This window comes from Portunus trituberculatus, chromosome 18 (assembly GCF_017591435.1).
Source record: "Portunus trituberculatus isolate SZX2019 chromosome 18, ASM1759143v1, whole genome shotgun sequence".
Classification (NCBI taxonomy): domain Eukaryota; kingdom Metazoa; phylum Arthropoda; class Malacostraca; order Decapoda; family Portunidae; genus Portunus; species Portunus trituberculatus.
In genome coordinates, this window is record NC_059272.1 from 4253047 (window position 1) to 4397225 (window position 144179).

The window sequence follows — 144179 nt, forward strand, 5'->3', positions numbered from 1 at the left end:
TTTCTTCTTCCATTTTGAATAATTCATTTGCTTGTTCTCTTTAAGGACTGGCACCTCAGTGGGCCTTTTTCTTTCTTTTTTTATTGCATTACACCACACCCCCTCTTAACCCATAAACTGCACAATAGGTCATGCCCATAATGCACAACTATCAGCAAAAAAAAAAAAAAAAAAAAAAAAAATCCCAAAAATAATTTATACCATTACAAGATGAAAGACTGCATGGAAAAATACAGGAAAACTACACATTATGTAGTTCATCATAAACACCAGTTCAGGCATAGTGGTGTAGTAAAGTGCAGTGTTCCATCTCACTGGTAGATAGTTGTTGTGGTGGTGAGTGAGCTGATGGACAGATGGTTGTTGTGGTGAGGAGGAGGATGTTTAAACTATCTTTTGTTACAAAGAAACTATCTTTTGTTACAAAGAGCAGGTAAATATGGGTGGTATAGTGTTTTATGTTTTGTTTAGGGAGTGGTACTATGAACTTAAGATACCCTGAAGCTCTGCCAATAATCACTTAAGCGAATCAGAGACTGTCATCTCACATCACATCACGTCACAGCATCTCAAGGCTGGCTGGCAAAGTGGCGGCTGCAGTCAGTCAGTAAATCAGTAATGGTATAATGCTCTTTACCATGAAGCCAGGCAGGCACGGACTCAATACCAAGTTTAAAAATTGCTTTTACATCATATAATGTATATCACAGTTTACAGGTAAAGTGATACCTGCTAGGCAAAAATTAGCATCCCAGTACACATCATTGACACATATTTGTTGATACAAGTGTGGAAAGTTTTAAGAGAAATCATGGAAGTTCCTACAGCCTGAGCTATGGTTCACACCTACACACCCCCAGGCTGAGCTGTGACTTATATATAATTTACGGTTAAAATAAAAATAATAATAATAATAATAATAATAATAATAATAATAATAATAATAACAATAACAATAATAACAATAACAATAATAATAATAATAATAATAATAGTAATACTTCAATTAGTAACACTTCCAGTGTGTTAACTGCATAGTATAAAACAATGTTGTATCAATCCAGGCTTTTTAACACTCTTGCTTGAAACAAAGCTGAAATAAAGCCTTACTCTTTATAGACAATGGACTCATCAGGTTCTTGCATGTGTCATGAAATAAGATACTCAGTGATCAGGTTCTTGCAAGTAAGTGACAGGAAATCAGATACTAAAAGAACAATTACAGCTCACTCATCAGGGAAAAAAAAAAAGTGAGCACAAGCCTATGTCCCTCTTACTTGAAAAATATAAATAAATTAATAAAATAAATAAATAAATAAATGATAAATAAATAAATAAATTGCAGATTTCAGGACAGCGCAAGTAGTGACAGGCAGGAATTATGTGAGTGAACCATGCAATGAAATGTTCAAGGACAAATACAGCTTACTTCCAAGTTAAAACTCCTGATAGCCTCATAAGAAATTGTCCCTGTTATGCAATGTTCAACTCAGGCTAGCAAGTGACCAGCAGGAAGGTATCACTACATTAGTCAGCTGTAGTGTTGAGTGTGCATATACCAGGACATTACCAGGAGGTCAGCATGTGATGGGTGACCTCCAACGATGAGACCTGGAGTGGTGTTTGTTCTTGCTCTCTAACGACCGACAGGTGCATGGGGCCTCCTGCCGGAGATACCTGGAGCGTATGTGTGCATGTGTATTTACAAGTTCTATATAACAGGGTTCGAGCGGTGTGTGTGTGTGTGTGTGTGTGTGTGTGTGTGTGTGTGTGTGTGTGTGTGTGTGTGTGTGTGTGTGTGTGTGTGTGTGTGTGTGTGTGTGTGTGTGGGTGGGTGGGTGGGTGTGTGTGTGTGTGTGTGTTTTTACCTAGTTGTAGTTTTGCATGGCCAAGGCATTATGCTCATGTGGCCCTGTCTCCATTAACTTTTCTTTAAAACTATGCACACTCCTTGCTGACACTACATCTTCCATGCCATTATGCTTCTTTGTGGAAAGCTGAATTTTTTCCCGTACACACTTGAAGCATCTTCCCATCCTCAACTTTTTACTATGACATCTTATGCATCTACTGGTGACTTCATCTGTGTGTGAGTGTGTATTTACCTAGTTGTAGTTTTACAGGGCCTGGGCTTTATGCTCGTGTGGCCCCGTCTCCATATCTACACTTATCCAATTTCTCTTTAAAATATGCACACTCGTTGCTGACACAACTTCCTCACTCAAACTGTTCCAAGTCTCAACACATCTTTGCGGGAAACTATATTTTTTAACATCTCTCAGACATTTTCCCTTCCTCAGTTTCTTACTATGCGATCTTGTGCTTCGAATGCCATACTCTTCTCTCAAGATTAGTTTCTCATTAATCAATTTATAAACTTGTATCAGATCCCCTCTCTCTCTTTTCTGTTCCAGGATTGGTAGATCCATAGCTTTTAGTCTCTCCTCATATGTCATCCCTTTAAATTCTGGAACCATTCTTGTAGCCATTTTTTAGTCTCTCCAATTTCCTTATGTTTCTTTTTATGTGGGGTCCACACAACTCCTGCATATTCCAATCTAGGTCTTATTTTAGTAATTATCAATTTCTTCATCATTTCTTTGTCCATGTAGTGAAATGCTAATCCAATATTCCTTAGCAAATCATATGTCTCTGAAAATTCTATCAATATGGCTTACCAGTTGATTGTTTTCATCCATTGTCACTCCCAAGTCCTTTTCCTATTTTACTTTTTCTAGTTCTACTCCATCTCCCATCTTATAAATTCCCACTGGTTGTCTTTCACTCTTTCCCATTTCCATGACATGACTTTTGTCCACATTGAATTCCATCTCCTATTTTTTACTCCATTTCCAGATCTTGTATAAGTCTTCCAGCAGTATTTCACAATACTCTTTTTGTTTTATGACTCTGCACAGTTTTGCATCGTATCGTCTGCAAACAGATTTATGTAGCTGTTCACTCCCTCTGGCATGTCATTCATATATATATATACGAGAAAAAGTATTGGCGCCAATACTGACCCCTGTGGCACTCCGTTGTCTACTGCTCTCCACTTGGACTTCCTATCTTTAACTACCGTCCTTATTTCTCTCCCTCTCAAGTAATTTTCCATCCATCTCAGTGTGTGTGTGTGTGTGTGTGTGTGTGTGTGTGTGTGTGTGTGTGTGTGTGTGTGTGTGTGTGCATCGTATCGTCTGCAAACAGATTTAAGTAGCTGTTCACTCCCTCTGGCATGTCGTTCATATATATATATATATATATACACACGAGAAAAAGTATTGGCGCCAATACTGACCCCTGTGGCACTCCGTTGTCTACTGCTCTCCACTTGGACTTCATATCTTTAACTACCGTCCTTATTTCTCTCCCTCTCAAGTCATTTTCCATCCATCTCAGAGTGTGTGTGTGTGTGTGTGTGTGTGTGTGTGTGTGTGTGTGTGTGTGTGTGTGTGTGTGTGTGTGTGTGTGTGTGTGTGTGTGTGTGTGTGTGTGTGTGTGTGTGTGTGTGTGTGTGTGTGTGTGTGTGTGTGTGTGTGTGTGTGTGTGTGTGTCATGAGAGAAGTAAAGGAAAATAAGGAGTGACTATGAAATAAATAAATAACATTTAAAGAATGGAAAATATATAAGATCAGGAGAGCGAGAGAGAGAGAACCAGACCAAAACAAACTATATAGGAATACATAAACCAAATTTCTACCACCATCACCAACCTCACCTGCAATGTCCACCCTTATGTTTTTGTCAATGAACAGTGCCCCATCAAAGCTTAGCGCATCTTCCAGACTCTGCACATCTTCAAACTCCACATAGCAGAACCCCTTGAATTTGCCACTCTCGTTGTCATGGACCAGTCTGACTGAGCGTACCTGTGGGGGAGGAGGGAGAGAAATCATTAGACGAAAGTAAGGCAAGACATAAGTAGCTGGTATATGGAAATAGAAGGAAGTAGGAAAAAGAAAAGAGTAAAGGTTTGAGAGGGTAAGGGCTGAAGTATGAGGTATTGTGGAAAGGAAGATGGATAAGGAATGTGTTAAGAGATTCAGGATGAGGAAGGAAAGGAATGAATGGGTGATACAGTAAATAAGGACTAATGGGCAATATGAAAGAGAAGAGAGACAGAGGTAAGGCAAATTTAAGGAAAGAGAAGGGTGAAAGGACACTGGGATAAGGAGGAGGAAAATAGGTGATATGGAGACAAGAGGACAGGAGGAAGTCAAGTGAGACATTAAAAAAAGAGAAGGGGAAGGAAAGGATAAAAAATACAGGAGAGAATGAATGTGTGTAGGGATGAAGAGGGAGAAAGAGCAAGTGAGATGACAGGAAGACAGGAGTTAAGCAGATGGTATTGAAAGTAAGTGATTGAAGCAAATGCAAGGAAGGAAGAAGGGAGGGAAGGATGAAATTAAGAGGATAAAATCTAGTCAAAACCAAGAAGGCCAAAGCAAAGCATTAAGAGGGAGGAGATGGAGAGAGTAAAGGTAAAAGTTAGAGGGGAAAAAAAGAAAAGAAAAAATGAGAAGGCAGAAACAGAGGATGGTGGAGAAAGATGGGCAGGAATAAGAAATAGGAAGCAGGCCCAGAGTGAGGAAGGAATGGATGGACAGGAAGAGAGTTTGAGGGAATAAGAACTAATAAAATAGGAAGGTAGGATCAAATAGTGATAAAAGTGGAAAGACAGGAACAGGAAAGAAATATGTGAGGTATGTAGGTTCAAGGAAAGGCAGGACAGGAGGAAAAGGGAAAGATAAATAGGAATAAGAACAAGAAAGACTGGAATGGAAAGTGGAGAGGAATATAATCATGAAGGAAAAGCAAGTGAGAGCAAAGGAAGTGGAGTGGAAAGTATAAGAAAATTTGCTTGGAGTTGAAAGCATAAAGGAAGGATAATAATATGAGAGAGAGAGAGAGAGAGAGAGAGAGAGAGAGAGAGAGAGAGAGAGAGAGAGAGAGAGAGAGAGAGAGAGAGAGAGAGAGAGAGAGAGAACCTGTTGTGATTGAGAAATAGTGAAGGAAAAATGATATCTGGTACATGAGAACCAGCCTTGGAAAGAAAAAGGTTTTTATGATGGGAGATTTGCAAGGATAAGAGAAAAGGGAAGAAAGGATAAGGAGAGAAAGGGAGAGTGAAGAGGGACCTGAAATGGATGTGTGTACAAATAATGGGTATGATGACCAAAAACTGATGAAATGGATATTAGAAAGGAAAATAAAAATAAAAACTAAGATAAGGAAAAACAAATGAAATAACCTGACAGGAGTGAATGTAAAAGCAAAATGTGTAAAAAGTAGTGTTCAAGATATTCTAGTATTGTGAAATACCAGAATAAGAAATAATATAAAGGAGAAATGAGAGGAGGATACAGCAGGAGTAGCAGTAGACAGTAAACATCTACACCTTTTCTCTATATATATTAAAACCTACAGACAGCTAATGCCACCTGGTTCTCTATTTTCAGATATCCTAAGAAATGATGCTCATCAAATATTAACTTCTAAGTACTAAAAATCTTTGCTAGATATTCAATACTTTTTGTTCCAGATGTCCAATACCAAATAACAATAATAGGCTGTTTTTTTTATTTTCTATTTTTTTATGCAAGACGGGAGACGGACCAAGAGCAACAAAAACTGGAAAAAAAGGCTCACTGGATTGCCAGTTCCCTTAAAGTTATTAAAAGTTTGCTAGAAGTGTGGGACAAATGTCTTGAAAGTGGAGCTGTAGTAGTCAAAGGTTAAAACTAATCAGACCAACCCCACAACTCCTTAGCTGCTATGATCATCTTTCCTTATCCTTCCTAGCACTATAAAAATTGTTTGCATTGAGATGCAAAAGAGAAATATTGGAAAGATAGTTAATTTTGTCTTCTTGACACAGCAGAAATATTTACAAGAAACTATCACAAAAATAGCATCTCAAAAGTTTAACATTATTAAATGAGAAAATATCTAGCAATGAAAGGGTTAACATCAACATCAGTATAATAATCTCTTCTCTATATATTACTACCATCACCACCCCACACAAACACCAGTCCTCACCCTCTCTTCCTTGAAGATCTGGTCAATGTCGCCCTGCACCACGCCCTGTGGCAGGTTACCCACGTAGGCGGTGTAAGGCGGCTCTGTGGGTAGCGGCTTGCGAGGACGTTGACCCCCATACCGACCTCCCTCATTGTACCGTCCTCCTCCACCTCCTCCTCCTCCTGCTCCTCCTCTATAGCTATTCCTGGGGAGGAAGACAATGAGAAGGTGAAAACAATGTCATGGAGCATTACGGTGTGTGTGTGTGTGTATTTACCTAGTTGTAGTTTTACAGGGCCTGGGCTTTATGCTCGTGTGGCCCCATCTCTTTACCTACACTTATCCAATTTTTCTTTAAAACTATGCACACTCGTTGCTGACGCCACTTCCTCACTCAAACGGTGTGTGTGTGTGATTGTGTGTGTGTGTGTGTGTGCGCACGTGCGTGTGTGTGTGTTTACCTAATTGTATTGTACAGGATTTGAGCGGAGCTCATAGTCTCCTGTCTCCATATCCCCATTTATCTAATTTTTCTTTAAAGTTATGCACATTATGTGGTGCAACAACTTCATCAAAGCATTTCACTTTTCCAGTTATATGTGGAAAACTGTATTTTCCAATATTCTTCACACACTGCCTCTTCCTGATCTTCTTTACATGTCCTCTTGTCGTTCCAGCTGCTTTCACCAGCACCAGGTCTTCCTGGTCTATCTTTTCAATGCCATTAAATATTTTATACATTTTTATTAGGTACCCTTTTCCTCTTCTATCTTGTAAGGTAGACAGTACCATTTCCTTCAGCCTTTCTTCATATGTTAGGTCCTTTAGTTCCAGCACCATCCTTGTAGCTATCCTCTGGATCTGTTCTAATGTATGTGTGTGTGTGTGTGTGGGTGTGTGTGTGTAATTCACTGTTTGATCTGCTGCAGTCTCTGACGAGACAGCCAGACATTACCCTACGGAACGAGCTCTGAGCTCATTGTTTCCGATCTTCGGATAGGCCTGAGACCAGGGACACACCACATCCCGGGACAACAAGGACAACTCCTCGATTTACATCCCGTACCTACTCACTGCTAGGTGAACAGGGGCTGCACGTGAAAGGAGACACACCCAAATATCTCCACCCGGCCGGGGAATCGAACCCCGGTCATCTGGCTTGTGAAGCCAGCGCTCTAACCACTGAGCTACCGGGCCGTGTGTGTGTGTGTGTGTGTGTGTGTGTGTGTGTGTGTGTGTGTGTGTGTGTGTGTGTTACCTAGTTGTAGTTTTACAGGACCTGGGCTTTATGTGTGTGTGTGTGCTAAATCATAACAATGAAAATGTTCAGTTATACATAAGATTTCAGGAATTATGGAAATATGTTAGCCTATTCATTCCAAGACATTACCTACCATAATTACTCATGGGTAATTTTTTTTCTTCAAAATTGACATCTACAGTACACAATAATCATCTGTAAAATTAATAAACTACAATAATCTAAACCTATCTTAATCTAAATAACTTTAACCTTTGATGAAAATGTTTATTACTTCCATATCACCAATGTGGAATTAGTATTCCATATCAACAAGTTACATTTCATGTTTAAGTAGTGAGACATTTGAAAAAATCTTTTAACAATCTGGAGCTAAATATGTGGAAACCATTAAAAGCTCAATTGAAATATGTACTTTCTATACTTAACAACATGATGTTCCTCTTTCATTAACACTAAGAGCAAAAATAGTTGGAACTGCTTTTGTGAGTAAGTATATCACTAAAAACTGTCATAATTGCTTACTGAAGATACTGAAGCCAACTTATGAAAACCTAACTAACTGACCAAAACCATGTCCTCTAAGATTTACTGGGCACATTGATTGGATAATTGCAGCGTCTGTCACATTGCACAGCTGTGCTAATAATATTAGAAAACAGGAAAACTACTGAAGCATGTGAACTGGATATTACACAAGTAACACTGGTTGTCTGGTATGTTCAGTGGAGGAAGTAAGTTTTGTTTGGTCATGTTGGGAATGGTTAGGCAAGTCCCGTGTTTACTTGGACAAATCATGGATACAGTGACCATCATGCATAATGAATCAGTCCTTGCGCCATCAGTAACCAACGCGGAAATGATGGTAGTGGGGCACAGAGCATATTTTGGCATGAAGGGACAATCTGGACCCAAAACAAACCTGCTCCTGGCCCCGCTGGTGCCCACCTGGCCCTAGTCCCCGCCAGGCACCACCTTCACACGTCCACACCCGTCAGGGAGGGATGGCGTGGGGGCGGAGCGGCCTGGCAGGGGGTTCAGCAGGCAGGCACGGGAGAGTGTACCATTAAAATAACAGCAGGAAACACTTCGCACCGCCAACAGTTTCACCGCAATATTCCATTTTCAAGAATGAAACGTTATTTAGGCGCGAGCAGACTGCTTCCTTCAGTGTCTCAGGTCACCATGCGTCAACCCTCACTGTGAATAAGGTGCCGAAGAGCGCGTGGTGGTCAAATTTGTTCAAGCTTACCGGGAAAACTGATCATCGTAGAACCCTGCCATGTTGTCTGTGGCCCGGCGAGAGTGGCCGAGCCTCGCGCCGCCCCTCGCGCCCTCGCTCCCTTTATACGACCCCGCCGCGCTCCCTCTGTGGCTCTCCGTACCCACCCATTTACCCCTTCATAATGCCCATACATTTACCCCATATATCATTAAGGGTAAGGAGAAGCACCAGATGCACACAAAAGCCTTGCTTGCTGCGGACATGATCTGGCATGGTAGTGGTGGTTTATATATGAAATCTCTCGCAAAACAGATGCTTTTGATCCACGCTGATACAACCATTGCTCCTGACCGTTTATGAAGTATTTGTTGGAATCATCTGTCGTCATATTCATTAAAATTCCCCTATTTGCTGTTCTATTATCAAAAGATACCTTGCTGAAGCCTTCTGGAAGTGTGTGGCCAGTTATGGTTTCCTTCACAAGCACTGCGTATTTAGGCGCGTTCACACGTGACAATATTCGACTGAAATTGCACGTCGCTAGAAGTACCGAAACACGTTTACACATAACGACTGGGAAGTATCGGCTAGTTGGCGGGAGGAGAATGTAAACAAACTGCTACTCAACAAGATGTCTTCCTCTGGTGACGATGATGATTGCGATCTAATTAAATCATAACAAGTATTCAATCCTCACCTCCAACAACACCCTGTGTAGAGTGATACAGTCATCGGAGAATGGAAGCTATGTCATCGAACGTCGATTTGCGTAAACTTTTTTGGCTGTACTATTAAATTTTAAGGTCCCAGATGTACTCTTTTTCCCTCACCATCTTCAAAACCTTCTTCTCTAGTTAAATCTTTATATCAACACCACGTTTTCAGACCTTTCTCCGTGATGTCACAACGTAAACAAATTCACAGATTGACTAAACAAGACTAACATGTTGGTTTTGCTTTGCAACTGTTTTTTCCAGTCGCTAGGCATATTCAGTCGGAAATTTCAGTCACAAATTGGCACTTGTGAACGCGGCAACGCGCCTTTACAAGCTGCTAGCGCCGCTACTCGATGCAAGCATGTCAACTTGTCAAGTGATGAACCATTTGTCTTGTCACAAGAAAGGCAGCTTTTTTGCTCATGTCTGCAAAATACTCACAGGCTAGTGCGCGCTGCTTTTCTACTTAAGTTTTTTTTTTTTTTCATTACTAAAAATTGGCAATTTGCTAATGACAATTAGGTTCATCGAGTAGAGGCTCGTCATTTGGCATTTGACTCGCATTTTTTCATGGAGATCAATAAATTTGGTGGTGAATTTAATTGTCTTTAATTTTTTACGCTGTGTTGCGTACCGACACACACACCAGCAAAGAGCCCAAGACTCGTATAATACCGGTAGCAGCGTTGCAATTCCGTAGATGTGATCCCCGGAACATGTGAGAGAGAAAGAGAGAGTGAGAGAGGCCGGGAGTATTACGTACTCAATGGAGAGGCTATTTTTAAATGTTGCCACAGAAAGTAAAGTGCTATGCAGACTCACAGACTCAAAGACTGTTTAAGGACACACCATGTCCACTAGAGCTGAAACTGAGGTGGGATGCAGCTTGAGTGATTGAGATTTGCCCATGACTGTCTGACAAATTGACAATACTGCCCATCTCTTGTAAACGAAAGACTTAGCGAAAGAAAATAATGTGTATATTGTATTTGGGACGGGAGGAATTACAGACTATAATCTAGGCTTCCTTGGTTGATTTCCGGCCATTTGGCGACCTCTCGACAGTCATACTGCGTATTGAAAGGAAAAACGTAATTGTGATTAACACTCCGCATGTACTTAATAGAGAAGATACATACAGAACCTAGTCGGGAAGCAGAGATAGCCGGAGGGACCTTTATATTAGGACAGCGCCATTATCACTACCACTATCAGCATCAGTAGTATTCTCATAAGCATCATATCTACAGTAGCAGCTACAATCAGTTTCCCCTTTATTACTACTACTCTTTCTTCATTTTCATTATAACAGTAGAGACCTAAAGATTGCTTTGTTAGCCCTTGCTGACAGGCGTTTCATTCTACCAGCTCCTCTATACCCTTGCTTGCCCTATTGTTCTCTCTGTCATGCTGTATGAAAGACATCAGTTAATGTGAATATCAATAACGAGATTTAAAGGGCCTACCAAGAGTGTATGATTTCACTGCACTAGTGGATGCAAAGTTATTTTCCCTATTTATGCATTGTTAAGTGTAATATCTGGCTAAGGTGATATGAAGAGTATTATAATAGTGAGGTAAGTGTGCAGGACCTCGCAAGCAAGTGTAATCTATCGCACATGTCACAACTAGATGAACATACATATATACACACACACACACACACACACACACACACACACACACCACTAAGAGCACACAGTAAGAAATTATAATAATAAACAATAAATAAATAAATACAAAAATCAAATAAATAGGAAAAACAATAATAATAATTAAAACAAAAAAAATCTAGTAAATTGTAAAAAAATGCATACAAAGTAAAAATAAATAAATAACAATAATAAAAATAAAGTGAGCAATTCTTTTTTATTCTAGTTTTTCTGCCAGTGCATCAGCCAGAGGAATGCATTGATAGACAAAGTTATCTGTGCAAGAATTCACTGACTTAAAAATCAATACAACAAATTAAAACAAAGCACATTTTAAGTCTGAATCAATCCTAAAAAAAATAAAAGTAGGTAACACACACACACACACCTGCAACAGGGACATAAAGAAGTTAAGTTTTCCTCATAGAAGCACCAAGGTATGGAATAGACTGGAGGGATAGGTGGTGTGTGCAAGAAATATTCACGAGTTTTAGGAAAATTTGGATAAAACAGTTATGGAGACATAACATTGTAAGCTTAGCTCCTCTCCTATATGTTATAACTAGATAAAAACAACTAAGTGAACACACACACACCACTTTCAGTTTACTTACTGTATTTCAATACAGAACCATTAACAACTTAACATAACCCCACAATGAAGGACATAAAAATGGAGTGATAACATTTTTTTTTTTCTATTAATTTGTTACAGCAGTGTAGGAAGACATGAACATGAGTTCACATGATGGAAATATATGTAGTTGCCTCTTATTGACATTTAGCTAATATCCAGCTAGGCAATTTTTCTCTTTTTTGGGGTTGGTTTAGGAGTAACTGGGGAAGTCAAGGTGGAGGAAGTGATCTGTTGTGCCTTTATTCCTACAGTAGCTGTCTCCTTCTCTATCTTTTCCTGTTTTCTCTTTGCAATCTTGTTAATTTTCTTTTTTCCTTTTTTAACCCCAGCATTATTGCCAACAATTGAGATTTTACTAGCATTCTTAATAATGGTTGGTGTGCCTGTGAGTTTGCTATTTGATTTCTTTTTCCTATTTTTTCCCACTTGTTTCATGTTTATTACACCTTTGTTATCCTTAATGCTGGTTAATGTGATCTTTTTTACATTCTCCTGTCCCTGGTCAAGTGTGTTACTGTCATCTCCATTGACAATTACCTTTTGGGGAGAACTACTTTCATTGTTTCCTTCCTCTACCTTGTTTGTGTCATGCTGAACTGGAGTACCTTCATTGTCTTTAACTATAGTGCTATCTTCTGAGAGTTTTTTTGTATTTTCATTTTTCTTAGCTTTTTCTTCTGCAGAAAGAGGACTAGAGTTGTTGATGTTTTCATTCTCCTCTTTCTTTTTCTTCATCTGATTTCCCTGTTGCTTGCCACCTTCATTTCCGACTCCTGCTACTCTCTTCACTCCCTTCTTTTTCTTTTTCAATACCTTCTTTTTTATATTCCCCTGTCCCTGGTCAAGTGTGTTACTGTCATCTCCATTGACAATTACCTTTTGGGGAGAACTACTTTCATTGTCTCCTTCCTCTACCTTGTTTGTGTCATGCTGAACTAGAGTACCTTCATTTTCATTTTCCTTAGCTTTTTCTGCAGAAAGAGGACTAGAGTTGTTGTTGATGTTTTCATCTTTCTTTTTCCTCATCTGATTTTGCTGTTGCTTGCCACCTTCATTTCCGACTCCTGCTACTCTCTTCACTCCCTTCTTTTTCTTTTTTAATACCTTCTTTTTTATATTCCCCTGTCCCTGGTCAAGTGTGTTACTGTCATCTCCATTGACAATTACCTTTTGGGGAGAATTACTTTCATTGTTTCCTTCCTCTACCTTGGTTGTGTCATGCTGAACAAGAATACCTTCATTGTCTTTAACTATAGTGCTATCTTCTGAGGGTTTCTTTTCATTTTCATTTTTCTTTTTCTTCATCTGATTTTCCTGCTGCTTGCCACCTTCATTTCCGACTCCTCCTCTGTTCACTCCCTTCTTTCCGGCTTTCTTGGGATTACTTTCATTGTTTCCTTCCTTTACCTTGCTTGTGTCATGTTGAATTGGAGTATTTTCCTTGTCTTTAACTACAGCTATATCTTCAGAGAGTTTCTTTTCATTTTCCTTAGATTTTCCTCCAGCAGAAAAAGGACAGAATTTGTTGATGTTGTTTTCATTCTCCACCTTCCTTTTCTTCCTCTGATTTCTCTGCTGCTTGCCACCTTCATTTCCAACTCCTGCTCCTCTCTTCACTCCCTTCTTCTTTCCATCTTTCTTGGAACTGCTGTAAGAAAGAAATTTTTATGTAGTACTTTCTATAAGGCAAAAACCTGGCCTGTGCCCAGATGGGTACTTTTGCTATAAAACTAACATGCTATTAATCTATCTATATCTGTACAACAGGCCAGCAATCACACAGGATGGCCCAGACAAAACACAACACACTCATACATGTGATTTCTATATTGATAAAGAGAAAAGTTTATCAGCACATTCTACCACTTCTAAAAAAAAAGGGCTTACAAATGCCTTGCAATGAACATTTCAGTGCCCAAGGGATGAGAATGAAGTCTGACATAACATGGAAAGATAAGAAGAGAGTAAGACTTATAAATAAAGGAGAAAAATACAGAAGAGTTCTTGACTGTAAATAAAAAGTGGACATGAGCAGAACATATCAAGTGCATGGTCAATGAGAATGAAAAAGAGATAATCTAGGCATGATAAAGAATGTAGATAACTTGACAAGATAACTCGATAAGAGAGAGAATTTGCCAAGGTGGATGAAAATGAAGTGGCATTCATACATATAAATAGAAGACAATAGAGTCATGATGATAGGGAAGCAGAGTATATTGATAGTGACAATCACGAATAGATATTGAAATCAGATTACAATATATGTAAAATGAGTGATAACAATAATAGTAAGAGTCAATGATGAAAATCTTCACCACCACCACCACCACCACCACCACCACCAAAAGAAAAGCCACAATAAAAAGTAATAGGTAATATCAACACCACATTTTGAAGAGGCAGGAAAAAAGTTTATGCTGTTGTCTTGCTGTGGAAGTTTGAGGCCAGTTATGCTATGTCTAAGTGTCATGGGCCAAAAAGTATGTAAAAAAAAACAAAATTAAATAAAAACATGGAACACTACCATTCTGTAGTGATCAGAGAGAGAGAGAGAGAGAGAGAGAGAGAGAGAGAGAGAGAGAGAGAGAGAGAGAGAGAGAGAGAGAGAGAGAGAGAGAGAGAGAGAGAGAGAGAGAGAGAGAGAGAGAGAGAGAGAGAGAGAGAGAGAGAGAGAGAGAGAGAGAGAGAGAGAGAGAGAGAGAGAGAGAGAGAGAGAGAGAGAGAGAGAGAGAGAGAGAGAGAGAGAGAGAGAGAGAGAGAGAGAGAGAGAGAGAGAGAGAGAGAGAGAGAGAGAGAGAGAGGGGGGGGGGAGGGCTCACTTAGCTGCCAGCTCCCTTGCAAGTATGAAAGAGTTAGCCAAAAGATGGCGATAAATCTCTTGATACCTCCCTCTTAAAAGATGTCAAGTCATAAGATGGAAATACAGAAGCAGGCAGGGAGTTCCAGAGTTTACCAAAGAAAGGTATGAATGATTGAGAGTAATGGTTAACTCTTGCATTAGAGTTGGACAAAACAGGGTTAGAGGAAGAAGAAAGCCTTGATCAGCGAGGCTGCCAGAGGAGAAAGGCATGCAGTTAGCAAGATCAGAAAAGCAGTTAGCATTATGGTATGTATATATATATATATATATATATATATATATATATATATATATATATATATATATATATATATATATATATATATATATATATACACACACACACACACACACACACACATTGTGTAAGGGGCAACCAAAATTGTTCTATAGATTCATAAATGGAAAAATTAGACAGAGAAACAATAGAAAGGTTAAAAGGAGAGAACGGGATGGTGGAAGACCCAAAAACTATGGCAGAACTATTAAATAATAAATTCCAGGAGGTCTTTACTAAGGAATCTAAATTTGAAAGGCCACAGTAATAGAGAGACAGTCTATATGAAAGAGATTAAAGTAACCAAGCTTGAAATAAAAGAATTAATGAAGGAACTGGATGAAGACAAGGCAATGGGACCAGATGAAGTCTCAGGCAGAATACTGAAAGAATGTAGGGAAGAACTAGCAAGTCCTATATACAACATCATAAAATGCTCAATAGAAAATGGAACAGTACCAGTAGAATGGAAAAGAGCTGAGGTGGTTCCCATATATAAGAGTGGAAGGAAGGAAGAACCTTTAAATTACAGACCGGTATCACTAACTAGTGTAATATGCAAGATGTGTGAAAGAATAATAAAGAAACAATGGATCAAGTTCCTTGAAGACAACAAATTAATATCAAATAGCCAATTTGGTTTTAGGAAAAGACGGTCTTGTGTAACTAATTTATTGAGTTTCTATTCTAGAATAGTTGATAGAGTACAAGAGAGAGAGGGATGGGTTGACTGTATTTATTTGGATTTAAAAAAGGCGTTTGACAAAGTGCCACATGCAAGATTACTATGGAAGTTAGAGGAGAAGGGTGGCTTGAAAAGAAGCACATTGAGATGGATAGAAAATTATTTGAGGGGGTAGTTAAAGATATGAAGTCCAAGTGGAGAGCAGTAGAAAGTGAAGTGCCACAGGGGTCAGTATTGGCACCAATACTTTTCCTCATTTATATTAACGACATACCAGAAGGAGTGAACAGCTACATAAATCTGTTTGCAGATGATACGAAACTGTGCTGAGTTATAAAGCAAAAAGAGGATTGTGAAATACTGCAAGAAGACCTAAATAAGATCTGAGAATGGAGTAAAAGTGGGAAATGGAATTCAATGTGAACAAAAGCCATGTCATGGAAATGGGAAAGAGTGAAAGACGACCTGTGGGAATCTATAAGATGGGAGATGGAGTAGAACTGGAGAAAGTAAAAAGGAAAAGGACTTAGGAGTGACGATGGAAGAAAACAATCAACCAGTAAGCCATATTGATAGAATTTTTAGAGAAACATATAATTTGCTAAGGAATATTGGAGTAGCATTTCACCACATGGACAAAGAAATGATGAAGAAATTGATAAGTACTATAATAAGACCCAGATTGGAATATGCAGGAGTAGTGTGGACCCCTCAAAAAAGAAACACATAAGGAAATTGGAGAGACTACAAAAAATGGCTACAAGAATGGTTCCAGAATTTGAAGGGATGACATATGAGGAGAGACTAAAGGCTATGGATCTACCAACCCTGGAACAAAGATGGGAGAGAGGAGACCTGATACAAGTTTATAAATTGATCAACGGAATGGACCAAGTGGATAATGAGAAACTGATCCTGAGAGAAGAATATGACATTCGAAGCACAAGATCGCATAGTAAAAAGCTGAGAAAAGGAAGATGTCTGAGAGATGTTAAAAAATATAGTTTCCCGCAAAGATGTACTGAGACTTGGAACAACTTAAATGAAGAAGTAGTGTCTACAACGAGTGTGCATACTTTTAAAGTAAGATTGGATAACTGTAGATATGGAGACGGGGCCACATGAGCATAAAGCCCAGGCCTTGTAAAACTACAACTAGGTAAATACAACTAGGTAAATACACATACACAGTAAACCTCACTATATCGGATCATTTGGGGGGAACCCCTTTTCAAAATATCCAAAAATCCAAAAAATCTGATGTCCAGCTGCCCGCCTCGAAAAATGCTAAGTGTCTCATATATATAAAGAAATTGGTTGCTATACGGAGCCTTTTATACACACATATGTATGTACTATGCATCACAAGGCACAAATCACAAATAAGGCAAATGTTCGTAGTTGTGATCGGTAAGGCAATACAATGCAGATTGAGTCACCCCCACGCCAGGGGATGCTTGGCACCAGCCAAAGTAACAGATATCCAACTTACCCATGTCCAATATATATATATATATATATATATATATATATATATATATATATATATATATATATATATATATATATATATATATATATGGATAGTCAACTCTCAATTAATGTGAGGGTTACATTCCTGGAGACGTCACGTTATTCAAAATCACATTATTCAAACATAATTTTTTCCTTAGAAATCAATGGTAATGGGGGGGTTAGGTTCCTGGCCACTGGGAAAGTCTATCTATATTGGGGATTTTGTTACTGAAACTTTGAAAAAAAAAAATTAATACATCACTAGGTCACGGAAACAATAAAAACACACACACACTTGCACATCTTTCTTGTCCGGGTAATTAGAAAATTATTACTCAACGTGATTTGTTGTATGATTTTATATGCTAGGAACATCATCCCATATTCATACATCTATTATTAGTGCATTAAACAAAATAAACCATGAGTATAATTTGGTGGTAGTTGGTAGGAGTGTCTATTTACCATCAACTCAGCTGACTGAGCCATGCAGTCCAGACCACACTGCCTCACCATTCCACCACAGGCAACATAGAAAATTTTACAAAGAGAACCAGCCCTATTACTGCTTGGAGCGTAATTTATAGACTTTTTGAGCCAGGAAAAGTGCCTCTAAATAAAAGCACTGATGGCCGTATAGTGGCCTTAACAGAGGAGAGAATTGCCACCTCCTTCAACTGTAGAATCTGAAGAAAATTTGGGAGATGGAAAAGCAGTGATTAAAGCTGGCAGTGGCAATGTTGTTCTTGTTGTTCCTCAGCCCTGTTCATTCATTAAGGCTTTGTTATCACCAACAAGCTACCGACAAGTTTCATGTGTTCCACCCCTGGGTTTGGTTCAAATCCTAATTTTTTGTAAAGTAGGCCATCTGAACAATAACCTATATATTTTTATGTTTCTAAAGTCAATTTATTAGTTAAAAAAATAATAATAAATAAATAAATTTTAAAATAGGTAATAATAATAGGTATTTAGTTAAAATTTATGCAAAGGTAATTATAAAGATATGGGTCTTGGTTCACCTTTGCAGCGAAGGTAAATCCTACCTAATCGTTGCTCTCTCAAGCTGTGGGAAGGCAGCATTCGCTCTTAAGGAAACCAAATTCTACCGGTCAGTAGCTTTCAACTGATGAAGGTGGACAGTATTGTTTAAGAATCTGGCTGAGAACATCTCGGTGCGGTTTGCGCCAGAAGCAGTGTGGGTGTGCATGATGTCATTGAGTTGCATTTATCCACGTTAAATTGAATAAATTTGGTTAATCAAAAACTGACTGTACATATATCAACCCTCTCACACACAGGATTCATGTCAAAATGTTTTCATGTGAAACTGTAATGATGCATATGTACATTTTCAGGTGTAAATACATAAATTTTTTGTAAGTAAAAAATGAGCATGTTTCACAAAAGTAATGACGCTTTTCAATGTAGGCAGCCAGTTAAATCATTTGCCAGTTTCAGCCTGTGTCTGCATCTAATCCAAGATGAATGCTGACTTAATTTTTCTTTACTTTCTTGAGATCTGATTGACGTCACAACGACGATAGTATCAATGAAAACATCATAAAAAGACAAGTCTAAATAACTAAGTAATGAACAAAAAGCTCACTGAAGTCATTAATTTTTTTTAGTTTTGTATATTTTTGAGGGGAAAACATGAAATTACTTTTTTGGTGTGATTCACCTCGGTTGCCTCCTGGTCACCCAGCCAGTCTTCCCCATTATGGAGCAAGCTCAGAGCTCATAGACCGATCTTCGGGTAGGACTGAGACTCCACACACCGGGAAAGTGAAGCCACAACCCCTCGAGTTACATCCCGTACCTATTTACTGCTAGGTGAACAGGGACCACACATTAAGAGACTTACCATCTGCCTTGCCGCTTATTGGGATTCAAACCCGGCCCTCTCGATTGTGAGTCAAGCGTGCCCACCACTACACTACGCAGGGTGTGTGTGTGTGTGTGTGTGTGTGTGTGTGTGTGTGTGTGTGTGTGTGTGTGTGTGTGTGTGTGTGTGTGTGTGTGTGTGTGTGTGTATTTACCTAGTTGTAGTTTTACAGGGCCTGGGCTTTATGCTCGTGTGGCCCCGTCTCCATATATACACTTATCCAATCTTACTTTAAAAGTATGCACACTCTTTGCAGACACTACTTCTTCATCTAAACTGTTCCACGTCTCAATACATCTTTGTGTGTGTATTTTACCTATTTACCTAGTTGTAGTGTGTGTGTGTGTGTGTGTGTGTATTCACCTAGTTCACCTAGTTGTAATTTTACAGGGCCTGGGTATCATACTCGTGTGGCCCCGTCTCCATATCTACACACATCTAACTTTCCTTTAAAACTATGCACTCTCGCTGACACCACCTCCTCACTCACCTATTCACACCTCCACACATCTCTGTGGAAACTATATTTCTTCATCCTTCAAGCATATTCCTTGGCTATCTTTTACTATGTGATCTCGTAGTTCGATTTAAATTTTCTTCTCTCAACATCATTTGCTCATTATCCACTTCATCAAAACCGTTCAACAGTTTATAAACCTGTAAAATCCTCTTTCTCTTCTTTGTTCCAAGGTAAGCAAATTAATTTCTTTTAATCTCTCGTCATAGGTCATTTCTGCCAGTTCCAGAACCATTTTTGTTGCCATTCTCTGCAATCTCTCCAACTTTATATGTTTTATAATTAAACCACGCATATTCCAATTTTGGTATAATTACCGAAGAAATTAATTAGTACGGTAATTAGAACAAGATTGGAATATGCCGGGGTGGTTTGGTCCCCTTATAAAAAGAAGCATATAAGGAAGTTGGAGAGATTGCAGAGAATGGCAACAAAAATGGTTCTGGAACTGGCAGAAATTACCTATGAGGAGAGATTAAAAGAAATCAATTTGCTTACCTTGGAACAAAAAAGAGAAAGAGGGGATTCAATACAGGTTTATAAACTGTTGAATGGTTTAGATGAAGTGGATAATGAGCAAATGATGTTGAGAGAAGAAAATTTAAATCGAACTACAAGATCGCATAGTAAAAAGATAGCCAAGGGAATATGCTTGAAGGATGTGAAGAAATATAGTTTTCCACAGAGATGTGTGGAGGTGTGGAGTAGTTTGAGTGAGGAGGTGGTGTCAGTGAGGTGTGTGTGTGTGTGTGTGTGTGTGTGTGTGTGTGTGTGTGTGTGTGTGTGTGTGTGTGTGTGTGTGTGTGTGTGTGTGTGTGTCCATCAGGGCAGTGTCTACTAGTGTCAGGAAAGTCTGGCAAGTGGAGGTGATAGAATACAAGCATGTGGAAGTGCCGCATGTGTGGTACAGTCTCCCCTCCCTCCTTTTGTCCAATGTGACATCCCTGACAAACAAAATGGATGAGTTGATTGTGTCAATGAGATCAACCTGCGTGGACATAGTTGTGATCACTGAGATGTGGAGAATAGTGCCTGAAGTGTACAAAATGCAAGACTTCCAGCTCTACCACCACCTCATGACTGGGCACAGAGCAGGTGGTGTAGTGGTGTCTATAAACCACTTTGCTAGTGTGCTATTCTTAAGCCTCCTCCCATCTCCCTCATGTATATTTTCAGTATGTATATGTTGCAATTCCAATAAACTGTATATCATTATTATTATTTTTATTCATTAAATACAGGCAACCCCCGTTTAACGAAGGTTCACACAACGATATTTCACAACGAAGGTTTCGTTTCACTACCATCTGCTCGTTTAACGAACACCAAACTCGCTTTAACAAAGTTTTATCCAGGTAATTTTTTCCAAATTTGAAAGCCCCACCGTATCATGCAAGCTGACAGGCTTTTGAATACACCAGGAGCTGCTGGTACTAAGGCCTGCCTCAGGAGAAATCCTGGGACACCTGTAGAATAAAGATCAAGATCACGCCTCTCGTGGACAACACAGGCGCTGCCGATACAAAGGCCTGACTCAGAAGAAATTCTGTCACCTGTAGCATCAAGATCAAGATCAAGATCACGCACCACTCACTCCCCAGTCAAAACATAACAGCGTCACCAGCAGCTCATCTTCCCTAGTTCAACTTACCACCAAAACGCCTGCAATGTGGCCTAACGTTCCTAAGAAGTCCAGGATGTGTCTTACTCTCGAAGTGAAGCTGGGTATTATTCACAGACAAGAGAGAGGCCAGAAAACTAATAACATTGCTTGCCACCATCTTGACTCCATCTACTGTCTACTATTTTCAAGTCAGCAGACTCTATTAAGAAGGCTGGTGAGACCGCATCTTCCTTGAAAGCTAAAAGAACCACCTGAACTCGTGACTTTACAATGGATAAAATGGAAAGCCTTATGGAAATGTGGTACATAGTTTTGTATGCAGTACAATGATGCGCACTTTGTTTACATTCCACAGGTTGCCGGTTAGTGTATTTCCCGTTTCACTCTCCCTCCCTTCATAAAGTTAAGATCATCAACATTATAAAGTTACGTACATACATACATTAGTGTACATTATGATGACTTAAATTAAACTACCTAAATGTTTAACTTCATAATTTTTACTTTCATTAAACCTTTTACTGTACTATGATGCACTCACTTTGTTTACTCAATGGAAGTTCAAATCAGGGGTTAAACTTGTTATAATCGGTTTGCTTAAAGTTTCGCTTAACGAAGTGTTTTTTGGGAACGTAACCCCTTCGTTAAGCGGGGGTTGCCTGTACTCTGAAGGTGGTCTGACCCATCAAATAACTCCCAGTAGCCCTGTATCTTTTCCACCTGCATTGTGTTTGTCATGTTAGGGTGAGTTCAACTCCTGAGCAGACTCATATTAAATTCATTGTAAATGCTCTTCTTCAAAATCTTTCATATTAGGGAGGCAGTGGCGTAGAGGATAAGGTGGTGAGTGTGGGATCAGGCAGACGTCCACACGTAGGTTCGAATCCCACCACATACCGCTTTGAAGCTATGTCATTTGTCAAGTGATTTAAAGTTACCTACATGTCATCATGATACCCAGGTTCAAGGTGCTTACACTAAAGATGCACTTAGGTGGTGATATGGGCCCTCATATCGTACCACTATAAATAAAATTGCCTGTGCCACTAATGTGCAGAAGCTTAACAGCGCAATAGGCCATAATATAAAAAACACTAATTCATAGTGTTGCATTTTTTCTGGAATGTGTTTCACAGTTCCAGAAGTGAAAGGCAATACCCCCAAATAATCAATGCATAGGGACATTATTAGTATTTATTTTATTAATTGATTGTTCTTTACTTTGTTTTTTTATATACTGTATGTTCAAAATCAATTTTGTCACAGAAATCCCAGTTTATAATTAGACCAAAGCTAATTAAGAAATATGATATCTAAAAAACAAGAAGTAAAACTACATTAGGCCTAACCCTTATGGCTGGTAGTAGCTACTGTAACAGCAACAAGATCTTGGCCAAAAAATAAACAAAATAAAAAAGAAACACTTATGGCTTACACAAAAAGTTAAGAAGTAAATAAATGTTCTAATCTCTCCCATGACACAAACTTCTGAGGTGTAGCAAGATGGTCCATAAGATGATCCCTTTCTATCAGGGATCAACAGGGATAAGTGTGTGAATGATGTGTGTAGAAGTGTGTGGTGCTTTGTGTGTACCAATCCATTGCAGCCTGGTAAAGTGGATAAAAACAGACACCTCCACATGCCATACACTCACAGGAATCTCCGCAGTGCTTCATTTAACACGTTGTACTCCTTGCGGAAAAACTTGAGTTTGCTCTTGGAGATGCACTTCCTGAAGGCCTCCAAATTCTCATGCAGCTCTTCCCACGCCAAGCTGGACTGAGGCTCCATCCGTCCGTCCGTCTGTACCACAAGGCCATTGCTACTTACTACATGTATTTCTTATATAATTGGTCATTCCTCCAACATGTGGTGGAGAGAGAGAGAGAGAGAGAGAGAGAGAGAGAGAGAGAGAGAGAGAGAGAGAGAGAGAGAGAGAGAGAGAGAGAGAGAGAGAGAGAGAGAGAGAGAGAGAGAGAGAGAGAGATATTCAGTATGAAACAAATTCAATGTTGCAATTAAAAGAATGAACTGAAATATCCAAAAGTCTTGCATGTTTTCTACATTGTCTACAATAATTCATATTCTTATAACTTATTTTGTTTCCACATCCTACATTTTGTAGTGCTCTTTCTACTTTTGATATATCTTTTTGTCATATACACACACCACTAATAATTTTTCTGCCTACCTCTATCCCCAATGCAAACGCTGTACAAGTATGGAGTAAGTTTCACAAGCACGGAGAGTATTCCGATCATACTGCCCTTATAGACATGGTGGGATCAAAAGTTTTGTGTTTTATCAACTCTCTTTCAACAGTCAGTCTTCAGCTTCTCTTTCATTGCCACAATGTTGCATATCTTGTTACCTTCTACCATTGTCTTCATGCTACCTGCTCTTCTGATCTTATCCACTGCATGGCTCCCCTCCTCCCATGGCTTCATTGCACAAGACTTTCTTCTTTCTGTTACCCCTATTCTGTCTACTTCTTGTATGTATTCTCAACCATTCATCCCTTTCTCTGGTAAACACTGAAACTCCCTGCCTATTTTTCTATTTTCTACTTCCTGTGACTTGCATTCTTTCAAGGAGATTTCAAGACATCCTTGAATTGTTTATGACCATCTTTGACTCTGTTTTGGGACAAGCACCTTAGCTGACTTTTTTTTTCCCCCCTTATATTTGTTGCCACTAGCCAATGCCCCTCCTACATAAATAAAAAAAAGTTGATTCACAGGTGTGACATATGTGTTTTTGGGACAGACAACTGTCAGAGTGCATACCTGGAGTACAGTGTGCAGGAGCTTGAAGATGGCAGACACCAACATACCACTGACCTTCTCAGAACCCAGAGCCTGAAACCCAGAAAGTATCTGTCATTATTTGTATATTAAAAATTACCCATCTAGCTTCACTGCATATCTGGAAAGAAAAAATCATGTGGTCTGGCAGTATCAATCTATGATTTACTAACCAACAACTTTATTGAGGAATGACAATTTAGTAGGAAAAGTTAAAATGGTAGTTCAGTAAACACACATGCCAGGTGAATACTGTGGTAGGAAAAGTAAACCACAACCAACATCCACCTACTCCTTCATGATTACCTGTGGTCTGAGAGACAATAAGTGGTGTAGACAGAGTATCTTGTTAGGGGCCAATACCAAATCACTCCTCATTGGTACATTTTGATATTTTCATGAGGGTTTCAAGACATGAAACATTGCATTTACAACTCAACTATTTGTAAGCCCAACAAGGAGCCTTGAACCTTAGCCTCCAAATTCATCTTTCCTACTTGCAGCAAGTAACTAAACCATACTAACTAAAACATACTAAGTCCTACATCATAATAAATTACATGCTCTCCCTGATATAAAACTGGGTTATGCTCCTGAAAATGCAATCATACAGCAAACTTACTGAATGGGAAAAATAGCATAAGAACTTAACATGTGTGCCCCCTAAAACCAATAAAAACCATGAAATATTGCATGAAAATACAGTAATTGCGCAAAACAGTGGTTCTTAAAGTGGTTGATGTCGACCCCCCAGGGATCACTGGTACCATCCAAGGGGTTACTGAATATCTAGCAGATCGAAAGAGGGTCAACAAATATCCAGGGCATCAAAAGGGGAGCAATGAATTACCGAGGAGGAGAGAAGGATGGTGAATATTGCTGCTGATTTGAAGGATCACTGAAGCTTCAATCTGAAATTTCTATAATCTTAATTACAATTTGTAAAAATTTTGAGGAAAATCAGGTACCATTACATAAAAAAAAAAATAAATAAATAAATAAACGTTCCAACAACTTGGCATCTTTCAAGAGAAGTACACATCAAGAAACCTTTCTACTAAAGTGGCCATTGTTTCGGATACGCCATGTTCTTTTTCTATTCCGAGAGAGAAATAGCAGTTTTTATTTTGTAAGTTGTCATACAGCAATGATTCATCTCTCAAACATGTGTTTCTTTATCAGCCTGTCCTGCATTTTAAGAACCAAGATATTCATAAAATAAAACACACATTTGATAAATTTGAAATATGCCATAATTTGTGAAGTTTTGAAAAATCCAACAAGTGGTCAATAGTCTTCATGGGATTGTTATACCCAAAATTAGGTCAACAGAGGTTCTCTATATTGATATATTACTATACTACAAAAACATGTTACAGAAAAATTGATGTGGTTCTTTAGGGGGGATGGAACAACAGTGTGGTTCTGCTTCTTTCTTTGAAGAAGGTGTGCCTCCTGTGGCCCATCAGAGACAAGTAAAAATATAGGGTGCTTAGACTGGCTACTGGTTAGGGTCTAATCTATTATGTGCCACATACTAATATGTCTGGGATTTTTTCTAAATCCATACCATAGTTTAGCTTGTATCTTATCAAACACCCAATTTTTTCAATAAAATGGGATTTCCTGCAGTGCAAAAATAGTTAGGTTCCAGTAAAAAAAAATTGTGTAAAAGTGAAACAGTAATAACTGAATCATGAAAACAAAATGCTCTCTGTGGTACTGAGTGGAACAAATGAGTGTGCACTTGGGATATTGTATTAATGAAGTGTGACTGATTGTGATTGAGCAGCGCAAGCAAGAGGTAGTAAAGACGAAATAACTGTGAAAAGCAAATTATCGTATAATGCTGAATGGGATGGCAGGGAGGGTCTATAACAATAGTAGTATGCAAAGTCAATATAGAGTATATAGGTTGCAATATCCTTTTTATGCCACCATATCTTAAAATTCAATGAATCATGCACAATTAATACCACTACCACCAACATCACCTCCACCAGTGCAACTGCTACAGCATCTCAGGATTATCTATGCTCCTCCACTCTTTACCATCACCACAACCAACCTCAAGTGCTTTGCTGTACAAGTCCTGCTCTACTGCTGCTGCCTCTGGTTTTTTCCGCTCCTCAATCAGCATCTTGTTGTGGTACAGTTGCTCCAGCATCTTCAGTCCTCTGGCCTGCTTGTGCACCTTCATCTCAGGATCAAATGCAAAGCGCACCAAGGTTGCCACTACCCGCCACAGTCCGCCCATGTTGTAGGTGCATGGTTCACTAAATGGCATCCTCTTAGGGAAATGATGGCTGTGGTGGCGAGAGGACAGATCAGATGCTTTATTGGTGATCAAAAGTTGAAATTAAGGAATAGGAATCAGAGGATAAGGTACTAAAGGTTTATGCTTCGCTCAAATATCATACAATGAGAATTGGTAATGGAAAAAGACACAAGTTAGCTGCAGTTTCACTGATATATGTCACTTATTTCCTCAGCCTTCGCAATTTCACAATTATTCTCATACATAGCTCAGGATTGTTAAGAAAAATTGATGAAATGAAATGAGATTCAGAGACATGAAGATTAATATCCACTTAATGATATATGTCCAACCAAACACTAAACAACAAATCCTTAATGCAATCCCCAGTTAACCACAGCGACAAGAAAAAGTAGCCAAGCCAAGACAAAGATGCCAGTGGACTCACGTCTTGGTGAATAAAGTTTCCAGATGGGTCACATATGTGGTAGTGAGGAAGTTGTCTGGCTGTTTTACTGCCTCTTCATCCATCCCCAGCAGCAGGCGTCCACAGTGCATCAGCTGGGCATAACACGATTGAATCACGAACAGGAACCTCTTAGGTACTGCAGAAAAGGAGATAAGATAAAGGAGAAAAGGAGATAAATTATAGTGAAATATTAATCTGCAAGTGTAAAATCTGCATTCATAAATCAATGCAGAGAGCAAACTAATTAATTCAAGACTGAAAAGACATACATTAAATTTTTTGTAGATGAATTGCCTATTAAACAAAATCATATTATGTTTACCACAAACTAATATAATAGGTATTTGTATGCTATTTTATCATATTTTTTTGTCTATTTAATTGAGTAAAGTAAGCTCCCACACTTGGCAAATCTCAGCTTGGTGAAATTCACTTTTGGCAATAGGGTGGCCACGGACCACCGAGTGCGATTTTAATTCAAACTTGGTGGCCACATGGCGAACCACACGGCTCCCCGGTGACGTCAGACCTCTCTCTAAACCTATCAGAAAGTAGTGTGAGTCCCCTTCAGACATTTTGTTTGTGCTACCCTCTGTTCTGTTAGCGTGGGAACGAATTCTGGCAATTTACCGCCAACATGGCCTCTACCAGCACAACAGGTGTTACCAGTGAGGGCGTCAAGGACGAAAGTGGGGCGAGGGAAACAGGTGGAAAAACGGGAGTAGACGAGAAAAGCATCACAAATCATCCGGTGTGAGTGAAAAGGAGAAAATTATCAAGATGATAGACGAAGGAAGCAGAAACTGTGACATAGAGCATTAAATGTACCAGAGTCAACAGTGAGGCAATTACGAAAGGCCTTTATATCATGTCTTATTAGCTTTATTTATTGTTTACTGGTCTGTTTTGCACATAGTGTTCTAATATGTAAAGGCAAAAGATTTTATTTCAGCTCAAAAGATGGTATTTCAGGGGTCAAAAGAGGGACTTTGGCAATGACCAAAGACTGATTGAGGCATTTTTTAGGCAATTTATATGGTATAAAGAACTCTTGTTTGGCGAAATTTGCACTTGGCGGTAGTTTTGCAAGACTAATTAGTCCACCAAGTGTTGGGGCTTACTGTACTAATTATAAGTAGACTGAGGCCATGCAAGGCTTCACTGGAATGCAATCTTCACACATGATAACTAATGGGTGTCCAGCAAGATGTACTCACTCTGAAAGGCGAAGGAGAAGAATTCATTCATGGTCTCCTTCCAGGCGTCCACGCTGATCTCACCGAAAGTGTTGAATTTCCTCTTCTTTCCCATGGTAATGGTGACAGTTCTGTGGGTGATGTTGGTGTGCTGGGATTACTTCCCTTTGCCATACCAATGCTTCTTAATGAATTTGTACATCAGGCAGCATCTTTCTCTTATGACTGAAACTTCATCTGCTGTCTGTTTCTCTTCACTGCTCACTCACTCACTAATTTTTTGTCAATAACTTCTTGACACTTCTTACTTTTCTCAATTTTGTTGTTTACTGTCCACACCTCATTTAAATTGTTTCTATTGTTTTTATTGCAATATTCTTCCATTTCTATCCAATATTTCATCTCCATCAAGTAGCTACACAATCCAACAGACCAAGCAGGGATGCCAAAAAATGCCTGACTTCTGATCTCTCTAAGATTTCTGATTGGGGCAGAAAAAAACTTAGTGGTGCTCAATGCCTTAAAAACTCAATTCCTCCTTCTATCAATTTGACAACTATCCTTCCAGACAACTATCCCTCTTCTTCAATGATAGTCAACTATCCTTCTCTTCTACATTAAATATCCTCAGTCTGTCCTTTACTCATAATCTTAACTGGAAACTTCACATCTCATCTCTTGCTGAAATAGCTTCTATGAAGACAGGTGTTTTGAGGCGTCCTGCCAGTTTTTCTTGCCCCTCCAACTGCTAACTCTGTTCAAGGACCCTATCCTTCCTTGAATGGAATACTCTTTGTACTCTGCATGTTTTAAGGGAAGGGGATGGAATCCACTCACAAAGCTTTATTATTATATGAGATAGCTTTTTGTCTCATCAATTCTCCCTCCTCTGACTGACTGTCTTCAGCCTCTTTCTCACTGCTGTAATGTTGCATTTAATGCTATCTTCAACTGCTATATTCATGCTAACTGCTCTTCTGATCTTGCTAACTGCATACCTCCACTCCTCCAGCATTTTCAGTCTTTCATACCTTTCTCTTGTAAACTCTGGAACTCCTTGCCTGCTTCTACATTTTCAACTTCCTATGACTTGGCTTCATTTAAGACAAAGGTTTCAAAACATTTTTCTGTCTTTTGGCTAAGTCTATCAGAACTGCAAGGAAGTTGGCAACCAAGTGGACCCCCCTCCCTGGCCTGGCTTTCCCATCTTATATAAAATAAAATCTCTGTAATCTCTCACTCACTCATTCAATTATTTCATCCACTTCTCTTACTCCTGCTCCAATTCATCCACTCATTCCACATGCTCAAACTAATTTCTTCACAAAGTTATCCTAGTAATGCTAATCACAACACCTACATTTATTTATAGTTTCAGCCACTCTTTTTCACCTAAATTTTTCTGCAAGTTCACAGTGCTAATCATCATATTAGTTTTATTGCTGCTAACCATCTATTTTTCTATTAATAATTTACTCAAGGAACAATTCCCATAGTGCTAATTTTTACAGGGATTTCTCGTTTTATGCAAGGGATACGTTCCTGAAGGGATCATGTAATGTGAAAATGGCACAAAGTGAACATGATTACCAAACTAAATTGTACACTGTTAGAGGTTCCAATATATATATATATATATATATATATATATATATATATATATATATATATATATATATATATATATATATACACACAAACACACACTATACAGTCAAGACTCAATATTTGAATGCCTTAAAAGTCAAACTTTTCAATACTTGAAGACAAAAGGTTGACCTGGTAATCAAACGGTCACAAATGTGGTTGTCCCATTCTGATACCAGTAATACCAGTAATACCGAAGTTAAAATACTGGTACAGTGGTATGTCGACACATGAATTTAATTTGTTCCGTGACAATTGTTATATATAAAAAAAAATCGTATATCAAATCAATTTTTCCCATAAAAATTAATGGAAATAGAATTAATTTGTTCTTGTGATACAAATTTATACCGCACCCACAAAAAAAATTAACATGCTTTAACCCGTTAAGTGTTACATTACTTTACATATAGGGTACCCCCCGAGGTTACAAAAAAAAAAAAAAAAAAAAAAAAAAAAAAAAAAAAAAAAAAAAATCTTAGCCCAAACAACCCAAAATCAACCAAGGAACACAATGAAAACCTTTAAATGGATCAGCGCGCCATTTTTAAATCCCCGCACTAGGCTGCCAGACCGGGACTTCCCCACCCACGCTGTTGCCACATCTGCTCCTTTCACTTCTAATGCGCTTCATCCGCTGTCGATCAGCATACTTTACATACAACCATTAGTTTATTTCGTAAAACTATATACATAAACTGAATAAACTCATTTTCAAAACAAAATCATCCATAAAACATAAATACACCCTTTGGTAATCTCTTGAACCGCGCAGTGAAAATGCTTGCACTTGGTTACATTATTGATACACTAGTTTTTTTTTCCTTGCACTATTTCTATTTACTTATTTCTAGTTGGTTGTTAGAACCGTAGCAGCGTGTGGTACTCTTCAAAACAGGGCTCCAAGCAGAGAGCAATGTCACATTCTCTGCAGTGGTAGCGGGTGTCTCGCCGCTGTTGCTGCTACCGTGTTGTGTGTTTGCACACATAGCAAGCACATGCCAGACACTTCCAGCAAACTAATTACTGCCCATACGAGGGAAAATATTGGCGCAAAAACCGTACATTCATAAAATGTAAATTTACGTGAGAAACCTCTGGGCGTACCCAACGCAGGCACGTAAATTTACGTGAGAAACACCTAGCGGGTTAAATACCAACCAAACACAGTAAGGTCTCGGTTTATGTCAGAGTTACGTTCCTGAAACATTACTTAAGTTGATTTTGTACGTAACTCGAGTTTCCATACATTTCAAAGCATATTATCGAGTTTTCAACCAATCATTGTTTATGGTCATTCAGGTAAGTAAAAGGTTATATTGTTATATTGTTATATTATTTACAACTATGTAGGAATATGAAACACAAGCTTGTTTTTGTTGTTGATTAGGGCCGTGAACGTGAAGGACTGCAGGTTGCCGAGAGGGGTGGACGCCTGAGGCCGCCAGGAGGGTGGGCAGGTCGAATGTTGTGATGCCCAGGGTGGACAGCTGGGAGCGTAGCCCAGTGCGGTGGGAGTAGAAGCGTGGGCAGCAGAGCAGGAAATGCAATAGGAAAGGGCAATAGGGATCAGCAGACAGGCGCAGACGGTGCAAGTGAGCTGCAAGTGTTGTGTGGCCCAGGTGAAGGCTCCGGAGTTGTTATTGTTGTGATGGTGGGTGCGCGAGCCCTCAAGGTCGTCAACCTCCCCGTTGTCATGGTAACGGGCTTCCCATTTTCTTTCTCCCTCCCTCACACACAGCTGCTGCCTCCCTTCTCATGTCTTTTAATTATGTCCACTTTTTCTTGTAGCGTAATGGTTTTCCTTTTCTTAGCATCACTGCTGTCACTAAGGAGTTTTCTCTTTGGTGCCATTGAGCAAGATACTAAGAACTTGAGTCAGTAAACAGAGAAGTAGGATAACACTCTTGCCAGGGGCGACGGTGTGGTGGAACTGAGGCAGGGTGTTATTGTATTCAAGCGTGAGGCGGGCGGTGTGGCGGGTAACCACTAGTGACACCTGGCGGCCAACAATAACAATAAATCCCGCGCTTTACGATTTATAAATTTTCAATTTTCTTTAATCTTAAATTGCCTTATAGTGGACTGACGTAACTACGAGTTTGACGTAACTCGAGACCGACGTAACCCGGGACCTTACTGTATAGATTTAATATAAGATAAATACAATGTTTATTGTATGCATGATATAAATGCACTATATTGCCCAAAATAACAACCTAATCCACAACACTCAGAACACATCGATAGATGTTCATCACGCAAGACTAGGGGCATGTCAATAGAGGTTTCGGCTTTTTACGGCTATATTTTGGCTATTCTCTTTCCATTTTATTTGCTTAAGAGCTGGAAACATTCATCAGGAGTAAACATATGCTCTACGTCACTGTGTCACCAACAACGGATGGTGGGAGCGAAACTGATTTCATGGTGTCTGATTCCGCCACCTCTCTTGCGCGCCTCACTTCTATACCTTGGGTTTTATGTTGCGGGGGAGACAACTTTTGAATGAGATTGGTATCAGAACAGGGGAGAGAGAGAGAGAGAGAGAGAGAGAGAGAGAGAGAGAGAGAGAGAGAGAGAGAGAGAGAGAGAGAGAGAGAGAGAGAGAGAGAGAGAGAGAGAGAGAAAAAAGGATACAAGGGGCCTGTTTTCTATCACTCTCGCCAAGGCCGTTGAACCCGATAGGACACAAGGCCACGGACACCGATGATACCCCCCCTCATTCAACCTGTGATATTTTGGTACTCATGACATCTAGAGACTTCTGTTTTTTTGCACTGCAAAGAGGAAGAGTTGCTAGTGGGCAGAACATCATTTGTACTCACTCATTTATTGAATTTCTAAGTGTAATCAGTAGTATGTGAATACAGGCTATTTTGTGTGTTTCTCGCCAAACTTTTACATTTGGGACCAATGATCTTGAGTTCACAAAATTTAAGAAAAAATATACACTGCTGAGGAGCGCACACACATACATACACAAAGCATGAACAACAATACACAACGCGGGCTGAATGTTCAGGGTGGACCTGGGTAGCCGAGCAATTGCTGCGCCACCTATCGATGGCTATTCGTATCTTAAAAATATCTTCGTATTTCAAGACGTAAATTATATGAAATTTTTAGTTGTACACACTCGATCCTCGAAACAACAGACCTCCTATCAACGGATTTCGGAAACTACGGACAAATTCTGGAGTCCGATTTAATCTAAGGACTAATATTAAAATGCGCGCGATTGTCCATTGCCGGCAAAGAATTGTCCGGTAGGTGGCGGGTCAGTAGTGTCATCAGCTGTTGGCCGCCATGTTTTATCTTCAGTCCGTGCGTTTTCAACCAACAGCGAACATTGTCCATTCTCATGTCATCTATTTCAGGTTATTTGTTGTACTTAATGCTTTGTAATACTGCTTGAATGATTTCTTAATGATTACACAGTATTTTACGTACATTTTATACAGTTTTTTTAACGTACTTTTGCAAAGAACAGACTTCTGCAATCTACGGACAGGGTCGTGCACGCATTTCTCCGTTGTTTCGAGGGTTGAGTGTACAAAAAAAATTGTATGTTGGGGCATTCATATCTCAAAGTATTACTGTATTCCAGTATACTGCCAGTGCACATCCTAGTCTTGCTGCAGTCATAATAACAATAACTTCCTTCTGCATTCTGTCTGTAGTTTTCATTTAAAAATTTACTATGGCACCAAAGAGGCTTATTAAAGGTGAAAATAAGGAATCTATTGAGAATGCCAGTGCTAGTGAGCCACAGCCCTTCACTAATGGGTTCACAGAAATCATACCAGAAGACAAGTTACTAGACGTTTTCATAGATGGTGACTCGTCCACCAATGAAAAAAAAAACTCCCTCCTCCTTCCCTCATCTTCAATGTCATCCACCACCAGCCTTCACTTACGGTAAGTACAAATCAAAATTTTAAAAATTTGCATTGAATTTTTTGTAAACTTAAGGTTTTGCTAAGGTTAGAACAAATTACCTGATTTATTGGTATTAGCCACTCTAAATACTCAAACTTTTCAATACTAGAATACAAAAGTTTGATTTAATACTCAAAAAATACTTCATAGTCCACACATGTGGTTGTAAACAAAGGCTCCCTGGCATTCCCCTTCCCCCTCCGCCAGTTGTGACTTGAGCTGCCGCGGTCATCAGAATAACATTCTCCTGCATTCTATCTGTAGTTTTTCATTTATAAACTTACATTAACACCAAAGGCTTATTAGTGGTGAAAATGTCTGGTAATCAAACAGCCGCACATTTGGTCGTATACAAAGCTCTGTCATCTCCCTTCTCGCAGCCGCCACTGTACCGTTCTGATACCGTATTACCAGTAATACCCGCAATACCGGTATTACCATAACACCAGTATACTGGAGGCCGATGCGTATCTCTAGTCCTGCCACTGTCTTGAGAAAACAATATTCTTCTGCGTTAAGTCGGTACTTTTCATTTAGAAACTAATAATGGCACCAAAGAGGCTTATTAGTGATAAAAATAAGGAATTTAGTAAGAGTGCAAGTGTTACTGAGCCACAGCACTCCACTAATGGATTCACAAGAATCACACCAGGAGAAAAGTTACAAAGATGTTTTCATGGATGCTGACTCATCCTCCGGCGACCTCCCTGGTCCCCACCCTTTTTCCCTCCTCTTCTAAGTTATCCATCACCAGCCTTCACTTATGATATGTACAAATCAAAATAAAATAGAAAAATAAATAATAATAAAATAAAAAAATACACTGAAATTTTTACAAACGTAAGATTTTGCTAAGATTAGGACAAATTATCTGATTTATAGGTATCAATAGTCAAACTTTTTAATACTCGAACAGCCATTTGGAACTAATTAAGTTTGAATATTGAGTCTCCACTGTAGCTGTATTAATCATTCACTTTTCCTTAGTTCAGCATGTGCGAATCATTCACTCCTTAGTTCCACCAGAGTTAAGAATTAATACAACAATAGTTTAGTTTCTAACGTTATTTATCATTTACTTCCAAACTCCACCAATGCTAAATATGCATTCCATCTTAGCTCAGCCAGTGCCATGAATTTTCTCCCATAATAGTTCTTTCTAATGATCATTATTTACTCCTAAGTTTCACTATTGCTATACATCCTTAGTTTCTGCAGTACTCATCAAGCATTCCTTCTTAGTTCCATAGCACCAATAAACTCATCCTACAACAGTTTCCTCTACAGTTTATCATCACTCCCAAGTTCCACCACTACTAGTCATCTAAGACTAAACCATCCACATTGTGCAACTGATCCTCATGTGAGGCTAAGAGTTCTTTCTTTTCTCCATTGGCACCAAAGGGCTACGAGAGTGAGGTGAATGTAAAAGTTGCATGGCATGTCTTGGCTACCAACCCTTTTAGGAAGAGACAACTTTCATATATGTATAAATGTATGTATATATATATATATATATATATATATATATATATATATATATATATATATATATATATATATATATATATATATATATATATATACTAGTCAAGCATTCCCTCCACACTCACATCAGCTTGTTCTGCAGGTCCTTCTGTCTGCTATCAAGGTCTGCTGTGCTCAGTGCCTTGAAGATAGGATTCACCAGCCCCAAATACAGGGCCATGTTGGAGCCAGCCTTGATGTACACAATAAGCATGTCACATACCCTGGGGAGTGAAGGAAGGTGAGATGCTGGGGCAGGGCACAGGTGGAGAGGTATGTGGCTTAGTTACATGGAGAGGAGGAGGTTATATTGAGGACTGTGGCCATGTAGTAATGTGCAAATTTAGTCAAATTTTAGTCAAGTTTATACACCGTCTCTGTTATTCATTAAAACATATCTTGTTCTTAAAATCAATGAATAGGAGAGGTATGTACCAGAAGAAGGACAGAGATGATAATTGATGGGAATAAAGTGTTATGTTAAAAAAACATAAAGCATAATTTCCTTTGTTTAAATTTTTCCACGACATTTCACCAACAAAATCCTCCACATAAAAGCTACATTTTTGACAGAGAAATCTTTGAGGTTGTAGTTCATAAATTAATGAGTGAGTCTACAAATAAATAAACTTTATCAATACATTAGAGGAGTGCTGTCAGCAGGAATATGAAAGAGTAAGTTTTATCATCACTTTACAGAAGGAATGACACGTTAGGATGAGGTATTGTGCTGTGAGCGAGTCTGAATGAGTAAGTTTTTATCAACACACTTAGGAAGTGACAGGTTAGGATGAAGTACTGTGCTGTGAGTGAGGCTATGAAAAAGTAAGTTTCACTACCATATCAACATAGAAATGATATGTTAGGACAAGGTGTTGTGCTGTGACTGGGTGAAAAGCTAAAGGTGAAGACTTGAGTTGCAAGTGACCAAGTATACATATAAAAAAACCTACACAGACAAAGCAAATGTCTAACCTGTCTTACCTGGTCTGGAAATGCATGAGGCTCTGTTCCTCCGCCGACAGCTGTGGGCCGTCACTGCCACCACCACCCTTCTTCCTGTTCTTCTTCCTGATGGGGTGCTTCCCTCGATACTCTGACAGTAGGGCACCCAGACGGTCATCCAGGCGGTCCAGCTCCTCCTGAGGTACTGAGTCCATGTCCACATCCACCTGAAGGAAGGGAGAAAAGTGTTGTGGTGGTGGTGGTGGTGGTGGTGGTGATAGCATTAATAATTCAACTATTTTACAAAGTTACTCTTAGTCTTTCTGCAAAAAGACTGGCAACTAAGTTTTTTTTTTTCCTTTGGCCTTCTTTCCCCTCTTACATAAAGATAAAAAGAAAAAAAAAGTCCTGTTCCTATAATTTATTTATAGTTTATGCTCATCTTTCCTTGCCAAGCATGTTCAAATAGAGTGACAAAAGAAGAAAAAAAGCAACAAGAGCATATTTCTTTTTCATCAATCAATCAATCAATCATGGAAGGGCACACGCCAGGGGGCGTGTCACGCCACCTACCCTATGGTGCCACTCCAGGTGGTCACGCCTCGCAAGTCTCCACGCAGCCTCCCTCCCCGTGCCAAGTAACTCCCAGCAAGAGGCATCAACTTGCCACAGCCATGAGTTCTGTGGACGTCCCCTTGGCCTCCTCCATGCTGGGTTATCGCTTTCAGAGACAACCCGATATGCAGGATCGGCTTCCAGGTAGAGTGCCACATGCCCATATAGTCACAGTTGGCATTGACGGACTATGCTGATGATCAGCCTCAAATCAATCTCACAGAGCAATCACTGATCTGACACAAAGTTATACCAGCGGAACCCCATGATCCTTAGAAGGCACCTAGTACCAAAGACATCAATTCACCTCTTCAGATTGGTGTTCAGTGTCCCTGTCTCACAACCATAGAGTAAGACAGGGATCATCAGCGACTTGAAGATCTAAATCTTCATTCGTCTGCACAGGTGCTGACAACGTCAAATACAGGCAACCCCCGCTTAACGAAGGGGTTATGTTCCAAAAAAAAAACTTCGTTAAGTGAATTTTCATTAAGCGAACCAATTATAACAAGTTTAACCCCTGACTTGAGATTCCACTGAGAGTAAACTAACTGAGAGTGCATCATAGTACAGTAAAAGGTTTAATGAAAGTAAAAATTATGAAGTTAAACTTTTAAGCTATTTAATTTAAGACTAAGTCATTAATTATAATGTACACTAATGTATGTAAGTAACTTTATAATGTTGATGATCTTAAATTTATGAAGGGAGGGAGAGTGGAGCAGGAAATACGCTAGCTGGCAACCTGTGGAATGTAAACAAAGGGCGCATCATTGTACCGCATACAAAGCTTATGTACCACATTTCCACAAGGCTTTCCATTTCATCCATTGCAGAGTCACAAGTTCAGGTGGTTCTTTTAGCTTGCAAGGAAGATATGATCTCGCCAGCCTTCTTAATACAGTCTGCTGACTTGAAAATGGTAGACATTAGATGGAGTCAAGCCATGGTGGGAAGCAATGCTATTAGTTTTCTCGCCTCTCTCATGTCTGTGAATAATATCCAGCTTCACTTTGAGAGTAAGAGACTTCCTGGTCTTCTTAGAAACATTAGGCGACATTACAGGGCGTTTTGGTGGCATGTAAAGCGAGGGAAGACAAGCTGCTGCTGACCCTGTTATTGTTTTGAACTAAGGGAGTGAGTGGTGCATGTTTTGTCCACGAGAGGCGCTGGTGTATTCAAAAGCCTGTCGGCTTGCATGATACAGCGGGGCTTTCAAACTTTGAGAAAATTACCTGGGATAAAATTTTGTTAAAGCGAGTTTGGTGTTCATTAAACGAGCAGATGGTAGTAAAAGGAAACCTTCGTTGTATCAAAATTTCGTTGTGTGAACCTTTGTTAAGCGGGGGTTGCCTGTACTCATGTTGAGCGACTCCATAAAGCCATGGGCCAGACCAATCCATCGTACAATTTCCTGGCTCGACCCACCCTTGTTACGCAATACACTACCAAGGTATGTGAAGTTTTCAAAGATCTCAATGTCCTCGCCATATGCATGGACAGACTATACTGTTTCATCCAGTAAGCCTCCAAACATCTGAATCTTGGTGTTCGGCCAGGAAACCAGGAGTCCCAGGGGCTTTGCCTCCTCGTGCAGTGCCTTTAGAGCCATTACCAGAACCTCCAGTGACTCAGCAAAGATTACTGCATCATTAGCAAAAACAAGATCTGTAATCTCAGTACTGCCAACAGATGCTCCACAATGACTTTGGTCTACAACTCTGCCTAGTGCCCAGTCCACGCAAGTGTTGAAAAGTGATGGAGCAAGCATGCATCCCTGCCTCACTCCCGTATTCACAGGGAAGAAGCTGGACATGCCCCCTCCACACTTCAAAAAACTCACAGTCCCAGAGTAGAGGCCAGTTAATAGACCAATAATCCTTGCAGGAATTCCACGGATATGCATATGATCCCAGAGTGCCTCTTGATGCACTGAATCAAATGCCTTCTTGAGATCAACACAGGCTGCAAGCATCACTTGTCGAAACTCACGTCATCGCTCTACCAGTATGCGAAGCACTAGGATCCAGTCAGTTGTTGGCTTACTGGGTGTGTGAACCCAGACTGTTCAGGGCTCTGGTGTTTCAGCAGTTGACTGTGGATATGTATCAACAGGAGGAGGTAGTAGACACCTACCGAAACAATAACTTACTCCCAGTGAGATCTAATAGCACTAGTTCAGGAGGTGCTGTGAACATTCCATTAAAGCTAGTTGTGATCTCGTTGAACGTTTCCCTTTGTGTCTCACAACTCAAGGGGGTAGTCACAGCCTACCCTCTAAAGACAGCTCTCCTTCTTAACACAAAACTACATGCACTTACCACACATACATCCTTCACTCCAAATCAAAATTTAAAAAAAAAATGGAACCCCAAATAAACAATGCCTCGGAGTCCCCCTCTGGGGAGGGGACCAAAAATGTCCCCAGGTCGGACACCTCTCCTGTTGAAGACCACAAATGCCTTGACACCTCCCTCAACTTTTTCTACATTAACTTCTGCAACATTTGCGGTCTTAGGTCTAATTTTCAATCTGTGGAACACCACCTCTCCTCTACTAAACCTCATCTTCTTTTCCTCACCGAAACACAGCTATCTGAGGCAACTGACAGTAGCCCCTTCTCTGTTCCCTCCTACTTTCTCTATTCTCATTTTCATTCCAAAGCTGGATGTTGCGTCTATGTACGCAACGACTTAACTTGCTCTTGTGCCCACGCTCTTGAGTCTTCCAAATTTTCCACCATCTGGCTACGACTTAACAGTCACTCTCAAACTAAATTCATCTGTGCTGTTTATTTCTCCCCTAACTCTTCTGACTATAGTAATTTCTTCGACTACTTAACTTCTAAAGTGGAGCACATTCTGTCCCTCTACCCTTTCGCTGAGATTTCCATTCTTGGAGATTTCAATGTTCACCACCAGCTTTGGCTTTCCTCTCCCTTCACTGACCACCCTGGTGAACTAGCCTTATACTTTGCTATCCTCCATGACCTAGAGCAACTGGTGCAACACCCTACTCGTATTCCTGACCGTCTTGGAGACACGCCCAACATTCTTGATCTCTTCCTCACCTCTAACCCTTCTGCTTATGCTGTCACCCTTTAATCTCCGTTGGGCTTCTTTGATCACAATCTCATTTCTGTATCTTGTCCTATTTTTCCAATCCCTCCGCAGGACCCCCCAAAGCGAAGGTGCCTCTGGCATTTTGCCTCTGCCAGTTGGGGGGACCTGAGGAGGTATTATACTGATTTTCCCTGGAATGATTATTGCTTCCGTGCCAGAGACCCATCTCTTTGTGCTGAACGCATAACAGAGGTGTTAGTATCTGGCATGGAGGCGTACATTCCTCATTCTTTTTCTCAACCTAAACCTTCTAAACCTTGGTTTAACTCAGCCTGTTCTCATGCTATACATGATAGAGAGGTTGCCCACAAAAGGTACTTGAGCCTTCCATCTCCTGAATCTCATGCACTTTATATCTCTGCCGGAATCATGCCAAGTCTGTTCTTCAACTTGCCAAACACTCTTTCATAAATAGGAAATGTCAAAATCTTTCAAACTCAAACTCTCCTCGTGACTTCTGGCATCTAGCCAAAACATCTCAAATAACTTCACTTCATCTTTCCTCCTTTATTTCATCCTGATGGCACCACTGCCATCTCTTCTGTCTCTAAAGCTGAACTCTTTTCTCAAACCTTTGCTCACAACTCCACCTTGGACGATTCTGGGCTTGTCCCTCCCTCTCCTCCTCCCTCTGACTATTTCATGTCTACCATCAAAATTCTTCGTAATGATGTTTTCCATGCCCTTGCTGGCCTAAACCCTCGGAAGGCTTATGGACCTGATGGGGTCCCTCCTATTGTTCTCAAAAACTGTGCTTCTGTGCTTGCACCTTGCCTGGCCAAACTCTTCCAACTTTGTCTATCGACTTCTACCTTTCCTTCCTGCTGGAAGTTCGCCTACATTCAGCCTGTTCCTAAAAAGGGTGACCATTCTAACCCCTCAAACTACCGTCCTATAGCTTTAATCTCTTGCTTGTCTAAAGTTTTTGAATCTATCCTGAATAGGAAGATTCTCAAACATCTGTCACTTCACAATCTTCTGTCTGATCGCCAGTATGGCTTCCGTCAAGGTCGCTCTAATGGTGATCTTCTGGCTTTCCTTACTGAGTCTTGGTCATCCTCTTTTAGAGATTTCGGTGAAACTTTTGCTGTTGCGTTAGACATATCAAAAGCTTTTGATAGAGTCTGGCATAAAGCTTTGATTTCAAAACTGCCCTCTTACGGCTTCTATCCTTCTCTCTGCAACTTTTGCTGTTGCGTTAGACATATCAAAAGCTTTTGATAGAGTCTGGCATAAAGCTTTGATTTCAAAACTGCCCTCTTACGGCTTCTATCCTTCTCTCTGCAACTTTATCTCATGTTTCCTTTCCGATCGCTCTATTGCTGCTGTGGTAGACGGCTACTGTTCTTCTCCTAAACCTATTAATAGTGGTGTTCCTCAGGGTTCTGTCCTGTCACCCACTCTCTTTCTATTATTCATTAATGACCTTCTTAACCAAACTTCTTGCCCTATCCACTCCTACGCTGATGATACCACCCTACATCTTTCCACGTTCTTTCAGAGACGTCCAACCCTTCAGGAAATTAACAGATCACGCGGGACGCCACGGAACGCCTGACTTCCGATCTTTCTAAAATTTACGATTGGGGCAGAGAAAATCTAGTAGTTTTCAATGCCTCAAAAACTCAATTCCTCCATCTATCAACTCAACACAACCTTCCAGACAACTATCCCCTCTTCTTCAATGACACTCAACTGTCTCCCTATTCCACAATGAATATCCTCGGTCTGTCCTTTGCTCATAATCTTAACTGGAAACTTCACATCTCATCTCTTGCTAAAACAGCTTCTATGAAATTATGTGTTCTGAGGCGTCTCTGCCAGTTTTTCTCACCCCTCCAACTGCTTACTCTGTATAAGGGCCTTATCCGTCCCTGTATGGAGTACTCTTCGCATGTTTGGGGGGGTTCCAGTCACACAGCTTTGCTTGATAGGGTGGAATCGAAAGCTCTTCGTCTCATCAACTCCCCCCTCTGACTAACTGTCTTCAGTCTCTTTCTCACCGAAATGTTGCATCCCTTTCTATATTTTATCGCTATTTTCATGGTAACTGTTCTACTGATCTTGCTAACTGCATGCCTCCCCTCCTCTTGCGGCCACGCTGCACAAGGCTTTCTTCTTCCTCTCATCCCTATTCTGTCCAACTGTCTAATGCAAGAGTTAACCAGTATGCTCAATCATTCATCCCTTTCACTGGTAAACTCTGGAACTCCCTCCCTGCATCTGTATTTCCGAATTCCTTCAACTTGTCTTCTTTTAAGGAGGTATCGAGGCATTTGCTCCCCTAATTCTGGCTGACGGTTTTGACACTTTTTGTACTCTTTGGAGAGCCAGTGCTCAAGTGGGCTTTTTTCTAACTTTATTTTTTTTGCCCTTGGCTGGCCCTCTTCCCTACGTAAAAAAAAAAAAAAAAAAAAGGGCAAGAACCTTGCCTGGTACGCTTAGCAGTGTTATACAGCAGTAGTTGTTGCAGTGCTGACAGTCCCTTTTCCCCTTCAGATAGGGATGACCAATCCCTTTTTCTAGTCAGGGAAATGGTACCTGAATGCTATACAGCAGTCAAGACAGCATGCAACCCACAGATCATGGCCTCACTCCCCACTTTGAGCAGCTCCTCACTGATGTTACAGATACCAGCTGCCTTTTCACCCCTCAACTTTGCCACAGCCTCTTTCAAATCATCAATGGAGGGGGCAGTTTTGTCAATGGATGAATCAGCATCCAGCATCTGTATCCCTGCAGTTTGGAGCCGTCTGTTTGGAGGATCCACCATGAACATGTAAAAGGGAAAGACTGGCCAAAGGTAAAGAAGAAAAAAAAAAATAAATAAATAAATAAATAAAAAATAAATAAAATACATAAATAAATAAATAAATAAACAAAATAAAATAAATAAATAAATAAATAAAATAAACAAAATAAATAAATAAATAAATAAAATAAAAAAAAAAACTTGGTCACAAGTCCTCCTACAGTGCCAAAAGAATTAACCAAAAAGACAGGGATAAATGCCTTGAAACCTCCCTCTTAAGTGAAGTCAAGTCATAGGAAATTGGAAATACACACACAGGAAGGGAGTTCCTGAGTTTACCACCGCCATGGTACAGTGGAACCATGCGTGCTTTGGGATCCGAGGGGTCTCTAAGCGCATGGGTTCGAATCCTGTCCACGGTTCCTCACTTGGGGCAACAGTTTCCTAGCGGGTGGGCTTTGAGATAGGAGGTACCACAAAAAGTATCCCCTTTAGCCCATAAATTCCCGTGAAAAGTCCACATGGTATAAATAAAAAGAGAAAAAAAAAAAATTATGAATGATTGAGAGTAATGGTTTACTCTTGCATTAGAAAGTTGAGACAATAGGAGTGAGAGGAAGAAGAAAGAGCTGTGCAGTGGAGCCACAAATGAAGGGTAGGCATGCAGTCAGCAAGGTCAGAAGAGTAGTTAGCATAAAAAGTGGTAGAAGATAGCAAGAGATTCAACATTTTGGCGGTGAAAAAAAGGCTAAAGACAGGAGAAGTTGATAAGACGAAAAGCTTTTGATTCCACCCCCATCTAATAAAACTGTGAGAGTGGAACTGCCCCACACATGTTAAGAGTACTCCATATATGGGCAGATGAGACCCTTGTACAGTTAGCAGCTGGGAGGGTGAAGAAAAACTGGTGGAGATGCCTTAGAACGTCTAACTTCATAGAGCTGTTTTAGCAAGAGATGAGTTGTAAAGTTTACAATTTAGATCATGAGTAAAGGACAGGCTGGGAATATTCAGTGAAGAGAGGGACAGTTGCATGTCAATGAAAAGGGTATAGTTGTCTTGAAAGTTGTGTCGAGTTGATAGATGGAGGAATTGAGTTTTTGAGGCATTGAACACTACTACGTTTTCTCTACCGCAATCAGAAATCATAAAAAGATCTGAAGTTAGGTATTCTATGGTGTCCCTGTGTGATCTGATGACTTCCTGAAGGATTGGTAATTTTTTAAAGATGTGGAAAGGGTGGTATCATCAGCATAAGCATGGATAAGGCAAGAAGTTTGGTCAAGTCCATTAATGAATAATAGGAAGAGAGTGGGTGATAGGACAGAACCCTGAGTAACACCACTGTTAATAGATTTAGGAGAAGAACAGTGGCCATCTATTACAGCAGAAATAGAACGGTCAGAGAGGAAAACTGATATAAAGTTGCAGAGAGAAAGATAGAAGCTGTAGGAGGACAGTTTTGAGATCAAAGCTTTGTGCCAGACTCTATCAAAAGCTTTTGATAGATTAACGTAACAGCAACATTTTCATTGAAATCTCTAAAAGAGGATGACCAAGACTCAGTAAGGAAAGCCAGAAGATCACCAGTAGAGAGGTCCTGATGGAAGGCATACTGGCAATCAGATAGGAGATTGTGAAGTGACAGATGTTGAAGAATCTTCCTATTGAGGATAAATTTAAAAACTTTAGACATGTAAGAGATTAAAGCAATAGCCCAGCAGTTTGATGAATTAGAATGGTCACCTTTTTTTAGGAACAGGTTGAAAGTAGCAAACTTCCAGCAAGAAGGAAAGGTAAAAGTTGATAGACAGAGTTGGAAGTTTAAGCCAGGCAAAGTGCAATCATGGAAGCACAGTTTTTGAGAATGATAGAAGGAACCCCATCAGGCTATTAAGCCTCCTGAGAGTTTAGGCCAGTGAGGGCATGGAAAACATCATTACGAAGAATTTTCATTGATGACACGAAATAGAGGGAGGAGAGGGAGGTACAAGCCACGAATCATCCAAGGTAAAGTTATTAGCGTAGGTTTGAGAGAAGACTTCAGCTTTAGAAACAAATGTGATGGCAGTGGTGCCATCAGGATGAAATAAAGGCAGGAAAGATGAAGAAGTAAAGTTATTGGAGATGTTTTTGGCTAGATGCCAGAAGTCTCGAGGGGAGCTTGGGTTTGAAAGATTTTGACATTTTCTATTGATGAAGGAGTGTTTGGCAAGTTGAAGAACAGACTTGGCATGATTCCAGGCAGAAATATAAAGTGCATGATATTCAAGAGATGGAAGGCTCCAGTACCTTTTGTGGGCAACCTCTCTATCATGTATAGCATGAAAACAGACTGTGTTTAACCAAGGTTTAGAAGGTTAAGGTTGAGAAAAAAGCGAGGAAGGTGTATCTCCATGCCAGACACTATCACCTCTTATGCGTTCAGCACGGACGGGTCTCCGACATGGAAACAGTAACCATTTCAGAGAAAATCACCATAATATCTCCTCGGATCCCCTAACTGGCAGAGGCAAAACGCCAGAGGCACCTCTGCTTTAGGGAATCCTGAAGAGGGATTGGAGAAATAGGACAAAATATGAGATTGTGATTGGAGGAGCCAAACAGAGAAAATTGGGTAACAGCATAAGCAGAAGGATTAGAGGTAAGGAAAAGATCTAGAATGTTGGGCATATCTCTAAGACAGTCAGGAATGCAACTAGGCTGTTACACCAGTTGCTCTAGGTCATGGAGGATAGCAAAGTTGAAGGTTAGTTCACCAGGATGGTCAATGAAGGAAGAGGAAAGCTATAGCTGGTGGTGAACAGTGAAATCTCTAAGGATAGAGAGGTCAGCAAAAGTATGGAGAGACAGAATATGCTCCTCTTTAGAAATTAAATAATCAAAGTTCTAGTCAGAGGAGTTTGGGGAAAGATAGACAGCATGGACAAATTTAGTTAGAGAGTGACTTTTCAGTCAAAGCCAGATGGAGGAAAGCTCAAAAGATTCAAGAACATGGACATGAGAACAAGTCAAGTCGCTGCACTAATAGACGCAATATCCAGCTTTGGAACTAAAATGAGGATAGGTACAGTAGGAGGGAACAGAACAGGGACTACTATCAGTTGCCTCAGACACCTGTGTTACAGTGAGGAAAAGAAGATGAGGTCTAATAGTACAGATAGTGGTGATACTAATAGTTACATAGATAATGCAGGTGATAGTTGTGCCAATGACAATGAAAGTAAAATTAATCTTTCTACCAGCAAATTTAATAAAGTGAGATGTAGCTATAACTAAAATTGGAGAAAAACACATAAAAAGGAGGCACAGTAGGAAGCAGAATATTAATAATGCAGGAAAAAGATAAACAAAAGAAATGGAAAATGTGTATGTGTATGTGTCACTTCTATAAGCGGTCTTTTCAATTTCATGCCGTGTCCTTTTGTATCTCTTCAGTCCCACATCAATAAGTCTTTTTGTCAACCTGGTTTATCCCCTTCCATGCACTGTATAAAACAATTAGGTCTTCTCTTTTTCTCCTCTGTTGCAATATTGGAAGTTTTAATCTCTTAAATTTGTCCTCATATGCCAAGTCTCTCAAACTTGGAAATAATTTGGTTGCAGTTCTTTGAATATTTTCTATCTTCCTTATATCTTTTTATTATGTGGTGACCAAATAAGTGCAGTATATTCTAGTTTAGATAAGATCATGTATTACTATTAATTTTTTCATCATCTCTTCATCTATGTTGGTAAATGCCCATTTAATTTTTCTTGATAATTCATCATGTTTCCTCAACTATATTGTTTAAATGTTTTTTCTGGTGATAAATTACCTGTTATTGTAATACCCAAGTCTTTTTCTTTGATATCCTGAATTTCTACTCTTCACATAGTGTAAGATCTTCTCTGTCTTTTATTACTTTTCCCTAGTTCCACCACTTTGCACCCTTCTATACCAAATTCCATTTCTAATTCTTACTGAACTCATATAACCTATTCAACTCTTTCTGCAACAACTCACAATCCATGTCATTTTCCACTCGTTTCAACAACTTTGCATCATGTGCAAATAAACTTAAGTAGCTGTGAACCTCATTTACCATGTCATGAATATACACAATGAACATTCCAGGGTTAGAACTCTTCACTGTGTGTGTGTGTGTGTGTGTGTGTGTGTGTGTGTGTGTGTGTGTGTGTGTGTGTGTGTGTGTGTGTGTGTTTCACTGTTTGAACTGCTGTAGTCTCTGACGAGACAGCCAGACATTACCCTACGGAATGAGCTCAGAGCTCATTATTTCCGATCTTTGGATAAGCCTGAGACCAGGCACACACCACACATCAGGACAACAAGGTCACAACTCCTCGATTTACATCCTATACCTACTCACTGCTAGAAGAACAGGGGCTACACGTTAAAGGAGACACACCCAAATATCTCCACCCGGCAGGAGAATCGAACCCCGGTCCTCTGGCTTGTGAAGCCAGCGCTCTAACCACTGAGCTACCATGTGTGTGTGTGTGTGTGTGTGTGTGTGTGTGTGTGTGTGTGTGTGTGTGTGTGTGTGTGTGTTTACCTATTTGTGATTACAGGGCCCGAGCCGTAGCTCTCTATGTCTTGTCTCTTTGTCCACACTTGTCCAATTTTTCCTTCATTTGACTGACACTCGCCGCACACACCACATCCACGCTCAGTTTGTTCCATGCATCAATGCTCCGATACGGGAAGCTATACTTCTTGATGTCGCTCATGCAGGAGTCCTTCAGTATTTTCTTTGGGTGTCCTCTTAGGTAACTACTGGATGCCATCGTGATCAGGTTCTCCTATCCAATATGTCCACTCCATGTACTATTTTGAACATTGTTATCATATCCCCTCTGACTTTTCTTTCTTCCAACATGCTTAATTCCAGCCTATTTAACCTCTCCTCATACGCCTTAAAGCCTGGTATCATTCTTGTTGCTAACCTCTGCACTCTTTTCCAGTTCCTTGACATGTTTCTTCATGTATGGTGACCAAATTACTGATGCATATTCCAACTGTGGCCTAATCAGGGTGGTCAATATTTTCTTTATCATGTTCCCGTCCAGGTAATTAAATGTCCATCCTATACTTTGGAGCATGCTGTACGTTTTTCCAAATATTCTATTAATGTGCTTTTCTGGAGAAAGATTACTCTGTACAGTCACTCCCAAGTCTTTTTCTTCACTGACTTCAATTACAGTCTTCTCCCCCAGTTGGTAGTCTTTATATGGTCTATATTTACTTCTACCCATTCTCATTACACAGCTTTTGTTGATATTGAATTCCATTTGCCATGTCCTGCTCCATCCATATATTTTGTCCAAGTCCTTCTGCAGTATATTACAGTCATGCATATTCCTCACTCTCCTCATAATCTTTGCATCATCTGCAAACATATTCATATAACTTCTTACTCCCTCTGGCATGTCATTTATATAGATCAGGAACATGATGGGACCAAGCACCGAACCTTGGGGAACTCCACTGGTTACCTTCCTCCACTCTGACTTCACTCCCCTCACTACCGTCCTCATTTCTCTACCTGTCAAATAATTTCTCATCCACTCCGTCAGATTTTCCCTTATTCCTCCGATACTACTTACTTTCACATCAATCTGTTATGTGGTACTTAATCAAATGTTTTTTTTAAGTCTAGGTGTACACAATCAACCCATCCATCCCTCTCTTGTAAAATATCGACCACTCTTGAGTAGAAACATAGCAAATTTGATACACACTATTTCCCTTTTCTAAAGCCAAACTGTTTCTCACTTAGTATTTCTTTGTTTTCCAGGAACTCACACCACTTGCTTTTGATCACTTCTTCACATATCTTACACATAATGCTGGTCAGAGAAACAGGTCTATAATTCAATGGTTCCATGCGACATCCACTTTTGTAAATTGGTACTACATTTGCCCTTTTCCATTCTACTGGCACCTGTCCCATGTTGATAGATGTTCTTGTTAAATCTAAAATTGGATCTAGCAACTGCTTTTGACACTTTTAACACTCTTCCAGACACACCATCTGGTCCCATTGCCTTGTTAACATCTAATTGACTCAAAACTTTTGCAATGTCACTCTTTGTTACTATAATTTCTTGCATCCATCTTGTCACAGGTAACATCCGTCGATTGAATTGTGTATCTTCTGTGAATACTTTGCAGAAATTCTCATTCAATTTTTCAACAATGACACTTATATCTTCATATATATAATCTCCAACCTTTAATTTATCAACTGTTTCTTTTTTCTGTAATTTACCATTAATGAATTTATAAAACATTTTGGGATCACTTTCACAATTCTCCACTATTCTCTGTTCAAATTCTTGTTGTGCCCTTCTTCTCACTTGAACATATTTATTTCTTGCATTCCTATATGCTTCTCTCTCCACTTCCTCATTATTTCTCTTGTATTTTTCCCATGTCTTTTCCTTCTCCCTTTTTGCCTTGTCACAGGTTTTGTTAAACCATTGATCTCCCTTTAAGATTTTCTAAGTATATTCTGGCACAAGTTCTCTACGGCCTCACTATATATTTCCATAAATTTTTCATATTTTAACTGCATGTTTGTTTCCTGGTACATTTCCAACCAATCCACATTTCCAAAGTAATTTCTCAACTCCTTATATCTTCCCTTAGCATAATTTAGGCATTCCTCCTTGTATCCAACTTCATTATCTTTGCTGAATCCCACCTTTACCTCAAATTTCAATAATTCATGATCACTCTTCCCTAAAGGACACTCATGCTCAATCTCATTTTCTAGATTTACTTCCTTTGTGAATATCAAGTCCAGTCTCGACGGGGCATCACCCCTCCTTCCCCTTGTTGGATGCCTCACCCACTGTGTCATCAAATTTCCCACCGCATAATTTAATAGCTGCTCACCCCATTCTCCACCATTCCCCACTTCAAATTCTTCCCAATTGACGTCTTTACAGTTGAAATCTCCAACTATAACCATTTTTGCTTTCTTTGCAGCTTTATTTCTCATTCTTTCCAATGTGCTTTCCACCATACTATTATACTGATCGTTTGACCATGCACTTGTTTTTAGTGGTACATACACAGTTACAATATTGATATCTTGCCTTCCATCAGTCACCACCACACCCACCACTTCCTCCTCGTCTCCTCCAAGGCACACATTTTGCACTATTAAGTCTTTTCTTGTTAACACAATTATTCCACCTCCACTTTTATCACTCTATCTTTTCTCCACATTCTATAATTTCCCCCTCCAAACCAATCTATTTGTATATTGAGTCTCAATTTAGTCTCCACTATACACATATCTGGTTTATCCCTTATCAGATGGTCCATACACTCTAATCTTTTTGATAGGAAGCCGTCTATGTTAGTGTATGATACTCTTATGTCTTTCTTCCTTATCTGCTCCTTTGTCTGGTATTTTACTCCCTCTGTTTTGTCCACCACTTCCACACTTTGTCGTTTCTTATTTTCCAAAAAAACTTCTTTTTTTCTTCTGTTCTTGCCTCATTCCTCTCTCTCACCTCTGTCACCATTTCTCTCATCTTAGCCCTTTCCTCCTGCGACATATTTCTTCTTACATAAATCATGTCTGTCTCTTGAGAATTTTTCAGCTTCCATGCATTTCTCAATACATGCTCAGCAGCTACTTGGGATTTTAATGTTATATTCATGGCTCTAGACTTTCCTTCTTCATACTTTCCCAATCTCATATATTCCTCAACTTTTCCAAATGCATTTTCTTCTTCCGAGATCTTATTCAGCATGGTCTTAATCTTCTCTTCCTCCGTAATTTTCTCTTCTGCCAGTTTCTTATATCATCTTCCTTTAATCCACTCACTACCACACATTTTTTCTTTTCTGCAATGTTTCTCACCATTGTCTCCTCTTGCTGTAAAACTTTAACAATCTCCCGTTGGGCCAACTCACTCTTTCTTTTCTTGTTGTTTAATTATTTCTCTAAAACTGTTATGCGCTTCTTCATTGTTTTTTTTTTACCTCCTCAAGCCTAGTGTCTCTTTGTTTACTTTACTCCTCTCCTTCTTTTAGTTTTCTTTCCATCTCTGTTATTTTTATAGTTAATTCCTGACACTGTTTTCCCAGGAGCGCATTGTTACTTTCCAATTCCAACTTTTGTATCAACAACTTGGCATTTTCCCTGGTAAGCATTATGACTTCCTTACAGAAGGCCTCATTTTCTCTTAGGACCCTATCCAACTTTTCTTCTATTACCACTATTGTTCCAATTCTTTTTCCATATGTGTGTTCTTCTGTGTGTGTGTGTGTGTGTGTGTGTGTGTGTGTGTATTTACCTATTTGTGTATTACAGGGCCCGAGCTAAGCTCTCTATGTCCTCTCTCCTTGTCCACTCCTGTCATATCTCTCTTTCATCTGATTGACACACACCGCGTCAACGACATCACTGCTCAGTTTATTCCACTTATCAATACTACGATGCGGAAACTGTATTTTCTCACGTCATTTAGACAGATGTCTTTATTATTTTTTTCCATGTCCTCGGAGATGATTACTTGTGGTCACTTTCATCAACTCTCTGTCCAATATGTCAATCTTGTTCACCAATTTATACATAGTTATCATGTCTCCTCTTGTTCTTCTCTCTTCTAATGTGGTCAGCCCCAGCTTCCTCAGTCTTTCCTCATAGTCTAACTCCTGAGTCCTGGTACCATCCTTGTTGCCAGCCTCTGTACCCTTTCCACCTTCTTCACATTTTTCTTCATATGCAGTGACCAAACACAAGCTGCATATTCTAACTGGGGTCTTATTAAGGTACATAATATCTTCTTCATCATTCCTTCATCTAGGTAGTGGAATGCAAGGCCAATATTTTGAAGCATGTATGTTTTCAAAAAATCTTGTTAATGTGTTTCTCCGGTGACAAAGTGTTTTGCACGGTTACTCCTAAGTCTTTCTCCTCATTGGTCTCTTTAATTTTCTCATCACCCAGCCTGTAATCCCTGTTTGGTCTGTATCTACTTCTTCCCATTTTCATAACATGGGTCTTGTCTATATTAAATTCCATCTGCCACTCCTTACTCCACTCATATATTTTATCAAGATCTTCCTGTAACTTGTTACAATCTTCCACATTCTTTACTCTCCTCATAATTTTAGTATCGTCCGCAAACATGTTCATGTAACTGTCAATTCCTACTGGCATATCATTAACATAAATCAAAAACATGATGGGACCAAGCACTGACCCTTGTGGAACTCCACTGGTTACCTTCTTCCACTCGGACTTCCTTCCTCTCACCACTGTTCTCATTTCTCTTCCCATTAAGTAATTTTCCATCCATTTTGCTAGTTTATCATTTACTCCTCCAATCATCTTTAGTTTCCACATCAGTCTATTGTGTGGTACTTTATCAAAGGCCTTTCTCAAGTCCAGGTAGATAGCATCCACCCATCCCTCTCTATGTTGTAGTATGTCAGTCACTCTTGAATAAAAACATAATAAATTGGATACACGATCTTCCTTTTCTGAAACCAAACTGCCTTTCACTCAGAATGTTTTCACTTTCTAGATACTCACTCCACTTAGCTTTAATTACTTCTTCACATACCTTGCACAATATACTAGTCAACGATACTGGTCTATAATTTAGCGGTTCCATTCTACTACCATTCTTATATATAGGCACAATGTCAGCTCTTTTCCACTCTTTCGGGACTAATCCTGTTCGTATGGAGGTTTCCACAATATCAAATACGGGGTTCAACAATTGATCCTTACATTCATTTAGCAACCTCCCAGATATGCCATTAGGCCCCATTGATTTATTAATATCCAGATTGCTTATAATTTTCCTTACATCTTCCTTAGTAATCATGATGTCCTGCACTTGCTTTATTTCCTTAGGCCTTCCTCCCATAAAATGCTCCTCCTTTGTAAACACTTTGCAAAAGTTGTCGTTCAAAATTTCAGCTATATCTCCATCATCTTCATATACTTCTTCCCAGTTTTTTACCTTTTCTATTGCCTCCCTTATATTTAGTTTTCCATTTATGAATTTGTAAAACATTTTGGGTTACTATCACAGTTTTCCACCACCCTCTGTTCATATTCCTTCTGTGCTGTTCTCCTTACTTCAACATATCTATTCCTTGCTGTTTTGTAGACTTCTCTTGATAATACATCACTGTTTTTCTTAAGTTTCTTCCATGCCTTTTCTTTGTTCTTTTTTGCTTCTTCACAATTTCTATTAAACCACTGTTTATTATTTAAAGTCCTCTTTCTGTGATATGGCACAAACTTTTCACAGCAGAGTTATACAAATCCATAAATTTATCATATTTCAATTGCATATCCCTTTCCTGGTATACCACGGACCAGTCAATTTCATTAAAGAACTCCCTTATATGGTTATAATTTGCCCTAGTATAATTTAATTTTTCCTCCCTGCGTTCCACAATCTTATTCGTGCTTAATTCTGTATCCAGCTCAAAGCTTAGGACATCATGATCGCTTTTCCCCAAGGGACATTCATGTTCAATTTCCTCTTTAGAGAGATTCCCCTGGTAAATACCAAATCCAACCTTGCTGCAACATCTTGTCCCCTGCACCTTGTTGGTGATCTCACCCACTGTGTCATCAAGTTATTTGTTGCTACCTTTAACAATTCTTCTGCCCACTCACCACCGTTCACCACTTCGTAGTCTTCCCACACTATTTCTTTGCAATTAAAGTCTCCAACTATCATCACTCTATCCTTTCTGATGAGTTCTTGCTTCATTCTGTCTAGAGTATTTCTCATCACCATTTGGTACTGTTCATATTCCCAAGCACTGGTTCTGGGTGGTATGTATACTGTTATAATATTAATGTCCCTCTTGCCATCTGTTATAAGCATACTTATCACTTCCTCATTTCTCTTACTATAGTTCACCTCCTTCACTATCAGATCTTCCTTAGTAAGAACCATTATACCACCACCTCCTTTATTTTTCTATCATTTCTCCATACTTTGTAGTGTTTTACAACAAACCAGTCTAGCTTTATTTCGGCCTTAGCTTTGTTTCCACTACACACATTATGTCCGGTTCGTTATTTCTTAGGTAATCCATACATTCTAGCCTCTTAGACAGAAATCCATCTATGTTCGTGTAAGTCACTTTTATTCCATTCCTAGTCTCATTCTTCCATGTAATGCCTATTCCGTCTGTTTTATCCACCACTTCTTTAGCCTCCCATTTCTCATCCTCCAAAAAAACTTGGTCTTTTCCTCCTCTGTTCTTTCGTCATTCCTCTCCTTCACTTCAGTTACAAGCTCCTTCATTTTCATTCGCTCATCTTGTGACATATTTCTTCTTATGTAAATTGTTTTGGTTTCCTCAGAGTCCTTAAGTTTCCAAGCCCTCCTCAACAAGGCCTCTGCTGCCACCTGAGACTTTAATTTCAATTTTAATGGTCTATTCTTGCCTTCCTCAAAAGCTCCCAATCTCACACTTTCTTCTACCTCAGCATATAGGTCCTCTTCTTCCACAGAGATCTTGTTCAGTAAAGACTTAATCTTGTCATTTTCCTTATCCCTCCTGTCCTGCCAGTTCCTGTTAGTTTCCTCCCGCAATCCTATTATGATCACACATTTTTTCTTTTCAGCAATATCTCTCACCACATACTCATTTTCCTTTAGTGCCTTTACCATTTCCTCTGCGTAATCCCCTTATTTTCCTCTTCCTGCTTTTTTACTATCTTCCTAAACGACCTTTGTACCTCCAGATGTTCATGGTTCATGGTTCACTTCTTCCATCCTGGTATCAATTAGAGTGTGTGTGTGTGTGTGTGTGTGTGTGTGTGTGTGTGTGTGTGTGTGTGTGTGTGTGTGTGTGTGTGTGTGTGAGAGAGTGAGAGAGAGAGAGAGAGAGAGAGAGAGAGAGAGAGAGAGAGAGAGAGAGAGAGAGAGAGAGAGAGAGAGAGAGAGAGAGAGAGAGAGAGAGAGAGAGAGAGAGAGAGAGAGAGAGAGAGAGAGAGAGAGAGAGAGAGAAAAAAGATACTCACATCAATACCACCAGCAACATCAAACATTTTCTGTTTAAGAGTAAAGAGGTCTGCATCTTCTTCATCAATTTCTTCTTCCTCAGCCTCACTCTCCTCTTCATCATCATCATTCTCATCCTTATCTTCTTCACCATCACCATCATCCTTATCATCATCATCATCCTGCTCCCCGTCATCGTCCTCTGTGTCCTTTTTTACCAGGTGGCGAGCCTCTTCAGTGTCCAAGACATCAGTGAGGAGGCTGAGTGCTGTAGCAGTCATGTGGGGTGTTAGTAGCCTAAGGAGGAAGATAAAGGAAGGGTGGGTTAAGGTACATCATCTGTCCATCTTGTACTTTCTGTTTTCGGTAACAAGTCAAAGGCTGTAAGAGTGATATGAAGTGTGAATGTGAAAGTTGTGTGGCCTGTCTTGGATATCCACCTTGTTGGGGCAGACAGTCTTGATATACATTTGTATATACAGTGATATCTCGCAGTAACAGACTGCACTCAATAACGGACTGATCAGACACTAAACAATTTTTTTTTTACCATCATAGCAGTTTCTTTTTCCCCCATGAATTTGTAGCCAAGTGGCCATGCAGATGAATACACATATGACACAATAAACAAGCCAAAAAAGGCATGCTAGATACCATTGTAACTCGTTTTGTTCGTCTGCAATTTTCAAAACTTGTAATTAGGTGGAGAGTGGCAACTACTTGCCTGTGGGGGTCACCGGAATGACACTCTTAGTAATTTATGGTCCATGGCTGGTTGGACCTGCAGCCTACCAAATTGAAATGCTAGTTATGCATTTGTTTGAATGTTGCTGGGCAAACAAGGATAATAAAATTTCCACACTGTGTGTGTGTGTGTGTGTGTGTGTGTGTGTGTGTGTGTGTGTGTGTGTGTGTGTGTGTGTGTGTGTGTGTGTGTGTGAGAGAGAGAGAGAGAGAGAGAGAGAGAGAGAGAGAGAGAGAGAGAGAGAGAGAGAGAGAGAGAGAGAGAGAGAGAGAGAGAGAGAGAGAGAGAGAGAGAGAGAGAGAGAGAGAGTCATGACAGACAAAAGTGCAGACAACAGACAAATGCAAACTCACTTGATTTTTGTCTTCATTTACTAGTCTTTGGAGATCTACAATTTAATTTCTTTCTTCTTTTGACTGAGGGTAATTTAGTATGAAGTGGACAAGGTTTTCTTTTTGTAGATAGCATAATGGGTAAATTGTTTCATGAGTGCGGTGGCGGAGAGTGATGTCAACAACACTGCTGGCCAATTGCTCTCTCTCTCTCTCTCTCTCTCTCTCTCTCTCTCTCTCTCTCTCTCTCTCTCCCAAGAAGTACTTGTTCCAGTTGCAGATTACTGTCTTAGATATGGTGAGTTTGTAGCAGGGCAATACCCTATAGCAAGACATCATAAGGTGTGAGCCTGTAAGGTATTAGCCCCAGCAGCCAGCACTCATCAAGGTCGCACTTCCCTGTTAAGATGCTACGTTTAGGATGGAGGAACCCTTTTCATAAAGAACATACCTTAATTTTTACCTCATCGGTGATGTGGAACAAAAGTTAGAAGGATTTTGGAATTAACTTTGAAAACACACCAATTTACACAGAAAACAGAGGGAGAGAAAGAAAGACAGAGATAGAAGGTAAGGAGGTGGAACAGCATTAGAGAAAGAAGGCAAGCCCTATGGAGAGGTAGCAATGGTGTGGAGGTAGTCTATTGACTCTAATGAACCCATGTCTTCCTCCTTTCCTTTGTCATTTCAGCAGGGTACTTCTGGAAGTCATTAAATGCTTGTTAAAGATACCAATGGACCACAGAGGAATTGGCCATTACAACAAATGGGAAGTGTATCTTTAATTCATCTATTCTTGGCAAGACAAAGTTTTACTACTAAGCACTTCTTAGATAATAATGAACCCTTTCATTTCAACATGGAGTGCAGAATAATATGGATTAAAATTCAGGGTTTCTCAACCTTTTTTTTTTTTTTTGGCAGTGGCCCCCTCTAAAGTAATTTGAGCTTTCATGGCCCCCCAACCTAATGAAAACAAATGTACTGTGAAAAGAAAGGCAAATTAAGGCTGTCTTTTTCAGGAAAATTAAAAGACAAACAGGCCAAAATAGGATAGATGTCCATAAAAGGACAAACATAGCAATCCTGAATCCAGTGTTACCAACTCATGGGAAGTAAATGTTACTAGGATTACAGCAAAAAGATGCTGGTCATTAAATAAAGCAGTAGAACACCTGACAAGAAAACAACATAAATCAAATATGAAAATATTAAGCTTAAATGAACAACAAACTTTGGAAGTTCTGTGGTCCCCATTTTCCTAATTTTGTTCTGTGGCCCCTGAAAATTTCTCATTGTCCCTAGGGGACTAATATACTTACACACACACACACACACATACAAGGATACAGACTTCACATAAGTTTCCTTTTCTTATCTATACACAGACACACATGCATGCAGCCTCCCTACAGCTTTAACAAGCAAACACTGAAGGCTTGAGCCACCCACCAGAAGAGGCCCTGCACAACGCTGCGGAAGAGGTGCATCTCCTGTGTCAAGAGGCTCAGCAGCATCTCCGTCAACACCTCCACCCAATTAGGTCGTTCTTCTTCCTCAGCCTCATTGTCATTGTCATTATCATCATCTTCATCATCATCACCCTTCAGCATGCCAAGTTTCCTAATATCTCTATGGCACGTGATGAACTCTGTGATGCTTTCCTTGGCCACTGTCACGTCAACAAAGAGGTGGAGTGCCATCTGACAGTACAACACCTGCACAACAAAAGGAAGTGCATGATAAACTGCTTGAACTATCTGAGTATCTTAAGTCACATAAACTCCTAAAGGACATTGGAGGTTGGGGACATTCCTTGTGGATGTCCCTCCAAGGTGAGCTAGTTTGGAAAAATCAACAAAAAATGAGTAATTTTCCATCACCAATTTCTCAACTCTGCCTTCATCAATTAGTTAAAATATAACATCTTTATCATTCCTTCCTCTTCAATTTCCTGCAAACTCAAACTCACTAAGTGATCTGATGTCTCTCTGGTGAAGTGAAGTAACATAGATTGCTTTATGAGCTAATATTCTGATGGAGGTTTCAAGACATTTGACGTGCAAGGAGAGTGGCAATTATATGGGACTCCCCCCCCTTTTTTTTCCACCAGCCAATTTCCCATCTTACATAAAAAAAAAAAAAAAAAAAAAAGTGGCAGCCAGGCTAGAGCCCCAAATGAGGGCCCAAGCCAAGGGCAACAAAACTAGTAAAAAAAAAAAAAGTTATGTGCTGGTCCCCATACAGAATCAAAAGTATTGGTCAAAACAAGAGGATAAGTGTCTTGAAATCTTCTTGAAAGAGTCATAGGAAGGTGTAAATACAGAGGCAGGTATAGAGTTTCAGAGTTTACCAGAGAAAGGAATGAATGAATGAATGAATGATCAACTCTTGCATAAGAGAGATGGACAGAATAGGAGTGAGAGGAAGAAAAAAGTCTTGCGCAGTGAGGATACAGGAGAAGAGTAGGCATGCAGTTAGCAAGATTAGAAGAGCAGTTAGCATTAAAACAGAAGATAGCAAAAGATGCAATATTACAGAGACGAGAAAGAGACTGAAGACAGACAAGAGGAGTTGATAGGATGAAAAATTTTTTTAATCTACCCAGTTGAAAAGAGCTATATGAATGGAACTCCCCACACATGAAAAATACTCCATACATGGACGGACAAGGCCATACATAGAGTTAGTAGATGCAAGCGTGAGAAAATTGGTGGAGACACTTCAGAAAGCCTAACTTCATAGAAGCTGTATTGGCTTGAAAGATGTGAGGTTTCTAGTTTAGATTAAAAGTAAAGAACAGATTGAGGATGTTGAGTGCAGAAGAATTGGTTAGTTGAGTGTCAGTGAAGAGGGGATAGTTGTCTGGAAGGTTGTGTTAAGTTGATAGATGGAAGAATTAAGTTTTTAAGGCATTGAAGAATGCCTTGAAGAAAAGGATACAAACCACAGAAAGATAATTTGGAAATGAAATCTTTATCCCATACTCTATCAAAAGTTTGCAAATATGTAAGCACTAAGGCAACAGCAAACTTCACCATAATCTGTAAAAAATTTACATCCCTCACCAATATTATATCTAAGTCACTCGCTCATATCAATGCCTAAATCTATCATTTTGTAGACACACTAAAGGAAATAGTATTGATGTCTGTCACTTATAACATGCAAGAAAAAAAATGTAGTAGTCATGGCTAGGAGAATGTACATGAGCAGAAGTTTACTAGTGTTTTATCTTTTCTCCAGTAAGACACTTTCAAGACTAAAAAAAGTAACTTCTCTTTCCCAGCTGTAATTTTAACAAAAGAATATTTAGAGCAAAGTTGCCCTTTAGTGGAGTGGAAGTCACTGCCCAATGGGGAGTTTCCAGAACTAATCCACCAGATGTCACCACTGCTACATGTCCCCTACTGACATGAGCTAAATTATTGTTGTATTAAATGCCAGGTGCATGCACATACATAGAACATTGATTATTATGTTACTGTTGACATTCTGTACCTACTTTTAAATATCCTGTATGGATAGTTTTGGAGAAGTTAGTCAAGCCAGAAATACTTTTTTGTGATTATCTTGTAATACAGCTATCAATATCTTAAATACAGCATATTATGTCTAAAATTATTGATTTAGACAATGAAAAAAGAAAAAAACTTTGACTGCATTATATAGTATGACTCAGCATACTCAGCAACATTGTGATATATGGACATAGTTATTATTGTGGGAATTTTAGCATTGCTTTCATCAAGATCAACAAGTGGCAAAATAATCAAGCACAGAATAAGCATATCACAGGGCATGGACATTACTGCAGGAATTAACAGCTATTTGTCCTACAATGTGTTGTTAAGTTAAACAGGTGGACAGGCCAGGTTGGATTGTTAGACTGCAACACTTGCCAGGATATTAGAGTTGCCTTTTCTTAATTAGAATTGTTGTTTCCATTAACTAAGAAGTTGATCTGTGTGGTTTGGACTTTTAAGTGACACAGACATGTTGTTTTCATGTTTACTGTCAACTGGATTGATACATTTCCTATCAAGGGTGTACTCTTTTGGAAATCTGGAGATGACCAAATAAGCCTCAATGCCAATTCACAAGAAAACCAACTTATATACATTTGTTCATGAATAGGGTTTGATTAGAAGGAATTATGTAGAAAAAATATATCATATCAACATTGCATCTCTGTGTTTATAGAATGACATTGCAGATATGTTCTATATTACCCATGAGACCAAAGGGGACTTGTACTGTGCTGCCACCTGGTGACAACTTCTAGTTCTCAAAACTCCCCATTATCATCATCCAAGAAATGAGAGGAAGAGGAATTACTTTTCCCCTGTGGATATCACTATGGTTCCCAGGACACAGACTCAGAGGGGAACACTGTGAAGGAAGGATGTTTGCAGTGACAAAAAACTTGTGCAGAAATTTGAAATTATGCTCACAAAATGCAATTATATACATCAACCATCTTCTATGTTGCATCCACTATATACACCATCTGTCCTTTATAAGTTAAGGGGCATGATGGAATTGGATTTTTTGGGGATTTTTATTTATTTCAGTTTTGAATATTTTTCACTCATTCAGTGCTTGAGACCATAAATTATCACTCTATGGTGTCTAATTGCAAAAACTAAATGTCATTTCTCCCAGGAAGCTATTTTCAAATGTCCTGCAGTCCTGCATCATTGAGAGTCACGAGGAAAAAAAATTATGTATAACTCAATGCTTGTTTCAATGTAAAAGATTTTATATGAATATTTTTCTCTTAATAAATTTCACCCTCTGGCATTCTTATCATCAGCAGAGAGAGTGAGCTCTGGTGCATTCCCTCTTTGCCTTAGTGTTTAGTGAGACATGGAGGGGAGAGGGTGTCACGTTATAGCTCTGTAATTTTTCAGTAATAACGTCCTTACAGGCATGAATCAACAAGATTTAGAATCAGAAACTTCAATAATAATGCAGTTAAGACAATGAGAAATAAACACAGCTGTCACTGATAGCTGTGATAACTTATATTTCACATACATATTTTCACCACACGTGAGGCACCCAGGCTGCCCTGACTCCCGCCTCGCCTCATCTCGCCTGACAATGCACTGCCTCACCCCACCACCACACACTGGCTTGTCTGGCTTCACAAATGTTGTAAGCTGCCTAAATACTTGTTTGATGACTACCTTTACCAACACAACTAGCCTATTATCATTATACAACTCAAAAAACAGATTGACAACACTATTACAAAAGATTATTTTCACACAGATGTATGAAGTAATAAATAATTTCAGTGTCCCTGTCTCACCTCAACACACTAATCAAAACTCAAGAGATTTCCAGACCAGTCACAATATAGCAAATTGCCATGACATTGCTGATGGTGCCTTGCAACATCCTGACTTACAAGTGAATAATATTTTCAAGAGAAGCAGGGATTTGATGCATTATCATCCTATCATGCTCCAGGAAGTCACCACTGTATACACAATCATGTGAAAATTTCATGTCAATCAGATGAATACAAATAGCAAAACAAAGAGGAAATAAGAAAAAATCTCAGTTTTTTTTTACTCTTCAAAAATTTTCTCTAAATCGGAATAAACTCTGATCCACTTTTGTTTGGTATCACTTTAAAGTACAACTCAAATGTAACTTTTTGTTGAATTTAGGTCTTAAATAATGTCAATAGAAAACGAGATACAGGAAAAAAAAAAAAAAAAAAAAATTGAAAAAAATCCTGAAAAAAAAAAATTTCAACAAAAGTTGCGTATATGTACAAAGTTTAAAGCAATTAAACAAAAAAAAGTCTGTGAAAATAAAAAAAAATAAATAAAAATAATGCATTGTTTGTATCTCCAATACCACTCACCCAAACTTGATGAAATTATGGAAGGATCTGCATGTACACCCACAAACAGCACACAAAAGTTTTCAAACCAATTGGACTTACCATAAGTGAAATATGACCTGTGTTAGCTTAAGTTGCCATGCCCCTTAAGCAACTAGACTACTTTTTCAATGTTTCGTGGATATTTATTACTTTTATAAGCTATGTCTATAGTGGCAAACTAACCACTACTTTAAATCACTGAATCAAAGTAGAGACAGTTAAAAGCCACAAAATAATTTGAGAAACACTGCAAATCACAAGATACCATGAAAAATATACTTGAAATCAAGGGACATGGAAAAACATACCAGAAAATCACCTGAAGAGAAAAATGCAACTTTAACTATGAGATGCATGAAAAACAACAGAAAATCACACAAAACACACTGAAGACTAACCTGAAAAACTATCTTGGCTATCTCTGTTTCTGTTCCCTCTGTACACTCCTTTCCTTTAAGGGTTGCCAGCCTGGAAATGACCAGTGCCCATTGCTCTTTACCATCATCACTCAGGCAAGAGGAGGAACCAGCAGTCTCCAGTACCTTCATCTCCTGGTCTATCTCCTCCACCAGACTGAGCACAATCTTACTGTACTCCCTGATGTACCCCACCTGCTTCCCAAGGACCCTGTCAACACCAGTATGGGTCAGTGTCAGCAATATAGAACTAAAATAAACATGGCCCTTGCAAACACTAGGTCAATGCAAACAATAGAAAACATAAGTGAACTTGCTATGATCAGATGAAACAAAAGAAGGATTATTCAGAATAGAGTTTTAATGAGGGGAATAGATGATGACAGCAACCTCTACCTTCATTAATGATTTTTGTATTTATTCTCACTTAAATGTTCAATAATTTTTAAATGCTTAAAACTAGAGCTGCAAAGAAAGAAAATAGACAAGGTCCTTTTTTTCTCTTTATATACTGAGGTGAAGTGGCTTACAAGAGAAAAGCAATGCATGAATACAGTAACAACTTTACAAATTCATAGAAAATAAGTGAAAGAAAAAATTAATGAGCAAACAAACAAATCAAAAGATACATCCATCTACACATCCTTCACATCATGCAAAGACAAAAAGAGTGATAGTAAAGAAATTAGTTGAGGAATGGACATTACTAACGAGAAGAAGGCATCCTTTGAGGTATCCCCTTCCTCTTTCCTTGGCGTGAAGACCACTGCCTTCAGGAGTGACATCAGCTGCTGCTTCTTCCAAGTGGCTGCCTCAGGTGTGTATGCTACAGGCTGTGTCAGCAGGTTGCCAATGGTGTGGGCTGCATAGTTCCTGTTGGCCACCTCCAAATTCTTGACCGGCTAGAAGGGGTGAGAGGGGAAAACTTAGGAGAGGCAATTTGTCTGTCAATAAATGTATCTCTCCCTAAAAGAATAAATAGTTAATTATAATTAATTAATTAATCTTATTTTAATAATTATTAAAATAAAATCAATATAAACTATTTGGTGTAGAGTTGGACTGGATAGTAATGTGTGGCTTTATCTTGCTTTCTGACTCACACTGTCATTAGAATTTCAACATCCTCTCTAATAAGCAAGACTGTGGAATTCTACATCACTCCAATCAAAAACCCACCACAGCAAAATGATAATGAAAATATACAAGAATTTTCCACACATATGGGGCACTGTGCATGGAAAGGTAGTCACACCCAATTTATTGTATATACAGTAACAATAATTTCGCCCTTCTTGTAGATAATGGTAGTATATGCAACACCACTTAGAAGGTATAAAGTCCCTATCAACACCCGGGAGTGTGGACACAGGAGAAGGGAGTTAAATCTTAGGAGACAAGGTAGGTAGAGGATGATAAGGTGATTTGAAGCCACAGTACACAGTAACTCAGTGACCAATCATTGAACAGTCTTGTGGCATTCATAGCTAGCAACCAATCAGACAACAGAGGCCCTTTTACACACACTTTTGTGAAATATAGGTGTCTGTAATGGAAGTGATCTTTTAAGTGCAACAATGTCTGGCCATCATTCTGGTGAGGTTGGTTGCGTGCCCCTCCCATCAGGAGGGAGTAAACATCTTTATATAAACTTTGTGTAGGGCTTTTCTTCACAATCCTTTTTGTGAATCTCCTGCTTGCTTTGGTGGTGGTGGTGGTGGTGGTGGTGGTGGTGGTGGTGGTGGTGGTGGTGATGATGATGATGATGTAGTTATGTAACATAACATAACATAACATAAATAATAGGATAACAAAAGGCCACCAGGGCCCATCTAGGTTATCCTGTATCAGTCGCACAGCGACCTCATCATCAGTACTTAAAGATATACTTACAAGTACACAATACATTATATACTAATTCTAAATATTTGGCACATTAACAGGGCTAAGTCCTGCAGCGAATTCCTCTACAATCTGTGATCCCCATACATGGGGATCATGTCTTGTTGAACTATAGTAAATTTCTTATGAAAACTATCATGCAGCGCTATACATAATTATAAATCTAATAAATTTAAGTGCTTATCTAATCTGTTTTTAAACATTGTCAAACTACAGTCCGACTCAAATATGAAGGCCGCTGAGAGGGGGGAAGACCTAACGGGGACTCCCCGTTAGCAGTGATAATGATTTTGATGAGAGGTATAGTGCAGGTGATACTAGACTAGCAATGGTACAAGGTGGTGGTGCTGGTGGTGGTGAAGAAGAAGAAGAAGAAGAAGAAGAAGAAGGAGGAGGAAGGAGGAGGAGGAGGAGGAGGAGGAGAAGAAGAAGAAGAAGAAGAAGAAGAAGAAGAAGAAGAAGAAGAAGAAGAAGAAGAAGAAGAAGAAGAAGAAGAAGAAGAAGAAGAAGAAGAAGAAGAAGAAGAAGAAGAAGAAGAAGAAGAAGAAGAAGAAGAAGAAGAAGAAGAAGAAGAAGAAGAAGAAGAAGAAGAGGAGGAGGAGGAGGAGGAGGAGGAGGAGGAGGAGGAGGAGGAGGAGGAGGAGGAGGAGGAGGAGGAGGAGGAGGAGGAGGGCAATAATGGTGATGATAAAAAGGAAAACCAAGAAGAAAAACAAAAACAAAAACAAAAAGAAGAAGACATTGATGATTAAAAAGAAAAAACAATAATATTAGTAAAATGATAATAAAAGAGAGAGAGAGAGAGAGAGAGAGAGAGAGAGAGAGAGAGAGAGAGAGAGAGAGAGAGAGAGAGAGAGAGAGAGAGAGAGAGAGAGAGAGAGAGCAATTAGAATGCTAAGGTGCCAAATGGCTTAAAAATGTAGGTACTAAAGAAAGAAAGAAAGAAAGAAAGAAAGAAAGAAAGAAAAAATAATAATGAAAAAAAAAGACTTGCTATAAGCTTCAACTCACCCCCCCCCACCAAGAAAAATCTATACACGGGTGTAGGTACTGAGTGCGGAAAGTATCGTGCGCGGCAATTGCAAAAAAATCAGGTGGTACATAGCATGCCTTGAATAGGTACACAACACGGCACACACAAAGCGACATTCAGTTGTGACGTAGCATAACTCTGCCCACACCCTCCCACTCGCCGGGTCACCGTAGCCCCCCACTCGGCCACTTACTCACAGAGGGTATGCAACCAAAGCCAGAAATGAACTTGAATATTGCACATACAAAATACAGAAGTAAAAAGTACAAGCATTACTAAAGACAGAAGTATATACATTGATATGAAAAGAAACTGACTCAAGAAATACAGGAGAATGCAGCCAGAACTAAGATGTAGACATACATAAATAAACCAAAATGAAAGGAGAGAGAAAAAATGATAAAGTACAGATTTGAGATGAAAATCAGGTGCAGTTGATGGAAGCAGAAGCAATGAAGGAAATAGAGAACAAGTGGAGTGAAGTATATAAAAAGAATGACAACAGAGTTACAGAAGCTTGGAATGCTGAAGTTGGTGGACACTAAAGAGACAGCTACCATACAAGAGGCCATTTCATGGAAGGAGACGCAGATTACCGAGTACCAAATGAGATCACGTTAGGTGAAAAAATAGTGGAAGTTTGGGTGGCTCTGGAACCAGTTAGAATTTTCTCCATGAGATTCCTTTATTTTTTTGGAGATACCTAGCACGGAAGTAATGAACGCGGGAGTTTTTGGTACCTATTAACCATGCTATGTACTGCACCTGTATATATATGCAGTAAACGCCCATGTATCCAGATTGCCACTATCTGGAATACGCTACTTTCCGGAGCTGCCCCCAAGAGTACTCAAACCTACCGCGTGAGCTATCCCTCGATTCCGCTAAGCAGAAGCACTTATTCCCATGCCCTCCCGTTCTCACTCGCCAACGACTCAAGTAATGGCAATGCTATTCGGCGAGTTTGTAGCATTCTTCGTCATTCCAGCATGGCAGGAGTGTCACACTAGCACTTTCTGTCACCTTTGATGATTTTTGTAGTTTTTAACTGTTCCGTCAACTCTTTCAGTCGTCTTGAGTCAGACGAAACGCACTGTTTTCCTCTAGCGTCATTTTTTTTGTCAAATTAAGATCAATGGTTTTTCTAATCTACACTTTCATAATAAAATTTATTTTCTTAATTGGAATGATGCTATAATCTCAAATTAATAAAATCCTGATAAGTGAAGGTAAATATATTTGTATATATATATATATATATATATATATATATATATATATATATATATATATATATATATATATACACAGAGCAAGTCCTCATTTTACACCAGTTTAGTATACGATAAATTCACAGACACGATAATTGACAATTACTACCATTTTTTCAATTTACGATAAAAAAAATCGCACTTATGATATTTGAAATTCCCGCCGCCTGTGATTGTGGCGCTGAACTGCAACCAAGTCGGACCAACAACAAACCAGTCACTTTCGCGCCAGCACGACGAATAACAGTGAGACTGTGCTCGGTGATTTACTTATATCATTCTCTGCATTTAAGACTAATTCCTGTCCAAAATGTCACCGAAATGTAATTTGGATCTTGGTGAAGAAGTGGGTAAGGGTGAACGAGCCAGGAAAAGTTTAATATTGGAAACGAAGCTTGGTATAGTCAAGAGAAAAGAACTTGGGGAAGGCTTGTCAGCTATAAGCCGTTCCCTGAATTTACCACAGTTGCTACTGTTTTGAGGAATGCTTCAAGTGTTAAAGAGGTAGCAGCTAATGCTTCAAGCCTGCAGGTAAAATTGCTGACAAAGCATCGGGAACCCATTATGGATCGGATGGAGGGTTTACTTAAAATTTGGATAGACAGCCAAACACGCCAGCATGCCCCACTCTCGTTGAGCCTCTTTCAGAAAAGGCCCTGTCTATTATTGAAACCTTGAAGGTTGAGATGGATGTTTGTTTACTTTTTTCGATTTACTTTCATACTGAGCTGGAACGTATTCCTATCTAATACATGTTTAAACGGGTTCGATTTACACTAATTTCGGTTTAAAATAGCTTTTTGAGGAACGCATTTCTAGTGTAAAAAGAGGACTTACTATGTATATATATATATATATATATATATATATATATATATATATATATATATATATATATATATATATATATATATATATATATATATATATATATATATATATATATATATATATATATATATATATATATATATTTATATATATATATATATATTCGCACAAGGGTGCGTCGTCCGGTTTTAGTTGGTAGAGTAGTGTGCCAAAGTCCATTTTCTCTAGACGCCTTTCGGTCTTGATCAGACCATCTTCAGGAGAGAAGTGAGTGCAACTAGTGAGGATGCGGGCTTATATGGGCGGCGGAAGCAGGTAGTCGCGTCAAGTAGCCAGTCAGAGCGCGGATCGAGTTTCGTCTGAAGCGGCCAATGAGCATCCGGCTACAGCTCCGTGTGGCTGTCGCTGGGATGGTAACGATGATTCTGGCTGCTGTTGTATGTTGATGGTAGGTTTTTCTGAGTAAATATGTACTGCTTCCGTCATCTTGAGTCTTCTTTTGTCGTTTTCTTTAACTAGGATGGTGGTGTTGCTTTCCATACAGTAATTGCCCACATATCCGGATTATAGCTGCCAAGGCCCTGGCGAATACGCGGAATTTCCTCTCCCGACCCCTTATAAATTGAGAAAAAACCTGTACATAACCTAAATGGGTAAGAAAACAATGAGTACAAGCACATGAAATGTATAATCTGGAACAAAAAATGGTACATAAGTAGTACAAGGGGTGGTGGGATGTACACCCAACAGTAAAGCCGGCATCACACTAACACTTTTCCATCAACTTTCTTAAGACTGTCAACTTTTGTCAACGCTCGTCATCACACACAAGCTCGCTTGCGCCTTTGTCGTGTTTGTCAACTGTAAACAAACATGGTGGCCCGTTCACCCTCAGCAAGCCGTTGTTATTTTTTTGTTGCTATTTTTGGCCTTTATTGCTTTCTATGAGAAACTCTTGAAACAGCTTTGTCCACTCATAAACAACAGAGCAGCTCATCTTGGCCAGTTGCTAATTGGAAGTTCTGCCTTGGAGCATCACAGTCCCACAGAAATGTAAACAAACAACTAAACCACTTTTCACTGCTAGGCCAAATAAAAAATTAAAAAAAAAAAAAAAAAAAATATATATATATATATATATATATATATATATATATATATATATATATGTATACAGGCAACCCCCCGTTTAACGAAGGTTCACACAACGAAATTTCGCTACAACGAAGGTTTCATTTTACTACCATCTGCTCGTTTAACAAACACCAAACTCGCTTTAACGAAGTTTTATCCAGGTAATTTTTTTCCAAATTTGAAAGCCCCACCGTATCATGCAAGCTGACAGGCTTTTGAATACACCAGGAGATGTTGGTACAAAGGCCTGCCTCAGGAGAAATCCTGAGACACCTGTAGAATAAAGATCAAGATCAAGCCTCTCGTGGACAACACAGGCGCTGCCGATACAAAGGCCTGACTCAGAAGAAATTCTGCGCCACTTGTAACATCAAGATCAAGATCAAGATCACGCGCACCACTCACTCCCCAGTCAAAACATAACAGTGTCACCAGCAGCTCATCTTCCCTAGTTCAACTTACCACCAAAACGCCCTGCAATGTAGCCTAACGTTCCTAAGAAGACCAGGAAGTGTCTTACTCTCGAAGTGAAGCTGGGTATTATTCACAGACAAGAGAGAGGCCAGAAAACTAATAACATTGCTTGCCACCATCTTGACTCCATCTACTGTCTACTATTTTCAAGTCAGCAGACTCTATTAAGAAGGCTGGTGAGACCGCATCTTCCTTGAAAGCTAAAAGAACCACCTGAACTCGTGACTTTACAATGGATAAAATGGAAAGCCTTGTGGAAATGTGGTACATAAGTTTTGTATGCAGTACCATGATGCGCACTTTGTTTACATTCCACAGGTTGCCGGTTAGTGTATTTCCCGTTTCACTCTCCCTCCCTTCATAAATTTAAGATCATCAACATTATAAAGTTACATACATACATACTTTAGTGTACATTCTAATGACTTAAATTAAACTACCTAAATGTTTAACTTCATAATTTTTACTTTCATTAAACCTTTTACTGTACTATGATGCACTCTTGCTTTGCTTACTCTCAATGGAAGTTCAAATCAGGGATTAAACTTGTTATAATCGGTTCGCTTAACGAAGTTTCGCTTAACGAAGTGTTTTTTTAGGAACGTAACCCTTTTGTTAAGGGGGGTTGCCTGTATGTATGTATGTATGTATGTATATATATATATATATATATATATATATATATATATATATATATATATATATATATATATATATATATATTTATATACACACAGTGGTGCCTTGGAATATGAACTTAATCCGTTCAAAATTTTGTTCTTATTCCAAAATGTTCCTACTCCAAGGCATCAAAATACATGTATTCTTATGGAAATAATTATGATTAATTCTAAACCACTTCCCAAGACAAAAAAAAAAAATTTTTTTCACCTAATTTCTTACTTTTTGAATACTATTACTATATGTACTACTACTGTTATGCTATAAATATAAAAGATAGGAAGATAAAGCAGGAAAGTAAGCAAAATAATATAATGAAAATTCAACTTCTCGTGGTCAGAAACCAGCGTCACCACATCATGTGACTCCATCAAGCCAGCACCGCACACTCTTTTATAAGCCAATAAGTGTTTCTTTGATATACTGCATTCATTATGGAAAATAAATAAGGGAAGTAAGCAAATTGTGATATGAAAATTCAACTTCTTCGCGGTCAGAAACAAGCGTCAACATTTCCTGGTCAAGACGGCCCCTGACCACGATGGCCCCTGACCATGACGGCCCTGTGTTTACCAAGACGACCCACACCAAATTTTAGGTTATTGTCCTCTTATTTCTTCCATTATGTTAACACGTTAACCACGGATGGCAACTCAGCGTTCCTGAGATAGTGTTTTGTAGTATGGAGTGTTAAAAACCATAACGTATTGGTACACTGGTGTACTGTACCTTGCGCATATAGTGCATATACGTATCCAGGGTGTAACACGAATTACTAATGAAATACCGCGTTATTTCATTAGTAATTCACTATCACTTAGTGCCACGGAGTCGAGGTTATCCTCATGGCATGAGCGTATATGAATACTAAGATATGATATCCATTATAACAGGCAATAGAGTGGAAACGTAAATATCATGGTGAAAGACAACACGCAAGCTAAAAGGGTCACAAGAAGAAGAAGCAGCCAAGTCGCCGTGAGTCTCCTCCTTGTCTGTGGGCGATCTCATCTCTGGTTTATTTTTTGGTATTTCATGTAAGATTTCACTTTATGCATTACAAAACGATAATTTCTTGGGGACTAGGTTTGTAAAAAGCTAATAGAAATATATAAAAAATTTTTTTAACCCATGTGGTATGTTGGGGACCAACCCAGAACGCATCCCCCCCTATTTCCATTACTCCTATGGGAAAATTAGTCAAACAAATTTTCGCTACGAACAGCTTTGACACCCCCTATCCTGTTTGTTAAGTGGAGTATTGCTGTGTGTATATATATGTATGTATGTGTGTATATATATATATATATATATATATATATATATATATATATATATATATATATATATATATATTGCTTCCGTCATCTTGAGTCTTCTTTTGTCGTTTTCTTTAACTAGGATGGTGGTGTTGCTTTCCATGTGATGTCGCTTACTGTATATATGTGTATATATATATATATATATATATATATATATATATATATATATATATATATATATATATATATATATATATATATATAAATAAGTAAATAAATAATAACAATAATAATAATAATAAATAATGATATAGCCTGAAAGATAACTACATGTGTTTGAAGATTACCAAATCTTAATAACTTCCCCAACTTTTTTTTTTTTTTTTTTTTGTCAAGCATTGCTCTTTAAACATGTGGTGCTTCGTATGCCTGCTTGGCATGATATGTACACAAGCATATACACACACACACACACACACACACACACACACACAGAGACGCATCAGAGGAAGGACGCGATACCGTCGCTCCCGAGAATCAGCTGATCTTCACTACCTTTGTTTGGGTTTACAGTGGCCTGGGCGATAAGTGTGGACTCATTTTTTTTTTTTTTCATGAATACAGTGTTAAATAATAATGAGTGAGAAAGATATTCCATCTAAATGCAGGTATGTGACAAGGGAAAGAATGAAAGCTGATGATGACAATGTTGGTGAGGGAGGAGGAGAATTTGAAGGCTTTGATACGGCGCAAACTTCACTATTTGATAGAGTCTTAACTATCGAACGTAAATTAGATAAATTGATAAAGGAGAGTATGGGAATGAAAGAGAATGAAGAACAGGATAAAGAGCTCCAGAAATTGAAAGAAAGGATAAAAGAGTGGAAGAAAACGAAACTAGGCTAAGAACCGAAAATGAAGAATTAAAAGTCCAAATAGCGAACTACAAGAAATTGATGGAAGAAGGACTCGGTAAAGCCGAGAAAGAAAAAGAGAAGCTAAAAGATCTAGTTAACAAAGAAGAAGAAAGAGTACAAGACGTGATTAAAAAAGAAGTACAAGCATGGAGAATCCAAGATAAGAAAGACAAGGAATCATTTCAAGAAGTATTTCAAGAACAGTTAAAAGAAAGAGATGAAAATATGACAAGCAAAATGATAGGAGTCCTCAAGAAAAAAGAAAATTTAGTAAGAGAAATTGCGGAAAAAAGAAGAGTGTAATTATTTTTGGACTGAAAGAAAAAATGTTAAATATAGACCAAGAAGGGAAAAAGACGAAATGAAATCAGTAAAAGACCTACTAAAACATCTGAATGACGAGGATAGACAGAACTTAGAAGAGGAAGTAGAAGAAATCCATAGAATGGGACCATATCAAGAAGGAACAGTGAGACCAATTAAGATATTACTAAAATCACAAGCAGCAGCAGAAGAAGTACTATATAGAAAAACGAAACTCAGAGAAACAGAAGGTTGCAAAGATATATATATAAAGAAAAATAGAAACGAGGAGGAAAGGAAGAGACACAATGAACTGGTGGCAGAAGCAAGAGAAAAAATAATGAAAGGTCAGAGGAGGAGAAGAAGGCATTTTTTGGAGAATTATAGGAGACAGGATAAGGAAATGGTATATAAAAGAGAAAGAAGAGAAAAGAATGGAGCAAGTTTAACTAAAATGATAAGAACAAGAGATTAAAAATGATGTATACAAACATAGATGGGATTTTATCTAGTAAATTAGAATTAAGAGATTACATAAAGAAAGAAGAACCAGATATTGTATGCCTGGTGGAAACAAAGTTAAATGAGGCAATAAAATAGACATAGATAAAAGGTATAATATATGGAGGAGAGACAGAGTGGGTAAAGGAGGAGGAGGAGTCATGATGATGTTAAGGAAGGAGATAGTGGTAAATCAAGTGGAGTTTGGGAAGGAAAATCAGAAATACTGTATGTTAAGATGCATATTAACAAAAGGAGTTAACAATCATTGGAACATATGTGCCACCAAAACAAACTCATGGACTAACCAAGAATATAGAGACATGATAGATGACACAATAAGGAGTCTTACAAGAATCATTAAGGAAAGGAGAAAAGTGATATTGATAGGAGATTTCAACTGTAAGGAGGTAGACTGGGAAAATTATGAAAGTGGTATGGGGAAGATGCCTGGGAGATAGATTCCTGAACCTAATGATAGATAATTTGATGGTCCAAAGAGTAAAGGAAAACACAAGATTCAGAGGAAACGATGAGCCGGCAAGATTAGACCTAGTTTTTACAAGGGATATACCAATTAACGATGATATAAGATACAAGTGCCCATTGGGAAAGAGTGACCATGTAATATTAGAGATGGATATAGAAGAAGGAAAGGAAGATAGAGATGAATCATACAAAGGAGACCGATTAAATTACAGAAAGGCTGATATTGAGAATCTCAAGAACTATTTTAAAAACGTAAACTGGGAGGAGATGGAAAACTCATTAACGGTTCAAGAGAAATATAACTTATTTTTGGAAATATACAAAACTGGGGTCAGGGAATATGTTCTGAAATATAGACCTAAAGAAGAAGGAAAGAAAGATTGGTTTAATGCAAGATGTGCTAGGGCAAAGGAGAAACGAGATGGAGCATGGAAAAGGTGGAGAAGAAACAGAAATCCAGAAAATAAGGAAAACTTCAAAACAGCAAGAAATGAATATGCTAAGGTGAGAAAGGAAGAAGAAAAGAACTATGAAAAGGACATTGTCGAAAAATGTAAGGAACAACCAAAATTGTTCTACAGATTCATAAATGGAAAAATAAGACAAAAAGAAACAATAGAAAGGTTAAAAGGAGAAAACGGAATGGTGGAAGACCCAAAAGTATGGCAGAACTGTTAAATAGTAAATTTCATGAGGTCTTTACTAAGGAATCCAAATTTGAAAGACCACAGGGTAATAGAGAGACTGTCTATATGAAAGAGATTAAAGTAACCAAGCTTGAAATAAAAAGTTGATGACGGAATTGGATGAGGAAAAGGCAATGGGACCGGATGAAGTCTCAGGCAGAATACTGAAAGAATGTAGGGAAGAACTAGCAAGTCCAATATACAACATCATAAAATGCTCAATAGAAAATGGAACAGTGCCAGTGGAGTGGAAAAGAGCTGAGGTGGTTCCCATATATAAGAGCGGAAGGAAGGAAGAACCTTTAAATTACAGACCGGTATCACTAACTAGTGTAATATGCAAGATGTGTGAAAAGTAATAAAGAAGCAATGGATTGAGTTTCTTGAAGACAACAAAATATTATCAAATAGCCAATTTGGTTTTAGAAAAGGTCGGTCATGTGTGACAAATTTATTGAGTTTCTACTCTAGAATAGTTGATAAAGTACAAGAGAGAGAGGATGGGTTGACTGTATTTATTTAGATCTAAAAAAGGCTTTTGATAAAGTGCCACATGAAAGATTACTATGGAAGTTAGAGGAGAAGGGTGGCTTAAAAGGAAGCACATTGAGATGGATGAAGAATTACTTAAGGGGGAGAGAAATAAGGACGATAGTTAAAGATATGAAGTCCAAGTGGAGAACAGTAGACAGCGGAGTGCCACAGGGGTCAGTATTGGCACCAATACTTTTTCTCGTATATATAAATGACATGCCAGAGGGAGTGAACAGCTACATAAATCTGTTTATGGACGATGCGAAACTGTGCAGAGTCATTAAACAAAAAGAGGATTGTGAAATACTACAGGAAGACTTAAACAAGATCTGGAAATGGAGCAAAAAATGGGAGATGGAATTCAATGTGGACAAAAGCCATGTCATGGAAATGGGAAAAGTGAAAGACGACCAGTGGGAATCTATAAGATGGGAGATGGAGTAGAACTAGAAAAAGTAAAAAGGAAAAGGACTTGGGAGTGACAATGGAAGAAAATAATCAACCGGTAAGCCATATTGATAGAATTTTCAGAGAGACGATAATTTGCTAAGGAATATTGGAGTAGCATTTCACTATATGGACAAGGAAATGATGAAGAAATTGATAAGTACTAAAATAAGACCTAGATTGGAATATGCAGGAGTTGTGTGGACTCCCATAAAAAGAAACACATAAGAAAATTAGAGAGACTACAAAAATGGCTACAAGAATGGTTCCAGAATTTAAAGGGATGGCATATGAGGAGAGACTAAAGGCAATGGATCTACCAACCTTGGAGCAGAGAAGAGAGAGAGGGATCTGATACAAGTTTATAAATTGATTAACGGAATGGATGAAGTGGATAATGAGAAACTGATCCTGAGAGAAGAATATGACTTTAGAAGCACAAGATTGCATAGTAAGAAACTAAGGAAGGGACGATGTCTGAGAGATGTTAAAAAATTTAGTTTCCCGCAAAGATGTGTTGAGACTTGGAACAGTTTGAGTGATGAAGTGGTGTCAGCAAAGAGTGTACATAGTTTTAAAGAAAAATTGGATAAGAGTAGATATGGAGACGGGACCACACGAGCATAAAGCCCAGGCCCTGTAAAACTACAACTAGGTAAATACACACACACACACGAGGAGGAGAGAACTAGAGTAAAGGAATTGGTCACAGAGGCTAAGCAAAAAAACGATATGAGGACGGAAGAAGAAAAGGAGCAGTTTTACTGGAGAGTCAGGGACCTAAGGTTGAGAAAGAAATTTGTCAGGAGGTAAGCAAAATTTGTTATACTAATGTTAATGGATTGATGTCGAAAATGTTAGAGATTGAGGAGTTCCTAGCAAGAGTTAAGCCTGATATGTTAGTATTGTGTGAAACAAAGTGGAAGGATGAGTGGAAAATACCGGATATTGGAAATGGATATTATGATATATGGTTGAAAAACAGATGTGGTAAGGGAGGAGGAGTGATGATATTAAAGAGGAAAAGTGTTAGAGTGGACAAAGTGGAAACAAGTAAAAACAAGTCTGAGATTGTGCAGGTTGAAGTGAAAAATGGTAATGGGAAGTAAATGCTATATGTAGGGGTTTACGTACCACCACTGACGAATGCATGGACAAGAAATGAGCATGAGACTTTGTTGGAAGTTACAGTAAATGAGATGGAAAAGATTGTATCACAAGACAAGGATGTATTAGTCATTGGAGATTTTAATTGCAAAGAAATAAATTGGGAGGAAGGGACTTTTCAAGGAGGAGAGAATTCATGGAGTAACAAACTGATGAATTGGGCTATTGATAATCTAATGACTCAATGGATTGACTGTGAAACTAAAATAAGCGGGAGGATAAACCATCCAGATTGGACTTGTTGTTCACCAGTGACAAAGAGATCATAGAAAAAATTAATCATGAATGTCAATCAGGAAAAAGTGATCACATACTATAGTCTGTTCACTTTAGTCTGAGCCGTGAAGCCAAGCCTCATTTGAAAGGAGGCCGCTGATTGGCTGGCCCCCTCTCTCACTCACATTGTGTTGAAAGGCTGCGTCATGAATGCTTTGTGGTACATGCTTTTGTTTTATTCGTTATATCTCATCTTATACACATAACAGACAGTTTCTGTTGGTACCATTACACTTAACAGTAAATGCAAAAGCTTTGATACTCAGGGAAAAACAATTAATAAGCAACTATAAAGAAGTTTTAGCGAGTTGAAGTGGAAAACTTTTCGCGACATCTTTATAACAGGTTTACTTATCATCATATCCTTTGGATATATTTAAAGGAATGCTGTTATAAATGATTGCATTTCATAAAAGAATGTCTCCTGAACGGTATGCAACTTCCAAATTATAGTTAAAAGATAATGTGAAAATAGAGAATTATTTATGGGAAAGTATGACTCGTGAGGAAGGGCGCGGCAGAGTGCCGCCAGTCAAGACACACTGCTGGTTCACCTTGATCCAGTTATAACTGGATTAGCCCCACTGAGACTCCTCCGTGCCCTTCCTCGCGAGTCATACTTTCCCATAAATAATACTCTATTTTGCTTACATTATCTTCTAACTATAATTTGATAGTTGCATTACCTTCAGGAGACATCCCTTGATGAAATGCAATAGTTTAAAGCAGTATTCCTTATAATATATACACAGAAAATAATGATAAATAAACTGTGTTATAAAGTTATCGCAATGCAGCCTTCACTTCAACTCGTCAAAACTTCTTTATTGTTGCATATTGCTATTTTTTCCTTGAGTATCGAAAGTTCTGCATTCACTGCTCAGGCTAAAGGTACCAACAGAAATTATCTGTCATGTGCATGAGACAAGATATAAGGAATAAAACATAAACATGTACCACGAGAGCCATCAGTTCACAGCCTCTCAACACAGTGAGCTGGGAGCGTGCCAGCCAATCAGCTCTCGCCTTACCTCCATCCTCACCTCCTGGATACAGTATCGTGTCGTGCTACCCACCGTCACTTGCTCGTCACCGCCAGTGACACCGTCTCATAAATAATTATGTAATTCGCTTACATTATCTTTTAACTATAATTTGGAAGTTGCATACCATTCAGGAGACATTCTTTTATGAAATGCAATAATTTATAACAGCATTCCTTTAAATATATCCAAAGGATATAATGATAAGTAAACCATGTTATAAAGATGTCGCAAAAGATTTTCCACTTCTACTCGCTAAAACTTCTTTATAGTTGCTTATTAATTGTTTTTCCCCGAGTATCAAAGCTTCTACATTTACTGTTAAGTGTAACGGTACCAACAGAAACTGTCTGTTATGTGTATAAGATGAGATATAACGAATAAAACAAAAGCATGTACCACAAAGCATTTATGACGCAGCCTTTCAACACAACGTGAGTGAGAGAGGGGGCCAGCCAATCAGCGGCCTCCTTTCAAATGAGGCTCGGCTTCACGGCTCAGATTAAAGTGAACAGACTATAGTTGAAATAAGTCTGAGTACAGAAATATTAAAAATAGACGAGGGGTACAAAATAGAAAGATATAGATATAATAAAGCAAATTATGAAGAAATAAGGAGATACTCTGAGACTATGAGCTGGAAATGTTTTGAAGATGAAAAGGATTTGCAGGAGAAATGGAACAAGTTTATCAAGATATATAATACTGCAGTGGAGAAGTATGTACCGAAGGGAAGAGTAAACTCTAAAAAAGGGAAGGAGTGGTACAATGCTATATGTGAAAGGGCTAGACAGTGCAAGACTAATGCATGGAATAGATGGAGGAAAATGCAAACGCAAAGTAGACAGAAAGATTATGTTGATGCTAGAAATGAATGTGTGAGGATTATGAGGGTTGAAAAACAGAACTATGAGAAGGATATAATGGGCAAAGGTAAAAGTAACCCAAAACTGTTTTATAGACATATAAATGGAAAAATGAAGAAACGAGAGGGTATAACTGGCCTGAGGGTTGATGGAAAACTATAAGAAGTACAAGAAATGGCTGAGGTGATGAATGAAAGGTTTCAAAGAGTCTTTACTGAAGAAGGAGACTTTGACTTAGCAGATAATTAATGAAATGGATGGATATAAACTAATTGGAGTAGAGGTAAATCAGGAGGATGTTATGAGACTGGTGGAGAATCTAGATGTAAATAAGGCACCTGGTCCAGATGGAATTTCAAAATGGATACTGAAAGAATGTAGGAAACAGTTGGCAGAGAAGATTCATAGCCTGGTGAAGACATCATTGTTGCAAGGGAAAGTACCGAAGGACTGGAAAAGAGCAAACATTGTACCTATACATAAAGGTGGTAGTAGGGAAGACCCTTTAAATTATAGACCAGTATCACTGACGAGTTTAGTGGGGAAGCTATGTAAGAAAATTATTAAAGATGCCTGGATGGAACATCTAGAAAGCAGCATTGTGTTGACAAACTGTCAGTTTGGTTTCAGAAGAGGAAGGTCATGCTCCTCAAATTTGTTGTTGTTTTATTCAAAAGTAATAGATGTTGTACAGGAAAGGGATGGTTGGGTAGACAGTGTCTACCTAGATTTAGAAAAAGCTTTTGACAAGGTACCACACAAAAGGCTACTATGGAAGATTAAGAACAATGGGGGAGTTGGAGGACAATTATTGGAATGGATGAAGGATTACCTTAATGAGAGGAAAATGAGAACAATGATAAGAAATAGTAGTTCTTCCTAGCTAAAGGTCACTAGTGGAGTACCTCAAGGGTTGGTGTTGGGACCAGTCATGTTTGGCATCTATGTGAATGACCTGCCTCAAGGAATTGAGTGTCATATCAATTTGTTTGCGGATGATGCCAAGATAATGAGGAGAGTGAAAAATGTAAATGACTGTATGAAACTGCAAGAGGACCTTGATAAAATTGGTAGATGGAGTAGAACTTGGCAAATGGAATTCAATCTGAATAAGTGAAAAGTCATGGAATTTGGAAAAAGTAAATGGCAATTACAAATTGGAAAATTTTTGTTTGGAAAGGTCTAAAGAGGAAGTGGATTTAGGGGTGACAATTACAGAGGGCTTAGCCCCAGACAGGCATATAAATAAAATCACAGGAGAAGTAACAAATCTGCTGAGGAGAATTAAAATGGCTTTCTCATATTTGGATGCTGATATGATGAAATGGTTAATTAGTTCTATGATAAGACCAAGACTGGAGTATGCGGCGATTGTGTGGTCCCCTCACACTAAGAAGAATATTAGAAAATTGGAGAGGGTGCAAAGGGCAGCCACAAAGTTAGTATCGGAACTGAAGGATTTGACTTACAAGGAGCGGTTGAGAAACTGGAAATTCCAACACTTGAAAGTAGGAGAGAAAGGGGAGACTTGATAGGTATTTATAAAATAGTGAATAACCTGGATAAAGTGGATGGTAACTTTTTAACCCCTTCAATACGGTGACACCTATGTAGGCGTCATGAAGCCCCAGTAGCATATACGGTGATGCCTATGTAGGCGTCGTGAAGCCCCAGTAGCATATACGGTGACACCTACGTAGACGTCATATTTCTTTTCTGAGCTTTCTTCAGTTCAGTTGTCCCATATAGTGCGTTGGATACCAACTACACACGCCGTATGCTGTCCTTGAAATCCTAGTGCTCCTCCCACCATCCTTGTCTCCACCAATCACTAAAGATAAGCTACATGCGTCCTGCCTTGTGTCTAAAATTACCCAATGGCATAGACTGTTCCCATCTCTCTCTCTCTCTCTCTCTCTCTCCTTTCATTTCCTCTCCTTCCTCCCTCCCCCTCTTCCTCTTGAAAGATAAGCTACATGCGTCCCGCTTGTGTCTAAAATATTAGCAAATCTCTCTCTCTCTCTCTTTCTCCGAAGAGAGAAGCATCCACTTTCCTCTTCGAAGGCGATATACTGACTAAAAAATAGCAGCATAATACACAAAGACGACAAGTATAACAAGCTTGCATGAGTTTCACGCGCTCGGGCGCGCGGCACTACTGCCCATATATCATACAGGCGAGCTTTTTTAACATCCGGCGCGAAGGGGTTAAACCTGGAAACAAGGACTACAAGGGGACATGGGAAGAAATTGAAGGTGCAGTGTATAAGAGACATTAAGAAGTACAGTTTCCCTCATAGAGCTGTGGGCACCTGGAATGGATTAGATATAGACATCGTAAATGCAGTCAGTGTTCACAGTTTCAAAGCTAAGCTGGACAAAACAAGGTATAAAGACGGGTCAATATGAGCTTGCTCCCCTCCTGTAAACTACAACTAGGTAACTACAACCAGGTAAATACACACGAGCATAAAGCCCAGGCCCTGTAAAACTACAACTAGGTAAAATACACACCTTGTTCATCTCCTCTAGGAGGATCTTGGTGAAGCCCTTGAGAGTGTTGAGGGTGAAGTGTGGCACCATCACAGCCAGCACCTTGTGTCCCGTCAGCTGGTCAAACCTCACACTGCCTGGTGGGGTGACCAGCACACTCACCACTGCCAGCTGCAGCTCACTAGTGAAAAAATAAAGCAATGTCATACATATTAAAGATGTACCAGAGTATCAGCATCGGTAGTATCTGCTATTTTAGGAGTATCAGTATCAGTATAGGCTGATTTTCTGCTGATACTACCAATACTTAACCCCTTCAATACGGTGACGCCTATGTGGGCGTCATGAAGCCCCAGTAGCAAATACGGTGACGCATATTTCTTTTCTGAGCTTTCTTCAGTTCAGTTGTCCCGTATAGTGTGTTGGATACCAACTACACATGCCGTATGCTGTCCTTGAAATCCTAATGCTCCTCCCACCATCCTTGTCTCCACCAATCACTAAAGATAAGCTACATGCATCCCACCTTGTGTCTAAAATTACCTAATGGCATAGACTGTTCCCATCTCTCTCTCTCTCTCTCCATTCCCTCCCTCCCCATCTCCCTTTCCTCACTCCCACTCTACCTCTCGAAAGATAAATTACATGCGTCCCGCCTTGTAACATTCATGAAAACACACACACACACACACAAATACAAAAACAACAAATTTTCTAATCTCTCTCTCTCTCTCTCTCTCTCTCTCTCTCTCTCTCTCTCTCTCTTCCTCTCCTCCTCTTCCTCTCGAAAGATAAGCTACATGCGTTCCGCTTGTGTCTAAAATATCAGCAAATGTCACACTCTCTCTCTCTCTCTCTCTTTCTCCGAAGAGAGAAGCGTCCACTTTCCTCTTCGAAGGCGATATAGTGACTAAAAAATAGCAGCATAATACACAAAGACAAGTATGACAAGCTTGCACGAGTTTCCCGTGCTCGGGTGCGCGGCACTACCACCCGTATATCATACAGGCGTGCTTTTTTAACATCCGGCGCGAAGGGGTTAAAAAAGGAAATTATTTCACCATGTACAGGCAACCCCGCTGTATCACGCAAGCCGACAGACTTTTGAATACACCAGCGCCCTCTCATGGACAAGACGCGCACAACTCACTCCCCTACCCTTCCCTGCTGTTATCGCCGTGGCGCAGAAACAAAGCATGCGTAATTTTAAGGTACAGGCAACCCCCGCTTAACGAAGGTTCACACAACGAAATTTCGCTACAACGAAGGTTTTATTTTACTACCATCTAAGGCCTGCCTCAGGAATAATCCTGGGACCCCTATAGAATAAAGATCAAGATCAAGATCAAGCCTCTCGTGGACAACACGCGCAACATTCACTCCCCAGTCAAAACATAACAGCATCAGCAGCAGCTTGTCTTCCCTAGCTCAACTTACCACCAAAATGCCCTGCAATTGGCCTAGTTAACCAGAAAGTCTCTTAACTAGATATTATTCACAGGAGATTAAAATATTTTTACCTGTCTAATGACCTGGACGGGAAAAATGGTACACCTAAAATTGTCAGAACACAGTTTGAATACTGATAATTATTTTCTCTGTGTTATTCTGAATACAATGATGTACTTTCCAGCTCGATATGACGTCTGAGAGTTTAGTTATTGTTTTATCAAAGTTTCCTCCTCCGAGACGGTGTGACCAGTCAAGAGGAAACAGCCCGGAGAGCGACGCTCTCTCTCTCTCTCTCTCTCTCTCTCTCTCTCTCTCTCTCTCTCTCTCTGTGTGTGTGAGAGAGAGAGAGAGAGAGAGAGAGAGAGAGAGAGAGAGAGAGAGAGAGAGAGAGAGAGAGAGAAGGAAGGAAGGAAGGACATATTATCACTGATTTCTGAGACACGTGTGTGTGTGTGTGTGTGTGTGTGTGTGTGTGTGTGTGTGTGTGTGATTTCTGAGACATATGTGTGTGTGTTCTGTGTGTGTGTGTGTGTGTGTGTGTGTGTGTGTGTACTCTCTCTCTCTCTCTCTCTCTCTCTCTCTCTCTCTCTCTCTCTGACAAGTGTTGATGTGTGTAGGCCCGCGTGTGTGACTCAGATGAGTTACCTCAAAGCTTTTCTCGAATGACTCATAAGAAGCGTGACGGCTATGAACGTCAGGAGTTCATTTCTTGTGATGTTTTTCCACTCTTTCTCGTGAGAGCTATGGGGCACATCATCATCATCTGCTGTTTCTTCATCATGAAAAGTGTTGCTCTCACTCACTATATGGTCCAAGAAAGCATCACTGAGAAACGCCATGAAATAGTCACAATTGTGTTGCACAGGAGGGAATTCAGCTGTTATGCCAGGAGACACAGATAAATCAGGCATAACTGGGAAAAATCATCATTGAATTCCCTCCATTGAAAGACAGGTCGGGGTCTCGCGCCACCTCTGCCACGCCCCCTTGATCGTCTCCCCAGAACGCGAGGAGCACGCGCATGCCTCGTCTCCTAGAAACACTCTGTGTCCTTGACACATTATCTGGAGTCTGTTCTTCATCATTATTGCCTTCACTGTCACTTATACTGTGTAAGAGTCTCTGTCTCTCTGTCTGTTCTCCTGAGAAAGCAGGTGAATGATGCTCTACATCCGTGTCCTCACTACTAGTCTCTTCACTTTCCCCAGTTTCTTCTTCTATATATTCACTGTCACTTTCTTCTAGCTCAGAACCACTGCTAAGTAAAAGGGTTCTGCCTTGCTCCATGGTGATTTACAATCTGACCCGATCCTTCGCTGTTATCACTGACCTTTCTACCCAGCGTCACCGGAGTTGCCAAGTGTCGCCCATAAAACGGGAAAACAGTTCAGTTACCTCTAAAATTAGGAGCTCTTGTGGAAACACTTGTGTGGTAAAAGATGCCAGATACTTCTACTCACCATCCGCCTCAAGAGAGCGCGCGAGAGACTTAAAATTACGCCGGGAAAAATCTTGATTACTGGGACGAATCCCGTCACTTCGGACGTTCTGACGCAAACGTTTATATACGACCGCCGGAAGTTAAGGGTTAAGAAGGCTGGTGAGACCGTATCTTCCTTGCAAGCTAAAAGAACCACCTGAACTCGTGACTCTACAATGGAGAAAATGGAAAGCCTTGTGAAAATGTGGTACATAAGTTTTGTATGCAGTACCATGATGCGCACTTTGTTTACATTCCACAGGTTGCCGGTTAGTGTCTTTCCCGTTTCACTCTTCCTGCCTTCATAAAGTTAAGATCATCAACATTATAAAGTTACATACATACATACATTAGTGTACATTATAATGACTTAAATTAAACTACCTAAATGTTTAACTTCATAATTTTTACTTTCATTAAACCTTTTACTGTACTATGATGCACTCTCGCTTTGCTTACTCTCAATGGAAGTTCAAATCAGGGGTTAAACTTGTTATAATCGGTTCGCTTAACGAAGTTTCGCTTAACGAAGTGTTTTTTTTAGGAATGTAACCACTTCGTTAAACGGGGGTTGCCTGTACTGGATTAAGAGTAAAATGTGGAGCAGCATCATAAGGATAGTACATAATGAGTACATATAGGAGTAAAGGTGAGAAGTATACATCACATGTGTTTACAAAACTGTCAGCCGTTAACCCGTAAACTGTGGCACTCACATTCAGAGGGTGTCTCCTGGTGCGGCTAAATCAGCGAACAATTGACTTTCAATGAAAGATATATACTTTATAAAGATGTGTCAGAGATATTTCATTTAACAATTCTGTAACTCAAAATTTACTGTAGCTACCATATTTCTAAGTATTTTTCGCCACAAAAATGGATTTCTGGCAGTAACTGGAGGCATTATGGAAAGCGGGATGGGAGGGGGGAGGTAGGGGGAGGTGGCAGGGGGGATACACACAGACCGCTTGTTGCCACTGTTCGTCGATGGGACAGTGTTGTCGACGCTTGAAGTTGAACTAATACAAAGATTCAATGTTGTCTCTCTCTCTCTCTCTCTCTTGCTTGCTTCAAGAGAAATAAATGATAAAACAAAAGTATTTTATTTCTATAATGGCAATTTCCGTATAAGTAATATTCTTTCCATTATTCTGACACTAATATTTTGAATCGGAAATAAAGTAAATGGCATCAAAGTATATGGAGTAAATAACATACATATGGAATGGATAAATTGGTCAAATAAAAATGCATATGCACTGGTAATGGTAATGCGAAATATTGCTCTAGCCTCCTATTATTTTACAATTTTTTTTTCTCTCTCTCTCTCTCTCTCACACACTTTGTTCAAAATAAATAAGTGAAACAAAAATACTCTTTTGCTTGGTTCACAATAAATAAAGTAACAAAATATTAGTTCCGTGTAAGCTACGATAACATACATATCATACTATATATATCTCTCTCTCTCTGTGTGTGTGTGTGTGTGTGTGTGTGTGTGTGTGTGTGTGTGAGAGAGAGAAAGAGAAGAGAGAGAGGAACGACGATGAGTCATGACTCATGACGCGCGGTGCGGGCCGGGCCAACACATCTGACAGTGTTACAAACGTCTAGTGAAGATGATCTTGTTTCCATAATCTTATTCGCTTTATCTCTTTTCTATTATACAAAAACAACTTCTATACTACTAAATTATAGCTTTCTATTACCATACATGACTCAAACTCTAATATCTATGAGAGGAATGCAAGGTCGACTAAATAAAATAAAAACATAGTGGTTTCATTGATTTCCTTTATAAATATGATATAAATAACCAAATTCTTATTAGAAGGATATATATATTAGTAAAAGAAAGGTTATTAGAACACAAAAAAATAATTTCAAAGAAATACGAATCACGGGAACTTTATGGTGCCTGTTTAAAAACAGCGCTTCCAGAAGGCGTATAGTAGTTTGCCGCCAAGCCACCCAGAAGGCGTACAGCAGTTTTCGGGTTAATGGAAGGGATGCTGAGCTGGGCCTACATGACGGAGAGAGTACAACCCCTAGGGGTCACGAGGGCGCTCGGGACAGATAAGAACATAGAGAGTTCCTGATGATGATGAAGGAACGAGGCCCCAGATTACACCCCAGCACCTCAGGAAGGGGTAGACTACGTTTCGACCTCACAGAGGAAGGTGTGGTGTGGTAAAGGCAAGGAAGGTCGAGCTCACCCTTGTCTTATAGAAGACCCCAAACACGTAAGTTCGCTGTCATCCCCCATTTGGTTGTTCACGTGTACGAGTAATGAGGATGATATGATAACACCTTGATGCTGTTTATGCCTATATTGTGTTAGTCGTACTTCGCTCCTAGATGGTGTTACGTAGGAGGCGTGATTGAGATATGAGTAAAGATAAAGTAATTCTGGTATTAAGACAAGTTATCATTGTAGCAATTAAGCTGAGTTGTCATTGTAAAACGTTGCTGAAATGATTTTGTAACTGCCAGTGTACTTGTTGACGTAAATGTGTTCTCACAGGTTTTTGACCGAATGAAATAAATGTCCGAGTCAAATGTGACAGGTCTGCTGTTCACCTTTAACACCCGCTCTTAGTTCAAAACAAAAACAGATCCAGCACCAGCTCATCATCTCACACTCAACATGCCACCAAAAAACCCTGCAATGAGACCTGCAATGTTGCTTAGCATTGCTAAGAAGAAAAGGAAGTCTCTTACGCTCGAAGTGAAGCTGGATATTATTCACAGACACGAGAGAGGCGAGAGTCAAGCCACCATGGCTTGACTCCATCTACTGTCTCTACTATTTTCAAGTCAGCAGACTCTATTAAAAAGGCTGGTGAGACCGTATCTTCCTTGCAAGCTAAAAGATCCACCTGAACTCGTGACTCTGCAATGGATAAAATGGAAAGCCTTGTGGAAATGTACATAAGTTTTGTAAGCAGTACAATGATGCATCTTTTGTTTACATTCCACAGGTTGCCAGCTAGCATCTTTCCTGCTCCACTCTCCCTATCTTCATAAATTTAAGATCATCAACATTATAAAGTTACTTACATACATACATTAGTTTATATTATAATGACTTAGTCTTAAATTAAACTGCTTAAATGTTTAACTTCATAATTTTCACTTTCATTAAACCTTGTACTGTACTATGATGCACTCTTGCTTTGTTTACTCACAATGGAAGTTCAAGTCAGGGGTCAAACTTGTTATAATCGGTTCGCTTAATGAAAATTCACACATGAAAGTTTTTTTTAGAAATGTAACCCGTTCGTTAAGCAGTTAAGCAAGTTATTATGTTAAGCAGAATTTGGACGTTTTATAGCAGTAAAATGAATCAACGAGAATGCCAAAATATTTAGTACAATACGGTGTAGTGAGTCCATGGTGCATACTAAGAGTACAGTATATTCTTTGCTAACGAGTCACTACTGCTCCCATATGTGTACGTGACAGGTCAATAGTGGACTCAGGGCCCTGCTATATCCCTCACCTAAGAGTGAGCACACAGACACACTGTAGTCTGCTACTATATGTAGGTAAGTTAAGGTTTGCCAGTTTTATGATGTTTTTCTTGTCATCTACAGAATTTCAACAATTCAGACAGATAGACAATAAATAACAATTCTAGTTATTAGACAACTGCATATTCGTATTAGTAAACAAAGAGACATTTATTCTAATACAGTTGCATATGTTTCTTCTCAACTTCTGCTGTGCCATCTTTCACCCAAGATTTTGTAAAGAATATTTCAAATGATTCAGATGTTAGACTAAGAGAATCATCATCCACTCACTCCCATTATGTTATATGGAAAAAAAAAATGTATTCATTACTTTGATTTAAGGTAAAATGTTCCAGTGCAGTTTTAAGTGAGGCAAAATATTCCAGTGCAATGTCACCAGGTTGTATGAAACGTTAATTGATATTTATAATTTAAATTTAAGGTAAAATGCAACAATGCCGTTTTAGTTAAGACAAAATATTCTAGTGCAGTGTCACCACACTGCTCGAAAGACACCCAGAACCAGCCTTAAAGTTTTGTATATACAGTACCCTCCCGAGTTTAGCGCTATCTGAGTTTCGCGATCCTCGAGTTTGGCACTTAGTCCTAAATTCTTACCATCCCGAGTTTGGCGCTGTATCGCCCCGAGTTTCGCGCTGCTTTGACAAGTATCGGTCGCGTTTACTTCCGGGCGGCGTCACGTATGCTGCCCCAAGACTCCTGCAGTTGGCTGACTGAGCTGACCACGTGTGCACGCGTCCTTAGCCCTCTTCCACCAGCATCTTGATAGTTCTTATATGCAAGCTAATTAATTGTGATGTCAGGAAATAAAGGAGGCACTGCAGCATATGGCTCGAAGAAACCTACTTCAGCAAAAGGAAGCAGGCCAGAGAGGCAGGGTAAGAAGAAAAGACTGTTAAACATGAAGGAAAAAGGCGAAGTGTTGGATAAGCTTGATGCTGGAATGGGACCTGTTGCCGTTGGAAACTTGTTCAACATTAGTGAGTCTACTGTTAGAGGAATAAGAGCGAAACGTGAGGAAATAAAAAGTTTCCTGAAAGATGCTCGAGGGAGCTCTGTGATTCAAGTTGCTCACATCACGCATCCTACAAGCAAGTTGATGGTAACAACAGAACACTATTTGACCCAAGGAAATTATGACAGCACAGAATTTCTTTCGTAATTTTGATATCAAAAAAGCTGTGGACTTAATGGTGGAATGCTGGAACTTTGTCAATGCTGCTTCAGTGAAACACGGTTGGAGGAGAGTTTTCCCGTGGATCGAGGCAGAAACGAGTAGCGGTGCCTGTGAGCTCAGCACAACACAGGAGAGACAGAGTGTAGCGGCCGCTATGGGCTCACTGCTTCAGCTGGCCAAAACATTACCCATCAGTGGGTATGACATTGTCAGTGCTGCTGACATAGAAAATCTTATTGGAGAGAGAGTCGCCGAACCTAGTGCGGAAGACATGCTTGAAGAGGAGCACGAGGAAGAAGAAAAAGAAGAGGAAAAGGAAGATGAGCTAACTGTTTACCAATTAACAGAAATATTTGCAATTACAGAAAAATTAAGGGAGGTCATTTGCAATTTTGATTCAAATTCTGACCGACGTGTGACATGCATACACGCAGTTCAAAAGGGATTAAATGAATACAAACAGATGTACGAAGCACGAATGAAAAAACGACAACAGGCCTTGATCACAAGATACTTCAGTAACCGTGACAAGCGAGAAGACACACCACCTGCTGTTGTTGCTGAGAAGGATGACGATGGTGATGAGCTGCTGGTCGATGATAATGTAGCCCCCGTGGATTTGGGCAACGAATTTGAAGGCTTTGCGCTAGCGGACCATGACCCAGAGTGAGATTATGTGCGGTTAGAGTTCTTATTATTTCTTTTCTCTTTTTGTTCTTTTCAATAAAGTGTGTATCCCAGTTTTTTTCTTCTTAACAAGAGCATTCTTCACTGAAACTGAATACACCCACCAATTTATCAGTATTTTGAAATAAGGGAGTAAAGTGGGGAGGAAAAAAAATCAGCTTCGTCCCAGGCCAGAATGAATAAGTGTTTTTACATTGTTTTCAATACCCCGAGTTTAGCGATCCTCAAGTTTGGCGCTATATCTTAAGAAGAAAGCAAGCGCTAAACTCGGGAGGGTACTGTCGTAACTGAAAGTTTAGTACAGGCAATCCCCGCTTAACGAAGGGGTTACGTTCCTAAAAAACACTTAGTTAAGCGAACCGATTATAACAAGTTTAATCCCTGATTTGAACTTCCATTGAGAGTAAGCAAAGCGAGAGTGCATCATAGTACAGTAAAAGGTTTAATGAAAGTAAAAATTATGAAGTTAAACATTTAGGTAGTTTAATTTAAGTCATTATAATGTACACTAATGTATGTATGTACGTAACTTTATAATGTTGATGATCTTAACTTTATGAAGGGAGGGAGATTGAAACGGGAAATACACTAACCGGCAACCTGTGGAATGTAAACAAGGTGCGCATCATGGTACTGCATACAAAACTTATGTACCACATTTCCACAAGGCTTTTCATTTTATTCATTGTAGAGTCATGAGTTCAGGTGGTTCTTTTAGCTTTCAAGGAAGATGCAGTCTCACCAGCCTTCTTAATAGAGTCTGCTGACTTGAAAATAGTAGACAGTAGATGGAGTCAAGATGGTGGCAAGCAATGTTATTAGTTTTCTGGCCTCTCTCTTGTCTGTGAATAATACCCAGCTTCACTTTGTGAGTAAGACACTTTTTTTTTTTTTTTTATTTTATACCATGTGGGCTTTTCACGGGAATTTATGGGCTAAAGGGGATACTTTTTTAGGGTACCTCCTATCTTAAAGCCCACCCGCTAGGAAACCGTTGCCCCGAGTGAGGAAGCCCAACCTACACTCAGACCGTGGTTCCTGGGCGTTTTGGTGGTAAGTTGAACTAGGGAAGATGAGCTGCTGGTGACACTGTTATGTTTTGACTGGGGAGTGAGTGGTGCGCATGATCTTGATGCTACAGGTGACGCAGAATTTCTTCTGAGTCAGGCCTTTGTATCGGCAGCGCCTGTGTTGTCCACGAGAGGCGTGATCTTGATCTTTATTCTACAGGTGTCTCAGGATTTCTCCTGAGGCAGGCCTTAGTACCAGCAGCTCCTGGTATATTCAAAAGTCTGTCAGCTTGCATGATACAGTGGGGCTTTCAAATTTGGAAAAAATTACCTGGATAAAACTTCGTTAAAGCGAGTTTGGTGTTCGTTAAACGAGCAAATGGTAGTGAAACGAAACCTTCATTGTAGCAAAATTTCGTTGTGCGAACCTTCGTTAAACGGGGGGCTGCCTGTATATTCAATATGTGTCCTACATACTACTGAATAGCAAAAATTTTCATTAAAACAAGGAAGAAATTTCTCTCTCTCTCTCCTAAAGCAAAAAAAAAAAAAAAAAAAAAAAAAAAAAAAACACACACACACACAGTGAATGCCACACCAAGGGATGTTACTCTTGAACACAGCTGTCTTTGAATGGTGGGGATAGCTGCCATCAAACATAGTGAAGCCAATTGAAATAAAATAATGGTAAAGCCATTTAAAATAACACACAAAATACAGAGGTAAAATTGATTTTGTTTTGGTAATTCTGTACATTTGTGGTGAACATATTGTGCAACATCATAGCAATATGATTAATATTTAATTATTAAGTTATTATTAGTTATTAAGATATCATCTTTAATCCAAAATAAGCTATCTTTTTCTATTTAACAACTTTTCGTGAGAGTTCATGTTTTAAACTGCAATCTAATGAATTACACTATAAAGATATCAAATTGAATTAAAAAGGTTTAAAATGCAGTGTCATTAAAACTGTTATTGTTGTTTTTAGCAAGGTGTCAAAATGCTGAACTTAAAAAACTCCCACATACAACTGTGGGCAACAATCTTATAGACTGGTTCCCAGTGCACAGTTATCAGTATCAGTAGTAGTAGTGTATTGGCAGTAGTATTGGTATTGATTCAATTTTGTGGCATTGGTACATCTCTAATATAAAAGGGATTGAAATTTCAGAAGCGCTGTTGATTTTATCTTCATTCCTAATGCACTGCCAAATCCAACAATCACTTACTTTATTTTTTCTATTTACATTTATTAATTTATTCATTTACCTAAGAGTGGGACTGGCCAAGGAAGAAAAAATGTTGCAATGAGGAGCCAAATCTCTAAAAAGTCAAAAGCGTTGATTCAGTCTTAATCTACAATGAACGTAAAGGTAAGCAAATCAATACCATTTCTTAATCAACTAGGAATGAATGAATACCATTCATTATGTAGCAACTGAGAATCAACCAACACAAACATACTGAGACACTAGACACACAAAGGTACCAGGCCATCCTCAGTACCCATTTCTGACACTCCTTACCCATCTTCCTGCCGACTGTCTTTCACTAGCTGAACCAAGGCGCCAGTGACCCCTCTGGCAGCATCCCTCAGGTCCTGGGTGTGCTGGGTGAGGGAGTTGAGCAGCAGAGCCATGACCGAAGGCGTCACCACCCCCATCAATTCCGATGGTGTCCTTAAATGTGGCACTATGTACTAACAAAGAAAGAAACATTATTGTCAGAGCTATCTACTGCTGTGTATCTACATTTGTGATACATGCATAGGAATATATTCAAACCAAGAACAGAGAGAGAGAGAGAGAGAGAGAGAGAGAGAGAGAGAGAGAGAGAGAGAAATATTATATCTGGAAACACACAATTAACCTTTTTGAATCCTAACACTTATTATTAAAAAGAATCTTACATCAAACTAATATTTGATGCTATGACAGTTTTCCATTAATATTTAAAAAGTCTGCTTTTAGACAAGAATAATTGCTAATGTGACAAACAAACCTTAAGCATAAAAATCCTGAAAAGTGAAAAGAGCATTATAAGTGCATCAACCACTGAGAGAAGTGAGGAGGAAAGGATCTGGCCTCTAGATTAGCTGAAACCATAGTAACCATAATTTGTAATTCTCCCCTCTTGCTGTTTTCCTAGATTGAAGGTTTAGCACCATATATCATAGAGTTTTTCTGCTTCTTGTACTCATATTCATACTGTGATGCCCATTCTCTGCAGTTCTGATACAATTCCATTCTTCCATCTCACTCTCTGTTTTCCCTTTGATCTTCCCTCAACTGGTTTTCTCCGGGCTCTCTTAATCAGTTACTGGTTTTCTCTTCTTATTACATGATCAAACCGTCTCATTTTTTAATCTCATTAATTGATATGGTGCTTTGCCTCCATCTGTCAATACTTGACTCACCCTCAACAGCTGAAAGATGATTTGCAGTTTTGCCGGAGAGGTGCTTCCCTGCAGTGGCTCCAGGATTACTTGCAAGAACTTTGTCAGCAAGGAGGAGGAGGTCCGGGCTGCCGCCAGGTTGGTCACTAGTTCCTCTACAACTGGATGGACTTTTGGCAGATCATTGGCAGTTTTCTGCAGGATTACAAATTTTGTGGTCACTATCTGACAGATAAATAACTACTCAAATATGACAAAATGATGATAAAGTTCTCTTCTCTTATATAACGTCCTTTATAATCATTCTCACAACTTCCCTTTATCCATGAGCACTCTCCTTCTCTCACAGTTACACAATCATTTCTCCCCACACAGCTTCCTTCACCCCTTGTCACCTTTTCTCACAATCATACAGTCCCTTTTTCCAACCTCTCTAACTCATTGTAATACAGCAGAGGGAGTCCATTGAATCTCTCATACGCTCTTGTTCCCAGCTAATCTCACCATGAGTGTTTGGACGAGTGCCTCATGGTTCTTGGGTGCCAGTGTGGAGGTGAGCCAAACAGGGGGCGACACACGGTGCTTCCTCAGCAATACCAATCGTATCCACACCTGGCTTGGTGACAGATCATCCATGGGGCCCTTCAGCTCTGCCTGAAGACTACCCCACACTACTGGATGCACACTGTTTCCTTCATACTGCACCACAGGGGAAGAAAGGAAAAGATGGATGAATGAAGAGTAAAAGTTACTCTACAGTTTTCAGTAAGGAGAGAAAATTTCCATGAGTAGTAGCTTTAAATTAATCTTGTATAAATCAGCATTACTTATACATAAGTGTACACTAAGATCTCTCTACTCATAAATACAGACCAAAAAGGAAGTTTCAACTAATGACATGTTCTATGAGATACAGCCTATAAACTGATATAACATTAGACTACTTATACTTAAATAGTTCAGGCCCCAATACATATAACCCCAACCCATTCATAAAATACCCCAAACAGTGCTTCATGCATTTTCAGTTAAGTGGGAGTAGGAACTAGCATTAAATTTAATTCATAATGGATAACAAGAATTGACACCAAGTCAAAATAAGTACATAATCAATTATTCTAGAATAAAGTGGTAGTGTGACATCAGTGAGTGCTAAATAAATTTTCAAATGCATTTCTTCTGAAGCTAATAATGTATAATGTAGCAAGATAATCTGTTAAATCCACATCAAATAAGAGTAACATAGCTAACACTCACACTCTCTATCAGGTTGACAAGGAACTGTGAGGCAGTGATGTCCAGGTAACTCTTCTTGGCTCGCATGGCACACAGCATGTTCACCACCTGCTGCAGAACCTCCTGATCCACGGCACGTCCTGACCGCACCACTGCACCGCATAGAAGCAACTCACCTAAAAGTTGGTCCCGATTTTCCTGCAGCAGGTAGGATGGAATGTGAAAATGTGGGAGACAATTTTTTCACCCGTTTTTTACATTTTATTAAAGTATACCCCTGTTATTGATTAACTCAAACTTAAAACATTACTATAGAAAAAACCTTCAGCCATGATGAAAAAATTATATCATAATTAACATAATTACCCCGTAATGGATCCATTTTCCCTCAAACGAGGGAAGCAGAGTCTGAGTTTATGCAATAACAAAGGAATCTCTTACTGCTGTTCTATTTATTACCATGTAATCAAGCAGAGGAGGACCAATGATGCCTCTCTCTCTATATACATTTAATACACAAGATGAAATCATGCTGCCTTGCACTTCAGACACACTTACATCCTTAGTGACACTTTTCATGGTAGCAGATTTCTTGTCTGCCAGGAGGGAGAAGACAAACTGAGGACTGAAGTATGATGAATTGAGGCGGAGGAGGTAGCAGAGGGCAGAGAAGTAGCCTTCCCTTGCCATGAGGTGGGAAGAGGCAAGGCCAGCCACCAGCCTATTGATGATGTACTTCACACCTTCAGGCATCTCCTCCGGCTGAGAGTGAGGCACATCTCATATTAATTACATGTAAGTATAAATGTTAGGTTGAATAATTTAGCAATACTTATAAGAATATTGTGGATATTTCTTTTGCAGGCTTCAATTCAATTAAATATAAAATTTTAACAATACATATTTGAAAAAAAATTTCAGCAGTGAAATAATAAACACTTCACATTAACAAAAGAATGAAATACAAAACTATTATGCCATAGATGAGTGCATATAACACTTGTGTAAAATGCAATAATGGTTGCATGTCAGAAACTGAGCACTTTCAGAACACAAAATTCTCAACAGTTCAGTTTTGCCAGGTATCACTACTAGCTGGTGCATTCATACGAATGGTTTCACTATTTCATGAGAGTCCAGTCTGCTAATAAACAAAATATATTATCAAAACCTTTCACTATGAAAGGCAGGATGAAGCTACAGAGATAGTGTACAAACACTAAAGGTAAATGGTAAAACCTTTAACATCCATTCAGACACCATACAAGTTGCAGAAGAGGGGAAACATTGGGTATATTTTCACTGTTTTATTCATAGACATTCACACAGCAATGTTTAAATTAATATAAGGCAGTTAGGAGAATATATCTGATTGTTAAAGAGCCATCCTTCTTTCCCAACAAAAATAAAAAATTAAACATAGTTTTGCAGAGAAATAGGTTCTCACGACAAGTTGTAAAAAAAAAAAAAAAAAAAAAAAAGGCATCACACAGGCACACTTTTTTTTTGCGACATCGTGTCATGTGACACCATTTTCAACGAGATGTCACAGAAGAAGTGAGATTTCACTCAATGCAGCATCCATGGAAACTATTGAAAACTCTTGTGAATTTCTTGCAATTATGAGTCGTTGAAAGTCTATAGTGAATATACTTTATCAAATGTTATATACTGTAGTATATTATTATTAATTGGTGTTAGGTATCACTATTTGATTATGAAAATTTTTATCCCTTCATCTTATACAGTACATTTACTGAATTTAACTGTTGAATATAACTATAATCATGGAACACTGATGTGATTTTGTGGTTTGTTTACATTCTGGTTTCGTCTGCTGCAGAAGTACAACCTCAAATCAAACCAAGAGATCATTGGCTGCTACATTATCACCCATTATGACTCCACTTACATGGGGAAGATACCGTGATTGACTAGGTTCTGAACCAGACACCCCAATTGTACTTCCACATCTTCTAGAGACAGCAACCTGTTATACTGGCTGCTTTCTTCTCTTCTAACTAACCATTTTCGTGTACACATCATCCTCCTTCTCCTCTTCCTATGCTGCTTTATTCATTCTTCTTCTTGCAATGCAAGTGCACAGACTCCCACTGCTAAAATAGCTCTGTTAATGGCATCCCTGCTTGGTGATTTCGCTTCTTCTGTTGGATTTGTTTTGTTATCCCGCTACCACATGTGGCATTATTGTTGTCTTTCTTGAGATGCTATGTGCATTATTTCCCGCAATGCCTCGTCGAACATACTGTCACATGACGCAATTTCGCAGAAAAAAGAGTGACTGTGTGATAGGGGCTTTATTGAGATACATTTCATACAAAAATATACAGACACAAAAGATTTGCAAAGGGAATGTTTTAAGACAGTTCTCAATTTTGGATAATACTTTCAATTGCTCCCTCTATGGACAGACACCTTCAGTGGGCCTTTTTTCAGCTTTTTTTGTTGTTCTTGAAAGCCTGACAATTTACATCCTAAACTACTCAAATCATGCCCAGCTCTTGTATATCTTATGCTGAAAATATTCAATGTAAGTCTGAGTGAGGTTGTTCCACTCACTAGCCACATGGAAATAATTTGAAATTGTGTCATCATTGAAGAATGCTCCAGTTCTGCTACTTTACATTACAGGCCTATAAGTTTAAGATAAGTCTGCAGTAAAGCACTAATAAGAAATATGGCTGAATAAATAAATGAATATCTTGAACAAAATACTTTATTCATTGATGACCAATATGGTTTTGGGAATGGCAGGACTGTGAATGACCAATTCTTATTAACCTTCTGAACTTGAAAGACAACCTGTGGTGAATGTCATCCTACTTGACTCTTCAAAAAACTTTAGATATGGTGAATCAATGTGTATCACTAGATGAATTAGAATGCAATGGTATCAGAGGCACATAATTGAAATGGATAGGCTTTTTTACGTGGCGGAAATATGCATGTGACTGTGCCAAGCATCAATAGCAGCACCAGAAATCTTAGTGCAGTGCCTCAGGGCTCTATGTTTTCACCCTTGTTATTTTTTGTGTATGTCAACCATTTACCACTGTCTATTCAGAACAATTACAAAATATTTGCTGATGACCTCAAGACCTACTTTAAGATTTATCCTTCCACATGACTTTTACTTTCTGTAGTCACATCCTGTTAGAATGATGTACATGTGTTTTGTAGCCAATTCCTGGAGTCTTGATTTTAACAGAGACAAGTGTGTTTCACAAAGATTTCAGTGAGGCTCAATAGCTATTCAAGATATTGGCATCTGTGAATACTACCTGATTCATTATACCATATCATTTATAAGTTTTCAAAAGTGTCTTGGTGTCTAAGTGGATAACTCTCTGTAGAGATGTAACTATACCAGAATTTTTACTAATACCACTAATACTACTACTGATAAATACTACGAGTACAACAATATTGGGCTGATACCAATACTACTACTGATACTGATAATAGTGTACTGCAAACTAGTGTATAAGATTGTTGCCTACAGTCATATGTATTTTTTGACATTATTATTAAACTTCAATAGTAACATTATTAGCTTTCTCAGTTTTCTGTGTGTTATTTCAAATGTGTTCACCATTCTTTATTCTAATAAGCATCACTATGTGTAAAGGCAGCTATTCCCACCATTTCGAAGACAGCTGTGTCTAAGGGTCACATCCCTTGCTGTGACATTCAATGTGTGTGTATTTATCTAGTTGTATTGTACAGGGTTCAAGCGGGGCTCATAGTGTCCTGTCTCCATGTCTCCATTTATGCCATTTTCCTTTAAAGTTATGCCCATTATGTGCTGTAACAACTTCATCACTCAATGTATTCCACTTTTCCACCATTCCATGTGGAAAACCATATTTTCCAATATCCTTCACACACTGCCTCATCCTAATGTTGTTTACATGTCCTCTTGTTGTTCTAGCTTCTTCTGTCATCAGCACCAGGTCTTCCTTGTCTATTTTTTCAATGCCATTTATTATTTTGTACATTATTATTAGGTCTTCTCGTTCTCTTCTATCCTGTAAGGTTGGCAATCCCATTTCCTTCAGCATTTCTTCACATGTTAGGTCCTTTAGTTCTGACACCATCTTTGTAGCTGTCCTCTGAATCCGTTCCAATCTTATATCCTTTATAGAGCTCAGTAACCACACCAACGTATCATGCTCATAATAATTTTTTTCATCATATCTTTGTCCATGAATAGAAATGCCACTCTAGTATTAGTCAACATTTTATATGCTAATCCAAATCTCTTACTTATGTGATTTTCAGGGTTCAGATTTTCTTATATAATTACTCCCAGATCTCTTTCCTCTTTAGTCTTCATTATTTGTTCCTCTCCTATCAGATAGTTCTATACTGATCTTCTCTTACTCTTTCCCAATTCCATTATGTGACATTTCTTGGCATTGAACTCTAATTTTCACTTCTTTTTCTAGTGCATGTATGTGTGTTTACTTAGTTCTATATTACAGGGTTCGAACGGGGATCATAGTGACCAGTCTCCATATCAAATTTTATCCAAATTTTCCTTAAATTTGTGCACACTTCCTGCTGTTACAAATTTATCATTCAAACTGTTCCAGATATCCACTGTCCTATGTGGAAAACTAAACTTTTTAATGTTTCTCAAACATTGACTTTTCATGATATTAGAATGTCTTCTTGTCCATCTACCTCCATCTTCAATCCGTGATATTAGGTCCTGTCTATCTTTTCCACTGTTCACTATTTTGTACATCATTATTAGATTTTCTCTCTCCAGTCTATCCTTCAAAGTTGGTAATTCCATTTCCTTTAGTCTATTTTCATAGGGAAGGTCCTTGATTTCTGGCACCATTTTTGTGGCTATCCTTTGGATCCTTTCTAGTTTTCTACTGTCCTTTTCCATGTGGTGACCTTGCCACTGCTGTATATTCAAGGTCTTATCATCGCGGTTATGATCTTTTTCATCATACTCTCATCCATGTAGTTAAATGCCACCCTGATATTTGTTAGTGTCATATGTTGAAGCATATAATCCATTTATGTGCCTTTCTGGGGTCAGGGTGTCTTGTATAATCACTCCCAGGTCTTTCTCTTCCTTCTTTTACATTATAACCTCTTTTCCCATTTTGTACACCCCACATAAGCCTTCTATTACTTTTACTCATTTCCATCACATGACATTTTTTAGCATTAAATTTTAATTTCCACTTCTGGCTCCATTCCAAGATCTGATCAATATCTCTCTGCAATTCCAAACAATCCTCATTGTTACTTATTACTCTCAAGAATTTCGCATCATCAGCAAACAACTTTATGTGGCTACTCAGGTTCTCCTGTATATTGTTAATATCAGAGCTGGGCGTTATTGGATTTCAGGTAGTCCAGTACCGCTCCTCTGGATCTCAAAACAGTCATAACTGTACTTCCACACCTAAAACTTGTCCATTATCACACCTCTGCACCTCCAGTACCTACCCAAAACTATTAAAGCACGCCTAAAAAATCTAGTCCGCACCTTCAAAAATAAAACAAAATATGTACAAGGCAATAATACATGAGCTCCATATATATATGCCTGGTAGCACAGACTGCCAAAAACGGCCGAAAGTAATGCTATGGAGTGCAGACTGTTTGTCTTCTTTATTTATTTTATTTTTTTCATCCTTGAAAATCTCAGGTGCAAAAGTATGGACTCAAAAACTTTGCCCTTCTGCATCTATCTCACATGCAGAGGTACGGACTTAAAATTTCACCTGTCCATACCTGTTACATCTGCACTTTTGAAAATGTTTCCGCACTTCAGACCTCCACACCTCATTTGGTGGTCCGCTGGTACAGAGGAGCAGAGGTGCGGCCTGAGCTACAGAAATCCCCAGCTCTGGTTAATATGTATTGGAAACATTATTGGCGCCAGCGGTGACCCCTGTGGTATGCCACAAGTTACTGTGCTCCAACTTGATGGGTTGTCTCTTATCACTGTCCACATTTCTCTTTCTGTTAAGTAGTCCTTCATCCAGCTTAAGATACTTCCCTGCGATCCTCCTATATGTTGTATTTTCCATAGGAGTCTTCTATGTGATACTCTGTCAAATGGTTACAGTAAAGATCCTAGGGAATGGTCTGGGGTGGGGAGGGAAAGCCCATGCCTGGTAGATGATGTTTACAGTTAAGTTTGGTTAGGTTAATGTAAAGACCCTAGAGGGGGGTCTGGGAGGTGCACCCTGCCCCCTGAGCTAGTTTAGGCTGAGGAGGTTCGTAGACAATTTTTGGGGTCAAATTTTGCTAAATTTGTCTCTCCCCTAGAGCCAGTTTTTGCTATGGGCAATGTGGGCGACTGCCCAGGGCGTAATCTATTTGGGGGCGCACGAGCACCCTCAATTAAAAAAAAAAGTGTGCAAGGGAAAAAAAAAATCACCGGTTTTCTAGACTAATACTGCTCATTTCCTTGTCAAGTTGGTGCAGTGGGGGCTGATGTGCCCCTGTTTTCACATCAATTTGTTGCTGAGAGTTATACAGGTTGTGTATATCTGTGTCAGAAAAGGTGAAGAGAGAGAGAGAGAGAGAGAGAGAGAGAGAGAGAGAGAGAGAGAGAGAGAGAGAGAGAGAGAGAGAGAGAGAGAGAGAGAGAGAGAGAGAGAGAGAGAGAGAGTCACTCACAGGAAAAGCAATGGGGAAGGGGGCAGGGGATAGACTGACACTTCTGTATTATTATAATACCATGCCACACAATGCAAACTTCTGCTTCCAAATCAATTTTAATTCATTCATAAAATTGATAAAGAGAATCTATTGCTACATGTTATGTATTGGGTTATATGAAAAAAAAAAAAATAAACAAAAATAAACAAAAAAAGATGAATCTGTGCCTGCATCATCTACGTAATATTGTTTACATCATGTCAGTCTGGACTGGATGGAAAAGGTGATAATTTCAAATGTGCCATGGAAAAAAGGTCAAACAAAGTATCAGGTCCCCAGTTTAGATAAAAAAAAAAAAAAGGAAGGAAGAAGAGGAGAAAAGATCGAAAGATAAAGGTATGCAGGTCTCTGTGAGTGACGTTATTTATGCATGTATAGCCCATTATTTGTCCAGTATAGCCTGTACACTATTCATTAGCCTCTTGTTGAGTTGCCAGCCACAGACGGCTGTAGGCTATTTGGCTTTTTGTTACTCTTGTTTTTATTAGCAGTTATTAGAATTTGAGGCATCATGTCATGCAATTAATTAAACAAGATGTCCTGACTATGGAAGTATTAATGTTATACATGGGTCAATCCTGACTTAAATAATTTCTAACATACATTGACATGGCAGTTTATAAACTGTATGTGACATAGTGTTTTGAATAATTTGTAGTGTGTTATGTTTAGTTAATAGGATGTTAACAATGATAATAAATTATATATTATTATGGTTTATTTTAATTGGGTAACTGACTTGCATTTTGTATCTTAATTACAAATTCAAGGGCACTTCTGAACTACTTTGGGGCAGCTGCCACAGGCCAAAATGAGCCATCTTAAGTCACACAGGCCTCTGAGGCCTGGAGTCTGAGGAGGAGCCATCCACCTCTGCTGCCACATCTTTTCAAGACATGCCAGGTGTGTGTGTGTGTGTGTGTGTGTGTGTGTGTGTGTGTGTGTGTGTGTGTGTGTGTGTGTGTGTGTGTAATTCACCTCAGTCGCCTGCTGGTCACCCAGCCAGTCTTCCCCATTAAGGAGCGAGCTCAGAGCTCATAGACCGATCTTCGAGTAGGACTGAGACCACAACACACTACACATACCAGGACAGGGAGGCCACAACCCCTTGAGTTACATCCCGTACCTATTTACTGCTAGGTGGACAGGGGCCACACATTAAGAGGCTTGCCCATTTGCCTCGCCGCCCCAGGACTCGAACCAGGCCTCTCGATTGTGAGTCGAGCGTGCTAATCACTACACTACGTGTGTGTGTGTGTGTGTGTGTGTGTGTGTGTGTGTGTGTGTGTGTGTGTGTAGGACTCGAACCCGGCCTCTCGATTGTGAGTCGGCGTGTACACTACGTGTGTGTGTGTGTGTGTGTGTGTATTTACCTAGTTGTATTTACCTAGTTGTAGTTTTACAGGGCCTGGGCTTTATGCTCGTGTGGTCCCGTCTCCATATCTACACTTATCCAATTTTTCTTTAAAACTATGTACACTCTTTGCTGATACCACTTCCTCACTCAAACTGTTCCAAGTCTCAACACATCTTTGCGGAAACTAAATTTTTAACATCTCTCAGACATCGTCCCTTCCTTAGTTTCTTACTATGCGATCTTGTGCTTCTAAAGTCATATTCTTCTCTCAGGATCAGTTTCTCATTATCCACTTCATCCATTCCGTTAATCAATTTATAAACTTGTATCAGATCCCTCTCTCTTCTCTGCTCCAAGGTTGGTAGATCCATTGCCTTTAGTCTCTCCTCATATGCCATCCCTTTAAATTCTGGAACCATTCTTGTAGCCATTTTTGTAGTCTCTCTAATTTTCTTATGTGTTTCTTTTTTGGGGAGTCCACACAACTCCTGCATATTCCAATCTAGGTCTTATTTTAGTACTTATCAATTTCTTCATCATTTCCTTGTCCATATAGTGAAATGCTACTCCAATATTCCTTAGCAAATTATACTCTCTCTGAAAATTCTATCAATATGGCTAACCGGTTGATTATTTTCTTCCATTGTCACTCCCAAGTCCTTTTCCTTTTTACTTTTTCTAGTTCTACTCCATCTCCCATCTTATAGATTCCCACTGGTCGTCTTTCACTTTTCCCATTTCCATGACATGGCTTTTGTCCACATTGAATTCCATCTCCCATTTTTGCTCCATTTCCAGATCTTGTTTAAGTCTTCCTGTAGTATTTCACAATCCTCTTTTTGTTTAATGACTCTGCACAGTTTCGCATCGTCCATAAACAGATTTATGTAGCTGTTCACTCCCTCTGGCATGTCATTTATATATACGAGAAAAGTATTGGTGCCAATACTGACCCCTGTGGCACTCCGCTGTCTACTGTTCTCCACTTGGACTTCATATCTTTAACTATCGTCCTTATTTCTCTCCCCTTAAGTAATTCTTCATCCATCTCAATGTGCTTCCTTTTAAGCCACCCTTCTCCTCTAACTTCCATAGTAATCTTTCATGTGGCACTTTATCAAAAGCCTTTTTTAGATCTAAATAAATACAGTCAACCCATCCCTCTCTCTCTTGTACTTTATCAACTATTCTAGAGTAGAAACTCAATAAATTTGTCACACATGACCGACCTTTTCTAAAACCAAATTGGCTATTTGATAATATTTTGTTGTCTTCAAGAAACTCGATCCATTGCTTCTTTATTACTTTTCACACATCTTGCATATTACACTAGTTAGTGATACCGGTCTGTAATTTAAAGGTTCTTCCTTCCTTCCGCTCTTATATATGGGAACCACCTCAGCTCTTTTCCACTCCACTGGCACTGTTCCATTTTCTATTGAGCATTTTATGATGTTGTATATTGGACTTGCTAGTTCTTCCCTACATTCTTTCAGTATTCTGCCTGAGACTTCATCCGGTCCCATTGCCTTTTCCTCATCCAATTCCGTCATCAACTTTTTATTTCAAGCTTGGTTACTTTAATCTCTTTCATATAGACAGTCTCTCTATTACCCTGTGGTCTTTCAAATTTGGATTCCTTAGTAAAGACCTCATGAAATTTACTATTTAACAGTTCTGCCATACTTTTGGGTCTTCCACCATTCCGTTTTCTCCTTTTAACCTTTCTATTGTTTCTTTTTGTCTTATTTTTCCATTTATGAATCTGTAGAACAATTTTGGTTGTTCCTTACATTTTCGACAATGTCCTTTTCATAGTTCTTTTCTTCTTCCTTTCTCACCTTAGCATATTCATTTCTTGCTGTTTTGAAGTTTTCCTTATTTTCTGGATTTCTGTTTCTTCTCCACCTTTTCCATGCTCCATCTCGTTTCTCCTTTGCCCTAGCACATCTTGCATTAAACCAATCTTTCTTTCCTTCTTCTTTAGGTCTATATTTGGAACATATTCCTGACCCCAGTTTTGTATATTTCCAAAAATAAGTTATATTTCTCTTGAACCGTTAATGAGTTTTCCATCTCCTCCCAGTTTACGTTTTAAAATAGTTCTTGAGATTCTCAATATCAGCCTTTCTGTAATTTAATCGGTCTCCTTTGTATGATTCATCTCTATCTTCCTTTCCTTCTTCTATATCCATCTCTAATATTACATGGTCACTCTTTCCCAATGGGCACTTGTATCTTATATCATCGTTAATTGGTATATCCCTTGTAAAAACTAGGTCTAATCTTGCCAGCTCATCGTTTCCTCTGAATCTTGTGTTTTCCTTTACTCTTTGGACCATCAAATTATCTATCATTAGGTTCAGGAATCTATCTCCCCAGACATCTTAGTTTGTTTTTGGTGGCACATATGTTCCAATGATTGTTAACTCCTTTTTGTTAATATGCATCTTAACATACAGTATTTCTGATTTTCCTTCCCCAAACTCCACTTGATTTACCACTATCTCCTTCCTTAACATCATCATGACTCCTCCTCCTCCTTTACCCACTCTGTCTCTCCTCCATATATTATACCTTTTATCTATGTGTGTGTGTGTGTGTGTGTGTATTTACCTAATTGTATTTACCTAATTGTAACATACACAAAAGAGCTATCTCTGTTGTCTCTCCATTCTATTAATGTCCAGCTTTTTCTTAAAATCATGAATATTCCTTGCTGACCACTTCCATCTAAACTATTCCATGCTTCCACCCTTCTATGACTATATTTTTCACATCTCTCCTATAAGTCATTTTAGTTTTTTCCCATGCCCTCTCGACATTCTTTCATTTCACATACACAGATCTTCCTATCCATTTTTTCCATGCCAATCATCACTTCAACTTCCTCCCATCACATGTATTCATTCTCTTCTCAGATGCAAGCATCAGGAACTCATTGTTCATCCATCTAGTTAGATAAGTCATTCTGATCACTTGATTGTATGTATCTGTCACTTTTTGTTCTTGAACATGTTATATAAGAATCTTTTTTTTTTTTTTTTTTTAATTCAGTATCATTTTTTACTCATTTGTAGATTTCACTGTTTTCCCACTGCAGCTCTTCATTCCTCCTCTTCATTCTTTAATAAGCCACTCAGCTTCAACCATCACACACAAGCCCTCATCACTCATCTTTTATTTATGATTTGCACAGAGCAATCAGCTTTCATTCTTGATCTCCAGACTCATCTATTTAAACATTTTTTTCTTCTCTCATGTACTCCATCAGCTTCACATAAGTTTTAATAAGTTTTTGTTAATTTCCTCCTCTGTCTTTTCTGATTTTATTTGAATTGCACAGTTTATTATTTCTATGTCCATTTTTTTTTCTCTTCTGTTCCAGAAGTTCCATTTTTCAACCTGTATTATGATTCTATGGTATTATTTTTAAAGTTTCCAAATATGTCTCACCATCCTTCATAATTAATTACCATTATTATTTCACCTCTGTCTCAGACAGCTCAGCCCATCCATTTCTTCAACAGCAACATAATGCTCACCATTTTCTTCTTCATCATGAACAACTCTACTTATTTTCAAGTTTCTTATTTTTTTATATATTATTTTCAATGCTTTATTCTAATATTCTTTTCTTTCCTTCCTCCAGGATATCACTTCTCTTTCTCACATCAGCTGACAATATATCCCCCATCCCAGTCCTTCCCTCTAACTCATTTCTTTTCTCCTTCAAGTATTTAGAAGATGTAATTTCTAAACTCAGTGAAGTATTTAATCTATTTCTTTTTTTATATATATTTTTTTATATATTTATTTATTTTTTTTTTTTTTATACAGTCTTTCTTGTCTTATAAGTTGAACTTCCAATACTTTTTTTTTTTTTTCTATCCATGTCTTTTCAATTTATCTATACTTTTTCCTCCTATCTCAAAGCCCACCCGCTAAATTCTGATCCCAACCTCACTCAGACCTCATTCAACCCATATCTTGAGACCCTCACCCCAAAGCACACTTTCCACTGTCCATTTTTCCATCATTCAACCTTCTCATATCTTCTTGAATGTCCATCCTCCTCCCTCTCTCTCCAGATGTCCTGTTTTGATACTGATAATACCATTCCAGTATTCTTGTCTCACTGATCACATTTCTAGAATTCTCTTTCCTGAGAACCATTCTTCTGCATTGTCTATAGTTTTCATTTAGAAACTTCTCACCACTATTATTTAAGATATGAATGTAAGTATTAGTCCAAAGCCCTCTTTTCACTCACTCACATCATTTTTCATGGATTCTTGTCCTCTGACAACATTCTCCTCCTCACTCTTCTCCCATTCTCTTCTCTTTCCATCACCTTTTTATTTTTTTTTTTTTATTTTTTTATATATATATTCCACTTTCCACAAATGTTCCACTTTCTTTCACCTTCACAAAGTGTGTGTGTGTGTGTGTGTGTGTGTGTGTATTTACCTAATTGTATTTACCTAATTGTAACATACGGAAAAGAGCTATGCTCGTGTTGTCCCGTCTCCATATCTATTAATGTCCAGCTTTTTCTTAAAATCATGAATATTCCTTGCGTTGACCACTTCCACGCCTAAACTATTCCATGCTTCCACCCTTCTATGAGGGAAGCTATATTTTTCACATCTCTCCTATAAGTGGCCATTTTAGTTTTTTCCCATGCCCTCTCGACATTCTTCCATTCCACATACACAGATCTTCCCTATCCATTTTTTCCATGCCAATCATCACTCTGTATATTGCTATCAGGTCTCCCTTTCTCTTCTGTTTTCCAGGGTTGGAAGTTGCATTCTTTTCAGTCTGTCTTCATAAGTCAAATCTCTTAAGTCAGGCACCATTTTGTTGCAGCCCTCTGTACTTTCTCTAGTTTCCTTATGTGTTTCTTTAAGTTCGAGCCCACTGTATTGTTGCATATTCAAGCCTCGGTCTTATCATTGCAGTAATTATTTTCTTCATCATTTCTTCATCTAAATATACGAACGCCACTCTTATGTTCCTCAATAAGTTCAATACTTCTCCAATTATTTTGTTTATATGTCTCTCTGGCGATAGGTCATTGGTAATTGTCACCCCAAGGTCTTTTTCTTCATGACTGGTTTTATGTCTTCATTTCCTATCTTGTACATACTCCTGATTCTTCTTTCACTCTTGCCAAACTCTATTTTCTTGCATTTTGTCGTGTTGAACTCCATTTGCCATGTACAGCTCCATTTCCATATTCTGTCCAAGTCTTCCTGGAGTAGTTCGCAATCTTTGTCACATCTCACTTTTCTTAACAATTTTGCATCGCCTGCAAATAGGCTCACATAACTGGACACCCCATCCACCATGTCATTTATGTAGACCGAACATTACTGGTGCCAACACTGATCCCTGTGGAACTCCACTCTCCACCAAGCCCCATTCTGATGGTCTGTCCTTAATTATTGTTCTCATTTCTCTTCCTACCAAAAGTCTTCCATCCATTTTAGTAAACTGCCATGCACTCCTCCTACCATTTCAAGTTTCCAGATCAGTCTCTGGTGTGGTACCTTATCAAAGGCCTTTTTAAATCCAGATATATTCCATCAGCCCAACCATCTCTTTCCTGTATTACATCTATCACCCTCGAATAGTAACATATCAGGTTTGTCGTGCATGAACGCCCTTTTCTAAAACCAAATTGACACTCACAAAGTATGTCATTTTTCTCCAAGAAGTCTGTCCATCTATTCTTCACCACCCTCTCACACATCTTAGCTACCACACTTGTAAGTGACACTGGTCTATAGTTCAATGGGTCTCTCTTGTTACCTGATTTATAGATTGGGACAATGTTAGCTCTTTTCCAGTCTTGGGGCACTACACCTTCCCTTAATGAGGCATCAATTACTTCACAAACTTTTTCTGCCAGTTGCTCCCTGCATTCTCTTAAAATCCATCCTGATACCCCATCAGGTCCCACAGCTTTTCTCACTTCTAAACTCCCCATCATATTCTTGATCTCCTCCACAGTTACTTGAAACTCCTTCATAATCCCTTTCTGTTCCATTACCAGTGGTTTGTCAAAAGCAGTCTCCTTTGTGAATACCTTCCGAAAGCATCCATTCATAGCCTCTGCCATTTCCTGGGATCTTCACTGCATACTCCATTTACTTCTAAACTTTCAATACTTTCTATTTTTGATGTTGTTGTTCACATGTCTGTAAAAAGCCTTGGTTGGTCTTTACATTTATCAATTATATCCTTTTCTTGTTTCTTTCTTTCTTCTCTTCTAATCAACACATATTCATTTCTTGCTCTTTTGTAACTTTCCCACTGCTTAATCCGTCTTTTCCTTCTCCACCTCTTCCATGCATCCTCTTTTCTTGTTCTAGCCTTTTCACATCTATCGTTAAACCAGTCCTGCTTTCCAACTTCTATGTTGTCTTATTGGTACAAATTTTTCTCACCTTCTTTGTATATTTTTATAAATTCCTTCCACTTTTCATTTGCTCCTTAGCACTCTTGAATTTCATCCAATTTGTCTCTTGAAAGAATTTCTTTAGGTTTCCAAAATCTGTCTTGGCATAATTCCATCTTCCCACTTTATATTCTTCATTTCTTCTAGATTTCTCTTCATCTATCACCTTGAACTCCAAAACTGCATGATCACTCTTTGCTAAAGGGCACTCCACCCTCATCTCCTCAATGACCATTGGCTCTGTACTAAAGACCAAGTCCAGTCTTGACGATGCTCCCTCTCCTCCAAACCTAGTATCTTCTTTGACCCACTGAGTTAACACATTTTCCATTGCCAGTGTCAATAGTGTATTTCCCATGTTGTCTCTGATCCTTCCATTGACCAGTCCTCCCAACACACCTCTTTACAATTAAAATCTCCCATCATTATAGTTCGTTCACAGCCACCCAACATTTCTTCCAGACATGTTCCTGTATCACTTATCATTTCTTCATATTCCTGTACTGACCATGCATTTGTCTTAGGTGGTACGTACACCACTATGTAGTGCCTCTTTTTCCTTCATTAGTTTCTGCTCTGATCTTTAGCACTTCTGCCTTTCCCATACCTTCTTTCACTTGATCCACCTTTATATCTTTTTTAACCAGCAACATCACTCCTCCTCCCATCTTACCTACTCTATTTCTTTTCCAAACATTATATTTCCCTTCTCCAACCATCATCAGGTCTTCTCCCTCTCTCAGTTTTGTTTCAGTAAGACCCACAATATCTGGGTTCTTGTCCCTCAAGTAATCGTTGAGTTCTAAAATCCCCGATATCACTCCATTTATGTTGGAATACATTATGTGTGTGTGTGTGTGTGTGTGCATATTGGGGATAGGGGCAGTGTATGTGTGTTTTCTTGCTTTACTTAACTTTTATAATCACAATAAATATAGTGATTAATGTGTATACTAATGACAATACCATATGCTCTTTATTAGAAATGCCTCAACCAGAATCCCCACCAAATCCTTTGCCTGAAGATGAGCCGCAATCCACTGACCCCGCTAATTAGCCTTCAGTTCTGACCGACAGAATTCGAACGGAGCTGGTTTGCAGGGAACCAAGTGAGGTACCGGCTGACTTTGTTTTCCCTAGGAATGAGGCAGATGGGAGTTGTCATCACCAGTATTTAAAAAAAACCTTAGTCAATGGTGAAAAGATTCTCAGAAGTTGGTTGATATATTCAAAGAAAAACAACAGCCTTTTTCTGCTTTTGCTGTAAACTATTTTCTAAGAAGGTAATTCATTTAACAAGCTCAGGCCTGAGAGACTGGAAGCATACAACTCATTTGCTCACCTCTCATGACAACAGTCCAGAACACTTCAACTCCATGAAAGTTTGGAAAGAACCGGTGGTCAGGAGAGAGAGAGAGAGAGAGAGAGAGAGAGAGAGAGAGAGAGAGAGAGAGAGAGAGAGAGAGAGAGAGAGAGAGAGAGAGAGAGAGAGAGAGAGAGAGAGAGAGAGAGAAAAAAAAAAGGGGGGGGTAAACAATTGATAATTAGGAGATGGCTCTTCTGGAGGCTGAGAAGATGAGATGGCAAGCAGTATTGACATGTTTGACTGTGATCGTTCAGCCTCTAGCAGTAAGAAATTTGGAACTAAGGGGGGGTACAGAAACATTGTACATGCCATCTAATAGCAATTTCCTTAAAGAGGTTGAACTCATGGTGCAATTTGACCCAATAATGAAAGCACCTTAACCGTGTCCAAAAAAGTATCTCTGGTCACACCAGCTACCTCAGTCACAATATACAAAATGAACTAGCTATAGTTCTGCTCCTCCAACAATGTGGATTGGGTGCGGCTTGTTGGGGAATTCCCGCTGTACAGTGGTGAAGCATGTCTCATAGCCAGTGATGCAGCAGAGTTCTAATAGTAGTAAAACTTTAGCAAATATGGTCAGCAAATATACATACGCATTTAGCCTTAGTATTACAATGTATGAGAGAGCAGTAAACTTATTATTGATAATATATTCATAAGCCTGGCAAGAAACGTGGCATACATATTTTACAGTGTTGCTAAAAAAAATAATAATATACTTATAAAGAGGTTTCCTTGCAGTTTGGGATGGGTAAATAGTTCCATAGTTATAATTAGATTATATCGTGAAGGAAAGTACTTTAAAATAAGCTGACATAAGTAAGAAAAAAACTACATTCAAATCTTCACGGCAGCAACACCAATCACGCCCGCCATCCATACAGGTGATGGGAGGTCAGCTGCGGTGTCCTTGACCAGAAAGAAAGAGAGGGGGAGGAAGAGGGAGGGGTAAGAGAGAGGGAGGAAGAGGGAGAGAGGGGGTGTAGCCAACGAGGGATTAAAGGTATGGCAGCGCTGTCCTCTCGCTATTTCCCATGGGAGCCGCACCCAATCCACATTCTTAGACGAGCAGGACTATAGTTGATTTGTTGAGCAGTAAAATAATATCAGAAATGGTGAGTGACATCAAGCAGGCAAAATATTTTTCCATTATTCTTGATTGCAAGCCAGACATCAGCCACACCAAACTGCTGTCAGTTGTGATTTGTGTGGTGTCACTGACAGAGCCTTGCATAAAGGAACATTTCATGGGCTTTTTGGAAGCAGAGGAATCAACAGGTCCACATTTGGCATCTCTTATTCTAAAGAGACTAGATGAACTAAATGTTCCTTTTGAGGACTGCAGAGGATAGGCTTACGACAATGGTGCAAACATGAAGGGGGAAAAACAAGGGTGTCCAAGCCAGGCTTCTAGAAATTAATCCAAGAGCCATTTTTGTGCCATGCGTGGCTCATACCCTGAATCTGGTTGTGACTGATGCATCTAAGGCTTCCACTGATGCCATGAATTACTTTGGCATCCTGCACAAGCTTTTCACCCTGCTTGCAGCCTCCACTCAAAGATGGGTCCTCAAAAAGCATGTGGGCATCAGTTTGAAGATGGAAGAGTAAGGTGAAGAGTGTCGAGCCTCTGAGATATCAAGCAGCTGCTGTGAGAGGGGCACTGACTGAGGTGAGAGATCACACCAAAGGTCCCATCATTAAAGTTAAGGCCCAGTCCCTGTCCGAAAAGGTGGGATCATACCGCTTCAGCACACAGTGGTGTGGTACGACATCTTGAGCCAGACACACCATGTCAGCAAGTTGATGCAGTCTCCCAGCATGCAAGTATATGTGGCAGTCAGTATTTTCAAAAAGATTGAGAGAGATCTTAGGATATACAGAGAAACAAGCCTTGTGACAGCACAAATGTCAGTAAAAGATATTTGTGAAGAGATGAGTGTTGAGGCTGTTCTCCAACTAAAGAGACACAAAACGTCACTTTTCTTATGAGGCATCTGATGAGCTTTTGAGTGATGCACTGACAAAGTTGGAGGTCACATTTTTCAATATTGTTGTTGATGCTGCAACTTCAGCCATTCTGGAAAGGTTTTCCACATTGGAGAATGTGTGAGAAAAGTTTGGAATGCTCTCTAATTTCCAAAACCTCTCAGACAATGAGCTGGAAAAGAAATGGGAGATCTTGCAAACTACATTGCAGTTTAAGGGATACTCAGATGTGGATGGCAGAGAACTTGTACAGGAGCTGAAGAACTTGCCTGACCTCCCATCAAAATCAAAGTCCATGACTCTTCTTGAGCTGCTGACTTTTATTCATGACAAAGAGCTTGCAGAAAACTACCCTAATCTGTGGACTGCAATCAGAATTGGCCTGACCCTTCCAGTGACAGTAGCTGAAGCAGAAAGGAGTTTTTCCAAGCTCAAGCTTATAAAAATATATTTGAGGTCCAGTATGTCACAGGAATGTCTCTCTGGACTTGCCATTATCAGTATAAATCATAAAATAGCACAACAGATTTCATATGATGATCAAAGAAAGCAAGAAAACTCAAGTTTTAGATAGTTACTTTTCAAGTGAGGTATATCAGAGTGTGATTGAGTGCGTGAAAGAGAGTGTTGAGGTGGGATTGGGAGAGTTTGTTGTGTGTGAGATGTGTGGGCACGACAGGAAGGTCGTTGACTTTTCTGAGTGTATGGTGTGTAGGCTCAAGAGCGAGAATTTAGTTCTTTCTCTTGAGCACCGAGAATTGCGAGAGGAAATCAGAAAGCTAAGTGAGGGGAAAAGTGCGAACGAAGTTCTCATCTTTGAATTGAAGGAGGAGGTTAAGAGGCTTGGGGAGGCAGTGGAAAAATTAGGCAGGAGATCAGTGTTAGGCCGAAGGTTGGACCTTCTGAGGGCGACAGGGTGGCTTGGCCCTCTGTCGGGAAGAGCAGAGTGGGGAAGAGGGAGCAGGCGAGCCAGACTGGGAAAGATAGTAGTCAGGATGGGCAGAGATGGCAGGTTGCGAGGGAAGGAAAGCGGAGGCAGTTAGGAGGATAGGACTAAACCTGTTGAGTGTGAAAATAGGTTCGGTTTGTTGGAGGGGAGGGGAGAGTGAGAGTGGAGTGAATGAAGTGGTTGTGGTGAGTGAAAGGAGAAAGAAGGGGTAGAGGAGAGGAGGAGGATGGTTGTGCCTAGCACACCTCAGGTGTGTGTGGTGGGTGACTCTCAGGTTAGGTATTTAGATAGCACTTTCTGTGGGAAAGACAGGGATAGGAGGACGAACGTGTATGCCTGGTGCAGGTGTGAAGGCAGTGAGTGAGGAGGTGCAGAAGAGGGTTGGGGGATGGAGAGGAGGGTGTAGTAGTTTTGCACGTAGGTGGGAACGATGTCAGAGCAGGTGGGTCGGAGGAGTTAGTGGCAAGATTTCGGGAAATGTTAGGCAAGATAAGGGAGAGTGGTAGGAGGTGTGTAGTGTCAGGAATCTTGCCTCGTGTGTATGTTAGCAGGAATGGTTGTCTAGAGCCATTGGTGTGAATGATCGGGTAAAAGGGATGTGTAAGGATGTGGGTGTCAGCTTTGTGGATGTATGGGATAGGTTCTATGGGCGAAGGGATTTGTATGCTAGGGATGGTGTGCATCTGAGTAGGAAGGGTGTGGATGTGCTGAGTGGATGTCTGGAGGGGAGTTGGGATGGAGTGTAGGGGGTGAGGTAGCAAATGCATTCCAGAAGAAAGATGCTAGACATAAATTAGATAGGATAAACAGAGATAGTGAAAAGATTAGGAAAGATTTCCAGGTGCAAATAGGAGAGAATAAGATTAGGATTCCAAATAAGGAGACAGCATCTAGGAAGGTAGCAGGACTTAAATGTTTTTATGTAAATGCCAGGAGTCTTAGGAACAAGAAGGACGAGTTATCTAGTTATATAGTTGAGGAGGACTTAGATGTTGTATGTGTCACAGAGGCATGGGTAAATGAGGAAAAGTTTAGGAAAATAGGAAAGAATATGAAGTAGATGGATACATTATGTATTTACACCAGAGAATTGGTAGGATAGGTGGAGGAGTAGTTATTTATGTAAAAAATCCTTCATTTCCAGTCAGGTTAATGGTATTAAGGTAGATAACAGAGTAGAGTCCTTATGGCTGGATGTTAGAGTAAACAAAAGTAAGGTTATTAGAGTAGGAGCTTTTATAGACCACCTAACCAGTCAGCAGATGTAGACAACCTTATGGTAGATGAGATAAATAGGGGTGTACTAGTCAGACAATTATCTTAGGGATTTTAATCTTAAGTCAGTAAACTGGGAGAGGATGGTAGGAGATGCTAGTGAAAATAAGTTTATGGAAAGTTTTCAGGATAACTATTTAGTGCAGATGGTAGATAAACCTACTAGGGGAGGAAGGTTTTAGACATAGTACTAACAAATATTGAGCATTGTTTAAAGGAAGTTGAGGTAGGAGAGACTTTAGCAAACAGTGACCATCATATAATTAGATTTATCATTAATTCCAGTAGGGATAATATAGTGAATAAGACTAGAGTCCCAAACTATCAGAAAGGCAATTATGGTAGGTTACGTCAGTTATTAGGAGAGGTAAACTGGGAAGATAGTTTTGGAAATAAAACTGCACAGGAGATGTGGGATATTTTTAAGGTTGTAGTAAAGGGTATAGTGATGCAGTGTATCCCTTACAAAGATATAAGGCAGAGAAACAGGAAGCCATTATGGTGGACTCATGAGATAGGTAGCCAGATCAGAGAGAAGAAGAGGGCATATAGAGAGTTGCAGAAAAGTGGGAAGATGTAGATTTGATTAGGTACAGACAGGTCAGAGATGATTTGAGTAAGGTTATAAAAAAAGTAAAAGGCAGGCAGAGATAAAACTAGCTAGAGCTGGGAGTAAAGATCCCAAAAATTATATAGTTATTACAAGGTCAGTGATAAAAGAAATAAGGATAGGATTGGACCACTCAGAAAAGATGGTGTAGTAGTGGATCAAAATGAAGACATAGTAGAATTATTGAATGAACAATTTTCTTCAGTATTTACTAGGAAAGAATAGGAAATCCTGTTACAAACAGTGCGACGAGTAGTTTAAGAGCTTTAGAAAATATTGATATAAAACCGGGAATTATTAGGAAATTTATTCTTGAACTAGACGATAGGAAAGCTAGTGGTCCTGATGAGCTACATGCCAGAGTACTTAGGGAGGGTGTAGACAGTATTTCTGAAGCACTTAAGTTAATCTTTGAAAGATCACTTAGGTTTGCTGAGATACCTCAGGACTGGAAGTTAGCTAATGTTACTCCAATATTTAAAAAGGTAGGAAGGATGATGCGAATAATTATAGACCGATCAGTTTAACTAGTATAGTATGTAAGATACTAGAGAAAATCATTAAGGGTAGTATTTGGGAGCATTTAAATGAGAATAGATTAATTAGAGATACCCAACATGGCTTTAGATCAGGGAGGTCCTGTCTTACAAATTTGCTCGATATCTTAGAATATATTACCAAGGAGTTAGATGATGGAAATAGCATAGATGTTATATATCTAGATTTTAGCAAGGCGTTTGATAAGGTACCGCATAGGAGGCTAGTGTACAAATTGAGACTACATGGGATAGGGGGTAGGTTAGTTGATTGGATTAGTGAATGGCTTTCTGATAGGAAACAGAGAGTAGTATTAAATGGGGCAATGTCTGAGTGGAAGGAAGTGGTTAGTGGGTACCCCAAGGATCAGTGCTAGGACCTCTTCTTTTCTTGGTGTACATTAACGATTTAGATATAGGAATTAGTAGCAAAGTATCAAAGTTTGCAGATGATACTAAGATAGCATGTGCAGTACAGGGTGAAAAGGACAATTACAGAATACAACGAGACCTGGACAGGCTGATAGCATGGGCAGACAGGTGGCAGATGGAGTTTAATTCTAAAAGTGTCAGGTTATGCATTTAGGTAAAGACAACACAAACTTTAACTATGAGATGGAGGGATGTTGGCTAGAGGCAGTAGAGGAAGGAAAGGATTTAGGAGTAGTGATAGACAGGACTATGAAATTTTCAAAGCAATGTTTAGAAGCAAGAAATAGGGCAAATAGGATCCTGGGTTTTATAAATAGAAATGTTAGTTATAAAAGTAAGGAAGTGGTGCGTAGCTTATATAATTCCTATGTTAGGCCCCATTTAGAGTATTGCATACAGGCCTGGTCACCCCACTATAGGCAGGATATCAACATGTTAGAAGCAGTTCAGAGAAGAGCAACTAGGATGATACCAGCATTAAAGCGCCTGGAGTATAGAGATAGATTAAAGGAATTAAACATGTTTTCATTTGAGAGGAGATGTATAAGAGGGATATGATAGAGTTATTTAAAATGTTCTCAGATACAAACTACATAGATGTGAGATCTTTCTTTACCTTAGAGGAGGGAAATAGGACTAGAAATCATGGCAGGAAGATTAGAAAGCAAGGCTGCAGGTTAGATATAAGAAAATATTTCTTTAGTCATAGAGTGGTAGACTTCTGGAATGCATTGCCAGAGACGGTTGTAAATAGCACTAGTTTGACAATGTTTAAAAACAGATTAGATAAGCACTTAAATTTATTAGATTTATAATTATGTATAGCACTGCATGATAGTTTTTATAAGAAATTTACTATAGTTAAATAAGACATGATCCCCATGCATGGGGACCACAAATTGTAGAGGATTTCGCTGCAGGACTTAGCCCTGTTAATGGGCCAAATATTTAGAATTAGTATATAATGTATTGTGTACTTGTAAGTGTATCTTTAAGTACTGATGACGAGGTCGCTGTGCGACTGATACAGGATAACCTAGATGGGCCCTGGTGGCCCTTTGTTATCCTATTATTTATGTTATGTTATGTTATGTTATGTTCAATATGCTACAGTTTGAGGCTTTGAGCAGTGAACCCAGATTATGTTCATGTTCCCTTTTGTAGCTATACTTAATAACATATGTATAATAAAAATACAAATAATACAATATAATCTATTGATATTATTAATATAATAATATTGGGGGTGTATGGATGACAGGGAAGGGGAAGGGGAAGAGGGGTGGGGGAGGGGGGGGCCGCCAATGGATTGTTCGCCCAGGGTGCAAAACTAGCCAGGACCATAACATAACATAACATAAATAATAGGATAACAAAGGGCCACCAGGGCCCATCTAGGTTATCCTGTATCAGTCGCACAGCGACCTCGTCATCAGTACTTAAAGATACACTTACAAGTACACAATACATTATATACTAATTCTAAATATTTGGCCCATTAACAGGGCTAAGTCCTGCAGCGAAATCCTCTACAATTTGTGGTCCCCATGCATGGGGATCATGTCTTGTTTAACTATAGTAAATTTCTTATAAAAACTATCATGCAGTGCTATACATAATTATAAATCTAATAAATTTAAGTGCTTATCTAATGTTTTTAAACATTGTCAAACTAGTGCTATTTACCACCTCTGCTCTCACCCCAAACCCCTGATTCACCATGTGTCCCGAAGCTTGCTGAGAGAGAAGGGATGGGTATTTCAAAGATATTTAAGAAGGTACTATTGGCAAGATTTACTTTTTTTTTTTTTTTTCTTAACCTCTTTCCTTTTGTTTAGCCCCATGCCAATGGCCGCAGGAGTGGGGCTTCGCGGGGTAAGCTGGCCTGGCACCTACCTGCTCATTCCTCCGCAGCACCTCCTCCACATGCTGCAGGATCAACATTGCTGCGGCTGTTCGCGTTTTCTCCCCATTCTTTACCAGATCACTGAAGGCGTTCAGCACGCTCCGAGGGATATTCATGCTATGCCGCTGGGGCATCTTACTCTCGTTCTGCACCGCCACCATCACGCCTCGTGTGCTGCTGGCTGCTCCCTAGAGTCTGTCTCAACTCTTAACACAGTTTGAACAGTTCTCCCTTTCCTTTTGTATACTTCTTGAGTACACAGGTCAGTGTTCTGTTGAGTGAGCAGCGAACGCGTCCCGTAACAGGAGCACACAGGTCACAACCACCACACCATGCTTTGCATGCTGTCGCCAGCGTGCTGCGTGTTGCTTCCACAATGTTTTGGAGCAGTCTGCCTCGTGTTGTTATTTTCACCACACTAAATATGAACTTATTCTGAGCTATCATGATTTATTACTACCAACTATATTTTTATATACGTGATTTTGTGATTGGGGTTAAATTATATTGGGTTCTGGATAGAATTAATCATTTGACTTCCAAATCAATCTAGCGAAGTAGCCGTCTTCATTCCGGGTGGTGGGTGTTTCAGGGGATGCTAGGTCAATCTGTTGGTGCAAGGGCGAGCTGGCGCGGTTATGTAGACACAACCTTTCTAAATAATCCTTCCTTTTTAGTGACACTCAAATATCTCTGTCTTCTACATAGAACTTCCTTAGTCTGTCACTTATTGTTACCGTATGTAAGGGCTCGAATGTTTATTTATTCATTTATTTATTTATTTATTATTTTTTTTATGTAGTTAAACTTCAGATAGAAGATAGCAAGACATGCAACATTCCGATGGTGAGAAAGAGGCTGAAGAGAGTCAGTTAGAGAAGTGAGGAGAGGAGATAAGATGTAAGATTCCACCTTGTTCTGTGAGTGGAACCCATACATGCAGGGCCGCCCTTGCTTACACGCATAACATGCGCAGTGCATAGGGCCCCGCGATCCATAGGGGGCCCCATTTTGTGCACATGCGCAAAGGATGCGCATATGCGCTGCAATGAGGCACGCTAGAGCATTGTTGTAATCTGACACCGCATGCGCCGTCACTGCAATGATTGACATGGGGGGTGAGCTCGAAATTTTTTTTTTTTTTCGCTTAGGGCCCTATTTTGGTCAGGGACAGCCCTGCATACATGCGAGTAGTAATTACTCCTGATACTCCATAGAAAAAAAAAAAAAAACATTACAGAGACGCCTCAGAACGCCTAATTCTTCATCGAAGCTGTTTTAGCAAGAAATGAGAAGTGAAGTTTCCAAGTAAAGGACTGGACAGGACGGGAGGGGAGAATATTCAGTGTAGGTAGATAAAAGACAACCGGGACAGTTGAGTGCCATTGAAGAGGAGAGGATGGTTGTCTGGAAGGTTGTCGAATCGATAGATAGAGGAATTGAGTTTTCTAAGACATTGAACACTACTATAGGTGTTCTGGTACTTGAACAAGTCGAACGCACACCAACTCGAGCGGCATACCAACCCGAGAGTCAGCGCAACCAGTTCTTTAAATTTCCCTCCACCTAAAAAAAAATTAATGAATTGATGGTATAATAGGCTATTCCATTTCCGTCGCAAATTAATGTTTCAAGTTATGTATATTTACATGTGTACTGTACGTGCAGGACGTGGTCGAGCCATACGTTTGCCCCAAAGACAGCTTCCCACCCATCATCCAAGTCCACCAAAACTGAAAAACATTGCATCTAATTTCTATGTATGATTTACCATCTAAATCTTCGTGGCACGGTATGCCACGACTATTAATGAAAAGTCTTTTAATGTCACACATATGGTGCGCTGCCTTGAAAAATGGACATCAGACGGAAAATAAGGAGCATAACTCGGGCGTTCCTATGTATTTTCAATGGGCGGCTGGTAATGTTTTGGCCTATGATACGCGAAACGAGGAACATCGCTCCAAATAGCTGGAACTTTCCCGAGATAAGCGGGGCAAATTTGTGATGGCTTCATATCCATTTCAGTTCTCCGTATGCTATCCCAATAAAAAAAATGAAAATAATATATTATTTAAACTATAAAGAACGTGCCTAAATTTTTCATATTGGAATATTAAATAATACTTCATCAATCTAGAAAAATAAAATATGCATATATCATGTCGATAGTTTAGGATCATGGCAACCATCCCCGACTCTGATAAAGCACACCTCTCGGTTCTTCTCTAGTTTCCCTTTCTTCCTTTTCTTCAGTAACAGGAAGTGGAAATGCAATTCCAGCACGAAGCACAGCTTGAGGTATAAGCGGCATGGTTTTGTTCTGGTTTGTTTTGATTAGGCTTGGTCTTGGTTGGTGGGTCCTTAGCCTAGCATAGCAAGAACACGGCCAGCTTGTGTGTAATGATGTTCCTGGTTTCGCACCAAGAACCATAGCCAGCCTTCTGCGTACCATAGGCCAGTGTGATATCCCCTTAAGGGGGATAGGGGCAGCAGCGGACCAATAGTATATCGGCTTCACTTTTGTGACGTCATACCGCCTTCCATTATTCTACCTCCTTGGGGTAAACCATTTAACATAACGAGTTCGGTTTTTCTGTAATATCTTTAGTCTTGATTTTTCATTCAGTCCTTTTCTCCATTCCATTCTAGTTTTCACTGTTCTGCAGAGGATGAATAGAGCTTTATTTGATGTACTGCTTTACGGTAATAGCTACAACTTTATTTGATGTTCTACTTCAGTGCATTCGAAAGCATGACACAACAATTATTATGATTCACGAAAATAGCTTCGATTATGTTGTCTGGGAAGTTTCTCCCCGAATGTTAACACTGTTTTGTATAGGGAAAAATCCCTAAATCGTGCCATTGCTTTGACGTTCGACCTGTCACCAGTGCGCTCGACTTGGCACGCTCGATTTGGTTCACGCTCGACTCATCTATAAACCGGTGTCCTCTGCCTTAATCAGAAATCTTTAAAAGAAAAAAATCAGCCTACTGTAGCATGCCTGCGGGGTCTGTTAACTTCTTCAAGGGTAGGTCGTCTCTGGGGAAAAAAAAATGTAAAAGGGTAGGATGGTATGTATCTTCAGGGTAAAAGGGGGGGGGGGTTCACATATCTTGATTTTGATCTTGATGTTACAGGTGACGCAGGAATGACTTCTGCGTCAGGCTTTTGTATCGGCAGCGCCTGTAAGGAAAATACGAAAAAAACACAAACAACAAGGAGGACAATCATCATCTTTCACACCACTAGTTCCTGCATCTAGCACGCCACATTCTCTCCAGGAACTCTTTTACAGCCTCAATCATCCTTCCATTCGTCTCCCCACAGAGTCCCAGCAGCACCACCATCCATTCCCTTCCTGTCATCTCCACTCTGTCATGCCCCAGCTCCTCAGCACCACTTGCATCATGTCATACCTGTCTCTGGCATACTTCACACACTCCAGCACCACATGCTCCACCGTCTCAACCTCTCCCATGTCACACATCTGGCACACTTTGCTGCGGGACTCAGACCATGTATTCTGACCTTGTATTCACATCCATGCACTGTGCCCTAGCTCGGAAGAGAAGATCCCCACCCAGGCTTCCATCATACCACTTTTCATACATTGGGGCCTCTTTCTCTCTATACCATTCCAAGGTACTCTTTTGCTCAATCCTATTCTTCCAGTCACTCAGTCCCACACCTTTTACTACTCTGTCTATCTCACTCCTCCACTTCCTTACACCCCATTCTCTACCCTCTCCATTTCTAACTATCATACTCCAGTCCTTCTCTAAGTGCCTTCCTTCTACCTGCTGAAAAGCCCAACTAGCTATTAGGCCACTCTTCACCACCATCCTGACACACTTTTTTCCCCACTTGCTACTCCTGACATTCCACAGAAACACTTTTCTCGCTATTCTAGCATCGTTCATTCGCTCTAACCTAACCTTATACCTTAGGGTCGCTTTTACATACCTTTCTCTAAAAGTGTTCCAACCCATGTCTCCCCTAAGGGCCTCTACTGCTGCATATCTAGGTGCATTTAGTGCCATTCTTGCAACTCTATTCTGCCCTATTTCTAACTTTTCTAGTTCACTTTCATTCCATGCAGTCACATCCATACTAGAGATGTATCGGATGTCGAATTTCAGACATCCGCGGATGCGGATGTATATGCGATGTCATTTTGCGGATGCAAATGCGGATGCGGATGTCAGTCTCTACTAAAATGCGGATGCAAATGCGGATGCGGATATCAGAGAGACATCCTCGCGAGATGCAGAGCATGGATGTTTTTTTTACGTCAAACGTTCTCACCAAGAGGAGACCTCCCTCCCGAAAAAAAAGCCTGTTTCAACGTCAGACCATGCAGACTATGTTTGTACTTCATAGTCACTAAGAGAGTTCGTCCTCCTGACCTTCCCTAAATTCTAGACACATTACGTTGTGTAAGTTTGAAAGGAAATGAATCCGTGATATTATTTGCTTTAGTTTTACTAGATAATTAATTCATTAGACGCACATCACTAAATTTACTACATTTCTAACCTCTGTCTGAACTCTAAGTCTGTAGGGCAGTACTCTGCTGGTCTGTATCTGTAACTGCGTGTCTATACTCTATATTACGAGTATATTACTCTATAATATATAGGTTGTGCAATACACAACACATCCGCATCCACATCCTCTGTTGAATGCGGATGCGGATGCGGCGGATGTATATTACATCACAAATGCGGATGCGGATGCGGATGCGGATGTTCAGTTTATCACAACTGCGGATGCGGATGCGGATGCGGATGTGAAAGAATATGCGGATGTTCCGCGGATGCGAATGCGGATGCGGATATCCGATACATCTCTAATCCATACCATACATGATGCTCGGAACAGCCACGCTCTTCCAAACTTCTCGCAGCACGTCATATTTACTCGCGCTCATCCTTGCTGCACTTCCTAGCCGACCTACCCACTGACTCACCATGCTTATCTTCTCATTCTTTGTCTTCACGCAGCCAACCGGACTCATCCACATCCCCAGGTACTTGTATTCATCTGTCTGTTGCATCTCGTTCTCACCTAGTCTCCACACTGAGTTCCTCTCATCCTCTGACCCATTCACAACCATTACCTTGCTCTTTTCACTGCTAAACCTCACTCCAAAGTCTCTTCCATACCCATCTACAACATCAAGCAAACTCTGAAGCTCTTCTGCCGACTCACTCATAACAACATCATCTGCATACAAGAGCACACATATCTTATCATTCCCCACATTTACACCTGCATTCATTCTCCTCAATCTAGCAGCCAGTTCCTCTGTATATAAGCTAAAGAGGGTTGGTGATAATATGCAACCCTGCCTAACTCCTCTTTCACTCTTCACCCAGTCTGTCTCTACATCTCCTAGTTTATACTTAGCTCTTGTATCCACATACATACTTCGCACTATGTTAACTATCTTTGCACTTAACCCAATCTTTTCTAGCACTCTACCTAGCATTTCTCTGTTCACCCTATCATATGCTTTCTCTATGTCTAGAAAACCTAAGTATAACTTGCTACCATCTTTCTTCTTTCTCTCAATCAATTCATTCACAACAAACATATTGTCTTCAGCTCTCCTGTCCACACGGAACCCATTTTGCTCTTCACCTAACACTCCATCTCTCTCAATCCATTTACACTATCTTTCATTCAAAACTGCACTGAACACTTTTCCTACTGTGTTAACTAACGCAATCGGCCTGTAGTTTTCAACTCATTCTTACTCTTGTACCCTCCCTTAGGTAGCAAAGTCACCCTGCATTCATTCCACATTCTCGGCACTCTCTCCTCCTCCCACACCTGGTTAAACAACTCAGTCATCATATCAATCACAACCTCTCCTCCATTTTTGTACAATTCATAAGGTATCTCATCCGGCCCTGCTGCCTCCCCATTCTTCTGCTTCTTCACACATTTCTCCACCTCCTCCCTGCTGATCCTTTCATTCAACTCATCTGCATCCTTTCTCTCCAGTGTCACACGCCCTTCACCCACATCAAAGACCTCACCTACACCTCCAATCTCTTCCCAAAACTCTTTTATTGCCCTTCTCATTTCTTCCTTATGAGTCACCACTGCCCCATTCACCTTCAGGCTCTCCACATTCTCACAGTCCCCTCACCCCTCAGGAATCTGTACCATTCATGACCACCCTCCACACCTTTCTCTCTAAGGGACTGAATCACACTTTTCTCACATTTAACTTTAGCATTCATTATCTTTCGCTTCGTCACTCGCTGCTGACTCACATACGCTGTCCATGCATTCAGGTACTCACTTTCAGCCTCCTCACTCTCATGTCTCCTCTTTCTTAACTGTCTGCACACCCTATTCAGTCTCTTCCTTTCCTTCCTAGCATCTCTAATCTCATCATTCCACCACGGCCTACTTTTATGCTTTCTAGCACTTGTTCTTACATACCCTATCTGACTGGCTGCTGCATTCTTCACATTCTCTACAAATCTGTCATTCAGTTCATCCACACCATTCAGGCTCTCATCCTCCCATCTTCTCTCGCTCAAGTCCACCTGGAAATTTTCCCATCCTGCATCTCTCAACCTCCACTTTTTCCTCTTGACCTTGGCATTTGTTCCGTCTCTTCCATTCAACTTACATTCTAGCACCAGCATGTTATGGTCTGAGACTATGTCAATCATCCCATCTTCATCTATCCACATACGGTCAACAATTTCACGCATTCTCCCATTCACTAGCATGTAGTCAATCGCAGACTCCTGGTTCCTCGCACACCAAGTCACTCGTCCTTCAGCCAGGGTCTCATTCAGATTCTCCAAGTTCATCTCATTCACAAACTCATCCAGCATCTCACCATTCCTATTCATTTGTTCACCTAACATACCTACGTGAGCATTCATGTCTCCCATAACAATCACTCTCTCTCCATCATAATCTCTTGCAATCTTTTTCAAAACACTGTATTTTTTACTATTCTCCCTAACTGCTCTATCGCCTTCCACTGTCATATACACTACCACTACAACTATCCTCTCAGCTCTGCTACTCTCATTCCTACCTTCCACTCGAACAGCTAACACGTCCTCACTCTCAGCGCTGTCTCCTATGTCCAGCTCTTCCACTCAGATTCCTCACCTTCCTGTGGAGCAGGGCTACTCCTCCTCCTAGCTTCTCCTGTTTCTTGCGTCCTTTTCCTAACATCACAAACTCATTTCCTTCTATCTGCACCACATCCTACAGGTGAGTCTCAGTAATACCTACTACATCTAGGCTCCATTTATTCAACTCTGCATACATCTTGAAATTTACCAATGCCCCATCCTCTTACATTCAAACAACCAAATTTCATACATGACCTTGCCTGTTTGTTGTCCTCTCTTCCTTGCTTCGGTGCACATCCATTCCTCATTCAGGCCGCATCTACACATACCGTAGACCTTGCGCGCATCCACTCACGCAGCCGTCCGCACATCCTCTTGTTGCTGGTCTCATTGAGGTGCACCCCGTCCGGCAGGAAGTCCATGCCTTCCCTCAAGATGGGGTCCAGGTCGATGAAGCTGACGTTGCCCATCTTCTTCCTCAACCAGTCCAGCTTCAGCTTCAACACTTCTTCCTGGATCTTGGCATTTGTCCTCCTCCTCAGCCGCTCATACCTCTCCTCTCTTGGTCGACGTATCACACCCACCACTGCCACACACATCTTCTTGGCTTCAGCAGCCTTCACTGCCTCCACCACCTCCTTCACTGTCTCTTCTTCGCCGACCCTCTCAGGTCGTTGCCGCCGCCCTGGATCACCAGCAGGCCGTTTTCTTCTGTCTGGTCTTCTCAATTACCTTCTTGATCTCCTGGATCTTGGCTCCCTTGTTGTTGTTGTTGTTTTATTTTTGCTGGTATTCCAGCAGGGCTATGTAGAGCCCTCTAGAGTGTAAATGGCAAGTGAATAGAGGAGTTAGAGACTTGTCCGATGGACAAGACTCACAAGCTTTTTTTTTTTTTTTTTTTTTTTTTTTTTTTTTTTAATAAACGTAACAAAACAGCAGGCTACCCAAACGACAAGGCGCCTTAAGGTGGTGGAGCATCTGCGACCACATTGGCCAGAATGTTTGCCGGTGTTGCTGCAACAAGGAGTGCTGCAGCTTCCTCCGCATCATCATCTTCAATGTCCGGGTATTGGTGACTTGGTGTTCTGAGACATAGAGTGGCAGGGCATTCAAGCAGGTAGTGGAGAAGTGGGTGTGATGTTCGGGCTTCGCAGTGTTGGCAGGCGAGTGGAACCTGTCCTTGCAGGGCTGATAGGCAAGGGTAGCCAAGGCGAAGTCTGTGAACATCAGCCCTGACTTTAGGATGTGTGTGTGGTGGAAGTGCTGTTGGTTTATAATCAGTGGCTCTGGCGTACCAGATTGCAGAGGGTGAGCCCCGGGCGGCTTCTTCTTCGTGAGTGTTTTATGGAGACGTAATGTGTTGGCTCTGATTGTGCGTTTGACTTGTGCCATGCTGGGTGAGATAGTGATTTCCGGGTCTGCGATGGTGGTGGCGGCTTTAGCTGCAGCATCAGCAAGATCATTCCCACGTATACCCGCATGGCCCGGAATCCATGTGAGAGTGATCCTCCTTGCCCTCCCACACAGGGTCGTGGCGAGGTGATGGATGCTCGTGAGCAGCCGCACGTTGTCTTGTGGCCACGGGTTACGGAGTGCTTGCAGGGCAGCCATGGAGTCCGTGGCGATAAGGGCGCTGTGTGCCGTGGTGGTGTGTAGGTGTTGGAGGGCTCCTTTGATGGCTGCGAGTTCCGCTTGGGTCGAGGAGGCGCCACTAGAGAGACGCCACTGGAGTGTAGTGCCTTCGGTGACGAGGGCCGCTCCCGCAGCTCCCGAGGCCTGATCTACAGAGCCATCCGTGTATATGATGGTGTCGTGTGTGTGTGTTAGAGGTGTTAGGTGGCCGAGAGCCTCCGCCTTAAGGGCAGCAGGGTGAAGGGACGACTTCGGTAAGGAAAGCCAGTCACTTGAGATGGTTAAAGGGGGACTCCATGGAGGCGCTGGTGTATAGTCCGGGTGGGGGCTGTCTTGCCCTTTATCTCTGATGGTGTCTGCAACTCCACATGATGTCACAGCTGCTGCTGAGCCCCTGGCCCATGTGTGACGGAAGAGGTGAGGGTCTTGTCCGAGAGTGGAGAAGACCTTTCCTGGAGCGATGTAGGGACGTGCAGAAGCAGCCATTTTGCCGATGAGGGTGGCAGAAAGCTGGGGGATTCGGTGCTTGATTGCCACCAGCTGGGCTTCCATCCGCAGATTGAGAACTTTGGTCCAGCGTGGGGCAGACAGAATGACCCTAAGAGCCTGATTCTGTGCCTTATCGAGTGTTTCAATGAGGGCTGGGGAAGCTGCTGTGAGACAGGGGGCAGAGTAGTCCACCAACGACCTTATGGCGTGTGTAAAAAACGAGCGCTTCACCCGGAAGCTGGCTCCACAGGCATTACTGGCGATGGCCTTCAGGATGTTGGTTCTGGAGAGCATCCTGTCTTTGAGTGTTTCCACCTGTTTACGGAGGGTGAGGTGCCTGTCTATCCACACGCCGAGGTATTGGTGGCTCTCGACCCAACCCACCTGCGCGATTCCAGTGGTAAGAGGGGCATCAGGGATTGCTCCTCCGAATGCCATGGCCTTTGATTTGTTTAAGTTGAGCTTGAGACCAAGCTCACGACACTTGACATCGAGAAGAGTAAGGCAGCGCTGGCTCTGTGAACGATGATTGGGACCGGTGCAGATGAGGGTGATGTCGTCAGCATAGGTAATTATCTTGCAGTCTCTGGGTAGTGGGAGGTGTAAAAGAGCCTCCACAAGAGTGTTGAAAAGGTAAGGGCTTATCACGCTTCCCTGTGGAGTCCCGTGTTCATGAAGGTGCAGGGTGGACGTTTTGCCTTGAAAACGGACTGAGGCTTTTCTGTCGGAGAGATAGTCTTGGATCCAGCGCAGTAGGTGGCCCTTAACACCCTTTGCCGCTAGGAGAGCAAGGATAACGGACTCGTCTGCCAGTTCAAATGCCTTCTCAAGGTCGAGAAAGACAGCCGTGCTTTTCCCCTGTCCAGTCGCGGCCAGGAGAGTCGCAAGACATTCTGCGGTGCCCGTGCCTTTGGTGTAGGCATGAACTGCAGGATGGAGTGGCCCTGTGGTCCACTGTAGGCGGTGCAGGACCATCCTTTCCATGGTCTTGGACACACAGGACAGAAGGGAGATGGGGCGGTAGGCGCCAGCTTCCTTTGGTTTCGGGATGGGGATGATGGTAGCTTCTTTCCAGGTAGAGGGAAGCTTCCCCTTCCTGGAGTGAGGCATTGAAGAGTGTCAGCAATGCCCGGTGACCATCGGAACCTGCGTGGCGGACCATGGAATGAGTAATTCCGTCCGCACCCGGGGATGTGTCTCCTCCTGTCTTGAGAGCATTCTGGAGCTCTTGTCGTGTGAATGGTGTGTCTGTGGGAGCGTCTTCTGTGCAGGCTGCGTTGATGGTGAGTAGTCGCCTGGGGTGGAGGTTCTGTAGCTTTTCTCTTGTTTCAGCAGGAAGATTGGTGGACTTGGTGCGGCTGGCGAACTTTTCAGCAAGGCGCTCTGCCTCGGCCTGCGGATCAGGGTGGGAAGGCGGTGGAGGTGGACCCTGATTGCGAATAGAGCGCAGCTTTTTCCACATTGTCCCCAAGGACGAGTGAGAATCAAGGGATTGGCACCACTCCATCCATTTTTCATCCCTTACTTCGGCTTTGACCTCCAAGGCATGGCTGACAACGGAGGCAAGAAGGTTCCTGTTCTCTGATGTGGGGTTACGTCTGAATAGTTTCCGAGTGGCATTGAGTCTGGCATTCATTTCCTTGACTCTTTCGTCTCGAAACCAGTAATCCTTGAAGGTTTTCGAGGGTCTTTTGGTTGTAGGGATGGCTCCTTTGCGGCAGCACGGAAGGCAGCTGTGACAGCCTCCTCGTGTTGGTTGATGTCTGAGGGTGGCTGGATCCGAAGACTGGGGTTGTTGCTGAGATGCGAGGCGAAAAGCAGCCAGTCTGCTTTTTTGGTGTTCCATCTGATTGGAGGCAGCGGCGGTGGCGGAAGCTTGTCGAGTCCTATGTCACACAAGATGGCAAAATGATCACTTGCCAGGGTGGGATGAAAGCCCCATGAGCAGACTTGCCGGATTGTGGAAGAGATGAAAGAGAGATCGAGTACTCCTCCCCTCATGTGTGTGGCCGTGCTGTTGTTGAGGAGCTCAACACCTGGGGTCTCGCTCAATGTGACAGCGATGTGGCGACCATCCCTGTTGGTGTTTAGTCTGGATCCTAGTATGGGGTGGTGTGCGTTGAAATCACCGCCGATGTAGGTTGGTGTGATGGATGCCTGTTCCAAGACTTCCTCGAGGTTCAGTTGCTTGTCTGGTGATTTGTAGACGTTGTAGATCTGCAATGATGATTCCTGTAGGGTGAGGGAGACAGCCAAGACCTCGACTCCTTCTCCGCAGGACGCTGGGTCCTCAACGGGACTGCAGTGAATTGTGTCTTTCACGAGAATGGCACATCCCTGTGAGCGTCCTGGTATTCGGGGGATGCTGTAGGTGTTGTATCTCCTGAGACGAAGCTGACGGTCTTCTGTGGTAAGTGTTTCCTGTAGAAGGAAAACATCAACCAGGTCTGTTTTGGCTGCTTCCTGGAGGAGGTGAAGCTTCAATTTGGCACCTTGGATGTTCCATTGCAAGATGCGCAGCGGACGGGAACCGTGTTGCTCGAGGGGAGTGTGGTGGTTTCCTGTGTCTGGTAGCTGGGGTTGTCGTGGCTCGATGGCATCTTGCTGTTGTCGGTTGACACATCCATTGCCATTCCTGAGTCCTGGTCTTTGTTGCTGGTTGTGGAGGGCTTGATGGTGCTGCTGGTTGCTGGATTGTCGGTGCTGGAGAGGGTCAGGTTGGCGCTGGCGTTGGTGTGATGGTTGTTGTTGTGATGGACATTTTTCTTGGCGGGCGAGTGGGCGCAGGTTGTCGTTTCTGGTGATGCTGTGTGCTTCTTTGGCTTGGTGGAGGGTGTGGTAGTCTGGGGATCTGCTTGTGGCACTGTGGTGTGGTTTCTGACTGCGCTGGTCACGGCCGCGACGAGTTTGTCTTGATCTATGTCTTGTTTCAGGATTTGGGACAGGGACATGGCGAAGTCGGTGAGGAGGCTTTTCAGAGATGTCGTGGTGAGAGTGATTGTCGGTTCTTGTGACGGTGGAGGCCGGGCTGATGGAGATGCGGGAGCGGGAGCTCGTGGTGCTGGAAGAGAGGCTTGGTGGTTGCTGGTTTGCAGGACCGGGAAGTCTGCTGCATTCAATTGTTGCGGAGGAGCACGCAGGTCGGCGTTCTTCTGAGTACCCCAGACAAAGGTTCCTGGAGGAGCCTGACAATGTTTCTGAACCCAGTCTATCTGGGTGTTGATTCCCTCTTGAATCTTGCGGCGCCTTTCTGGGCAGGCTTTGTTCCAAGCGTGGTGACTCCCTCCGCAGTTTGGGCACTTGTTCGTCACGGTTTCCTTTGCCTTGAAGCGCTGGAGACATTGGTTCGTGTCGTGATCGCTGCCGCAGATGCCGCAGCGAGGACTGTTCTTGCACTGGCTCCGACCGTGGCCGAAAGCCTGGCACTGGTAGCACCTGAGAGGTTCCGGGGTGTAGGGGCGTATGTAAAAAGTTCCCCATATCTGTAGATCCAGGTGTCCGGGGAGGGGACCGTCGCACTCTATGATCACTTGCCTCGTTTCCTGATCCCTGTAGGTGCAGCGGGTGGCAGTGACTACCTTCGGTTGCTGGGAGATGATGCTCACTGGGAGCCCCAGGGGGAAGCCCATCAGAACACCTTTCGTTGTTTTCATGCGGGGTTCCAGGATCGCGAGATTTACCGTCCTCCCTTCCAAGGTCGATGTTGAGCGGATGGTGTTCAGTGTCTGGTCGTTTTCTGGATAAATCAGGAAGGTGTTGTCCCTCCCTGGTCTGGCTTTGAAGGCAAGGGTGGAGTCCCTCTGAAGGAGCGTCACTACTTCGTAGGGATTCCTGAAGTCGTCTGATGGCATGATTTTGATGGCTTGACGAGGAGTGGAGACGGGCTTCGGGGCCAAGGATACTCCTATGCGTAGCCGGGCGTCTGGCGCGGCAAATAGTTGGTAGAAGAGTTTGCCTGAGATTGCAGTGGCTTGTCCTTTTTCTTCCTGTTGTTCTCCACCAAGGTGAAGTCGTCCTCTTTGTTGTCTGTGGCCTCTGAGGGTGGTGCTGGCATCGGCGGAGAGTCTGCGGGTAGCGTTGCCTGAGAGGGCGGGTCTTCTTTGGGTACTGGTGGTGTCTGTAGATATGCTAGAGGTTCTATCACCCTGGTCTTGGTTAAAGGAGCGGCGTCGAAGTCTTCCTCTGGACGAGTCCTCTTGTTTCTGTCTAAGCTCATGCATCTTACTTGGCGAGGGACGAAGTTCACGGTACGAGCAGCTTTCTTGGTCGTCTCTGATGCCTTGTTCCTCACCATGGTGTCCGGGCTAAGGGGCTTGAGGAGCCCCTTAGAGAAAAACAAACTAGAGCCCTGCCTTGCAGTCTTGACGGTTGCTGTGGCTGCCCCACTTCTAAAAACGGTCGTGACAGCCCCGCCCTGCGTAAAAACTGTGACCTAAGAGGTTATGATAAGGCCCTCTTCAAAAGCTGAGGTGTTGCCTGAACCTGGCCCCGCAACCAAGGCTGGACCAGCACGCTCACTGGCTTCCTTGGCGCATCGCAGGCTGCCTCTGCTTCAGGAGTTCTGGACGCTTTTTAGGTCGACCAGCCCCATCACCCAGAGGCTTAAAATATGTGAAAAACAAGGAAGACAAGAGAGAAAGCCTGGCCAAACCCTCGGCCACCAACCCGCGACCAATCAGACCACTCAGCGGCAGACAAGGGGGGTAAATTCCAAACCGAGTCCGTAGGGAGTGCGATTGCCGTGGTTAGCGGCCAATTCGTGCCAGATGTGTGTGTGGGTGTGTATGTTGTGTATGTTGTGTATGGTTGGTTGTCTATTTATCCGTGGGCTCGTACAGAGCGCCTGAAGCAATAAATATTGCTGGAGAATGTGCTGTCCGCGATAGAGCGTTAGCAGGAGACAGTGGAGTGTCCTCTCAGCACGGCTGAGGAGGTCTTCACTCTGTGGAGTCTCTGTGTTGTGGTGCAGGAGGATGCGGGCTTATATGGGCGGCGGAAGCAGGTAGTCGCGTCAAGTAGCCAGTCAGAGCGCGGATCGAGTTTCGTCTGAAGCGGCCAATGAGCAGCCGGCTACAGCTCCGTGTGGCTGTCGCTGGGATGGTAACGAAGATTCTGGCTGCTGTTGTATGTTGATGGTAGGTTTTTCTGAGTAGATATGTACTGCTTCCGTCATCTTGAGTCTTCTGGTGGTGTTGCTTTCCATGTGATGTCGCTTCAGGATGATGCCGTGTTCATTCATGTAGTGTCGTCTTATAGCGAAAAAAATAGATGGATAGATGGATGGAGAAATGGATGGATGGATAGAAGGATAGATATACTCGTAGATAGATGGATGGCTAGATGGTTGGATAGATGGATGGATAGATAACAGTAGACAAGAGAAAGAGAGAGAGAGAGAGAGAGAGAGGTCGTCGTGGAGAGAGGACGTATCCCTGGTCACTCCGCAGTGTATATTCCTGTCCTCTACAGCTGGAATCAGCATTGTGGGAAGTGTAAAGCGAACAAGAAAAATTATTATCAGGTAGTGCAGTGAGTGAAGTGACTTTAAGTGCAGTGCAGTGCAGGCAGTGAAATTACAATGCAGTGAAAAGCGTAGCAAGACAGGCGCTACACAGTGTGTTGACGGTGCGGCGGAAAACCAGTTGACCTGACCTCACCTGTCCACTACTGGGGCGGAAATCCCTCGGGAATACCGACCACCTCCGCCCACACTCATTAAGGGATAATCTCACTGCCAATATTCTCCCTACCTGCACACCTGCCTACCACTCCCACCTCTCCACTTGCCTGTCCAACAATTCTCCACACACACAATTGCTTAAACATTAGTGATGGTGACAGTGCTTTGAGCGCCTTATTGAGAGGCCAAGTGGCATAAGTGGCTACCGTCCTGCCTCTTGGTGTGCTGTCTGTGGCCGCACTGGGTCATCTCCAACAGTAAAACGGTGCTCCAAGCCGGCCTGTCCGAACCTCTGCCATGCGGAATGTCTAGGCGAGGAGTTGGAATTTAAATGTGGCAACACTGGGCAGCTACGAGCACGAGCAGGAATTAGCGATCCTGTGATCCTTCACAGCAGTGCTATCCAACCTACCTCTCCTCCCATCACGGTGCTTGCCGAGCAGGGTACCGAGAACGACCTGAGAGATCTAAGGAAGGAGGAGCTGGAGAAACTGGTGAAGAATCTCCGCTGTGAACTGGCCTCGACAAAAAAGCCAGCTGAACAGCTACCGGACCGTCACAGACGACCTCACGATCAAGCGGCGAGTGCTGGCGGAGGCTCTGAACATTGTCGACACCCTCATCGCCACCCGCGCCAGCGACGGAATAAAACAAAGGACTGTAGCTTGCACAGCCAGGACTCGGAAGATTGGTGAGGAAGGCGCGGCAGCCGCAGCTGTGAATCAAATCCCTAAGGAGCCCGATCTGTCTCCTCCTCCCAATCTTTCCCCCTCTCCCTCTCCTGACTCCTCTCTGCCCACGTCAGAGGAAGAGCGGGAAACGTCATCGGAGGAGGTGGTAACATCTTCAGATAAAGAAATTACCACCAGCAGCACCAGCGTCGAGAGTGAGACAGAGGCAACGCCGACCCCAGCAGCTCAACCCTCAACAAGGCAGCCCGCAGACAAACGGGGCACCCCGCCGACGAGACACGAGGAAAAAGAGGGTTGCAAGGACTGATAACACAGCCTCTGGTGGTGATACGGCACCAGAACCGAGGCGCCAGCCACGATACGGGGCAACTCCTCCTAGGCTGCAGCAGCAGCGGGAGCAACACCACCAACAGCAGCAGCAACAGCAACAGCGGCAGCAACAGCAGCAGCAGCAGGGAAAGTGTGCACAGTGTAAGCGGCAAGGCCACACCAGGGAACAGTGCCCGAGAGTGTGTGAATATTGTCAAGGCCGTTTTCACTCGTCTCTGAACTGCCGGGACAGACTCGCTGACGAACGGCAACAGAAACTGGTGCAGGCAGTGAGGCAGAGTAGCCAGGAGGCTGTACTTGCTCTGCACACGATGGTGAGGCAGATGAGGGAGCCTGGAGTCTCGGGACTCGCCCCGCTCCCTATCTACAGGCCCACAACCTTCCACCCTTCCTGGCCCCACACAACGCCTGCCTCCACCTACCACCACGGCGGGGCGCCACACCAAATCCCGCCCATATACGCTGCCCAACAATGAATTGACAATCGTGTCCGCTATTGTAAGAGGTTTCCACACAAACATTGGTGAACTTACACACAGTGCAATTAACAGACACAGGGCAAACATTGTGTTCGTGTGTGAAACCTTCCTGGATGACAGCGTGCTGCAGACTTATGCTCGCGTACGAGGGTACTCGCCGTGGGTCAGAAAAGATCGCTCCACGCAGGGAGGGGGCGTGGCATTCTGTTACAAAGACACAGTGAATGTTCAGGTGGTGGAGCCTCCAGTGCCCGTGCCCAGGGAACTGGAGTTTCTGACCCTGAAGGTGACTGACAGTGACAGTAAAGGAGTGTTGGTTGTTGGCTGTTATCGCCCCCCGTCGCAGGGCACAGCAGTGATAGATTTTCTGTCAGCGAACTTGGACGCAATGATGACAGCCAGCCAGTGTGATAAAGTGTTGATAGTGGGGGATCTAAACCAACACACTGTGCGTAATGCCTTCAACTCCTTGCTAGTGGTGCATGACCTGCAGAACTTCGTCACCTTCCCCACACACAGGTCTGGGTCGTCCCTGGATCCGGTGGTGACGGATCTCCCAGCCCACACTGTCCGGTGCTCACCGCTAGATTTCGTGGGCACCTCAGATCATGTGGCTGTGCTCACCAAGCTCCACTTCCGCAAACCACGTGAGGAGTGCCACACTCGCACCCTCTGGAAGTGGGAGGCTGCCAACTGGGGAGCACTTCGAGCCGCTCTGAGAGGGTGGGACTGGCAGAGTGTGCTGCAAGGAGACACCGATTTGCAGGCGAGGCGGTTCACCGAGACTCTCCACTCTCTGCAGGCACGCTGGGTGCCGCACTCACAGTACAAATCCAAGGCTTCTGATCAGCCCTGGTTTGGACCTGAGTGTCGCACTGCCTCTAACGCCAAGTACCGCGCATGGCAAGCCTACAAGAGGCACCCCACGGCGCGGAACAGGCGAAGGCATAGAGAGGCGACCCAGCATATGAGGGACACTCAGGAGTGGGCTACTGGACGGTGGCGAGAGAACCTCAAGGGAAAACTGAAAGGCGGCCAAGTGGGGACAAAAGGTGGTGGAGCATAGTTAAAGAACAAAAAGGGGACGAACGAGTCACTACCATCCCCTCTCTCGTGCGGGGGGACGGCAGCATGGCTCATACTGCCCAGGACAAGGCAAACGTATTGGCAAAACACTTTGCCGGAAAAATGTGCATCCCCAACCTTGAAAAAGCTCCTCCCACTCTCCCAGAAATAGTGCAGGACAAAATAGTGACAGTAAAACAAATGAAATAGAGGTGAGGAAGGTACTGCTGAACCTGGACGAAAAAAGGCTGTGGGGCCGGACAAAATTAGCCCCGACTGCTTCGCCAGTGTGCTAGTGAACTGGCCCACCACTCGCCGCACTGTTCAATCAGTGCTTTCAGACCAGTACGTGGCCACAAATATGGAAAACCAGCAGTGTTGTGCCAGTGCATAAAAAATGTGATAAAAGTGTCCCAAAAAACTATCGCCCTGTTTCCCTGCTGCCTGTACTGAGTAAGGTGATGGAGACCGTCGTGGGCTCGCGAATCGCTGAGCACCTCGAGCGGCACCACCTTATCTGTACAAGGCAGTTCGGCTTCAGGCAGGGTCGGTCAGCGGCTGACCTGCACCTGCTGCTAACAACAGACCTCAGCGCTGCCCTGGATCAAGGCAAGGCCACTGCCGTCGTGGCGCTGGACATTGAGGGCGCTTTTGACCGGGTGTGGCATGCAGCTCTGGTCAACAAACTACGTGCTGCAGGAGTAAACGGGCCCTCTTGTCACTCCTCAGTGACTACCTGAGTGACAGGTACCTGAGAGTGACTGTTGGAGGACAAGAGTCTGAGGTGCAGCCCGTCAAAGCAGGTGTCCCTCAGGGGAGCTGCCTCGGCCCTCTGCTATGGAACCTGTATATAAATGACCTGCTGCACCTCCTCCCAAACACCAGGGCTTACGCAGACGACATCACGCTGACCCATAGCTTCAGCTCCGGGAAGAAGCCGCTGCGATGTCCCGACTCAGCAACACGATGAGACAAATCACAGCCTGGGGCAGTGCATGGCAAGTGAGATTCGCCCCGCAAAAGACAAAGCTGCTCGTTGCCTCCAGGTCGAGGCCAGCCCTGCAACTCGACTTCAGTGGGGAAACACTAACGCCGCAGGACGAGGTGGAGGTGCTGGGGGTCACCTACGACCGCGAACTGACCTTCAGGACGCACATTGAGCGGCTTGCCAGAGAGGCATCGGGAAGCTGGCCTCTGAGGAGGATATCGTGGCTCCTGGACAGCGAGGGACTAGAGCTGCTGTATAAAGCTCAAGTTAGATCCTCGCTGGAGTACGCTTGCCTAGCGTGGGGAGGCGCGGCCCGCACGCACCTTGCTCTCTTAGATAAAGTGCAGGAGAGGGCGGCGCGACTCATTAAAGGCAATAACACCGGCCAGGAGCCATGCCTCCACACTCTTCAACACCGGAGGGACGTGGCGGGAATCACCGTTATGTATAAGGTGCACGTGTGTCACGTGAGCCATCTAGAGGCGCTCCGGCAGCCATCCCGACTGGCTGAAGTGCACACCCGAGCTGTCACCCTCGCCCCCAAGGAACTCCTGCAGCCCCGATGCAGAACGTGGCACCACCAGCGACAGTTTGTGAATACTTACGTAGGATGGTGGAACATTATTCTAGCCACACAGCTGGATATAAGTGACTGCTCGTTGCAGGATTTTAAGAAAACTATTAATGACTGGTTTTTGTGTTGGCGGGAGAGTTAAAGAGTTTTAACTTTTAGATAGGGTGCACTAAAAATGGCCCTTTAGTTATTTAAAGTTGCTAAGTGTATGTAATGTACGATGTAACTTGCTCTTGTATTTACTGTATTATTGTATAAAAGAGAGAGAGAGAGAGAGAGAGAGAGAGAGAGAGAGAGAGAGAGAGAGAGAGAGAGAGAGAGAGAGAGAGAGAGAGAGAGAGAGAGAATATTAATTAATGTATCTCTTAGAGAGAGAGAGAGAGAGAGAGAGATGGGGGCGTATATGCTATACACAATATGACCAGTCATGAGCCATCGCCTATTGGTCGGTGGTAAATGATTCCAGACAGTCTTACCGGGACGTCTGGCGGTACAAGTGGCACTAGCGGTACAAGCATCCAGAGTTTTTCGGAACTAGGGATTGATGACATGCTTTGCGTCTAGATAAAGGGACGTACATGTACATGTGTAGGGGTCGTGACGCATAGTGAGTTATGAACCTGATACTTGAGTAATATAAGGGATGGCTAACTGCTTTTCCTCAATAATGACAGTACTGAATAACTGCGGGGGGAAATTTTTTGCAGTTTGAAATTAGGCTGTACTTTTTGGATGGGATAGTTTGTTGGCGGACAAAGGTTTAGTTGCCATACACAACAGCAAGTTTTGAAAGAGTATTCCAGACCTGATGCATGTACGAGTACATGTATTGTCCAGGGGGAAGCGGCAGTTTTACCCAAGATGTATTAGACTAAGAAGTGAACGCACTTCAGTCTTGAAATCATTGACGTAGCGCGGGAGGATTTTAAAACCCAGAATCGTGCCGTCAGCATGTCAACCAACTAGGAGAGATTTTAATTGTGGAATATAGGTGTTCCGCATATTTCTTTTATTTGAGTGGTTTTCATTTAGCATCTTGGTTACTAAGTTTAGTAGATGTAATGCCACTAACTGTATTTTACGTTTCTTAGTGATTTGCAAGAAAATATGGGGATATGCCACCACCTCTACCATATGTTTTAATTTAAACTACCACCACATACTTACAGTATTTGCACCTCCAACTTAGTATTAGCTTCACCAGCATCTACTGTGATCATTTCACAAGCATAGCACATACCACTTACTTTACTAGAACCACTACCATACCACATTCCTCACTAGAACCAAGATGTATTAGACTAGAACCACAACCACTTACTTTACTAGAACCTAGTATTACCACCACCACCACTTATTTACTACAAACACCACCACCACTTACAAAATACACAGTTTCTTACCTTTAAATGCTGGTGGATGGCCAATTCCCTGGCATCTGTGTCCTCGTGATGGCAGATTCTGATCAGGAATTGCATCCTGTTTTAAATTTCTCACAGTTCGTGGAACCGGCAAATTTAAAAGCTTGTACTTCAGATTTCGTTCAATCTGGGCTGAACTGAAATGTCGTTCACAAACCACAGCATACTTAATATCAATATGGTCTGAACGGAAACACTTATGGATCCACTGTCTAGCAAGGTTAACATTAGATGTGAATTTATGGTATCTTAGGTTGCTGTCCTTACCAGGTGTACATCCAAATACAGCGCACACTCTTGCTTTACCCATTTAACTATTAATATCGTAATACAAAGCCCGTGAAAAGTACACAATTGCTGATAAAATCTGCCACACGTGAACACACCGCCATTGGAATGCTTTGCATTACAATCTTTTACATATTAATAATAATGATAATAATAATAATAATAATAATAATAATAATAATAATAATAATAATAATAATAATAATAATAATAATAATAATGCTAATAACAATAAAACAAAACTCAAAAGCGCCACATAACAAAAATTAACGCCAACTTTTTTTTTTTTTCACTCTCTCCCCCGGTGTAGTGTAGTGGAGTTTCCCCGATCCGGTTTCCAGCCTTGCTCTAGTCTAGATTCTAGAATAGATGCATGAGCAGCGCAGGTGTGGCTGCGATACTATTAGGTGATCCGTTTCCGCGCCACCCCGCCAAACAGGCCTCCCTTCCTGACACTTATACACTCCCTCGTCCCCAGCAATTAACCACCTCTTGTTGTATCGTACTCTGAAAAGTCTCTGATACCTCACTACGTCTCACCAGACTCAAACCGTTAGCACAAAGGGCGATAAACACGGGGGCTACGTGCCATATCCACATTTATCATCGCAGTATTCGCATATACATTATATAACATTTCTTTCACTATTTTAGATGCCCAGGTCACTAATACTTCGCCCATTCATCATCAAACATTATTCGTGATGTACAAATACGTCAAAAATAACTCAAATATCCACATGTTTTGGCCTGTAACATTAAGATCAAGATCAAGATCCCTTGTGACGTCACGGCTCTTATGCCTTTTCGATTAAATGCCACTTTTTTGCCTAAAACAATGCTGGTCCGTATATTTCTCATGGTTTCCTTCAATTTTGAAGCCATTCCAAGGTATTCCATGCGGTACAACCTCGACAGAGTGACTGCATCATAGATAATTAGACGTCCCGCATCATTACCAGGCAAATCTGTACTAAACTATTCTTTTGTGTTCCATCAAAGCTTTCGTCGTGTAGTGCCACCTTGCGGTGGGTTCCGGGAATATTGCGTCAAGTGGTATTAACTGATGACTTTACCGCTAAAAAAAAATTTTGCCGGTACAAAGTTTTAATCGATATAGTACCGTTTAGCCTTTTCCCGGTAATACCGGTAAATGTACCGGTACTTGCCCACCACTATTTTGCGACTTTGTTTACGTTGTGACGTCACGCAGAAAGCTTTGAAAATGTATCCAGATAAAGAAAAGATGTTGGAGTTGATGAGGGAAAAAGATCACATCTAGTATACCCTAGAAAATAATTATACAGCAAAAAAGCTACGCAAATCGACGTTCAATGAAATCCCTGCAACTCTCCAAGAACTGTCTCCCTCTATGCAGGGTGTTGTTGGTGAAGATTGAATACTTGTAATGATTTAATTTGATCGCAAGCGTCATCGTCATCAGAGGAAGACATCTTGTTAAGTAGTTGTTTGTTTACATTCAGTTTCCTCCAACCAGCTGATACTTCCCAGTCGCTATGTGTGAACGTGTTCCGACTAGAAGGGCTCAGTTGATACTTCTAGCGACTTGCAATTTCAGTCTCATATTGACTCGTATAAGAACCCGCCTTAAGAATGTTTAAAACAAGAAGCTTGGTTTAGATGATCAATGATAATTGATGAATAATAGAAAGATAGTGGATGACAGGACAAGACCCTGAGGTACACCATAGTTAATAGATTTACCCAGAACAGTGGCCGTCTACCATTGGATAAAGTGGTAAGTGTGGAATCGGACAGACGTCCACACGTAAATTCGAATCCCACCAAGCACGGCCTCGAAACTTTGTGCCATTTGTTGAGTAGTTTAAAGTTATCTACATGTCATCATGCTACCCAGGTTCTTGGTGATTACACCAAAGATGCGCTTGGGTGGTGATATGGGCCCTAATATGGGTACCACTATTAATAAAATTACCTGTGCCAATAATATGTGGAAGCTGAACATCGATTCCAATACTCTACAAGTTACCTACAGGCGCTATAGGCCCAGGACTTAAAAAAGAAAAAGAAAAAAAAGTATGGGAAGGTGGGGTAAGACTGACTCATGGGGTAAGACGGAACCCCACTTCTAAATCCAAGCATACAGGGCGAGTTTCAAAATTTTACTCTTAGATGTCCTTCACGTCTCCCAGCAATGACATAATAATTAGCAGTAGGCACGCTAAGTTTCCCTTGCGCTTCAGAGGGAAATATTTGTCATTTTATGCAGTGCTGCTGTTATACGCACAAGGTAAGACACTGCTTGTTTTATATTGAAATAGTTATCACAATGATTTAGTACTTATTTTATACATGCCCATGAGTGTATACATGATATTTATATGCCATAAATTGGCATAATAAACATAGATAGTTTGGTAAACATTTCGACATATGAATATTTACTAATGGGGTAAGATGGACACCATGAGAGGGGAAGAGTGGGTTTGTTGTGCTAACTGCAAAAGCTGAGCTTATGAGCAATCTGCAGGAATAAATAATGGTGATGTTGAGAAAGAGGTTTTTGTGTGTAATTTATGTCATTAAGTTGTGCAGGGAGAGATGATGATTAGGGAGAGTTTTTTTTTTTTTTCGTTTGATTCGTACCAATAAATTTGGCTCATGAGCAATGTGAAGGGATATGATGATGACGAAGAAGAGTTTTTTTTTTTTTTCGTTTGATTCGTACCAATAAATTTGGCTCATGAACAATGTGAAGGGATATGATGATGACGAAGAAGAGTTTTTTTTTTTCTTTTATCTGTGCTTTATGCCAACAAGGGTTTATTTCTTTATGTTCAGTTTGCCGGGTGAGATGGACCCCTGGGGATCTGTCTTACCCCATCATTTTATTTTGGGCCCAAGAAAAATTATTTTGTAAATTCTCGTGCTTCATTGTTTTCCTTCAAAACCGTGACCCGGGTGTAGACATCGAAGGTAACATCCCAAAGCACCACCACAAACCCACAAACCTTCAAAAATCATATAAATGTATTTTCTAGACTCAATACTTTGTTAAGTGGTCCGTTTTACCCCACTTTCTCCTACTTGATAGAACGGTCATAGGAAATTTGTAATGAATTCGAACTTATGAAGTTGTAGAAAGGATAGAAACCGTGGGAGGGTAGTTTGGAGATCAAAGTTTTGAGCATGACTATCAAACGCTTTTGATATATCTAAGGGAACAGCAAAGGTTTCACCAAGATCTGTATAAGAGGATGACCAAGGTTCAGTAAGATCACTATGATAGTAGAGCGACCTTGATAGAAGCCATACTGGCGATCAGATAGAAGATTGTGAAATGACATTTTAAGAATCTTATTGTTCTCAAAGAATGTGCGTCCATGCTTGCACCTTGTTTGACTAAAATCTTTCAACTTCGTCTTTTTTTATGCAGGAGAGAAAACTGGCTAGGGGTAAAAAAAAAAAAAATAAATAAATAAAAGGCCCATTGGATGCCAGTTCCCTAACTTAAAGTTCATAGGAGTTATCCAGAAGTGAGGGACAAATATCTTGAAACTTCCCACTTAAAAGAAGTCAAGTCGTAACAAATTGGAAATACAGAAGCAGGCAGGGAGTTCCAGAGTTTACCAGAGAAAGGCATGAAAGATTGAGAGTTCTGGTTAACTCTTGTATTGAGAGTTGGACAGAATATAGGGGTAAGAGGAAGAAGAAAGCCTTGTGCAACGAGGCCGCAGGAAGATCGGGAGGCATGCAGTTAGCAAGATCAGTAAAGCAGTTAGCAAGAAAATAGCGATAAAAGATAGTAAAAATGGTAGTGACTCCGGCGGTGAGAAAGAGGCTGAAGATAGTCAGAGGAGAGGAGTTGATGAGACGAAAAGATTTTGATTCCACCCTATCTAACAAAACTATGTGAGTGGAACCACCCCAAACATGAGAAGAATACTCCATACAAGGACTGATAATGCCCTTGTACAGAGTTAGAAGTTGGAGGGGCGAGAAAACGTCTATCGACGTCTACTTTTCTTTCTTGTTGAAGGTTTGCCTGCTTCATTTAACATGTTCCTGAAAAGAGTGACCGTTCTAATGCCTCAAACTACCGAAGCCCGGCTTTAGTTTTAATATCTTGCTTACCCTAGAGTACTTTTTAATAAACCTTTTCACTCTTTTCCTTGCTACCACATACAGTCCTAACACATTGAGAATCCCTCTATCAACATATGATTCACATGAGGCCCTCTACCTCTCCGCCTCTCAAATCTACAGCACTTTCTCTTCCCCAGTGTCGGCATCACAGCTACAACAAGCATATGATTTGAGTATATATATTTCATTTTCAACCATGCGTGTGGCGAGAACATTGAGATCTCGGAAAATTTCACATGCCTTGGTAGTGTAGTGCGTAAAGGCCCTATCACACTGGCCTATGATACACAGAACCAGGAACATCCGCTCTAGATAGCTGGAACTTGCCCGGGATTAGCGGAACCAAGTTGGGATGGCTTCATATCCATCCTGGTTCTCCGTATGCTATCCCAATGGAAAAGTAAACATGATATATGTAATAAAAACCTTTCATTTGAACTAAAAAGAATGTGACTAAATTTTTCATATTGAAATATTAAATAATATTTCATCATTTTAGAAAGGTAAAGTATATATATATATAATGTCATGTCGATAGGTTGGGCTCATGGCAACCACCTCTGACTCTAAAGTTGCCATCGCGCACGTCTCAGCTTTTCTCTAGTTTTTTTTTTACTTAAGGCGCGTTTTTTATAGTCCACGCTTAAGGCAGCCTTAAGCCTGGCTTAAGGCTGACGTCATTTTGTGTTCTTTCATGTCCCCAAACTTGAGCCAGAGCGTAGCCCGCCTTAAGGCAGGGCCGGCCAAACTCAAGCCAGCTGCAGAGCAGGCTCGACTTTCCGCTAGCCAGTTGTGACGTCACATGTAAATAAACAAATAAGACATGACGAATGAATGTTCCATTAGCTGCTGTTGATAGTTCTGCACCAAACTGAATGCTGTTTCAGTATCTTCTGGTATCTCTGGCAAGTCTGGAAACATGATGGACTGGACTGTTGATGCAGGGAGGAAAGATAGCAACTAGGATGATACCAGCTTTGAAGCGCCTGGAGTATAGAGATAGATTAAAGGCATTAAACATGTTTTCATTTGAGAGGAGATGTATAAGAGGGGGATATTTAAAATGTTCTCAGATACAAACTACATAGATGTGAGATCTTTCTTTACCTTAGAGGAGGGAAGTAGGACTACAAATCATGGCAGGAAGATTAGAAAGCAAGGCTGCAGGTTAGATATAAGAAAATATTTCTTTAGTCATAGGGTGGTAGACTTCTGGAATGCATTGCCAGAGACGGTTGTAAATAGCACTAGTTTGACAATGTTTAAAAACAGATTAGATAAGCACTTAAATTTATTAGATTTATAATTATGTATAGCGCTGCATGATAGTTTTTATAAGAAATTTACTATAGTTAAACAAGACATGATCCCCATGTATGGGGACCACAAATTGTAGAGGATTTCGCTGCAGGACTTAGCCCTGTTAATGGGCCAAATATTTAGAATTAGTATATAATGTATTGTGTACTTGTAAGTGTAACTTTAAGTACTGATGACGAGGTCGCTGTGCGACTGATACAGGATAACCTAGATGGGCCCTGGTGGCCCTTTGCTATCCTATTATTTATGTTATGTTATGTTATGTTATGTTGGAAAGATAAGTTACAAAGCTGCAGCATATCTTGCACTTCCTGTTCGTCTGCCATCTTTATTGTTGTCATCTGTCAGCTGGTGACTGGTCACGTGATCGAAGGTCTAGCAGGCCCGTTTTCCATTGTCCCAGGTTTTGCTTAAGCCTGCCTTAAGGCGAGGTCTAGCCGTAGGGGCATTAAAAAACGCAGCTTTACTTTTCTTTAACAAGAGGAAGTGCAAATGCAGTTCCTGGACAAACCACAGGCTGAGGTATAACGGCATGGTTTTGTTCTGGTTTATTTTGATTAGGCTTTGTCTTGGTTAGTGGGCCGTTTGCCTAGCATAACAAGAACACGGGCAGCTTGTGTGTGATAGTGCTGGTTTCGTACCAAGAACCATGGCCCACGTTCCGCGTATCATAGGCCAGTGTGATAGCCCCTTAAGACGCCGCGCGCCTATCCCGCTATACAAAAAATGTGAAGACAGTGGGCGGTCCTTATGAGACGGTGGCCGGAGCTTACGATAGCAACTTACAACCAAAACATTGCCCTCTCTGTTAAGCAATGGGAAATTACCACTTTCTTTTTCATTACTAGAGGAAAACTAAGAAAGAACTGATAGTTTGACTTATGTAAACCACATTATAGTTTCCTAAATATGCCATGTACACCAGTTATTAACTGTGTTAATATGAAATAGCTACAATATTGAGAGAAATACAACAGGATGTTTCCGGGAGAAATTATGACAAAAAGATTACTTTTTCTCGTTTAATGCATGACAAAGAAGAAATGGTGAAGTAAAATTTCAGTGATTGATGCTTTTCCAACGCACAGTGACATGAAATCACACATCATTCTAAATGAAAGTTAGAGAGAGAGAGAGAGAGAGAGAGGGAGAGGGCAGAATATTAATTAATGTGTATCTCTTAGAGAGAGAGAGAGAGAGAGAGAGAGAGAGAGAGAGAGAGAGAGAGAGAGAGAGAGAGAGAGGGAGGGGCAGAATATTAATTAATGTGTATCTCTTAGAGAGAGAGAGAGAGAGAGAGAGAGAGAGAGAGAGAGAGAGAGAGAGAGAGAGAGAGAGAGAGAGAGAGAGAGCAGAATATTAATTAATTTGTATCTCTAGAGAGAGAGAGAGAGAGAGAGAGAGAGAGAGAGAGAGAGAGAGAGAGAGAGAGAGAGAGAGAGATTAATCAATGTATATTTTTAGAGAGAGAGAGAGAGAGAGAGAGAGAGAGAGAGAGAGAGAGAGAGAGAGAG

The 144179-nt window shown here is 40.7% G+C and overlaps 2 protein-coding genes across 6 annotated transcripts in view; both read right to left on the reverse strand.

Annotated features, from left to right (window-relative positions):
• The window catches only part of LOC123505590 (eukaryotic translation initiation factor 4H-like), a 15770-nt gene extending 7109 nt beyond the window's left edge, over positions 1–8661 (reverse strand). For both annotated transcript variants that reach the window (XM_045257082.1, XM_045257081.1), the window contains exons 1-3: positions 8538–8661; positions 6043–6229; positions 3719–3869 (exon numbers count right to left, since the gene is read on the reverse strand). In XM_045257082.1, coding sequence (XP_045113017.1) covers positions 3719–3869; positions 6043–6229; positions 8538–8569 — 370 coding nt within the window. In that variant the 5' untranslated portion in view covers positions 8570–8661. The remainder of the gene's footprint in view (positions 1–3718; positions 3870–6042; positions 6230–8537) is intronic.
• Positions 8662–11557: 2896 nt separating this feature from the next.
• LOC123505591 (myb-binding protein 1A-like) lies at positions 11558–116844 on the reverse strand. 4 transcript variants are annotated; one of them, XM_045257085.1, is made up of 20 exons: positions 116451–116844; positions 93413–93616; positions 92876–93052; positions 92123–92317; positions 91640–91813; positions 90750–90922; positions 79897–80056; positions 62277–62467; positions 61548–61776; positions 56700–56965; positions 54191–54467; positions 35712–35899; positions 34814–34951; positions 27633–27742; positions 26395–26551; positions 25758–25995; positions 23672–23743; positions 22540–22688; positions 12697–13163; positions 11558–12666 (listed from the first exon to the last, which is right to left on the reverse strand). In XM_045257085.1, the coding sequence occupies exons 1-20, from the start codon at positions 116619–116621 to the stop codon at positions 11675–11677; spliced, it is 4728 nt and encodes a 1575-aa protein (XP_045113020.1). In that variant the 5' UTR covers positions 116622–116844; the 3' UTR covers positions 11558–11674. The 4 variants fall into 4 exon arrangements, with proteins under 4 accessions (XP_045113020.1, XP_045113022.1, XP_045113019.1 ...); XM_045257087.1 differs by having other exon boundaries at positions 11558–11992; positions 12329–13163; XM_045257084.1 differs by having other exon boundaries at positions 11558–13160.
• Positions 116845–144179: the final 27335 nt, after the last annotated feature.

Bases quoted from the DNA above. Each gene is read 5' to 3' on its own strand.
- LOC123505591 (XM_045257083.1), bottom strand. From the start codon at position 116,621: ATGGTGGCGGTGCAGAACGAGAGTAAGATGCCCCAGCGGCATAGCATG. The intron at 93,053-93,412 runs GTAAGTGTGTCT...TACCTGCTGCAG, and splicing joins TGAAAAGTGTCACTAAGGAT to GAAAATCGGGACCAACTTTT. The intron at 34,952-35,711 runs GTAAGACAGGTT...TTCACTCCCCAG, and splicing joins CTCATGCATTTCCAGACCAG to GGTATGTGACATGCTTATTG.